Source organism: Dasypus novemcinctus, chromosome 10 (genome assembly GCF_030445035.2).
Source record: "Dasypus novemcinctus isolate mDasNov1 chromosome 10, mDasNov1.1.hap2, whole genome shotgun sequence".
Classification (NCBI taxonomy): Eukaryota; Metazoa; Chordata; class Mammalia; order Cingulata; family Dasypodidae; genus Dasypus; species Dasypus novemcinctus.
In genome coordinates this window covers 99,422,114-99,566,292 of record NC_080682.1, presented here as the reverse complement: position 1 = coordinate 99,566,292, position 144,179 = coordinate 99,422,114, and the positions used below count along the sequence as shown (strand labels likewise).

Below are 144,179 nucleotides of genomic sequence, written 5' to 3'. Positions count from 1 at the left end.
ACCATCATGATTTTTTATTAATAAGGATCTTGATCATTACAAATCACTTTCAAATCCACTTTCATATCTATTTCTTATAATACATAATTCAAAGTCAGGAAAGGTAGAGATTTCAATTCTCGTTTTAAAGACAAAGGAACCTATGCTCCTATTAGATGAAATAGATTTTATGGCTAAACACAGCGATAAAGCCAAGAGTAGAACGGTAGGTCTTATCTCCACAGTTAATCTGCCACCCAAAACTTCCTTGCTAACTTGATACAGAAATATAGCAAAGTGATAAATCTAAGAGATCATTGTCTGGTATGGTTCTTGGTGCCCCAGTTATCACTGCATTCCCGGCTCTTCTCTAAGTGATTCTGCTTGCAATACATACCAGATTGTCAGCAGTTGGAGGCAAAAGGGCTCAGAGAGCATACTTCCAGTCAGAATTCAGGTCAGGAGTAGTTGAGCTTATTTAAAGCACACGGTCTTTTTCAAGAGCTCAGGAGTTTCTCCTAAGAGGCCACTGCTGACTGAGAATTCCCTAAGGAATTCTCATGGCTCTTAGCTGAAGTTGGAGGCCATAAAAGGGTGAAAAATCCCAACACCTTTAATATGGGGGACTAAGACAAACAAGTATTAAGGGTAAAAATGCTATAATGTCTGTGGTCAAATGATATTTAGAGTCAAAATGTTAAGATGTTTTCAATTTAGTATTAGATTTGATTTTTTGGCTTTAGTTATTTGAGAAATGCAAAAGTTGTTCAGTGTAAGGAATTCAATTTGGAGAGAAATATAACAGGGTTCTAGGAGGATTCCCAAACAGGGGCTATATAAAAACCCTTTTCTAAGGGCCTGGTCAAGCTGTTGGCATTTAGTGCCAAGGTTGGTAAATATCCTGCATTATGCAGAATGTCCCCATCTGGCATTGTCCTGCCTAGAATCTGATAGGGCACCACTTAAGAATACAGTTCCCTGATAACACTAGTTGTTTAAGGGTAGAGTGATTTTCTCATGTCTGGGAAGTTGACAGGGGATGAAGAAAGAAGAGCCAAAAAACAAAAGGGGGAAAAAGACAATTTAAAAAAGGTACATGAGCACATTGATGAATTCATGTTAAAGGGCACAATGTGATATATAAATAGATATATAAATGTATATGCAAATATAATAGATGAATTGAAATATATTAAAATTATACCTGAGACCTAAGAAATATGTGACTCTTTTAAAATGGGGAAACAAGGTATTTATAGACTGGGGATGATTAACTATCAGCAGGGAGACTGAAAACATAAGAAAAACATAGAAAGTATAGCAAGGACTCTGAAGAGACAAGAGGACATGGAATTTATGTTTTAGGTGATTGGATTAAGCTTTAAAAGAGAGGTATTTTTCTTAGGAAGAGGAATGGGATAAGTCAGTAGAATAGATATAGGAGGCTTTATTTAGTTAAGGTGGTAAAATGTGGGTGTAGTTCATGTTTGATTGCTTTTAAAACAAGAGGCATGAGTGTATTCACTAGAATCTGGGAGACTAAGAAATTTCATAAATTCTTGATGTGTCCCTGAGAAGAATGGATGTGGGAGATGAGAAGGAATTCAAAATAATAATAGCATTCCAAGTCATATTTGATGATCTCAGTTGAGATAGTAGTTATTGTGGCACCAGTCTGAATAACCCCGTGACTTTCTCCATAGTGCTCAGCAGCAAGGATTCAGGGGTATAAAGGTAGAGGTCTCCACTGCTCTCTGAGGATTACAATGCCCAGCACTGTCTTTAAGATCATTATATAGGAGATAGTAATAAACACCAAATCCAGAATGGTAAAAAGGGCAGCATAGTCCACAGACGAAATTGCCTCTGTTGTCAGAGCATGTCAACTTCATAACTTCTTGGTGGAGACAGTGGGAGAATGAGAGCAGGTTTTGATGACAGTGTCTCAGTCATTACAACAGAAATGGCAGTGAAAAGATCAAAAGAACACTTTTGGAAGTCTGCGTGATCCCTAGTTTGATAACTCAGAAGCTGGTTAGATTGTTCTGTACTTCAAAGGGTTTTGGATAGTCACATAACAAACACCATTACAGAAAGCACTGAGACTTCAGTAACTTTAAACAGATTGATGAAGAACTCCTGGGCAAAGGAGGTTTTTGCAACGGCAGGAATTACATGAACACCAAGCAGGAATAGTCCCAAAGTGGTGGGAAAAGAAGAGAGGGACAGCCCTAGATCAGACGTGGAGAGCATGGAAAGGAAATATACATGGTTTCTCAGAACCTTGTTCTCCAGGCCAGGGATCCCAATAAGGAGGAATTTAGGTCTTCAATGTTTGTGCCATAAAGAGGAGACATTACAAATAGAGAGATGCTTGACTATATGGTTAACACAGCACAGTAGCAAATTCCCTAATGAAGCTATGGAAACCTTCCCTTGCTGGTACAATATGGGTCATAGAAACTAAAAGGACTAAAAAAGTCTTCTGATGGGCAATAACCCATGTTTCTACTGTCAGTTAAGGCTGTCAGGTTTGAAAGGTCAAACACAGAAAAAAATTAGACAAATTTGACTTGGTTCCTCATCTGGTCACTTGTTTTGATTTTGTCAAAGTGTCAATCAACTCAGACCTGGCCCATTGAACAATTCCAGTAAATTTTTAAACCTCATCCAACCACCCCTTGCAAAAGCACATAAAACCTGGTCTGCAACTGTGTGGCTCTCTCATCTTGGTGTTATAAAGTCTTTTTAGGCAGGAGGGATAAAATCTTGAAGTGAAAGGTAAAGTTTGCTGTGGATTACAGATAAGATCCATAAGTTATTTCACATCCATATTCAGACCCACATATAATGTAATGGGATGAACATCTGAAGTAATAGAAAACATAGAGGTTTATAATTATACAGTCTTCTAGTTAAATGAACTATAGAATATATGGAACCTATATCCTACCGCCTATACCAAAACCACTTGAAATCATTCTGAATTGGTCATAAGTTAATAATGTTAAATTATTCCCAGAAATAGTATATGAAAAGTTTTTGTCTTTCATCATTGCTGAAGGCTTTTCTTCCTTTAACTGAGTCAATCAATGTTTCTAAAATTACTGATTTTCTTTTCCCTATAGACACAGAATCTAGTTCTTCTTACCCCAAACAACTCTTATTATTTACTCTACTATCACTTCACTGATATTTCTCCTCTTCCAATAGTGTATGAGAGCGGGACTCATGGTCTACCATTAACTAACTGTATTTCTGTTACCTTGAATGGTAACTGGAATTTAGGTGTAGCTCCTAATTATTTATTTAACTGCATGTAACTTCTCAAAGTTGAAGACAATAATAATTTTCCCTATTAGCTGTCTGTCCTCCAGGCTAAACTTCATCTAGTCCATTAAACAACACATATATGAGTTGTATATGTTTGTTTTGATTTAGAGTATTTTTGTTCCTTCACAAATTTTTTTTTTTTTTAAAGATTTATTTATTTATTTAATTTCCCCCCTCCCCTGGTTATCTGTTCTTGGTGTCTATTTGCTGCGTCTTGTTTCTTTGTCCGCTTCTGTTGTCGTCAGCGGCACGGGAAATGTGGGCGGCGCCACTCCTGGGCAGGCTGCTCTTTCTTTTCAGCTGGGAGGCTTTCCTCACGGGCGCACTCCTTGCGCGTGGGGCTCCCCCACGCCGGGGACACCCTTGCGTGGCACAGCACTCCTTGCGTGCATCAGCGCTGCGCATGGGCCAGCTCCACACGGGTCAAGGAGGCCCGGGGTTTGAACCGCGGACCTCCCATATGGTAGACGGACGCCCTAACCACTGGGCCAAAGTCCGTTTCCCCCTTCACAAAATTTTTTGACCCTTCTTATCACATTAAAATATGATTGGGAAAATGTGATTACTAAAAATTTCTTCATTTAAACACCTCTGAAAATTCTAAAACTGAGCTGGTTTTCTATTAAACTAACTTTAGAAGTTTACCATTTATCTGAAGGACATGTCTCAAAGTAAAACCAGACAGAATGGTGTTAGGAGCACTATTCATAAAGATGAAAACCTTGATATGCTTCAGCAGCTGGCATATAATATCTACAATGTGGTTTATTAGCTGCTGAAACCAAGAATTAGTTGCACATTCTTGAGACAATGCAGAACTGACATATTACACTTACCTTCTTTATAAGACCCCTGGCATCATTTGTTTTATTTTCACTTCTTTTTCTTCTTACCTACCACCACTTTTATTTTTTCTTTCTTTCTTTCTTTCTTTTTTTTTTTTTGCCCATAAAACCCTAGCTCCCATTTTCACTTTGAACTGGTTTGGGGAAGATTTCCTCCATTCCTTGCTTTTGCACTTGCAATAAATCACATTCTCCTTGAGAAACATGTTTCTCCTTTGTGGCACAGATTGGGTGGGCCCTTCTACAGGAAAGAGCCATGTTTATGGCAATAATTTGATGAGCCAGCCAGGAGCCATCCTTCTCTACACCCTTCCCCCCAGAGCAACCCTGATCCATGTCTTATCAGCTGTGGGGCTTCCCTGGATCTTTCAGCTCCATGCTTAACAGCTGTTTGGGGATTTCCCTGTAGGATTAGGGTTGGAGATTCCTGGTGAGTTTTCTATCTCTCCTCCAGGCAGACACTGGGAACTTTGTGTGAAGGTGTTTCCCAAGCTGGGCTTTTCCTTGTGCTTGGTTAGTATGAGAAATTCTTTTCTCTGTTCTGATCTGTACTTATTTTCATATTATCAGTCTTCTTGTGCCTAGAAGCCTGTAAATCAGATTTGGGTTTACCTGTTGATTCTGTATTTTATAGTTGGGGGAATCATTGTCTATAAGGAACTTCTGTTCTTGATCTTTCATCTTCATGATTTCTTTTGTGGTTGCCTAACCTTGGAAAACTCTAAGTATGTGCCAGTTATGTCTTATTTAGGTTGTGTTTTGAGAAATTTGTTTCACTTTGGAGGAGACCCCCTTAATAAAAAAGAGAAGCATGTTCTACTATAGTTTTGCCTGGCTACAGTATAATTTGGATGATAGTGAAAAGTAACCTAAAAATGAGTCTTTAAATGTTAATACTGGGAAGTGGACTTGGCCCAGTGGTTATGGCATCCGTCTACCACATGGGAGGTCCGTGGTTCAAACCCTGGGCTTCCTTGATCCATTTGGAGCTGGCCCATGTGCAGTGCTGATGCGCGCAAGGAGTGCTGTGCTACACAGGAGTGTCCCCTGCATAGGGGAGCCCCATGAGCAAGAAGTGCACCCCATAAAGAGAGCCGCCCAGCACAAGAAAGTGCAGCCTGCCCAAGAAAGGTGCCACAAACATGGAAAGCTGACACAACAAGATGACACGACAAAAAGAAACACAGATTCCTGTGCCACTGACAACAACAGAAGCAGACAAAGAAGACCCAACAAATAGACACAGAGGACAGAAAACGGGGGTGGGTGGGGGGGGAGTGAAAGAAATAAATCTTTTAAAATAATGTTAATACTATCTTGCAATTGAATTTGTTTTGTAAAAGAAATCACAAATGGAATTAGTTTAACTGCATGAGAAGCGGAAAAACTTTGTAACATTAATATTCTCTGTTCTGTTTCCATGTAAATTCTAATTGGATCTTGAGGGCCACATTAATAAAATTGTTACTGTTAAAGTTTAGTAACTTTGAGCCAGACAACTCTATTAAAGAAGAAGAGAAGAAGAAATAGAAAAATGCTAGCTGATTTTTTAAGCCTGAAATTTAATCATGGCTTAGTCCTGATAACAAAGAGCCTCCAGAAAACAGTTTCAGAAATGTATCCTTATGAAAGTTTCATATTATATCTCTCTGAAGTACTGATAAAATAGTAAGTTAGAGAAAACACATATTCCTGAAAACTATCCCCTATGAGCTATCAGTATTCTTGGTATTTGAAATGAAGAGAAGTTACGTTTGCATAAAACTAAATTAAGGCATTGTTCTGACAAATTTGTTTAGTTGATGACAATTATATGTTGTAAGAGGCTTGCTTAGAGACAGTTTCCAAAATAATTTTGGTAGCTTAAATATGTAAGGTATACAGAGTGTTTTTTATTTATTATTATTAAGGAAAAAGAAAGTAATTTTGTTCTAAGATAAAAATGATTGTTTATTAAGAAAAAGGAAAATGTGGGACAAATTGTAAATGAAAACAGAGAGTGCACGAAGTTCACAGAAAAGGGATTTGTGGTCAAAATTGGGTAAGATTTGATGGGTCTATCTATAAAGCTTTTAAGTATAAAAAGTATAAAAATATACTAATGCAAACTAAAATTTGGTTATTTCCTCTTTTTTTTTAATTTTTCATTTCTCTCCTTCTCCCCCTCCCCCGACATTGTCTGCTTTCTGTGTCCATTCAATGGGTGTTCTTCTTTGTCTGCTTCTGTTGTTGTCAGCGGCATGGGAAACTGTGTTTCTTTTTGTTGCATTATCTTGTGTCTGCTCTCCATGTGTGCGGTGCCATTCCTGGGCAGGCTGCGCTTTCTTTCTCACTGGGCAGCTCTCCTTATGGGGAGCACTCCTTGTGCGTGGGGCTCCCCTACGTGGGGGACACCCTTGCGTGGCAGGGCACTCCTTGCACGCAGCAGCACTGCGAATGGGCCAGCAGCACATGGGTCAAGGAGGCCTGGGGTTTGAACCACGGACCTCCCATATGGTAGACAGACGCCCTAACCACTGGGCCAAGTCCACTTGCCTATTTCCCTGTTAAAGTGACAAAATTTCTTAAATCATTAGTCTGTTTTAGGAGTTCATAAAGAGCTTTTTCCTGAATAATCAGTATAACTTTATTGTGTCCTTGGTTTAAGAATAAACAAGCCTTCTCACTTTTAAAAGAGCACTGATAAAATCAACTAGAGGAGTGTTTGAACAAAAGGGTAGGGTCCCTTAGCTCACCCTCAAAGGTATGGGAAACATTCTTAAGGAATTAGAAATCCCCAATGACGGCTGGGTGGTAATAGACAGAAACCTGGAGTGAAAGTTCCTGGGGGATGGGCACCTTACTATTGAATTAAAACCAAAATATTTAAAGCATAGCCTCCTGAGTATATGTCCTTTGCTAAAAACCTGTTAACCAAATAATTTTCAAGATAACTTTTATTAGGCATGGAATGATAGAAAACCCAGAGACAAGCCATATCAAGAGTGAGAATTATGAGTTGAATTAATGAATTTTATGTTTTTCTGTTTGTGTGCCTGATTATTTGTGCCTATCTGTTTGTTCAAATATAAACATATTTGTAACTGAGTAACCTTGAAACTCCAAATTAGAAAAGCTGAGCATGATGGAAAGGTATATAGAAATCTGAATATAGAAACTACTGGAAGATGAAAAAGTTTCCCTAGCCTCCTTGATCTGCCCTACTTCCCCAGGACCTTCTCTTTCAGAGAGGCATGGGGTAAGTGCTAGGTACAAGTACAATAAAATAAGGAAATGTAAGTTTAGCTTAGAACTCTGTCTACTATGCCAGAAAACTAAGAATAACAGACATAGAAGAAATCTTACAGAATAAACCTGTGTTTACATAATTTGTCCTGTAATTCCCCAAATTAAACCTTTTAGCCTTTGGATGAGCATAAATAAGAATACAATTGCCAAATTTCAGTAACTAAAGAAAAAGATCTTGAAAACTGTAGAAAGAGTTTTCTAAATTGTGATATATTCCAGAACCTAGAAGTCAGTATGATCTTGTGGTTTTTCACAATTTTAGAACATTATCAAAAAAAGAGGTTTCAGCCTCCTGTGCAGGAAGAAAAAAAGGACATTTCCTACAAAAATATAATTGTTTCAATTTTACTTGCCTTGGGTGTAATCTTCCTAGGTTTATAAGATATTAACAAAATAAATTAGAATTAAATTTATTAGATCTTAAGATGATGAAAATTGTTTGTCTTTAATGAAATTAAGTTAAAGAAGAAAATATAGATTTGTCTTAAAGTGAAATGATTAGTTTTCACAGAACAGAATAAGGGATGTAAGACAAGACTTAAATGTATCGATAAAGTAAATTTCATTTATTACTGACTAAATTAAAAAGCTTATTTAAAGGTGAAGTAACTAGTTTATGTGATTACGGTTGGTCAAGCAAAATTTGTAACAGAATTTTCTAATCTGAAGTATCGAAATATGTCAATATAAATGACTAATTCCAGGAAGTAGAAATTTGAGTTGATATTGATTAAAAAATAACTAGCCTCAGAACCTCAGTGGCCACTACCTCCACATCAATGATATAATTCCTTCCATTGCTAGAATCCCAATAGTTTATAGTAGAATACCAATAAGTCTATTTTAGTCCATAGAACTGGGGGTTCTGAGGGCAAGGAGAGGGAAAAACAGGTATAATATGCGGGGACATTTTTGGGACTTGGGAATTGTCCTGAATGACATTGCAATAACAGATACAGGCATTATATATCTTGCCATAGCCTACAGAATTGGATGAGAGAGAGTGCAAACTATAATCTAAACTTTAATCCATATTTAGTGGCAATGCTCCAAAATGTATTTATCAATTGCCATGAATGTAGCACACAAATAAAGGATGATGTTAATGTGGGAAAGTGTGGGAAGGTTAGGGAGTGGGTCATATGGGAATCCCCTGCATTTTTTATATAACATTTATGTGATCTAAGTATTTAAAAATAAAAAATAGCTTCAAAAAGGAGAAATTTGTCAAAGTCCACCTCAATGGACATATTAAGGTAGTGGTAGGGGGAAGATCATCTTGATTCTATTGGGAATCTTAGGTTTTCATAAAATAATGGACAAAGTAGGTTTTATACTGTATAGCTGAAATAAAATACCTGTTAATTAACATAACCATGGTAAAAGTGTAAAACTAAAAAGTGAAGTACTAAAAATAGTTAAGTTGATATCCTCTGAATTTCATAGGAAATATTTAGAAAGTGCATAAAAATTAAACTGGATGGCTGTCAGTGTTGTCAGATTCTCTTGTGCATTTAAACCAGGCCCCCAGAGTCATGCATAGTGCCTCTCCATTTGAGTTATTCACTAGATTGGTCACTATGACCCCTAAAAGAGTAAAGGTATCTGCCACATCACCTGATCATCCTCCCAGAATAGATAGAAATATGTTGCTGCTTCAGATTCCTGTGGTTCTGCCAGCCAGAGATAGCTTGCTCTTGAGGACCAACAATGCTGCAGTATGCTAGCTGTGTGAAGGATATAACCAGTGGAGCAATAATTGCCAGAGTAATGTGAGTAGAACCTAAAAATACAATTGGCTTTATAGCCTATTCCCATGGAAGGAAAATATGTATGATATTGTAAACCTGGAGCTTAGATATATGAACTGAAGATCAAAGAGAAACTTGTGCATTAATTATTATTAAGTACTATACCTGACAAATATGATAATATCTCTTTATACTGGATCATATGCAAAGTGATATTGAACATGTTAAATGTCTTGGCAAACTTGATTCATTTTCTAAGTAATTAAAGAAATTACCTGGGATTTAAAAAGTCTTCCTTATGTACTGTCTTTATTATGATTGCCTTATACTTGTTTTATTGTAGCCTATATTGCCTTTGTAGGTTTATATCTAGAGTATCCTCCAAAATAATCTGAAAATTTTCTTTGCCCATGATCAGCAGGAAGTTAACTACAGAAGATGAGACATTTGCCCATTTTCCTTATATGAGGAATGCTTACAAATTATGTCTTTTTAAGGATAAGAAGATTGTATAAACAAAGGGGGATCTGATAGCTGGAAAATGTGCTTACTAAAATTTTCTTCATTTAAGCATCTCTGAAAATTCTAAAACTAATTGAGCTGTTTTTCTATTAATCTAATTTTAGAAGTTTACTGTTTATACTTATTTCCCTGATGGATATTAACCAGACATTCCCTCAGTTTTGCTTAGGAGTAAGATAATGTCTCAAAGTAAAATCAGACAGAATGGTTTCAGGAACACTTTATGACCAGTAAATCTGTAACTTTTCTCAGAGACAAAAAGCTTGATATCCTTGAGTGGTTGGCACAATAATATCTAAACTGTGGTCTATTAGTTGCTGAAACCAAGGACAAGTTGAGTATGCTCGAGATAATGCAGGACTGACATATTGCATGTACCCTCCTCACAAGAACTCTGGCATCATTTGTTTTTTTTGTTTTTTTTTTACTTGCTCTTCTGCTCACCTACCCCTCTTTTTTGTCTATTAAAAACCCTAGCTACCATTTTAAATGTTAACTGGTTTTGGAAAGATTCCCCAAGTTTCTTGCTTGTGCACTTGCAATAAATCATAAGTCTTCTTACTGAGAGACAGATTTCTCCTTTGTGTTGCTGGATTGGGTGGATCCTTCATAGGAAATAGTCATGCTAATGGTAACAAGAGAAGCTATCTTCTCCAAAGCCATTTTTGTTCTAGGTTTTCATTTTCTTAATGATGTATGAAATTATTGGCTCTCCATTCTATCATTTACACAATACCTTTCTTTTTAATTACCTGCCAAGGTTTATCCTTAGATTTGCAAGTATGTTGGAAAAAAGGGAGAATTATGACTTCTAGAACAATCTAATGTCTTAGTGTTCCTACTGCCATACCAGCTACTTCTTTGTTGGATTTTGCTCTTCTTCTCAACCTCTAAAGGAGTGAGTAACCCAGTGCACTGTCTTAAGACATGGTTCCCTTGAGGACCTAGCAAATGGATAATGATAACTAATTAAATGAAATTTAAAAGGGAAGCTAAGGCTGCAGATAAAGACAGATAACTATCATTTTATGAGTTTACCATCTTCTGATCTGCTTTTTCAACTGTGCTAACCATGGGTAAAATGATCTCATATCAATAAATTTAGGTCATTTGTGTTTCAGTATTTGTGTCACCACTTTCTTCAAGACTGTATTATTTTTTAGAGGTAATTAGTATTGAGATTAATTTAAACATAGAGGATAAGTATCAATAAGTGTAATTAATTTTATTATATATATTACTTTTTAAACTTTTAGATAGCAGCATAGCAGGTACTCTGCTAAATTACTTAGATTATCTCATTTATTCTCTTATTATGTTATTATTTATCCATTTTGTACATAAGAAAACAAAACAAAAAGAAGCATTTTTTCATATCTTTTCCCCATTTTTCTATTGCAGTACCTTTCTTTCCATTACTGATTTACTGTATTTATATATATATATATATATATATATACACACACTAGATAAACCATTTTTAAAAAAATCAATGAATATATATTCTATCACTTTTCACTTGCTTCTTTGGTTCTCTTAATCAATTCTGTTTATTTTATCAGCAGAATCAACCATGATAGGTATGGTACTTAGTTTTATAGAAAGGGGATTCTCTTTGAGAAAACTACCACATGTAGCTACCTAATCTTACAGGTAAACCACATCTAATTTACTTAATCTAATAATCTTACGGTCTAATTAGTGATGTGAAAATTATAGAGAGACAAATTCACCATAGCTGTGCACTTTTCATCACTAATCCTCTTGCTGTCTGTCCCCTCCACTCCTATGGAAAAACACACATTATCACACAGTTTGTAATCATCAAGGTATTTAATTCAGTGCTCTTAAACTTTAATATGCAAAATAATAATTTAAAGATCTTGTTAAAATGCTTGTTATGACTTCAGAAGTCTTGAGTGAGTCATGCCTTGATATTTCTAAAGCTCCCAGGTGGTACTTTGCTTATGCTCCAGGTACAAGAACCACATTAGGAGACATGCCACTGTGATGATTCAAGAAGGCAAAAGCAAATCTGTCTATAGTGTTTGATTTCTTTGGGAGGTGACTGATTTTGTCTGAAAAGCAACACAATAAATAAACAAATATTCAAGTCAACAAACAAAAGATTAAATTCTGTTTTCTGTTTATAAGTTATTTCTAAGTAAAAAAGTAATACCCTCACAAGATTGCTGCTAACAAAAGGAACATGGCTGATGAAAATTGCCTCTTAAAGTAAGTGGGATAAGGAGTGCTTCTGTGGCATTAAAAAGACAATGGAGTATGTCTTCCTGTTTTATTAATAGATTTTATATTTTATAGCAGTTTTCAGTTTACAGAAAACTGCTCAGAAAATACAGAGATACCACATACCCCCTTTGTTAAGCACTGCATGCACTTTCCCCTATTATTAACATCTTGTGTTAGTTTGGTACAGTTGTTTTAATTGATGAAGAAAGTTTGAGATATTTTTAAATTAGAAGTGTATAATCCTTTTTATACATTGTTGGATTTGATTTCTTAACAATTTGTTGAGTATTTTTGCATCTATATCACAACAGATATTGGTCTGTAATTTTTCTTCCATATGATGTCTTTGTTTATTATATTAGAGCAATTATGATTTCATAGAGTGAATTAGTATTTTTTCCTTCACTTTTTATTTTCTGAAAGAGATTTAGAGAATTTATATCATTTCTTCCTTAAAAGTTTGATATAATTCACAAGTGAAACTATCTGGGTATGGTGCTTTCTGTTTTGGAAGTTTCATTATGATTGACTCAATAACTTTAATAGATATAGGCTTGTTCAGAGTATCTATTTTGCTTTGTTCAAGTTTGTGTAGATTGTGTCTTTCAAATAATTAGTCCATTCCATCTAAATTACCGAAATTGTGGGCAAAGATTTGTTCATTCCTTTACTACCCTTTTAATGTTCTTGGAATCAGTAGTAATGGTCCCACTTTCATTTTTGATACTAGTAGTGTGTCTTCTTTCTTATTCTTATGAGGTTGATAACTTTATTGATCTTTTCAAAGAATCAGCTTTCATTTAAGTGATTTTCTCTGTTAATTTCCTGTTTTAAATTTCATTGATATCTGCTCTAATTTTTATTATTTCTTTCCTCCTACTACGTTGGATTTAATTTGCTTTTCTCTTCTTAGTAATTTAAATCTTAATTTTTTTCTAATATATACATTTAATCCTATAATTTTTCTCCTAAGCACTGTTTTTGCAGCATCTTACAAATTTGGATAATCTGTATTTTCATTTTAATTTATTTGAAAATGCTTTTTCTGTCTTTGGAGACATCTTTGATTTATGTGTTACTTAGAAGTATGCTGTTCAATCTCCAAAAATTTTGGAATTTTATAGCCATCTTTATGTTATTGATTTCTATTTAATTCCATTATGATCTAAGAACATATATTGAATGGGTCTTATGCTTTTTAAATTCATTAAGGTGAATGCAACATGTGAACTTTAGAAAAATGTGCCTTCTGCTGTTTTTGGATGAAGGAGTCTACCAATGTCAATTGGATTCAGTCGTATTCTTTTCCGACTTTTAAAATCTTGAAGCATATGCAACATGCCTACCCTTGCAATAAAAAACTTAAAAATATATTCTATCTGAGATGCAGTATTACTGATCTTTTCAACAAACTGTGGTCTCATTTACACATTAATTACTTACCAATTTTTATTGAGGTTCTATTCTGAATCAGATATTGTGTTAGGCATTGACTACTCAGAGATAAAGAAAATAGATACAATCTCTTTCCAATTTAATAGTGCACTCTGTTCAGGAAGGGGATACAAAATAAATAAACATAGCATGTACCTACTATTGCAAATCAATATAAGTATCCAGAAGAATAAATAATAATCTAGAAACAGTACAGATAAAAAGGAGGGTCATCATTTGGACTGAGGGTTAAGAGAAGTATTTTATGATGAAATTAAGATGAAACTAAAAATACAATAAAAATAAGAAAAAGGGATCAGCATATGTGAAAACTCACAGGAAAGAGAGAATTTTATAAATTTAATAAATTTTCAGGTCTATGTGGTGAAGGGGAATGAGTACCCAGTGATGTTGGAGAAGTAGGAAAGAACCAGGATATGTATGGTCCTAGAGAATGTACTTTATTGCTTTAATTCTATTCTCAATGAAATAAGAATTTACATTAAAAAGAGGCTGTAGCAGTTTGATAAGGTTATGAATTCCAAAAATAGATATCGGATTATGTTTGTAATCTGGTCTGTACCTGGGCATGATTGAGTTATGTTTAGGGCTTTTAATTGGGCCATGTCTTTATTCATTAAGGCATTGGGTCCCCACCCCTTGGTTGGTGAGAACTCAGAGATAAAAAAGAATGGCAAAGGACAGAGTTGAGGATTTCTGATGTTAGAGTTTTGAAGTTGGTGTTTGATGCTGAAGTCCTAAGGTGGAGCCCCAGGAAGTAAGCACACAGAGGAAAGAGAAGCAAGCCCCAGGAAGAGAAGAACATAGCCAGGAGAAGAACACAGAGGAATAGACATGGTTCCTTAGACAGGACAGAAACCCCAGGGAGAGAGACAGAGCCATTCACCTGGTAGTCGACAGCTAACCTTGTGGAGAGAGGCAAAGTCTAGAGAGCCTCATAATCTACAGCCGACCTTGTGGAGTAAATAGAAGAGCTGAGCCCAGAGGAACCCAGGAAGCCTGAATGCTCACAGACATTTGCAGCCATTTGCTCCAACATGTGAAAATAGACTTTGGTGAGAGAAGAAACTTATGCTTTATGGCCTGGTATCTGTAAGCTCCTACCCCAAATAAATATTCTTTATAAAAACCAACCAATTTCTGGTATTTTGCCTCAGTATCCCTTTGGCTGAGTAATATAGAGGCATTATGTCCTTCAATTTTCGTTTTAAACAGATCACTCTTACCTTGTAAAGAAAACTGATTTGAAGGCAGCAAGATGAGAAATTAAGGAACAAATATGAAATTTTATATGGGTATAAATTATGTGATGAAATACAACTTATTGCTAAGATAGAGAACTGAAGAGGGGAGTTGTAGGACACAAATCACATAGTATTCTCCAGGACAGATTGAAGATCCTAGCTATCCTGACTATATGAAGGAAATGGGAAAACAATTATTTACCTTCTTTTTCTTTTTTTTTTCAGGGGGGAAATAAATTAAAACTTAAGTGCCTTCCAAAGTGTACTACATAGTTTTATTGTCTTTTCACTCAGAATTAAAATATATAATTAAGTAGACTTCAACTGTTTTCCCCTTTCATAGTTTCCTAATTTTAGCTTTGTTTTGGCCAAATATTGCTGCAAATATTTATAAAAAGTCTGAGAATCATAAGCCTTTGTTAAAGTTTATAAATATATAAAAGAAAAAAGCTTTTTAATTAAAGTATATGGAAATTTAATAAAAAGGATGAAAAGATAAGATGCTATTTTATTAGCTTATTAGAGAAATGTTAGTGACATACTACAAAGATTGAAAAAGAAATTTTTGAGAAGGAGAAAGAATTAAGATATAATCAGGGTCTAGATCAAAGGATGTTATTGATAGAGTGAATGTGGGGGTGAGGTATCCACTTTCCTCAGAAAGATAGGTATTATTATTTTTCCATATTGAAAGAAATCAATTGCTTTTGTCAATAATGAGATTTCCATCCTTATTAACTGAGTTTCTTCCCATTCTCATTGAGGGAAGCTCCTAGCCAATGCACTTCTTGTTTGTAGTACTCATGTCCACATTCAATAGTAATTTCAAGTAAATAAGGCAATAATAATAACAAAGAGAATACATTGATGCATACTCATGTTAAATGTTAAGTTTTCTCATGTTCAATTTTGAGCTATTCCCCAATATAATCTCATGGTGTTTCCTATGACATATTACTGTTTGTGACATAATTTTGCTACATCTTTCACTCTAAACTGCCTAATTTTCACTTGGTACCCAAAGGGATTCATCAGTGGAGGTATAGGTGAAAGAATATTTTCTATAGCAATACTGAAGAGGAGAGAAATGTGTTGGAAAAAGTGAAGGAGAATGACCAGGTTGGTAATGGGCATATAGAAGAAGATCACTGCAGATGTATGTGAAACACAAATATTGAGGGCTTTGAGCTGATTCTTTTGGGATGAAGTTCCCACTAGTCTTGAAAATCATGATGTAAGGCACAACAATAAGCATAAAGTATGCCATAAGACAGGGTACTACAAAAAAGTCAAAGATAACATTGATTTTGTAGAGCAGGGGAGCTTCAGGACATCTTGGTAGACAATAAGAATGAGATAAATAGCTTTTCTTTCACAATATTTCAACATTTGCAATGTGAAAGAAAAGGACAGCACCAAAAGAATGCTCTTAAGGAAAAATATCATTCCTATTTGGGCCACCCTAGCACTAGTAAGGCTAAAATTGTTTCTCAAAGACTTGTGAAAGGTGAAGAAGTAGTCAGAGAGCATGATCAGGAACACTGAAGATTCCAGGGCAGTGAATTTATGGATGAATAATTCTTGGGCAAAGCAGGCATTGGCAGAAATTCTAGGAGCATTGAACAGGAAGATTCTTAGCATGGTAGGAAGGGAGGATAAGGACAACCCCAAATCAGACAGGACAAACATGGAAAGGTAATAGGACATGGGCTCATATTTGGGGAGGGGGAAGCGTCTGTCTTGATGACAAAAACTATGCAGTTTCCAAGAATGATAACAAGGTACATGCTACAGATAGAAATAGACATCCAGATGTGTGTATACTCTAGCCCTGGTATCCCAATCAGGAAGAAGAAGCTGGAGATTCCATCATGTGATCTGTAGAGCAGAGGACTCCAATGAAACAGAATGTTTGAGTTAATGAAGCATGAATATCTAGAAATTCATTAGGAAAAGAACAGTTGTTGAAGTTTCTGGCTTCTTTCCCATCTCTTTTTGACAAAGCAAAGCATTGGTGTGTTTATCATATCGAGATAAAAGGTTGCCTGGAAAACTATTTCTTGACATGCTTTTCCTATGGAGAAACTAGATTTGATTTTTGCATGCAGATATGCATCTGATTTTATTTTCTCTGTAAAATATTAGTAACCTCTAGTTCATCATGCTGAAATCCTGTACTATTCAGGATCATCTTGCTATCAGATCCTAGATGAGAAATTGACTATATAATATCTATAGTGATACTACATGAAGACAAATGGACTTCTCAGACTCAACATCTTCCTAAATCATGGATGTCCCACCAATATGTGTTCTTCTCAGAACCCAGCTGTCATTAAATATGTCCCCTGCAGTCTTGACATGTTTGATTATTTAAACATCCTTAAAACATGCCTATTATTTTAAAATCATGAATATATTTGTAAGTGCTAACAATTTAGAGATTACTGACAGATTCTGTCTTATTTTTTCTTCAGTGGAGTTTATGAGTACTTGTGTAGTGTTGACTGGAGAAGAATAACCTAAAGTGGTTAGTATTATAAAAGGTAAGTCTGAACTGTGCTGAAAACTGAGCCCCCAAAAGAAAAAAATCTATTTACATAGTCTTCTAAAAGAACATTCTGATAAAAAGGAGACAAAGTAGAAACCAACTAGATGACAATATCTGAATACTTCCTAGATGGATACTTCGGAGGACACTTTGCAGATGATCTTAGCATAAAAAATGTAGGAAGCTAATGAATTTGTCTGTCACCACAGGCTCCTCCTGATATACAAGGTCATGTTTCTTCTCCAATCATCTTTTATGGTGGCACAAAGCTTTATGAGCATTGCAGACAGACAGGATCCTTTCTCAGAATAAGAATGAACATGACCTGATATAATGAATCTAAAGGGAATAAAATGAGCATCCAGATCTTCATAAGAAACTGCCTTGATTTGAGAGAGTTCTGTAATAATCCAATATGGGGAGAGATGGTAAATCCTATGCTACAGCTATGGCACATTTATTGGTTAATTGGGCAAAGTCAAAGCAGATCTATTATGAGTTGAGACAGATTTTAAGGAAGTTATGCAGGGTAAACACCCTAGAACATATATTGTTAATGTGGACTTTCCTCCTCTTGAACCCTGGGTACATCCTTCAGATATTTCTGGACATAACTAAAATGAAATATTCCATAAAACCAACTTGTACAAAGAGACTCCATTATCTCCCTCTCCAAATCTTACCTTTTTCAATAGGGTCTTCTCAAAATAGAAGTCTTCAAGCTTAAAATTTTATAAGATACAAATCTCTGTGTTTTTTTTTTATTATGCCAGATACTGACTTTTATTCATTAACAGATCACCATTTTGAATACTTAAATCATTTGAGTAATAGTAAGTACTATTATTATCTCCATTTTACTGATGAAGAAAATATTTCTCAGAAAGACCAAGTTGTCAGTCCAAGTTCACATAGGAGTTATGTGATATAGATAGGATAAGAATTCTTATCTGTCAGATCCCTGTAAAGTCTACATATTATGTGTAATCAAGACAGTCAATTGGTATTTGGAGAGTTGTAGACTGCCTGGCTGGGTGAAATGATATAATCTTTTCTATATTCTAAACTTCCTGCTAGTTAATTCAGAGAGGATCACTTAACTTTATGGCTGTATACTTTTGAGATAAGAATATAACCCTAGTATAGGGATACATACACATGCTGATTAATCACAGTCTTGGAATGAGTGTTAATATTGAGTGGACCAAGTAAAGGAAGCATATACAAGTTTTCTCATACCTTTATGCCCCGAACTCTTTTAATTTCTGTGACATATATCTGTGTTATTATATATATATTATATATATATAAAATTATATATATATTATTGCAAATGGACTTTGCTTTGCACCACTTTTGACTATATCGCTAAAATTCCCTCTCTTCCAATCTTGCTTTTTATCTGCGCTTTCTCATGAAAGAGGTAGCAGGGTGCATCAGTGTTTGTGTGTGTGTGTGTGTGTGCATGTGTGTATGTGGTGGTAGTTGCTTTTGTGATAGTATTTAACCATTGGCTTAATGTCTAGCTCTGAAGAATGAATTCGTTTGTACCACAGCAATATAAATTAAGTAACCACATTATAAGTAGCACTTCTGGGCATAATAATTATCAAGAAAAAAATGTGAAAATATAAAATCCATGTTGATAATAAAATCAAGGAGATGTGAAGCAACTAGAACTCTCATATTTTGTTGAAGGGAATGTAAATTCATATAACTATGGTGAAAAAATGTTTAACATTATCTCTCAAAGCTAAGTATATGCCTATACTATGACTACCTAATCCCACTTCTAAAGAAATTAGCTTCTTTTTTTTTTCTTTTTTTAGCCAAAACACATCTAAGAATTTTTACTGGAAATTTACTCATAACACCCAGAAACTGGAAGCAACTATAATATCCACCAATAGGAGAATGAGTTATATATACTTTTGTACATTGACCTTAATGTAATGTGATCTTCAAGATTTCAAAATCTTTCCAGTGATTTTAATTTCTAGGGAACAATGAATCAATCATTTAGAGGAAAGATTTGTATGGTGCTGTAGACACCGAGGAAGATATGGAAGACATTGCCTTGCAACTGTACATACAGGGCAACACCTATTACAGTGATAAAAGGCAAAACATCAAAAAAAATTTTATGGTATTTTTCATTGTTAATACCCCAATTTATTTTTTACTTTATTTTAGTTTTTCTAAATTATTATGTATTTTATTTATAATCTTTAAACCAATCATCACAATTTCATTTTCCTGTTAATTTAATTTGGCAATGTATTAGGCTTCATTTTTGAAGAAATTTTGGATCACAGAGGGGTTCATCTATGGCAGGGGAGGAGCGTTGTGGGGTGTCATTAATGGGGCATGCACTGGAGGGAGTTTGCATGGTCATGCATATAGGGTTTACAGATATGTTCGGATGTTTATTGGGTATTGACATAGTGGGTAGACTTTCACACAATAACTGGGGGAGTGCTGAGTTCCCATCCTGGGAAGTTCTGTCACTTTCCTCAGTGGAACAGCAACAATCCCCCAAGTGTAAGAGCAAAGACCAGTGAAGAAGGATGGTTCAATAATGGGCAGTTGATACTGATGACTATGCTTATGAGCCTGTGTGCTTGAAATTTCAACTAGGCCTAGAGCTGTAGAGTGCCTAAGTTACTTTTTGAGAGCCTCCATGTTGCTTAAATGTGGCCTCTCTCTAAACTAAAATGAACATATAAATGTATTTACCTATCCCCCAGCATGGGACATGACTTCTAGGGATGAGGCTCGCTGGTGCAGAGGGATTACTTCCAAGCACCAGCTTGTGATGCAACTTGAAAAAGACCTTGAATAAAAGAGAGTAATAGTAAAGACAAATGAGCTTATACAGCTAAGAGACTTCAAAATGAGTTAGGAGGTCATCAGATGGGTTGCACTTAAGCAATGTCTTAGCAGGATCTCAGAGACAGCCAAAGTAGATACAACCCCAGGTAGTGGTGCTCCTGAGGGCTACAGAGACACCTAGGTCCTATAGGTATGTCAGATGGCTCTGGAGTTCAGTGGGCCCTACTTTGGAATTTGAGCTCCTGAGTGTGATGGAGTTGGACTCAGATGTGACACCTCTACACATGCCTCTTCTGTCACTTTTACTGAACCTGTAGTTGGTGCTGGGGTTGGTGTATGTTAAGGAGACTTGAATTTTTTGACAGTCTATGTGCCAGCAGGGCCCTAAGCCTCAGCAGACTTGCAGTACCTACTCTCCAGTTCTTTGGACTTACCCAGGCTAGTCGACAGGGAGGTGAGGATGGCCAACCACCACATCATGAAACCAAGAGAGTCTACAACAGCAAGCAGGAGAAGCCCATCCATCAGCCATGTGGGATCTAAGTCCCCTCTCAATTTAGATGTGTAATGGACATCGCCATCCCAGGGTCCTTAGGTTAGAGGAATAAAACAGGGATTAGAGTGGACTTACTGGTACTCTACTATAGAATTATTGAGACTCTAGCAGTGAAAGGAATTATATCATTGATGTGGAGACAGGCCACGCGAGTTGCTGAAGGCAGGGAGAGGGAAACAGAGGTGTGATATGGGGGCATTTTCAGGACTTGACTTGTCCTGAATCATATTGCAGGGATAGACGCAGGACATTATATATCCTGCCATAACCCACTGAATGGACTGGGAGAGACTGTAAACTGCAAAGTCAACTATAATCCATGCTGTATAGCAGTGCTCCAAAATGTACTCATCAAATGTAATGGATGTACCACACTAATGAAAGAAGTTGTTGATGTGGGGAGTGCATTATACGGGAACCTCTTATATTTTTTAATGTAACATTTTGTGTGATCTATGTATCTTTTAAAAAAAAGGATAATAAAATATGAAAAAATAAAGTAATATAATTTAGCTACATGTCTGTCTTTTTAATGATAGCATTCTAAAGATAACAATATTTCCTAGAAGTTGCAAGATCGCTATTATATACTTTGGCTCCTAATTCCCTCATGTAACATAATGATGGACAGATTTCCTAAGTATTCACATTAAAATTCCTAAAGGTTTCTATGTGACTTGATTTCTTATGTATCCTTCAATCATTTTTCTAAAATAATTTTCTTTCTATTATTACTTCCCTGATGTCATTATGTCATCTTTGGCAGTTCTTATAGATAATTAAAGGTTTTCTCTCATTTATGTAAATTTGTTTTGTTTACTCCTGTATAATATTCTTTTTCTAAACCTTCTAGGAAGGAAATCTGCTTCTTTTGAATATTCCAATAACAGTGATTGGTTTCATGGCATAGGGATTGTACGTGATCCAGTTTTGCCAATCATATCAAGTTCATATCTATGTGTTTTATGGTTAGTTATGCTCTAAGGACCTTGTGCTGCATTACTTCATCCTTAGTATCACCACAATGATTCATGGGTACTACTAAGTAATTTGGTCCCTAATATCTGGTCCAATAAAGTGATATTTGCATTTCCTAAGGACTCCTAATAAAGTTCCTGCAGGTAACTGTGTTGGTTGATTTCTTAGGTATCCTTCAATAATTATTCTTCTTCAAACATATTCTCAATACTATTATTTCTCAATTACGTCATTCTACTATCTTTGTAGTTCTCATGGAAAACAAAAGACTTTATTTTCTTTATATTTATTTAACTTTGGTTTATTCCTACTCAATACTATTTTTTAAAAGATTTATTTTATTAAATAAATAATTTCTCTCCCCTCTCATTTGGGCTCACAGTCTACTCTCTGTACCTGTTCATTCTGTGCTATCTGTCTCTGCTAGTCTTCTTATTAGGAAACACTGGGAACAGAACCTAGGACCTCCCATGTGCAAGGGAGGCACCCAATGGCTTGAGCCACATTTCCTCCCTGCTTATTGTGTCTCTCATTGTGTTTCCATATTGTGCCTCATTGTTGTGTCATCTCATTACATCATCTTGTTGCATCCTTTTCTTGTGTCCCTTCACCATACCAGTCCCTCCCATCAGCTCATTATCTTGCTGATCTTCTTTAGGAGGCACCAGGAACCAAAACTGGGACCTCACATGTAGTAGGTGGGCACCCAACTGCTTGAGCCACATCTGCTTCCCTGTCCAATACTATTTTGACAACAATTTTGGAAACTAAACTGCTTCCTTTGCATATTCTAGTCACAGCAAATGAGTCCTTGACATAGGGATCGGCATGTGACCAGCTTTGTCAATAACATTGTATTCATATCCATGGATACTATGATCAGTTATGATTTAAAGACATTATGTAAGCTTCACTATTTATTGATTTAATTGGATTTCTAAATGGGGAGCTGATTGTGAAATATCTCTTTATTCTCTAGTGGAGTTGTAAAAAGTTGCCTACAGCTGGCAATTTCTTCACCTTGTTACCATTTCCTCCACTGTGTGGAAGAGGTTCATTCCTAATACTGATGGCAGCAGAGAAGAGAGATGAAGAGGGGGACATATAGATATATTTAGTGTAACCTTGTGTTAAATTTCTTTTTTTTTTTCATTGTAATTCGTGTATCACTACTTTTGTTCAGAAATTTCCAAATAAATGGGTTTTTCATTGCAGCCAAATTTTCACTTCAACCCTGTTTCTCACATAATTTCCCCAGGATCCGATTTCTAATCTGCTGGCTCTTCACAGAGTACACAAAGGGATTCATAAGAGGGGGAACCAGAAGGAAAATATTAGCTATACTGATTCTAATAACAGGAGACACATTTTTGGCAAAACGATGAATGACAGCTAAGGTGACAATAGGTACATAGAAGAGGAGAACAGCACAGATGTGGGAGAAGCAAGTGTTGAGGACCTTGAGGCGACCTTTGTGTGAGGCAATGCCTAGAACAATTTTCAGAATCAGCAGGTAAGACACAGAAATGCAAATCAAATCTAACATAGCTGTAAGAGCCACAAAAAATCCATAGATGATATTGACCCTGTTGTCTGAACAGGCCAGCTTCATGACATCCTGGTGGAGGCAGTAGGAATGGGATAAAAGACTTTCCTTACAAAATTTTAGCCTCTTTAAAATGAAGGGAAAAGGGAACACCAAGAAAATACTTTTTACAGCAAATGCAAAGCCAATTTTAGTGACTCTAGTGCTGGTAAGGATAGAGGTATATCTCAAAGGGTTATAGATGGCTATAAAGCGATCAACAGACATGATGAGAAGTACTGATGACTCCATAGCTGAGAATCCATGAATGAAAAACTCTTGTGCAAAGCAGGCATCAGAGGAAATTTCTGTGGCATTGAACAAAAAGATTCTCAGCATGGTTGGAATGGAGGAAATGGATAGTCCCAGGTCAGAAAAAGCCAGCATGGAGAGGAAATAATACATAGGCTCATGCAGAGAACTCTCTGTTTTGATGAAAAAGAGGATGGTGCAGTTCCCAAGAATGGCAAGAAGGTACATGAGGCAAATGGGGATGGAGAGCCAAATGTGAGCTTGCTCCAGCCCTGGAATCCCAATCAAGAAGAAGCTAGTGATTTCCACTTCAGAGGTGTTGAATGACATTGCAGAGTCTGAGGGAATCACGACGAGAGTGTCCAAAAAGGGTTCCTGCAATGGCATAAACGAATTGCATTATATGTGTATACTTTAGTTATTAACGGGGAGAAATCACCTATAATAATAATTAGGAGTAAAACAAAATGTTTTTATTTTAATATTGTCAGGAATAATTCATTAAAGAAATGTAAATCAAAACTACTATGTGATACCACTTTAAGCCCATATAACTGCTAAAATACAAATGCAGGCAAAACTAGTTTTGGTAAGAATTGGAAACCTTATTCATTGCTGGTAAGACTCTAAAATGATGGAGTCACTTTGGAAAACAGTTTGGCATTCCTCAAAATGTTAAAAATAAAGTTAACATTTGATTCAACAATTTCACTCCCAGGCATAAACCCTAGAAAAAAATATGTTCAATATAGAAAAATTCATAGAGATAGAAAGTAGATTAGTGGTTGCTGGAGGTCCATAGAGGGGAGAATGGAAAATAACTGCTGATAGGTATGGGATTTATTTTGAGGGTGATGAAAATATTTGAAATTTATGGTGATAGTTGCACAAGGCTGCCAATATATTAAAACAACTGAGCACTTTTAAAAGATGAATTTTAAGGGTGAGAATTATATCTCAATAAAGCTTTTAAATTGCGTTCTAAAATACCTTTATGCTTCTCTTATAGATCAGGTTTACATAATGGAAATGGGCACTTTGGTTAAGAAAACTCTATTGGAGACCATGATATGCACTCCCTGTAACTGGTGTGCAGAGTACACTAGTGTGTGACTGCTATCTAGAAAATTTTGAGAGAAGTAGCTGGTCAACTGCTTTAGGGCCCAACATGCATAATTTTGGTGCTAAAAGTGAAATATACAATAAGAAGGCCAAGGCAGCAGGGCTCTAGAAGCAAAAGGCCTTAGGTGGAGGAATGAAAACTATCAGCCGAAGGAGAGACACAGGTCATATAAATAAAGCAACAGCTACAGGGGCCAGTAGGAGTCTATGAAGATTGTAAAGACTCCCTGAGGAGACACACAGCATACAGTTTTCAAGATTTGGGAAGTCTGAAGCCATGTTATGACAAGAACACTTTAGTAAGAACTTCTCTGCCTTCGTTTTCTCCTGTTCTGCTCTTGAACTCCAATCTATAAGGTCTGATCACCAACTGGAAAAAGGGGAAGACGACAAGGAAGAAAGTTTGGAAGATAGACATGTTCTCTTACGTATTGGAGAAGATGTTATTTGCCACCACCCTAAGTTTGCATGTGAAAGGTGAGAAATCTTACTTTAGACTGAAGATTGAAGAATTTAACTGGATATTAATTATTATTATTATATTATTATTTTGAGGTACTGGGTGTCAGGGATTGAACCTGGAACCTTGTATGTGGGATGCTGGTGCTCAATCACTGAGCCAAATCGGCTTCCCTGAGTTGGTTTCTTCATTTGTTTTTGTTCGTTTGTTTGTTTGCTTATTTTTTGTTTTTTTTTCAGTAGGCACCTGGAACTGAACCCAAGACCTCTGATATGGGAGATGGGAGCTCAACTGATTGAGCCACATTCACTTCCCTGGATATTATAATTTTTAAGCATCTTTTTTTACTAAGTTAAAGTGAGTTAATACTTTCTAAGAATTAAATATCATGGTACCTCCCCTTTTTTTAATCAAAGAGCCAGGAGAAGACCAGCTACCATTAAACAGTTAAGAAATGACAGGAGGAGATAAAATGAATTTGAGTTCTTTTTTCATTGAGCTCCATGATTCATGCCTATTGTATGTATTGTATGGTCATATTACAGAAGAGTATCTGAATGAGAGCAGGATGGCGATACATATTTTTAACACTATAAATATCAGATTTTTTTGAGTCACCTAGGTTAAGAAGATTGAAAGTTTGCAAAAAAACCGCAAGGGATATTTTGTATTTGTTTGACTCCATTTATATTTCAGGATGCTGAATATAGTGATACCATAATCATTCTTAAGCAGGCCACAATTTGAGAATTTAAAATTCATACTCAGATTGTAGATAACCCTTCTGACATAGTAAGTTATTAAGAGTGTTAGGTGAAGAGGAATGTTGCTTTCAATGAAGAAATCATTGAATTCCATTAAGAAAATAGATAATGTGGATTATTTCCATGTAGTAAACCAATAAATAAATAAATAAATGAGAAAATACAGGACTAATAATTAATTATAGTGATTTCCATGCGATCCTAGAAAAAGAGGGGAGTCAATCACTAACCTCCTCTTTCTCCAACCCCATTTCCCCACTTTATGATTCGGACAATTTTTTAAAATTTCAAGAATGCTATACTCTTTCAAACCTCTCCATTTTGCGAATGATGCATATGCTATGTGGGATGCACTTCTTTTCCTAGTCTTTGTTCAAACCCTAAATTAGGTATCATCTTCTTTTAGAAAACCTTCCCTGGAACTCTTTCCCACCTTTTATCCCAAGATGGAAAATGCTTTCCTCTATGACTTCTTTGGTATATCTTTTGTATATTCATCTTACTAATTATAGTTCTTCTTTTTTAAACATCTGTTTCTTCTACTTCACTGATCTCTGTGAGGGCAGGCATGTTTTATACTTACCTCTATATTCCTTGGATGCTCTGACACATTTGGCTCTCAATAAATATTTGTTGGAAATAAATTATCTTTGTTAACTGGAGGCGAAAATAATGCAGGCTAAGAACAAAATAAGTCAGGATAACCACTGGCACATGGTTGACTGCCTTACTCCTCACACTATGTCTGTAACCCAAACTTTGACTTGCTATTGAGTTCTGCATCCTTGAGGGTATGAACAATCTCTGATAGTCAATGTTAACGTAGAAATGGAAAAACAAAAGGAATAAAAGGAAACATTTAAGAAAAGTAAATTTTATATAACCAATGCCTGACTGCTGTTATTTGCAATTTTATTAAATGAAACTTGTTCCCATTAATTAAGCAACCTAATAATACTTCAAAGTATTAAAGGATATATTACAAATAAATATAACTTTAACCTATGTGTTTTGCATATACCAATCCATGATGATTAGGGAACTGATCTTTCATAAATTGGCATCTAGATCGATTTCTCCATATGCTACTTTGTTCTCTTTTCCTCTCTTTTCTATACACACACACATATACTTACACACCATATCTGCATCTTTCTCTCCCTTGTATTTTTTCTCTAAATTCTAGACTCACATTCCATAATATGCATTATAAGCATGTTGGGTTTCTGAGTTGCAATTCTTGTTACCTTTTTTTTCTTAAATTTTGAGTTGTTTTCCATGGGTTGAACCCCAATTCCCTAGGTTGAGTTCCTTACCTAGTTTGGCTTCTCTTTCTAGGTTGCCTGTAAACAGTTTAGTGATAATTATATTGATGGAATTAAAGTTCCAAAGTAAATAGATAGGAAAAATTTGAATACCTGGTAGAGAATACAGGAGAATTTTTGGATGCAATTAGCAAACAGGAAGAAAATAAATTTTAAAAAACATTGATTGAATGGCTATTACATTCAAGTTGGAAAGCACTTACCACTAATATCAAAGGAATTCATATGTGTATATAGTAGTTACACAATGCCTTTGTATCAGGTGTAGGATTTGTTTTCTTATAATGCAAGTGCAAACATTCTGTCTTCAGAAACCTCAGAAAGACCCCCAACTGTCAAACACCTTGACTGACATCCAAGCCGTGTCCTCTCCCCTGTCAGGCCAAACAAACTTCCAGCCTCTTCAGTGTCCTTAATCCCCCACATCCTCTGTTTCTAAAAGGTGGATAGAGTAACCTCTAAGCACTGAAGCTTCCTGCTTACAAACTATTGCTTCAGAATATAATCTGAAATTAAGGGTCCAGTAATCACTGGAAAGCAGTATTCTCAGGTAATATTTTATGTTTTTTTCCTTTAAGGTAGTGGAACCTAGGACAGAATTTGACCTTCCCAATATTAAAAAATAATAATAATAATTGGGCAAGATCTGTTCCTGATGCTTGGAATATCAGTTTTGATTTTTTTGTTTGTTGTTTGTTGTTTTTGTTTTACCCTGCCTACCAAGTGAAAAGAAACGACCCTTCAAAATCTTGGTAAAAAATTAATAGTACTTCAGTGCGTGGTGTGCAACCACTGATGATATTGCTGCTTTCATTCCTCCCTTTAGCACTATAGTAACGCATATAAGTAGATAATTTTTCGATATATTCTGATATACACTGAGTGAGTGAAAAGTCACAATCTAATCTAAGAGGCTTCTATCTTTAAATTAAATGCAAAATATAAAAAAACTAGCTATATACAATTTCCTAACGACTATGAACTTATAGATTGCTCTTTGTTAGAATTATAAGGTTTCTTTCCTTTTTATTAAAAGATAATAATTTAAAGCAAAGCTTTCGATATGAGCAGTACTATGCTGAGTTAGAAGAGATTGCAGAGGCAGAAATACCCAGTGATTGTTTTCTCAACAATGGCACTTGAAGGTCAGCGGTCTTGATTATCAGCACCCAGAAAGAACTTACACTATCACGTATGGCAATGACTCTACTACTTGACAAGTCAGTTCATCCAAGATCCAGGTCCAAGTTTCTGTTGTTGAATTTGTTCTGGTGCTCAGCCTGTGATTCTGACCTAGTGCCTAGGTGATTTCCATGGATTGGCAGTGCCATGGACATCCACCTACAAACTTACAGGCATTGTGGAACTTTTTACTACTAACATCCACTAAAACACTCAGATAACTCAGTCAAAGAGAAAATGTGTAAATTTCTTGCCTGAACTGGTGAAAAGAAAAATGGCAGGTGAGAACATAAGGAAACTTACCAGCCAGGGTATAGATGGTTAGACCCACATGTCAGAGTAAAGCAGAAATGGAGGTGGCATGAGGTCATCAGAGTTTCATTGTTGTGCAGGCCCACCAATTTATTCTGACTTACAGAGTGTAGTGCTGTCTCCTCAATGCATTCCCAGTGGCCTAGAAACCTCTGGGGGTTTATGATCAGGCTGTACTCAGAGAAGAGACATTAAACCCCTTGTAAAGGATAAGAATTAACCACTGTAGAGAATATCCCTTAAGGATCACCTACTTCCTCTGGAAGAATTATGGTTGTCTTCTCCATGATCTTAGAGAACGCTGAATATTCTTAGGGCAGTTCTCCAGTGTATTATAACAAGGCCTTTGTGTGTCTGTCTCATCCATTAGATTTAACTTTCTTAAAGGTACAGGTTCTTGTTTTCTACAAATTAAGATGGTTTTGACAGTAATTTTAATCTAACATCTTCTAGGACAGTGGTTTTCAACTGAGGATGCACATTAGATTTCACTATGGAGTTTTAAAAAATGCAGATATATAAGCTTTTGGTGTTCTCTTCATACATCATGTATGTTGCTTCTCAGATTATCATATGTTTTATTTCAAGATTTTTTCCTCTGTAAAAATTGTGGTCATCTGTTTTTATATATCAGATGTAACAGTTGCTGTTCTTGAAAATATGCTTTATCACATCCTTAGAGATATTTTGTCTACAACTCTATAAGTATCCATGACTTTTGCTTTTAATTTTAAAAATCTGTCAAAAAATTTGCTTTGATTGCCATGGATATAACTAAATCTACTCATTACTGACATTATTTTTTATGAACTCTCATCAGACTATTTACATTTGAAAATGATCAGACACTCAGAGTTTGTGGGAAAGGACTGTACTAGATACTTCAAATTATGAAGAATAAACTCTCTGGTAACTTGCAGTCCATTTCAGTGGGTGGCATCAGGATATCCCCGGCATTTTTTTTTTAGTTAAGTAGCAGATAGATCCATGATACACTAATGTGAGATCCAGTGGGACAATAATTAATTACACAAGACCAAATTAGCTGATGAGGGATGCTGTATTGTGTTTGGAATATTGCTAATGCAATTTTAATGATCAATTTTCTGTATCTAAAAGGAGATGCTTTTTTAAATTAAGCCATCTAAAACGAGAACAGTCTAATAGACTCTGCTTCTATACAAAGGAATGATACATTTTGAAATATCTCATTTTCCCTGACTCCTCAGAGTTCAGAAACTCTTACTAAGCACCTTTACTTTTCAAGACAAAGCAGATACATGCATATGTTCAATAAGATCCTGTAGTTCATTCCTTTTTTCTTTTTCAGTTATCATACATTTATTACAACATAGCACTCCAGTTTTGCATTTTCCAAAGTTGGAGATCCTTAATCTACTATGATCTTCATAATTTTCAACAAGTGTGAAAAAAGGGAAATAAGGTTAGCTTGTTTCTAACAAGTCAAAACCCAAATACAGGATTCCTCAGTGATTTATTAATGTTGATGAATAATATACATAATGCTCTCATGCATAGCAAATGCATTCCTTTTTGGCAGAATATAGTTGGAAAATGAATTATGTAGCTAAGGCCTTTCTTGCCTTGAATGTCATAATTGCAAATGTTCCACATGTAATCAGATATGAGAACTACTTTTAAAAATTAAGGATGACTATATGGAACCAATGCCAACAAAATCCTTCCAAGAAAACTGGCTTGGTAACTGGCTCATAGGGTCCACTCTTACAGGTGGAAGACAAGATCTCTTTCAGGTATGCCAGGCATATTAGGACTTTTGGGACATCAACAAAAGAAGAATTTGCCCAAATGTGTAGGTACTGCCCATGAAATCTGGTGGAGAAAGTTTCTTTGGTTTGTTTTGCTAGCCATGGTGCATCAAATAATAGAGTCTTTTAAAGTCCCATCTGAGATTCCTAATCAGTATCTCCAACACTGCAAGCTTAAGAAAACTTATATGATAAAATAACATTCTGCTGCACTTATGTAAATATTCAGGCAAAAATCTATAGGGCTCAGCCTTATTTTGCGATCAATAATAACCTTTCCCTGAGTTTATTTTATTAAAAGGATGTAGACTAGAGGATGGGGACAAGATGGAAACTGAGTAGGGCATTCCAAGAGAAAGCTTGTCCTACAGAGCAGTTAGTAATCACCCAGAGCTATCTAAATCACCTGTTTGGGGAGACCCAGGAGACTAGAAGAGCATCCTGCAACATCCTTGAAAGAATGGAAGGAGGAAACTGCCCATCTGCAGTGAAGATTCATGAATAGAGCACTCCATGCTGCGGAGGTCAGTGCCCATCCTCCACAGATACTGCAAGCTGCCTTGGTAGCTATTTTGTGGTTGGAATTGGAAGTTCCATTTCCCAAAACCCAGGGAGGTAGAGATGGTTGGCCACTGATTTCAGCTACTGATTAATAAATTCAACTGGCTAAAACATAATCCTAAGAACAGCTAAAGCTTGAAACAGTCCAAATTGGATTACAGCCCTAGCCTAGCCTAGGTCCCAACCCCACCTCCAGCAGAGAAGAAGCTGGGGGAGCATGCACCAGCCTCTCCATGCAACTGCAGGTGCTTTTGACCTGCACATACTCAGTAGTCAGACACTGGGGTTCCATCCCTACAACCCAGTAAGATAGGAGAGGAGCTGTTTCCTTGGCCTCTCTAGGTAACTGCATGCCCTTTCACAAGACGTAGTAAAAAGGAAAAACTCACAAATATGTGGAGATTAATCAACACACTCTTCTTTTTTATGTTTTTCTTAATAAATCAATTTTATTGATACATGTGAATAAAGCATGTAATTCATACAAAGTGTATAATCAGTGGCATTTGGTAATATCACATAGCTGTATTCATCACTTCAATCATTATTAAATGATTTTCATTATTTCAATAATAATAATAGTAAAAAGTAAAACAAATGGACAAACAAACAAACAAGAAAATTCTTCACTTTTCAATCTTTCTATGTTCCCAATACAGTACATAGCTATTTCTGGCTATTCTTGCATATTTATTTATTTACTTATTTAGCAGTTTTATTGAGATATAGTCACATACCATACAATCTATACAAAGGGTTTAATCAATGGCTTTTTGTATAATCACAATGTTGTGCACCCATCATGACAAAAAATTTTAGATCAATGTCATTACTCTAAAAAGAAAAGTTCCATATGACTTAGCATTCCTTCTCCAGCCCTACATAACCACTAATCTAATTTCATCTATATAATTTGATTTATATTTATATTTTATATAAATGTAATCATAAAATATATTACATAATATATTTAATTCATAGTAGTGCAATCATAGAGTATCTGTCCTTTTGTGTCTTGCCTGCTTCATTCAACCAAATATCCTCCAGGTTCATCCATGTTGTCATATGCTTTACAACTTTGTTTCTTCTTACAGCTGGATAATATTCCATCATGTGTATACACCACAATGTGTTTATACATTCATCTGTTAGTGGACACCTGAGTTGTTTGTAACTTTTGATAATTGTGACTAATGCTGTTATGCATATCAGTGTGCAGATGTCTGCTCATGTCACTACTCTCAGTTCTTCTGGGTATATACTGAGTAGTGGTGTTATTGCAGGGTCACATGGTAAATCTATATTCAACTTCTTTAGGAACTGTGAAACAGTCCTCCACAGTGGCTGTACCATTCTAAATTCCCACCAGTAGTGTACAAGTGTTCCTTTTTCTCCACATCCTCTCCACCACTTGTAGTTCTGTCTTTTTATGTTGGCCATTCTGATAGGTATGAAATGATATTTCATTGTAGTTTTGATTTGCATCTCCCAAACCATTAGTGATTTTGAACATTTTTTTCATGTTTTCTTTTTGCTATTTGCACTTCTTTGAACAAATGCCTATTCAAGTTTTTTGCTCATTTTTCAATTGGGTTGTTTGTCTTTGTTTGTAACATTTCTTTATATATCCTGGATGGTATACCCTTAACAGACAACACACACTCTTAAATAAAATCAGTGGGTCAAAGAAGAAATTGTGAGAGAAATAAATAAATATCTCGAGATGAATGACAATGAGAACACATATCAGAACCTATGGGATGCAGCAAAGGCAGTGCTGAGGGGGAAATTTATAGCTATCAATGCTTACATTAAAAAGGAAGGAAAAACTAAAATCAATGACCTAACTACACACTTGACAGAACTAGAAAAAGAACAACAAGCTTTTCCCAAAGAAAGTAGAAAGAATTAAATAACAAAGAGCAGAGCAGAAATAAATGAAATTGAGAAAAAAAAGCAATAGAGAGAATTAATAAAACCAAAAGCTGGATTTTTGAGATTAACAAAATTGACAAACCTTTAACTAGACTGACAAAAAATGATAGAAGATACAAATAAACAAAATAAAAAATGAAAGTGAGAATATTACTTCTGACCCCACAGAAATAAAAAAGATCTTAACAGGATACTATGAAAAACTGTATACTAACTAGCTAGACATTGTAGATGAAAAGGAAAAATTTCTAGGAACATATGAACAACCACATTAACACTAGAAGTGGTAGAAGACCTAAACAAATCTATCACAATTAAAGAGACTAAAGAAGTCATCAAACAACTTCTCAAAATGAAAAGCCCAAGAATTCACAAGTGACTTCTACTAAGCATTCAAAGAACATTTAATACCAAACTTACTCAAGTTCTTCCAAATATTGAACTAGAAAGAAAACTACCAAACTGATTCTATGAAATCAGTATTACTCTAATACTAAAGCCAGGTAAAGGTATTATGCAAAAAGAAAACCAAAGACCCCTTTCCCTAATGAATATGGATGCAAAAATGCTCAAAAAATACTTGCTAATTGAATCCAACAACACATTAAAGAATTATCCTTATAATCCATGATGATTGATTTATTAGACCATTGAATCCATGATCTAGTGGATTTTATACCATGCATGCAAGAGTGGTTCAACACAAGAAAATCAATCAGAATAATATACTATGTTAATAAATCAAAGAAAAATCATACGATCCTATTAATAGATATAGAAAAGGCATGTGACAAAATACACCATCCTTTCTTGATAAAAATACTCCAAAAATAGGAAATGAAGGAAACTTCCTCAACATGATAAAGGCCGTGTATGAAAAGCCCACAGCTAACATTGTATTCAATGGTGAAAAACTGAAAGCTTTCCTGTTGCGAGGAGGAACAAGACAAACATGACCACTGTCACACTATTGTTCAATATAGTGCTAGAATTTCTAGCTAGAGCAGTTCAGGCAAAAAAAAAAAAAAAAAAAAAAAAAAAGAAATAAAAGACATCCAATTCAGAAAAAAGGAGTAAACCTTTCATTATTTGCAGATAATATGATCCTATACCTAGAAAGTCCCGAAAAATCTATGACAAAGCTGCTAGTGCTAATAAATGATTTCGGTAGAGTTTCAGGATACAAGATCAATGCACAAAAATCAGTGATGTTTATAGACAGTAGTAATGCACAATCTGAGGAGGAAGTCAGGGAAAAAAGTTCCATTTACAATAGTGACTAAAAGTACCAAATATTTAGGAATAAACTTAACCATGATGTAAAGCAATTGTATTCAGAAAACTATAATGCATTATTTCATTCCAGACTCATGGATTGTAAGAATAAATATCATTAAGATGTCAGTTCTATCCCAACTGAGATGCAGTTTCAAAGCAATCTCAATATTACTTCTACCAATATTTTTTAAACAAATGGAAAATAAAATTATCAAATTTATTTGGAAGGATAAGGGGCCCTGAATAGCCAGAAGCATCTTAAAAAGGACAATCAAAATTGGATGACTCTCACTTCCAGACCTTAAATCATATTACCTAGCTACAATGGTGAAAACAGCATGGTACTGTCATAAAGATAGACACATAGATCAATGGAACCGAATTGATGGTACAGAAAAAGACCCTCACATATTTAGTCAATTGATTTTTGAAAAGCCTATGAAATCTACCCAGCTGGAGCAGAACATTCTTTTCAACAAATGGTGCTGGGAGAACTGGATGACAATATTCAAAAGAAAGAAAGAGGACCTCCCTCTCACACCTTATATAAAAATTAACTAAAAATGGATCAAAGGTAGAACTATAAATCTCCTAGAAGACAATGTAAGTAAACAATTAAAAGCCTGTGTGTGGTAGGTAGTGAATTCTTAAATCTCATGGAGAAAGCATGAGCAATGAAAGAAAACCTGGATAACTGGGACCTCCTCAAACTTAAACACTTTTGTGATTTAAAGGACTTCATCAAAAACGTGAAAAGGCAGCCCACTCAGTGGGACAAAATATTTAGAAACCACATATCTGATAAGGGTTTGGTTTCCTTTCTATATAAAGAGATCATACAATCCAACAATTAAAGAGCAAGCAACCCAACTAAAAATGGGCAGAAGACTTGAAGAGGTATTTTTCCAAAGAGGAAATATAAGTAGCCACAAAGCACATGAAATAAGTGCAGGTAAATATGAACAATACTTTATTCTCGGTGGGATTGTAAAATGGTGCAGCCTCTGTGGAAGACAGTTAAGTGGTTCATCAGGAAGTTCATTATAGAAATGCCATATGATCCAGCAATTCCTTTGCTAGGAATATATCTAGAAGAATGGAAAACTGTGATATGCACAGACATTTGCACACCAATGATCATAGTGGTGTTATTCACAATTGCCAGAATATGGAAACATCCAAGTCTCCATCAACCAATGCGGCGGCTTGCTCGGTCAGTAGAGGAGGGGTCTGGCTGCGGACGAGGGGTCGGTCCAGCTCTGGACGAGGGGTCGGTCCCGCTTGGGACGAGGGGTCGGTCCGGCAGCAGACGAGGGATCGGTCTCACAAGGGGTTGCGCGGTTTGGCTGACGGGGTCGCCCGGCGAAGCTGGTGACGAAGGGGTCGCCCGGAGAAGCAGGCAACGAAGGGGTCGCCCAGAGAAGCAGGCGACGAACTGGGGACAAGGGAGGCCAGGCCCTTGTCAGGGGCTTTCAGGACTGGAGGGCGCACGGCAGAAGAACTACCGTGGAGACAAGGTAAACACGCAAGTCCACTTTATTGAGGGGGAGGCAACAGTTTTATAGGGGCTGGGGAAGGCTGATTGGTCGAAGCCACTCCCTGTTCTGATTGGTTGCCGGCGAAAGGTCAGTGGGAGGTACTGGACGGGGGAGAGGTGGTGATTAGGGATTTGCTGTTGCTGTTGCTGTTGCTGGGGGAAGGGGCAGGGTTTAGGGATTGGTGGCTGCTGTTGCTGGGGTAGAGGGCAGACTTGAGTTTCCCACCCACGCCTGGCTGTTGCTGCTGTCGGGGGGAGGGAAAAGGGCAGACTGGATTTTTCCGCCCACGCCTGGCTGTTGCTGCTGTCAGGGGAGGGGAAAAGGGCAGACTGGAATTTTCCGCCCTGCACCTGCGCAGGGAGAAAGAAGAAGGGTGCCGCCCCACAGGCATCGTGTGGCGCCATCCAGGAGGAGGGGCGGCCGCGGAAGCATGGCTGCCGAGAATGGGAGACCCAAGGGCACTCTACGCCCATGCCGAGCTTCCTTCAGGGGTGGCGATGAGTCCGACCAGCCACCCTATTATGGGGGCAGTGGCTTGGCCTGCCACGGCTGCTCCCCTGCCAGGCCAGCAAACCACACTTCAGCCCGAGGGGTGACTGCAAACCAATGAGTGGGCAAACAAATTGTGGTATATACATATGATGAAATACTATGCTGCAGTAAGAAGAAATGAAATTGGGGCACATATGATAACATGGATGAATCTTGAAGATATTATACTAAGTGAAAAAAGCCAACACAAAAGAACAAATATTGCATGGTCTCACTAATAGGACCAAAATATGATGAATAAATGTATGGAGTTAAAACCTAGAGTACAGGTTATTAGGAGATAAGAGAAGGGCTGCAAAGGAGTACTGATGTTTAATGTATATAGAAGTTTTAGTTAACTTGACTGTAAAAGTGTGGAAATGGATAGAGTTGATGGTAACACATTATAGTGAGTAGCAACTGGTTTATAAGTGGGATTGTGGCTGAAAAGGATAGTCTGGGGATATAAATCTTAATTGAGAGAAGGCTAAAGAATTATCTAGGAGCAAAACACAGTGAACCCAGAGGTTGAAGAGAACTGTGGTTAATAATACAAATGCAAGAATGTACTTCTGTGAACTAGAACAGATGCACGTCATTATTGCAGAGTAGTGGTAATGTGGAGAAGCATGGGAAAAATACAGTTAATGTAGCCCATAGACTATAGTTAACAACAATACTGTAATATTCTTGCATCAATGCCAGACAGGTACTGTGTTAATAATAGGGGGTATGTAAAGAATATTTCAAATATATGTTATGATCATAGTTTGTAAATATAGTCTGATGATATTATCTCATATTTGTAGCAAATGTTCCACAATGGAGTGGTGTGTTGATGATGGGGTGTTGTATGGGAGTTTTACACTTGTGGATTATTGTTTTGTAGGTTCACGATTCTGTAATAAAAATATATTTTAAAAAAGAATGTAGACCATAGGAAAAAATGTGCACTTCAATGGAAATCTGGGCATTGTTTAGTGCATACTCTTGTGGATTATCTGATTCTGATTGTATGAGACCATATCATTCATGGCTTTTGAGTTATTTTATTATCTACAACTCTTTATTTGTAGATACTAACAGCAATCAAATTAATTCATGTTTGCAGACATGAAAATACATTTATCTGGTATAGGTTCAATTGACCTCCTCCCCCATTGCAGAAAAAGCCATTTTTGTACCTTGGCAAATTCACTTCAATATTTCTGATCAGTAAATATATTTGTTATATAGTTTCTCAATTGCAATTGTTCTAACACTTGCCTGGCTCCTCGCCTGATGAGAATGCAAGTGGACACAGAAGAACACACAGAGAATGGACACAAGAAAGCAAACAAAGGGAAGGGGAGGAAGGGGAGAGAAGTACAATAAAAAATAAATAAAAATAAAAATAAAATAATAATTTAAGAAAAGAGTTAAATAAGAAATTTATTGGATGTTCATTTTATAATTGTGTGAGAGTCATGATTTTACCTTTTGTGAAAAATTATCCTTTTAAAGGGTTTAAATTCTTGCATGAGAAAGAACCAATACATGGGAGAGAAACAAAAGAGTATAGTAAAATGAGGTATAGTATTATAAAAAATGTACATAGAAACCTGGAAGACAGGAAGCTGACTTACACTGCAGAGTTTAGTAGGTGATATTTGAATGCTCCAGAAAAAATTGTTGAAAGGAAGGAATGAATGAAACTTTTCTCTATTTTTATAACCTTTGCATTTTGCTTTTCTGGTGATGATATGCATGTGAGAGTCTTTGCCTCATCTCAGTGCTTCATCTGAGTGCAGACACATTTCATATAGGTCAAAACTGTGATAAAGAGAAATATTTGAAATGAGAGGCAATTTTTAACCACTATCACTATTGATCCCATCCAGTTGTCAGATAAATGTCTGCTATTAATTCTCAAATAAATACTTTAGAATATGTCTTTAAATAGGATGAAATTGGTAAACATACCTTGTATTGATAAGACTGGTTAAGCAAGGTGGGTGAAAGAGGAAACTGGAAATGCAGTTTATGTTTACTTCTGGGCCTCAAGCCTAATTCCTAAAGCAATAAATTTGCAAGGCTGGTTCTCCAATCTTAATAAAATTCTCAAGTGTTAATATCATAATGTAGTTAGAATATGGTATGGTTTCTTACTCATTCATTCTATGCTTGTTCTGCTATAATTTATTAACTGGGTTTGATTGTGATTTAGCATCCCTGTCAGCTTTGCTTCTGACATAGTTTCCCTAGGACCAGATTTCTTATCTGTTGGCTTTTTACACAGTATACAATGGGGTTCATCAATGGAGGCACCAGCAGGAAAACATCAGCCATGAGGATTCTAATGACTGGGGAACTGTGTTTGGCAAACCGGTAGATGACAGCTAGGGAGACAATGGGCACATAGAAGATGAGCACAGCACAGATGTGGGACACACATGTATTGAGGACCTTGAGCCTTTCCCTCTTGGATGCTATGCTCAGCACTGTTTTCAGTATCAGCACATAGGACATGAAAATAAAAGCTAATTCAAGGATGCCTGTGAAAGCCACAAATAAGCCATAGACGACATTAACCTTATTATCAGAGCAGGCCAGCTTCATGACATCCTGATGAAGGCAGTAGGAATGGGATAGGAGATTCTTCTTACAGTATCTTAGGTGCTTTAGAGTGAAAGGGAAAGGGAGAACCAACAAAATATTTTTGAGAGAAAAAGCAAGCCCTAATTTGATGACTCTGGCACTGGTAAGGATAGAGGTATATCTCAGGGGGTTGCAGATAGCAATAAAGCGATCAAAGGACATAATGAGAAGTACAGATGATTCCATAGCTGAAAAACCATGAATGAAGAACTCTTGTGCAATACAGGCATCTGGAGAAATTTCTGGTCCATTGAACAAGAAAACCCTTAGCATGGTAGGAAGAGAGGAGAGGGATAATCCCAGGCCAGAAAGAGCAAGCATGGAGAGAAAATAGTACATGGGTTCATGCAGAGAAGGCTCTGTTCTTATAAAAAAGAGGATAGTGCAGTTCCCTACCATGGCAACAAGGTACATGAGGCAAATGGGCATGGAAATCCAAATGTGTGCATGTTCCATCCCTGGGATACCAATCAAGAAGAAGGTAGAGATTTCCACTTCAGAGGTGTTGATGATGGACATGTCAGCAAAATGACAGAATCAAGATGAAAGACTCAGAAGAGGCTTCCTGTAGTGGTGCAAATTAGTTGGGTCAAATTCCTCATTCTATCCTGTTGCATTCATTGACTTCAGCTAAAACTAAGTGTTCTATACATAAATCTTAGATACACACCTAAATGAGGAAAAATAGGTAGGTAAAAAGATATGAAGATCAAACTAAAAACATAAATGGAGAGAAAGGAAATCAAGTTGTTATTAAAATAAAATCTTATCACTGATGCAAGTTAAGACAGATAAAACATTCAATTCTTATACAAATATGATAGTTCAACTAAGATATGTCACTTCCTAATCAACAAACCCAAGACTCTTGCTTTTTTATGTAAATATTGAAATCTGTCACTTGTTAATTTATTTTAAAATTTCAATGAGTTTCATACATTTTGGGGTAAAGTAACCCATTTTTATACCATGTCTTCTAACTAAAGAAAGGATGTATTTTCCTTTCCTCTAATCTTCTTGAATATCTGGCAAAATTTTTTATCATTTTCTCCATAAAAAATTTTGTATTTTTGTAAGATTTATTCTTAGGATACTTTTGATGTTGCTGCTATCATTTATTCATTATTATTTATATATTTTTCTGAATGATTACCAGCTGTCTACAAAAACATTATGTATTTTTGTTGTGGAAGCCACCTACCAGTCGGTGCTAGTCATTCTCTGCATCCTTCCTTCCCACTCTGGACCCCTGGGTACATCTGCATCTCCCATTGTCCTCTTATCCCTGCACACACATCTCTAAAGAGATCTTTCAATAAATTCCCCTCAGTTGACCCTTTTTTAAAAAATCAGAGATGTAAGTTTACATAAAAATCATGCATAAAATATAGGGTTCCCATATACCACCCTATGAGTAACATTAGTGTGATATATTTGGTACAATTCATGAAGGATTTTTTAATAATTTTACTATTAACTGTAGTCCATTATTTTTATTAGGGTTCACTGTGTTGTACAGTCCTATGTTGTTGTTGTTGTTTTATATAAATGTGTATTCTGGTACTACATAAACAGCCTAATTGTTCTTCTTTTAACTGCATTCACATATAAAATTCAGTGCTCCTAATTACATTCACAATGTTGTGCTGTCAAAATATGCATCTATTTCTTGCTGGCACCCTGACTGACACATGGTCTGACATTACTTTGAGTTAAGATTTTCTTTCTCTCTCCTGGTCATTCAGCTTTTCTCTTGATCATTGATGTTCTGCAACTCAATATTAGGTTTAAATGTTGAGATTTATCATTTATTTTGCTTGGAATGTAGCATGTATTTTCAGTATGAGAAGACATTTCTTTCTTCAGATTTGAATATTTTCAGTCATTATCCCTTTCACTTTTGTCTATCCAGAGTTTGCCTGTCTAAAAATATTGAAACTACTCCATCTAACTTCTTAATTAGGTTGTTTCATACTCTCAAACTCTCTGACATTTTGGGTGCATCCGTTAGTATTAACTCCCAATTTACTAATTTTGTCTTCATTTTGTATCTAGTATAAAATTTATTTCAACTAATGAGTTTTCTTCAATTATTATATATATATTTCTTTTCTAGTGAAGGTGATTGAAAATCACTATGCACTCTGATTTATATCTATAAATTCCCCAATCACTTTTCATTCATTTTATTATTATGCTGTTATAAATTTTGAGACTCTTAAGCATATCTTTTTAAATATTCATATTACTAACTCATCCTTATCAACCACTACTTTAATTGAACTATGAATAAACCATAATGTGTCTTTGTTTGGAAAAATACCATACGTCTGAAGAATAGCTTTGTTATTTTGTTTTAAGGGTGGTACTTTATGGAGAGTCTAGAAGAAAGTAGAACACTGCATAGTAGGTTTCCCAGTATGTATTTTCCACTTAGAAAGGCCTATGCAACTAAATTTTCAAATTGCGAACATATAAAAAGCAGTATATGTAATAGAAGAAATGTATGGATCTTTAAAAAATGTAGTTAGGCTAAAGAACACTATACAGCAGTTGTTAAATGAGGTCTTTTATCCTGTTCTTTCCTTCATGTTAATGGAGTAATTTTGTTTAATATTATTAGGGATACATTATCAAGACTGTTACAACTTTTGATTATATCCTGAGATTAAAGTGGGTATTAAATAGTAAAACCAGAATTGTTTATCAGGGGCTGAGATACTCATTTTAATGTTCTTGGTTGATGAGATCCATAATTTGAATATCAGGATTTTAGGTACTTACCAAGGTGCAGGCCACTGAGGCTACATTTCTGGGTCAAAAGGAGATGAACAGAGGATGAAGCTACCCCAAACACTCTTGTTAAATACATGAATTGTCTATGTCATTCTGATTCTAGTCCTTATGGCCTGAGGTCTTTTTAGAAGAATAAAGGCCACTGGAGATGACACCCAGCTGTACCCAGAAGTAATAAAAAGCCCACAGGTGAATCCTTAAGTGAGACTGAACTCAAGGAGCATCAGCTTAATTTCCATAAGGTACACAGATTAGTCATTTGTGAGAAATTCTCCATCAAGCAGAATTAATTGCTCTCTCATCTGCAATTTCAGAGCAACTTTTACTTGGCTCTTCTTGAGGAGTTGTCACATTTTATGGTTTTGTGTCATAACCTTTTGGCTACTAAAATTGAAATTTCAGATTCTTAAAGAAACATATTTCTTAAAAATATACGAGTAGGTAGTAATTATTTCAAAATGAAAAAATGCTTATTGAAAATAAATAGTTAATATTGTTTAATGCAAAAGGCAAAGAATGTCAGTCTTCTCTTCTGTCTATACCCATAGCCAAGCTTAATCTCTGCTGACCATTTGATATGATCTATTCCAAAACTTCCTTTCTCTCTCTCACACACACACATACACACACATACAAACACACACAAACACACACATGTAAACAAATTTTGTTAGATTTAGATAGATTTTGGCAGAAATGACATTATCCTATTTATGTTGTTCTGCAGCTTTTTCTTCCAATCAATCATATATAAAGTATATATCAAAACATATATGTCTACATTATTGTTTAATTGTTTGATATATATTCTGCGGTCACCCCTCGGGCTGAAGTGTGGTTTGCTGGCCTGGCAGGGGAGCAGCCGCAGTAAGCTAGGGTGGCTGGTCGGACTCACCGCCACCCCTGAAGGGAGCTTGGCATGGGCGCAGAGTGCCCTCGGGTCTCCCCTTCTCGGCAGCCATGCTTCCGCGGCCGCCCCTCCTCCCAGATAGCGCCGCACGATGCCTTCTTTCTCCCTGCACAGGCGCAGGGCGGAAAATTCCAGTCTGCCCTTTTCCCTCCCCCCCGACAGCAGCAACAGCCAGGCATGGGTGGGAAACTCAAGTCTGCCCTCTACCCCAGCAACAGCAGCCACCAATCCCTAAACCCTGCCCCTTCCCCCAGCAACAGCAACAGCCAATCCCTAACCACCACCCCTCCACCGTCCAGCACCTCCCACTGACCTTTCTCTGGCAACCAATCAGAGCAGGGCATGGCTTCGACCAATCAGCCTTCCCCAGCCCCTATAAAACTGTTGCCTCTCCCTCAATAAAGTTGGACTTGCATGTTTACCTTGTCTCCGCGGTAGTTCTTCTGCCATGTGCCCTCCAGTCCTGAGAGCTCCCGACAAGGGCCTGGCCTCCCTTGTCCCCAGTTCGTCACCTGCTTCTCCGGGCGACCCCGTCAGCCGAACCGCGCAACCCCTTGTGAGACTGATCCCTCGTCTGCTGCCGGACCGACCCCTCGTCCCAAGTGGGACCAATCCCTTGTCCCAAGTGGGACCAACCCCTCGTCCAGAGCTGGACCGACCCCTCATCCGCAGCCAGACCCCACCTCTACCGACCGAGCAAACCGTCGCAGCTGGTGCCCAACGTGGGGCAAAGCAACCCCACCACAGCACAACGTGGGGCAAGGCAACTCCACCACAGCCTCACTCCATAACCTGGCGGCCCCCCCCTCTCTTCTCACCGTGGGACTTCTCTCGTGCAACATTGCTGCTACCTGAGCCTTGGCTACCTCATATGATCCACGTTGGTCTGGGAGAATCACTGGATGGCTTTCTCCTTCCATGTCGGGGGCTTATACCGACCCGCTATGATTAAGAGGAGCCTTGGATTTCTCGGGAGCGCACGCTTGCACGTCTGAAGTAACCCTCCCACAGCCCTACGCCCTCCTCTCTTCTCACCCCTATCTTTTCGCTCTGCATTGCTGCTCCTGAACCTTGGTGACCTCATACGATCCACGGCAGTCTGGGAGAATCGCTGGATGGCTTTCTCCTTCCATGTTGGGGGCTTATACCGACCCGCTATGATTAAGAGGTGCCAATAAAACTCTCAGGAGCGCGTGCCTGATCACCTCCACCCCTGCCTTCACCTCTGCCTCCTCCCCTCCACACTTGCTACCCTTTGCCTTGCTCCACTGCTTGTCGTTCCGCCCTCCCCTCGTCGGGGCCTTCTTTTGGCCCACGACCACCGTTGGAGTCCCATCGGCTCCGACCCCTCGTCTCACCACGCACCTCGGCTCCCATCGCCGCGCCCCTTTTCTTATCGGCTCCAAAAGGCCATTAGCAATGGGTAACATCCTATCTGCTAAGCAAGCCCCACAAGTTCGGGCCCTCGCCGGTCTCCTAGACACTCACCGGTGTAAGATCTCTTTGAAACAGCTCCAAGTATATTGGGACCTTCTTCTCCCCTTTAATCCATGGCTTACCATGTGTCAGCTCTGGGACCCGGATACCTACACTCGCCTTATAGATAGGGTCACTTCTGCTGTGGAGCAGGAAGGTAAAAGATTCCCTCCTGGCTTATTACCGGCGCTTTTTACCATCCGCTCCTGCCTTCAAGGCGCCCCTACCATCAACTCCCCCCGGCCGCACCACCGCCGCTGCCGTGATTGTCAGGACAGCGACTTTAACCGGAATCCTGATCGGGATCCTGATGCTGGCTCTGACTCCGACTCTGAGTCGCTTGTCGAGCGCCTTAATAACGTGCTCAAAGATTGTCCCCCTAAACAGTGTAATCTTGTAGCGCCAAGCGCCGGTGAAGATGGCGAACCTCCGCCTTCTTTGCCATCTGAAAAGGGGAGGCACTTTCAAGATGGCAGACTTCCGCCTTCTTCTTCGCTCAAAAAGGGGAGGTCCCTTTACCCCTCCCTCCCCCCAGCGACTTCCTGCCTGAGTGGGCCGGAAGCTCCCTCCCCGTCATTTTACCCCTCCACGCAGGGCGGTCCGTGGCCATCTTGTAGCCCACGACCATTTTGTGGCCTGCCGCCATTTTGTAGTACCTCTGGGGATGGCCCGCAGCCATTTTGTAACACCGCACGGGCAAAGGCTCCTCTCGCGCCCTCCGCGCCAGCGGCCCCCCCGGCTCCGCCTCCCTCTGGCAGCCCCCTCCATCCGATCCATGGCAAGCTGCCGCACGCGCGGCCCCTCTAGCCTATTTTTGGACCCATATTCCTCCCCCGCCGGGGCACCTCCGCCTACCTCCCCGCCACCTCTGCAGCGGATGTCCCGCAGGGTACGGCGCCAGATGCGAGTGATCCAGCACCAACTGAGCCAGCTCACCCTCCACCCCGAGAGACAACCATCCAACCCTGAAGTCTGTTCGCTGCTTGCACTCTACCATCAGTGCAGACACCGCAACCCTCACCATGCTGGCGAGCCAATTAACATAGTCTCTCTCCTTCTCCTTATGCTCTCCCTTGCCACCTCTGGCCAAGCTCTCGGCCTCCTCCTGCCCGACCTCTTCCTGCTCACTCTTCCCGCAGGTGCCCCAAGTCTTCTGTAACCGCTGCCCCCCATGCCGCCATCGCTCTTGAGCAGCTCCGGCCCCGCTAAATGGCCTGCAACCTGCTTTCCCCGGCCCATGGCCTGCTTTCTAGCATCCAATAACGCTTCTGCTCTTGCCTCCCCATACTTCTGCGGAGCTTCCTCCTGTCTCGACCTCACTCCTCTTCTCAGCCATCCAAAGCGTCCTTTCTCATCCCCCGCCCCCCTCCTTTTTTTTGCTTGAACCCCCATTGCATTGCAGATTGGGCCGCCCCATGTCGACCCGCCCCATTAACATCGGCCTCTCTTGCGCCCGTGGAGACTTTGGCCTTCCTGTTGTCCTCGCCTACGTCTCCACCACTCCCGACGCTGCTGCCACCACCGCTGCTGGTGCCCTGACGTGACTTGTCCTCACAGCTGCGATCCTCCAGACCATCACACAGTCTGCCTCTGCCGCTCTTCGCTGCCAAGAAGAGATCAACTACCTGTAACGCACTGTCACCCTGGACTTTTAACAGCAGATGGATCTTATAGCCGCCGAGATCAAGGAGAATTGGACATTGGCCACCCTTGCTTGCAACGGCAAGATACCGCCCCCTAAATTGTACATTTATATCCCCGTCATACTCACCTCCCTCTTCAGCCCCGCTTCCCTCATTGCTTACTGCCTCTTGGGCCTCGGCTACTTGTTGCTGCTGCCATCCTGGCCCTTATTTGAAAAGAAGGGGTAAATGCGGTCACCCCTCGGGCTGAAGTGTGGTTTGCTGGCCTGGCAGGGGAGCAGCCGCAGTAAGCTAGGGTGGCTGGTCTGACTCACCGCCACCCCTGAAGGGAGCTCAGCATGGGCGCAGAGTGCCCTCGGGTCTCCCCTTCTCGGCAGCCATGCTTCCGCGCCGCCCCTCCTCCCAGATAATGCTGCACAATGCCTTCTTTCTCCCTGCGCAAGCGCAGGGCGGAAAATTCCAGTCTGCCCTTTTCCCTCCCCTCCGACAGCAGCAACAGCCAGGCGTGGGCAGAAAAATCCAGTCTGCCCTTTTCTCTCCCCCCCCCCCGACAGCAGCAACAGCCAGGCATGGGCAGGAAACTCAAGTCTGCCCTCTACCCCAGCAACGGCAGCCACCAATCCCTAAACCCTGCCCCTTCCCCCAGCAACAGCGACAGCCAATCCCTAACCACCACCCCTCCACCGTCCAGCACCTCCCACTGACCTTTGTCCGGCAACCAATCAGAGCAGGGCATGGCTTCGACCAATCAGCCTTCCCCAGCCCCTATAAAACTGTTGCCTCTCCCTCAATAAAGTTGGACTTGCGTGTTTACCTTGTCTCTGCGGTAGTTCTTCTGCCATGCGCCCTCCAGTCCTGAGAGCCCCCGACAAGGGCCTGGCCTCCCTTGTCCCCAGTTCATTGCCTGCTTCTCCGGGTGACCCCCTCATCACCGGCTTCGCCGGGCGACCCCATCAGCCGAACCGCGCAACCCCTTGTGAGACCGATCCCTCGTCTGCTGCCGGACCGACCCCTCGTCCCAAGTGGGACCGACCCCTCATCCCAAGCGGGACTGACCCCTCATCCAGAGCTGGACTGACCCCTCGTCCGCAGCCAGACCCCACCTCTACCGACCGAGCAAACCGTCGCAATATTCTATAATACAAATTATGATTTTAAGCTTTGATACCCTGCATTAACAAATACAGAGTTGTTGTTTTACTAATTTATTTAACCATCCATACAGATATCTATTGATCTACTCATCTTTCATACATTAATGTATCTATTCATTCATGAAAATACCTTCAATTACCTGTTCCATGTCAAATATGACAGAACATTTTCACTACTTGTAAGCATAACTTCCTAAATAGGTGAGGTTAATCTTGGTTTTGTGTTCAGGAGCATTTACAGTTCATTTTAGAGGTCGATTCATGTATTGCCTTTGCCCATTTTTCTTTTATTAGTTTGTAGGAGTGATTTCTATATTGATGAAATTAGCCCCTTTTGGGGATTTGGTTGAAGAATTTTTCCTCTTATGTCATTGTATTTGTCTTTGTTAATGGTTGTGTCACAGGTTTGTTTCCCTTTGAATCAAATGCTGAAGTGAAGATTTGTGTTCAGGAAGTTTATTGGGACATGTTTTTAAGTTTAACACCTATTGTAGCAGGAAGGAATTAGGATAAATGAAAGGAGAATTTGAACTCAGGGAAATTGTGAATAAGTCTACATTCTAATCTACAGAGAATTCTGGAGCTAGTATGACTCTTCAGAACTGGTCTGAAATGAAGGAGGGAACCGGGCCTTTTAACTACCCATTAACCGGTCACAGGGAGGGGGTGATGACCTTGTGTGTGGTGGCTCCATTCAGCTGAGGGCGATTTTCAAGGACTCAAATGCACCTGACAATTACTAACTGTCCCAGCAGAGGAACGGGTGCTTCAGGCCTTGCAGGACAAGGACACCTGGGTGATGTACTGTAACAACCATAGCAGTTCACCCTTTACAAGCTTGGATCCACTAGTTTCAGCAATAAATTCTGGGAGCAGCTTCTCCAAAAAAAAGCTCTTTTCATTGAGAACTGACAAGAACAAGGATAATGGAATGATCTATAGCTCCCTACCTTACAGCTAGTCTCAAAGTTGCAGTTCTTATACATCATCTCTCTCCTCCACTATCCATTTTAGACTCCTATCACCTTCAGTTAGAACTTCATCTCTGGCCAACATGAATGTCTGTAACTGTGGGTTTTATGTTACCAGTTACCACCTAAACTGGGTAAAAGAAGTGTCAAGGGATAATCTAGATATTTCCTTTGTTTGCTGGTCTTTTAGTATGAGAAGCCTAAAGTGGCAAGTGGTTCTTGTAACTGGAAGTTAGTAGGACCCTATGTCCCCCATTTTGAAGCAGGAGCTCTAAACCAGCATTGTGGAGGTGGAAAGCAAAGATTTCCAGTGGTTTACTAGAAGTAATGGTTAGTGATGAGAACCCTACTTCCACCCCCAGATCCATATGTTCTCTCTTTCAAAGACACAGAATCACATAAGGAATGTTGATTTATGATACATACTATGTCCTAGAGGATAGTGCCACAGCCAAAAAAGTATCACTGGGCTTGTCCCTCACTTTCACATTTGAACAGTTCAGGTCGTGAAATAATAAATCCATCCTATGTTCAGTATGTCACCTACCAGACTTTGTTTGTTGTCATGAGATTCCCTTGGCCAGATTTGATGAATGGGATCACATATCAGTACCACTGATGCTCTGCAGAAAGATAACTGGCAGCTGGGGATAAGTAACAGGAGTTGTAAATTAGGTATAAAAGTCACAGGGCCTCCTTTGTTGCAAACAATGAGCTCTAATCTCCTGCAGCAAGAGGGCAGAGAAAGACTAAGAGTAAGGTGAAAATATAAACATCAGAGAAGCTAGCCTTCAGTGATAGTTAAATGTTAACCCAAGTCAGGTCTATTATGCCAAGAATAAGATCCTATTAATAGTTAATGAAACCCAGGCACCTGGGATAGGTGTATCTGGATGGATAGACCCATGGATTCTGATTCTCAAATTCTTCTGAGACTTCTAATTCTGTAGATGTGACCCAATCCTACTTATTAAGATCTAAATTCTGCTCCCTCTCCTCCAATTCTGGAAGGCAATATAGAGGTCTCAGTCTTACAAGGCAAAGTGTGCCCCTCTTAGGACCCACCCTACCCACCAATCTGCTGCTGGACTTATAATTAGGGATACATTACAACTTAATGCAGATTGAGAGTTGCTGGGCCTGGTGAGAAATTAAAGGAGACCCCAAAAGAAGTGTAAGAACTAGCTAGTTTCTACCAGCAATATTTAGGGACATATACAAAAGACTGGATGCAGAGCATGCTTAATGCAGGGGGCTGGAACATAAAGTAAGATGGGGAGAATATATTGTTGTAGAATTTGAGAGAGGCTCAATTATTTGTGTATAGAGAGGCCAGGACTCAGGAATGATTTTGAGAAAGAAAAATGGTTTATTGACGGCCGGCCAGACTCGGGAGCTTTCAGTTTGAATCCCGAGCCCTGAACAAGATTTTCAAATGTCTTTTATACCTCAAGGAAAGGCCAAATGGTCACTTTGTTTCAGTTCTCAATAGGCTTCAATTAGCATATATATCTTCCACATCTTAGGTAAGCTTTTAGCATGGACTCCAGACATTCTAGATAAGCCTTTAGCATATTTGGTTTGCATTTCCCCTGAATACTTAAAGTTTATAGACCTTGCATTGTTAAACTGTTTCCTGCTCCCCAAGGGCAGGACTGCAGCCTTTCATCATCCCATACCCACAAGTCACAGATAGTTTAGATTATCTCTGAAGAGACAAAGAGCCTGCCACCCATAGCCCACATCAATATAGCATATTAGTACTCTCCTAAAATACAGGATTTAACATCTGGCTAACACCCTAGGATATGGTACAAACTTTCCACTAAAATGATTCTTAGAAGCATGGAAAAAATGATGGCCAATATTGATGACTAATTATCTTAAGCATTTTTATGTCCTAATTGATAATTTGCCTACCTTCCTTTGTGAATTGTTCCATTATCTTGACCATTTTATATTAGTCTATATGTCCTTTCATTATTAAGTTGTAGGAAATCTTTGTATATTCTTCACAAATATAATGCCAATTATATATTTTGTGATTTCTTTATCCTAGTTTTTGGTTTGCCTATTCGTTTTCTGGCAGTACACTTGATGAGCAAAATAATTTAATTTTGATGAGTTTAATTTATCAACTTCTGTTGCTTTTGCTTTGTTATTGTCAAACTCTTTGTCTGCTCCCTGATCATAAAAATATTGTCTTGTATTCTTATAGAATATTATGTTTTGGTTTAGAAAGTTAGATCCATGATCATCTTTAATAAATACATGATTATGTTGTGAGGTAGATTTCAGATTTATTTTTTACATATGAATGTACCTTTGTTTTATCACTATTTATTGAAAAACTATTGTTTTTTAAATTGATCTGCTTTGACAATTTTGTTGGAAATCAATTGACCCTATCAAAATGTATATATTCATAAATTGGAATACTATATTGTAATGAAAATAAAGGAACTATTGCTGTGTGCAAAAACTTGTTTGCCCATGGAAATATAATGTTGAAATGAAAGCAAGTGCTGGTGGAGAATTGTGGGAAGATGGCAGAGAAGGTATTTCCAAGAATCAGTCCCTTTACCAGAAACAACTATTGATCTGGCAGGAGCTGTTTGAATCAACTATTTTAAAACTCTGGAGTGTAGCACGATACTATTTAGCATCCAGGGAAGAGTGTATGGAAGAGGTTAGTAAATTTCAGTAAATACAGGCAAATTTCACTGTCCAAGCAGCAGCTACCATTCTCCATCTCCCAGACGCATGGCAGGCAGCAATAGGGTTTGCAGTTCCAGCTCCTGGTGCAGCTGGCAGTTGCTAGGGTGGGATGTAGTGAACTAGCTCTCCAAAATCTGAGGTATGTGGTCCAATTGCTATTACTGCTTTTGATCACCTACATCAGATCACTGGGGACCAACTCTGAGGGTGGCCATTGTTCCAGCATGCCTCAGACAAAAGTAGGATAGGAGTCTTAAAGATAATACCCTTCTTCAAAACTGCAGAAAAGAGTTCAAGGGCTGAATTAACTAGGCAAGTGCCAAATCAAGAATGCAGATTAAAATGAGAAGTTTCTAGAAACTTTGCTGACCCCTCCCCTCCCTTTTCCCTAGAATACATGGAGTCAGCTTGCACTCTCATTGTAAGTCCCTGGCCTTGTTCTGGTAGGAAAAGACTGACTTAAGATGCAACTTGAAGGATCACCCCCTTACCTTCACCCCAGAATTTTCTTTACAGACAAAAGTAGCTTGGGAAAGTTAAAGCAGTGTAAGAAACTAATAGTCAACTAGCAAGGGACAAATGATTTATTGCTATAGGTCCAGCAGTGGAGACCCCAGGAAAAGGAGAAGGTATATTTATTTGGGAGTTGACAGGGCATTCAAATTCCTGCAAACAGGGCAACTCTTAAGATCACTAGCAAGCACAAGCCCAGATCAAGACCCTGCATTTTCCAGTTGCCTTCAGCTCATCTTCTTAATAGGAGGACCGCACTCTGAAGGACAGCCTTGGCCAATGCGAAACCAAAATGTTAAGACTACAAAAGGTGTTTTTGTTTTGTTTTGTTTTGTTTTGTTTTTGCATCAGTTTGTTTGGTTTTGTAAGCTCCTGGTGCTCAAAGAAATCTGTCAATGCACCATCTGAATGCAAACTTAAGAAACAGACAACTGAGGGGCTAAATCCCATTGTTTTTTATACTTTAAAATATTTAAATGCACAATGTGCAAAAAAGATTACAAAACAAACAAACAGGAAATCATGTCATTACACCATCTGGGATGCAAACTTAAGAAGCAGGCAACTGAGGGACTAAATCCCATGGTTTATACTGTAAAATATTTAAATACACAGTGTGCAAAAAATATTACAAAACAAGCAAAGAAACAGGAAATCATGTCCAATCCAAAGGACAGAAAACATCAATGAAGATCAGCTGTGGACTTACTAGGAAAATACTATATATATATACATATAATGAAGGAAAATGTAGGGAAAGAACTAAAGGATACCAGGAAAATAATGAATGAACAATATGAAAATCTCAATAAAGAGATAGAAATTTCAATAAAGAACCAAACAGAATTCTGGAGTTGAAGACCACAATATCTGAAATGGTTCAACAGATTGGAGTTGGTAGTGAAAGAATGAGTGAACTTGAAAACAAGATAACTGAAATGAGAAACCGGGGCCTCCCATGTGGGAAGCATGTGCTCAACTGCTAGAGCCACATCTGTTCCCTCTTTTTATTTCTATGGGACTCAGTAGTAATGTCTTCCTTTTCATTTCTGATTGTAGTTATTGGTAGTCTCTCTTTTTCTCTCTTCGTCAGTCTAGCTAAAGATTTTTCAGTTTTATCACTCTTTAAAAAGAAACAACATTTGGTATTATTGCTCCTCACTATTTTTTTATTGTCTATTTCATTTATCTTCAATTAATTTTCATTATATACTTTCTTTTGCTCACACTGGGTATAGTAAGCTCTTCTTTTTCAACATGCTTCCATTTTAACATTAGGTATTTGATTTGATATCTTTCTTCTGTTTTAATGTAAGTATCTAGAGCTATAAATTTCTTTAATGTATTCCATAAGTTTAAGTATGTTGTATTTTCATTTCCATTCACCTTAACACTTTTTTTTAATTGCTCTTCTGATTTGTTCTTTGATCCATTGGTTGTTTAAGAGTCCATTTTTTAATTTCCACATATTTGTGAATTTTCCAGTTATCCTTCTCATTAATTACTAGCTTTACTTCCTTGGTGTCAGAGAGATACATTATATGATTTCAATATTTTAAAATTTATTGGATCTTGTTTTGTGACCCAAAATATTGTCTATTTTGGAGAATGAGTCATGTGCACTAGAGAATAATGTGTATTCTGCTAATATTGGGTGAAGTGTTCTATGTCTGTCTGCTAGGTCTAGTTGGTTTATGCTATCATTCATTTCCTCTCTATTTTCTTATTGATCTTCTGTCTAGATTTTCTATCCATTAGTGAAATTGTACATTGCATGTAATGTAAAACTATCTATTTCTCCCTTCAGATATGTCAATATTTCCTTCATATACTTTGGGGATCTATCATTAGGTGCCTATGTATTTTCAATCATTATTTCTTCTTCTTCTTCTCTTTTTTGTCGAATTGACCTCTTTATCTGCATATAGTGTAATTTCTTTATCCCTCGTGGCTGTTTATATATATATGTGTGTGTGTGTGTGTGTGTGTGTGTCAATTTTTTTCTTTTTTTTTTAATTGTTTTTTGCTTTTTTATTGGTATTAAATACTTATGTATATACCTGTTTTGAACAGCTATGATAAATGGTAGTTTTCCACTATCATTAAGAAAGTAAGTTTTTAGTGTGCATGTTCCTGGAAGTCTTGTCACTTAACCTTATGTCAAACATTTGCAAGACTACTACTAGGGAATTAAAGGAAAGTTGCAAACCTACTATTGTATTTTACTCTTTTGAGGTCAGAAAGGCTGCTAAATTCTAGTTTCTATCCATGAATAACTTACAGGATTAGCTTTGTTTTAATAAATTTTTTCTATGAACGCCTTTGTTAGGGATATCAAGTTACATCTTAAACTCAGTTACTTCATTACAGCTGGATCTCCTAACAAAGATAGTAGTAATAAGAGATAAAAGTCTGGATGTAAGAATTCCACTAGGTGTAAGCAAAACTTCAGAACTCGAGACAGTGCCTGAACAGAGTACTATAGTACAGCGTGACAAGGTACAAAGTTACAAAAAAAAAAAAAAAGGAACTAAAGCCAAGCTTCAATATAATTTGCAACTTTGGTAAACTATTTTGCTTTCAAATTTTGGGGTATCTGGAAAGCTTAAGATATGTTAAAGCCTCTAAAAACATAGCCCCCAGTATTCATTCATTCAAGATATACTGAATAAAAACTGTGTGCCATTGGGATCCAAGAATAATCTGGTATAGAACCAATGAGTTACACAATATCGACACCAAGCATTTAACTCTCTGCTGCCAGGAATAAACAGTGGCAATTCATGACATCTTATGATTTGTCCAGTCAGGAAAGAAGGTTTATGAAATCAGTAAATGCCATTTTAAAAAGGGTCTTCTGTCAGAAATAATCTATCAATTCAAGATAGTCCTTTCAGCAAAATGCAGTATTATACCCTCAGTACTTTATAAATGGAATTTTCTTCTACTTGTATCCATTTCCCGGGGCTTATGGACCCATTCATATTCTCCATATTTAGAATCAAAGGTTCCTTTCTGAAGAGATCTTAATTTTAAGGTAAAACGTGGACCAAGCTCCTGAATTCCTACTTTCTTTTCACTCTTGAATATGTATCTGTGAAATCTGAAGAAGATATAATCTCGCTGATTGTGGAATGTGGCAACCTGCCTTCCAATAAATTGAGGATTATGGGGAAATAGAGATGCAAACATACGTCCAATGGAATGACCCAGCCGTGTTGTAAAATTATTCAGAATTATTTCAGGAATGTGCTCTTTGGGGTCCTTGCCTTTTTTCTTAATTTCTTTCCGCAGACGAACACTACTCATTTTAAAATGAGCCGTTGGACCATGTGGCAAGTGACTCAAAATAAGTCCATTTGGTGTTTTACGATCTTCATTAACAACGATCAGATCTGTGAAATCTCTCGAGATGCACTGTGGAATAATTTTTTTTAGAGCCAGTCCTCTTCTGTAATAGACATGTGAGTTTGGTATAACTGTAGAGAGCTGTTCACAGAGTCGTACTGTTCTCCCATGAGGTCTATCTGATGTTGTGATGAGAATCTTGGGAGAAGTTTGTCTGTTGAAGTAAGAAGCAAATTCATCTGTAGCTTCATCATAAGCAACCTCTTCGTCATTAGGGTCTACTATGGTTTCATCAGGTACTCGCTGGTTGTCAATGGTCTTGGGTGTAGGCTTTGGTGGAGCCTTATCACCAAGAGCCTCTCTCTCCTTTTTAAGTTTTTTCTTAGCTTCCAACTTTTCCTTCCGCTGCTGCTGTTTCCACCGCGTGAACATTAAGTGTCGCCGCTGCTTGTTCTTAATCTCGGAAATGCTGAAGCCGGGGGGAAAAGCAGCCGCTTTCGGGACTTGCGCCCCGCTTTCTGCCGCCCCGTCCCCAGGGACTGCAGTCTCCAGAGGCTTTTCAGAATCGGCTTTCCGTTTCAGCCCTTTCTTCCCGCTGCCATCGCTCCTAAGCCCGGCTTTCGCCATGATGTTTGCTCCTTTGGTCATCTACGGAAGCCTGTGTGTGTCAATTTTATCTACTCTTGGTATAACTATTCCAGCTCTCTTTTGTTTACAGTTTGTCTCGTATATATTTTTTCCATCCATTCACCTTCAGCCTACCTGTATCTTTGAATTTAAGATGAATCTTTTGTAAGCAGGATATCATTTTTGTCATGCTTGTTTATCCTTTCTACCAAGCTTCACCTTTTGGCTAAAGAGTTTATTCCATTTACATTTAAAATAGCTGTTTATAAAGAAGGAATTTCTTCTGCCATTTTATCTTTGTAAATTTGAATATCATTTATTTGTCTCTCTATTCTTCAGTTAATGCCTAATTCATTTCTATTTGAATTTTTTGTATCATACCATAAAAGTTGCTTCTTATTTCTTTACATATCGATTTTCATATATTTTCTTTGTGGTTACAATTTAATATCCTAAATCTATAACAATCATTTTTTATTTGGCACCACCTTAACTTAATAGCATCTACCTAGACTGTTGCTTTACCTCTTTGTCCCCTCCCCTTTTTATATACTTCTTATAAATTATATCTTTATATGTCGTGTTCCCATAACCATAGATTTATCACTGTACTTAAGCATGTTCACCTTTGAACCTATAAGTAAGTAAAAACTGGAGTTACATTCCAAAAAACACAATATAATATACTGGCATATATAGTTATCCATATGGTTACCTTAATAGAGGTCTTTATAGCTTTCTGTTGCTTCAACAAGTTCTTTTCTTAAAGAACTCCCTTTAGTACTGCCTGTAGGGTAGGTCTAGTGGTGTGAAACTCTATTAGATTTTGTTTATCTGGGAATGTCATAATTTGTCCCTCATAAATAGTCTCATAAGATATAAAATTCTTGGATGGAAATTGTCTTCTTTCAGCACTTTAAGTATTACCTCCTACTGCCTTCTAACCTCCATGATTTCTGATGAAAAACTGTCAATTATTCTTTTTGGGAATCAATTATACATGACATATTGCTTTTCTCTTTCAGCTTTCAAAACTCTCTCTTTGTCCTTTGCATTCAACAGTGTGACTATTATGTGTTTGGGAATATTTTCTTCAATATTATCCTGTTTGGGTTTTGAAGGGCATCTTGGATTACATATTCATATCTTTTGCTAAACTTAGGAATTCTTCCATTACTTTTTCTTTGAATATTCGTTCTGCTGCTTTCTCTTTCTTCTCCTTCTGGGACTCCCATAATGCTTATATTGCTATACCTGATGGTGTCTCACAGCCCTCTTAGGATATTTTCATTTTTCCTAATCCTTTTATTCCTTTTGTTCCTCAGTCTGATCCCTAGTGCTTCCTTTAAAAACCAAAACAAATGTTAAAAACAGCTCAGGGGAACAGATGTGGTTCAGTGGTTGAGCACTGCCTTCCCACATATGAGGCCTCAGGTTCAATCCCCAGTTCCCAGTACCTCAAAAAAAAAGAAATCAAAAGGACTGAAAGAGTATAATATAAACAACTGTATGCCAAATTAGATAAACTAGATGAAATGGGCAAATTCCTAGAAACACCTAAACTACCTACACTGACTCAAGAAGAAATTGAAGATCTCTAGAGATCAATAATAAGCAAAGAGATTGATTCAATAATTGAAAACCACCCAACAAAAGTCCAGGGCCAAATGGCTTCATTGGTGAATTTTATTGTACATTTCAAGAAGAATTAATGCCAATCCTGCTAAAACTATTCCAAAAATTAGAGGAGGAATATTCCTTTACTCATTTGTTGAATTTGGAGGACTCACTTTGCTCAATCTTAAATCTTACTACAAACCTAAAGTGGTCAAAACACTATGGTACTGGCACAAGTGCACATTGATAAACAAATAGAATTGAATTCAGAATTCAGAAATAGATCCTCACATCTATTGTCAATTTAATTTTGACGAGGCTGCCAAGTTTCCTTAATTGGGAAGTAATAGTCTCTTTTAACAAATGGTGCTGGGAAAATTGGATATCTGTGAGCAAAAGAATAAAGGTGAAGTCCTACCTCACATCACATACAAAAATTAAGTAAAAATGGATCAAAAATCTAATCTGAGGAAACAAGAATATAAAACTCCTCGAAGAAAATGTGTAGAAGTATTTTGTTTTCGTCAATGGTTTCATAGACTTTACAACAAGCATCAGAATAAACAAACAAAAAGATAAATGGACTTCATGAAAATAATAAAATTTTGTGCACTAAAGGACTGCATCATGAAAGTAAAAAGATAAACAATGGAATGGGAGAAAATATTTGGAATCAAAGATTTGAAAAGGGTTTAATACCTAGAATTTTTAAGAATTCCTATAACTCAAAAACTAAAAGACCAACTACTATTTTTTTTTTAAATGGGCAAAACACTTGAATAGACCTTTCTCCAAAGAGGATATACAAATGGCCAAAAAGCACATGGAAAGTTGCTCAAAATGATTAGCCATTAGGGAAATGCAAATCAAACTTCAAAGTGATACCATTTCATACCCATTAGAATGGATACTATTTAAAAATGGACAGTTATAAATGTTAGGATGTGAAGAAATAGGAACACTTATTCATTGTTGGTGAGAATGTATAATGCTGCAGCTACTCTAGAAGACAGTTTGGTGATACCTCAGAATATTAAGTATATAATTACCATATGACTCAACAATCCCACTGCCAATTATATACCCAGAAGTATTGAAAGCAGGGACTTGAAAAGGTATTTGCTCACTGATGTTCGCAGCAGCATTATTCATAATTGCCAAAAGATGGAATCAACCCTGGTGTCCATCAAAAGATGGAAAACAAATGAGGTATATAAAAACAATGAAATATTATTCAGCTCTGAAAAGGAACAATGTTTTGATACATGTGACAAGGTAGATGAACTTTGAAGACACACTGAGTGAAGTAAGCAGGACAAAAAAATGACCAATATTGCATGACCTCCCTGATATGAAATAATTAAAGTAAAACCATCCAAAGAGTCAGACCTAGAATAAAGCTTACCAGGGGCTAGGCTGAGGGTAAGGAATGGGAGTTAATTGTTAATTGGTATAGAGATTGTGTTTGGGTGTATGGAAAAGTTTTGGTAATGTATAACATCGATGGTAACAATATTTTATGAGTGGAATTAACATCACTAAATTATTTATCTGAATGTGGTTAAGTTGGAAATTTTAGTGGTATATATGTTGCTAGAATAAAAATTGGGAGAAAATAGTAAACATAGGAATGTGCAACATAAACCTTTAACCTTAATGTAAACGATGGACTACAGCTAATTGTACACTATAATAATAGTCTCTCATCAATTGTAGCAAGTTACTGAAGTAATGCAGAATGTTATAAATGTAGGCAGGTATTTGAGACTCTGTATTTTGTGCATGATATTTCTATAACCTAAAAAGTCTAGGCGGTGGACTTGGCCCAGTGGTTAGGGTGTCCATCTACCACATGGGAGGTCTGTGGTTCGAACCCTGGGCCTCCTTGACTCATGTGGAGCTGGCCCATGCACAGTGCTGATGTGCACAGGGAGTGCCCTGCCACGCAGGGGTGTCCCCCACATGGGGGAGAGCCACCCAGTGTAAAAGAGGGTTCAGCCTGCCCAGGAATGGTGCTGCACACACGGAGAACTGACACAAGAAGATGACGCAACAAAAAGAAACACAGATTCCTGTGCAGCTGACAACAGAAGCGGACAAAGAAGATGACACAGCTAATAGACACAGAGAACAGACAACCGGGGTTGGGGGGGGAAGGGGAGAGAAATAAATTAAAAAAAAATTCTATAATAAAAAGTAGTGAAAAAAAAGACAGAAAAAGCATATGTTATAAGAATTTATTTATACAAGCTTATAAATTAGAGTAGGCAAAAAGTGATGTGATCACAATGGTGGCATAAGACATCCCCTGAAAGAAATTCAGCGAAGATTCAGTGACTAAAGTGACAAATCCCACTTAAATTGAACTCTGGAAGATGGTAGAGACTGGAGAACTCCACAGATGCTGAATCAAAGAAAAAGAAAAATATCATGCAGGAAAATTCCATCTCAGTTCTACTTGTTCACCTCCCTCCCCCTCTCTCTTGGCCCCAGGCAGCTTGGGAGTCACACATAGAATGTCCTTGGTACCTCCCACCAGGGACACAGACTAGAGAGTTCAAAGTAGCAAGAAAGAATTCCATATATATCTGGTCACTGGAACCTATGCCTACAAAGAACCAAGGAGGAACACAAGCCTCTGAGGAGTGCTGCATATAAAATGGCCCCCTGCGGGGGGAAAATAAAGAGAGAGTGACAGAAAGCTTGACAAATGGTGGGCTCGCTCAATCCAGTTTCTGTGGGATAGAGCACCATATTTCAAAATGCACTTTTCTGGAGAAACCCGCCTTTCCAAATTGACCCCATCTAACTCCTCAGTGTAGGATACCCTAACTGGTAAGAAATTGGAGGCAGAAAGCCTTATGGAGAGAGAAAAAAAGGAGGTTGAAACTGAACTGCTGTAAGACAGGATAGGTCCCAGAACTGGGAAGTGTAAGGTAAACAGGGCATTCAGTGAGGGAGAGAATTTAAACAAATGAGAGGATCTGGAAGTAAATTCTGCACACAAACAGGATAGATCAAGATTTCCAGAGAAGGTATAGAAGAAAGGAAACTCTCTCCCAGAGGTGAAGCAGTTGCACAAAAAGTGTGATTTTGAAATTTGTTCCACAAATCCACGGCATGAATCAGATGAAGAAGGTTAAGAAAATCAGATCAGTTAATCTAGGCTATTCTAAAGGTCTAAAATAGCTGGACCAAAAGTCAAAGAAAATGCTCAACACAAAGCCAATCAAAAATGAAACCCGAGATGAGAGGAAGAAAATGACCTTCAAAGTTAATTTATTAAAATAATTAGATGCCTAGACATCAGCAAAAAAACTACAAGCATACTGAAAACAGGAAGATATGATTCAATTAAGGGCACAGTCAGAAGACCAGACAGAGACATGAATAGGAAAAATGAGCAGTCTCTCAGGGATTTGAGTGACAGCATGAAGTACACAAACATCCATGTTCATAAATGTCTTAGAAAAAGAAGAGAAGGAAAAAGGGGCAGAAAGAATAATTGAGGAAATAATGGGCAAAAAATTAAAAACTCTAATGAAAGATATGAAAGATACATGTCCAAGAAGCGTAAAGTACTCCAGACAGAATAAATCTTCATAGATCCACTCTGAGACACATACTAATCAGAATGTCAAATGCCAGAGACAAAGAGAGAATTCTCAAAGCAACAAGAGAAAAACAGTCCATCATATATAAGAGTCCTAAGTAAAACTATGTGCCTATTTCTCATCAGCAACAACGGAGGCAAGAAGACAGTGGTTTGATATATTTAAGGTACTGAAAGAGAAATACTGCTAGTCCCCAGAGCTTTATCTGGTAAAATTGTATTTCAAAAATAAGAGCATATTTAAAATAGCTATAGGTAAACAGAAACTGAGAAGATTTGTAAACAAAATTACTTCCCTAAAAGAGTTACTAATGGGAGTTCTTCAGGTTGAAAGAAAAGACAGGATAGGGTAGTTTGGAGTGGTGTGAAGAAATAAAAATTATCATTAGGGGTAACTAAAAGGGTAAATGGAAAACCTAATAATGCTGTATCCTCAATATGCAATTCTATTATTTATTCCTGTAAGAATCAGACTACAACTGAACAAGAAAAAGGGATATTTCCTGATAATGAATTTATAAAATATAAACTAGCAAAGTGGGACAAAAGCAAAATAGAGGGGAAACAGAGGGAATATGGGAGCAGAGAATGTTTATGCTATTGAAGCTAAGTTGGTATCTTTTCAAATAAGTAGGCATTATAATTTGCTAAAAGATGTTGGGAGCAATATTCCAGAAATGGATTGGTCTTTACAGTAGGGATTTACTAGGCTACAAGCTTACAGTTCCGAAGCTGTGACAATGCCCAAATCAAGGAATCCCCTGAGACACTCCCACTGAAGTTCAGTAGCTGTTGATCCTGGACTCATGCCATGTGGCAAAGCACAGTGGCAGCTTTGCAGGTCTCTGCCTTCTCTTTGAGGCTCACTTTCTCCCCAAGCTCAGCTGTGAGTCATTAGTCATGTAGCAATATCTGCTCATCTCTCTCCTTTGCTTCTGGGCTTCATTGTTAGTTTTGCTTCAACCTGCTTTGTTTGTAGCTTCTTTCTTTCCCAGGTTTTTGATGTCAGCTTCTGGAGGTTTCTTTCTGTTACTGCTGCTCTTTTTCTGTCAGCTGGCTTTTTTTCCCTCCATTTATAAAGGACTCCAGTAAGAGGATTAAGACCTACCCAGGACTATGCCCTACTGGAACAATCTAATCATAGCCCTTTAGATGATCCAATCTAATCTAATCAAAGTTTCACAAAAGGTTCAATTTAATAACATAATTTTCTGGGTCCATATAAAAGACTCAAATTGACACATTGGTTATAGGTGTAGGATGTGTTCATAGTACCCCAGGGTAACCACAATTAAAGTATTTAAAAATATAAAGAAACAGAAATGAGGAAGGGATCAGTCTGGTACCTCACAAAAGATCAACTATACAGAAAAAGGAGGGAGCAATAAAGGAAAGGAGAGTAAGAAAATATATGATAAGTAAAAGCCAAGGAATAAAATGGCTGAAGTAAGTAATGACCTTACAGTAATAGCACAATATTAATGTATTAAATTCCTAATCAAAAACACAGATTGGAAGAATGGATAAAATAGCATGATTCAACTATATGCTATTTGCAAGCAACTCATCTTAGACCTAGAGTGAAAAAAATAGATTGAAAGTGAAATGCTTGAAAAAGTAATTCTAGGCACATAGTAAACAAAAAGTCCTGGGGTAGCTATACTACTATCAAACAAAATATACTTTAAGTAAAAGCTGCTATAAGAGGCAAAGGACAGTATATATTAATAAAAGGGAGCAATTTTCCAAGTAAAAATAGCAATCATAAATATTTATGCACCTAACCACAGTGTCCCAAAATACATGAGGGCAACACTAGCAAAATTAAGGGAGAAGTAGACACTCTGACAATAATATTTCAAGATTTCAAAGCACAACTCTCATCAATAGATAGAACATCCAGATAGAAGATTAAAAAGGAAACAGAGAACTTGAATAATATGGTAAATGAACTAGACCTAAAAGACAAAAACAGAATATCGCACTCCTAATAGCAGAATATGTAGTCTTCCAAAGTGCAAGTGGGTCATTCTCTAAGATAGAGCACATGCTAAATCACAAAAAAGTCTCAATACATTTGGAAAAATTTGAAACTGTACACCCCATCTTCTCAGACAAAAATGGAATGAAGCTGGAAAACAATACTAGGCAGAAACTAAAAAATCCACAAATATATGAAGTTAAACTATCAGTGTGTTGAAGAAGAAATTAAAAGGAAAATCAGTAAATATCTTAAGACAAATGAAAATGAGAACACAGTATGTCAAAACTAGTGTGATGCAGTAAAGGCATTGCTGAGAGGAAGATGTAGAGCCCTAAATGCTTATACAAAAGAGAAGGGAAAAAAAAAAAAAAAGAAAGAAGAAAGAGCTAAAATCAAAGATCAAATTGCACTCCTGGAGGAACTAGAAAAAGAAGAGCAAACTAATCCCAAAACAAGCAGAAGGAACAAAATAACGTAGATTAGAGGGAAACGTCTGTGGCTCAATTCGTTGAGCTCCTGTCTACCACATGGGAGGCCATGAGTTCACATCCTAGGCCCTCCTTGTGATGGTAAGCTGGACCACAGGCCTCAGAGAGCTGATGGCCTGTGTGCCATGGAAAGCTGATGCAGCAAACTGACACAACAAAGGGAGACAAGCAGACACAGAAAAACGTGCAGCAAATGGACACAGAAAACAGACAGAAAAACAAGCTGCAGGGTGTGTGTGTGTAAATAAATAAATAAATAAATAAATAAATATTTTAAAAAAATAATATAGATTAGAGCAAATATAAATGAAACTGATCATGAAAAATAGTGGACAAAAACAAAAGTTGGTTCTTTGAAAGGATCAACAAAATTGACAAAACTTAGCTAGAGTGACAAAGACAAAAATGAGAGAACATGCAAATAAATAAAATCAGAAGTGAGAGGAATACATTACTATTGACACTACTCAAATAAAAATGATCATTAAGAGTCTACTATGAACAACTGTATGCCAGCAAATTAGACAACTTAGATAAAATGAACAAATACCTAGAAAATATGAACAACCTACAATGTCTCTAGAAGAAATAGAAGACCTCAACATAGCAATTACAAGTAAAGAGATTGAAACAGTCATTTAAAACTTCCCAACAAAGAAAAGCCCAGGACCAGATGGCTTCATGGGTGAATTCTATCACTCATTCTAAGAAGAATTAATAACAATCCTGCTTAAACTCCTCTAAAAAATTGAAGAGATAGCAACATTACCTAACATTCTCTGAGGTCAAGGCCACATTAATACTAAGGCTAGATGAAGACACAAGAAGAAATTAAAATTGTATACAAATTTCTCTTATGAATATGTATGCAAAAATCCTCAATAAAATACTTGCAAATTAAATTTAATACATTATAAGAATTATGTACTATGATCAAGTGGGTTTTATCCCAAGCATTCAAGTGTAGTTTGTCATAAGAAAATCAATTAATGTGACACACCATCTTAACACAACAAAGGAAAAAAAAATAGATGACTATCTCCATTGACTGAGAAAAGGCATTTGACAAAATCCAGCACACTTCCTTGATGAACACACTTAGAAATATAGGAACAGAAGAAAATTTCATCTACATGATAAAGGGCATATATGAAAAATCCACAGGTGACATCATACTCAATGATAGACTGAAAACTTTGCCTCTAAGATCTAGAATAAGACAAGGATGCCCAATGTCACCACTGTTATTCAACCTTGAACTGGAATTTCTAGCCATAGACATTAGACAAGAAAAATAAAAGGCATCCAAATTGAAATGGAAGAAGTAAATCTCTCACTATTTGGAGAGGACATGATGTTCTTTACAGACAGCCCCCAATAAACTACAACAAAGCTACCAGAATTAATATACTAATCCAGCAAAATGGCAGGGCACAAGATCAACACAGAAAATAGTGGTGTTTCTAGGCACTAGTAATGAGCAAGCTGAGGAACAAATAGAGAAAAAAATTAGATTTACAATGTCAACTAAAAGAATCAAATATCTGGGATTAAATTTAACCATGGTATAAATTATTTGTATACAGAAAACTGCAAAACATTGTTAAAAGAAATCAAAGAAGACCTAAACAAATAGAAGGACATTCCATGTTCATGAATTGTTAGAGTAAATATCATTAAGATGTCAATTCTACCCAAAATGATTTACAGATTCAATGCCAATACCACTCAAAGTTCCAATAGCTTAGTTTGCAGAAATGGAAAAGCCAATTTTCAAATTTATTTGGGAGGGTAAAGGACCCTGAGTAGGCAAAAATATCTTGAAAAAGAAGAACTAAGTTTGAGGACTCACATTTACTGATTTTAAAGAATATTACAAGCTACAGTGGTCACAACAGCATGGTACTGGCAAAAGGATAGATCTGTTCACTAGTGGAATCAAACTGTGAAGTAAGGAGACCCTTACATCTGTGGCCAATTGATTTTCACAAGTCTGCCAAGTCAATTTAATTGTGAAAGAAAAGTCTGACAAACGGTGCTGGGAGAGTTGAATATCCATATGAAAAGAATGAAAGAAGACCCCTATCTCATGCCATATACAAAAATTAACTCAAAAAGGATCAAAGACCTAAATATAAAAACTGGGAATTTAAAACTCCTAGGAGAAAATATAAAGAAGCATCTTCACTATCTTGTGTTAGGCAATGATTTAATACACTTAACATCCAAAGCACTAATAACAAAATAAAAAAATAGTTAAATGGACCACTTCAAAATTAAAACCTTCTCTGCTTCACATGACTGTCACAAAAGTGAAAAGACCAGCTACTCAATAGGAGTAAATATTTGGAAATCATATATTCAATAAAATTTTAATATCCCAAATATTTTTAAAATCCTACAACTGAACAATAAAAAGACAAAAAATCCAATTAAAAAATGTGCACAAAACTCTGCAAACAAACTCCCTACTTTCTCCTTGATGTGGGACATGATTTTCAGAGATGTACCTCTCTAGCACAGAGGGATTATTATCAAGCATTAACCAGTGGTGCATTTGGAAAATGGCCTTGACCCAAAGGGGGAAATATTAAATTTAAAAGTTTTTATGGTTAAAAGATTTCAAAGTGAGTCAGATGGTCATTCCGGAGGTTATGCTTATGTCGATCTCAGGCAGATTTCACAGACCACAGTAAACAAAGTCTTAAACAAAAATTCTCCTTAGGGCTCTAGGTATGTCCAGATACTGTAAGCAAGGCATTTGGCCTCATGAAATCAACATCCCCCCAGTGGGTCCTATTTGGGAATATATGGTAATCTATTTTTCCAATATAACAGTTATAATTATTTATAATTCCCCTAATCATGATTCCTCTACTTGTTTTATTTGAACTTATAATTATCAATATAGCTATTAAATGTAACTCTCAGAGACTTCAATCTTCTGATTTTTCTTATGCTCACTGAGCCTTTACTCCCAGGAGAGTTGCAGCCAACTCCTATGCTCCAGTTCTTCAGGCTTGTTCTGGACAACCAACAAAATTTTGAAGGTAAGTATCAACCCAAAACACAAGGAATAACTACAACTGCAAGCAAAATGATTCCTTCCATCTGACCCATAATATCTAATTCCCCTTTCACCAGTAGTAGTCAGAGTAGACATTATTCCAAATCTGTCAAGATTGAGGAATGATCTAACGTAAGGGAGGATTGTAACCACAGACCAATGTAGATTTATTGCTATTGTGTTAATGGAATAACTTGTAATATTGATATAAAGATAGTGATTGCAAGGGATTCAGTGGGGAGGGGGCAGGATGAATAGGTGAAACACAGTACAGTGAAACTATTCTGTATGATACTGTAATGATGGATACAAGACATTATACATTTGCCAAAGACTATATAACACAGTACAGCACAAAGTATAAGCCCTAATATAAAACTAAAGATATTGGCAAGTAGCAATGCTTCAGTATTCATCAACTGGAATAAATGTATCATATTAATGCAAGCTGTTAACAATAGAGGAAAGTAAATGTGTGTGGGGAAGGGAGTTATGTGGGAATTCCTTTACTTTCTGTGTAATTTTTCTGTAAATCTAAAACTTCCCCTACAAATACATTTTATTATTATTAAAAAAAATAAACCTAAGACATTTCTCCAAAAAGAATAGACAAATGTTAATAAGCCCATGAAAGATGTTCAAAATCACTAGCTAATAGGGAAATGAAACTCAAACCACAATGATATATCATTTCACACCCACTAGACTAACCTCTATTAAAAAAAGAGAAAAATACAAGTGCTGAAGAGGATGTGGAGAAATAGAAATACTCATTCATTAATGGTGGTAATGTAAAATTGTGCAGGCACTGTGGAAGACAGTTTGACAGTTCCTTGAGAAGTTAAGTATAGAAATAACTATGACCCATTAATTCCACTACTAGACATATACTGAAAAGTACTGAATACAGAGACTTGAACAGATATTTGCATACTGTTCATAGCGGCATTATTCACCATTGCCAAAAAATGGAAGCAACCCAATTGTTCATTAAAAGATGAGTGGCTAAACAAAATGTGATATATACACACATTGGAATATTTCCAGTCATACAAATGAATGGCATCCTGATACATGCAACAACACGGATGAGCCTTGAGGATGTTATGCTAAGTGAAATAAGCCAGACTCAAAAGGAAAATATTGTATGATCTTAATGATATGAATTAATTATAATAAACAAACTCATAGAATTATAATCTATAAATAGATTACCAGGGTTGGGTGCTTAATTTGTACAGAATTTCTTTTCAGTGTGGTCGTAAAGGTTTGAAAATGGATGGTGGTGATGGTAGCACATTACCGTGAGTGTAATTCACAGCACTGGATTTTATAGGTGAATGTGCTTGAAATGGGAAGCTATAGGTCAGATATGTTACTAGAATAAAAATTAAAAGATAAAAATGGGACTGTATAACACCTTGAACACCATTTGAAAAAAGTAAGCCAGTCAAAATAAATCTGTGCTGTTAGAAGTCTGGATAATGGTTTACTTTGGACTTGAACTCACAATATTTTTGACTAATTTTTTTTGTACTAAAATAGTCTGCATTTTAAATTTCAACATTAATTAAATTTTTCAATTTTTCATTTCAATTATCCCTGTAATTGAGGCAATGGATGGGGATTATAATAAAATGCAGGGCATAATATTTTTGCCATTTCATTATTGGCATACCTTTGTATATTTGCTTGATTTCATTCACAGATCATTTGCTATATTGGACAGTGTGAGTGACGTTGAATTTGAATTGACTAATGTTCTGAATTGACACATTCCTGACTTTTTTAAAAAATAAAACCAATTCTATTGACAAGAGTTCCAGGAAGGTCTAAGGAAGGAGTAGTATTTGACTTATTCTCTCCTTAATTGATAATAGGATGATCCTGGGTGCAGACATACCTGTGGCTGACTTAGAGTGTAAAGAGCAAAAAACTGATAAATATTATGGAGAAAATATTTCTTTCTTCATTCCATTTTTCATGAGGAAAATGATATTCATTTCCCATTATTCCTGGATGTTTATTATTCTTCTTTTACCTATTCCATTAAGATGTCCCATGTTATCTGATTACTGAGTTAGAAAGAGAGATTGATGAATCTGAGGGCAACTGTCCCTTTCTCCCTCTTTTCTTGTGAGAGTCATATGTCTGCAAAAAATATATTCGTTTTCACCTCTACATACCAAATGCTGAACAGAGGCATATCTTCTCATAGAAAGAGCAGAATGAGCAAGTTGCAGTCATGAGTATAATTCTAATACTAGGGCATTAGAAAGCTCTTTGTTGTCAAATAACTATGCTCTGTCTTTAAGTCCAGTTTTCATGATTAATAAATGGGATCTTTGTATGTTTTATTCTTTGTTAATTTCACATGTAGTTTTCAACTAAGGGTAGGAAAGAGTATCATTTATGAACATATTCACGTATTCACAGCTATTTACTGAGAGATTCAGAAGTGTTTCATCCACTAAAAATGAAGGTACAAACCAAATCTATAAGCCCTGTGTAGCAGTTTGGTATTGTTTATGAATTCCAAAAATAGTTATTGGATTGAAAATGTTTGTAAATTGGTCTGTTCCTCTGTGTATATTAGGCTGTATTGGAGTCAGAGGTTTTGCTCTTATTTGGTTAAATTATGATTAAGGTTTTGATTGGATCAAGTTAGTAGGATATTAAGTCCCTGCCCTCTGGTGGGTGGGGATTCAAAGAGAAAAGACACGACAGAGAACAGAGTTTGGAGTTTTGATATTGTGACTTATCTCAGCCTGCAGCTGATATTGGAAGAAGCTGGGATGATGGAGCCTTAAGAGGAAAAGAGAGCCTGAATCCTTGCAGGTGTTGACAGCCATCTTGTTCCAACACATGGCAACAGACTTTGGTGAGGGAAGTTATTCATGCTTTATGGCCTAGTAAGTATAAGTTTCTACCCCAAATAGATACCCTTTATAAAAGCCAACAAATTTCTGGTATTTTGCATCAGCACCAATTTGGCTAATACAACATGGAGAAGGAAAAATCCTGGAACAAAGTCTAGAACTTAGCACAGATATGATTGTTAAAATGAAAACTAAAATTTAATATAAAGTTAGTAAAAAAAGACATGAGAAAACTTCCCTAAGCAAAGAACAAACTAAGGGACGGCAAACAAAAGAGAAAAGAGAAAAGAAAAAGAATAAAAAGTTAAAAAAGAAAGCAAAAACCAATCCTCAGTGTAGGAAATTATTCATTATGAGTCCAAGAAATGGTCCAGAAAAGGAACATTAAAAACTGATTAAAATATAAATATAAATATATATACATGTATGTGTGTGTATATATGTATATAAATATATGTATATAAATATATATATTGAGGGGATTATTCAAAATAAAGTCTTCACTATGAAAGGATTCCCCATGTTCCCAGAACAATAAGGTGCTTTATTTTTTTAAATCTATATTTAACAACATTGGTTTGAAACTTTAAAGCAGCAGTGAAAAAGAGAAAATCCTAAATGCTATCAGAGGAAACTGAATGAGCATCCAAACAGCATGTTAAATTACCAGCAGAGCAAATAAAAGTAGAGGTATGATGTTGTAATAGCTGGATAGCATTTCCAAAGCAAAGGAGCTTATGTCTTCTCAATTTTTAGGAAATTTAATTTAACCTGAGAAGTTACTTAAGGATTGTTTCCAGTAAACCAATTGAATCAATGGAAAAAGTACACATGAACACTGATAAATGGTGTAAATCATGAGGAAAATTAGGGGAAATCACAGAGTGTCACTTTGCAAGGGGCTAGAGATTAATAATCTCATTTGGAATAAGACTAGAAAGGGCTCTAACAGGACAAGGCCCAAATGAAAAAGGGGACATCTAAGGATTTGTACTGTACTTGCAAATTAAGAAAAATGCATGGAGGTGATAAAGGCAAGATAATGCAAAGAGGAAAAACTAATTAAAATCCCGAGAAATAATAAAATCTCTGGATATAAAAATTATGATTAATTGTTGATTTTCAACTTTAAAGAAAAAGTATTAATACTTGTCATAGAGCACAACATAAATGTTATCTCTTCTAACAAATTGGGAGTAAAAATATACTCAGTTGAAGGAAATGTTTGTTGACATAAATACTTTCATTTTATAAATTGAGGAGTCAGGAGATACTACTTACATTTGATTGAACAAGTATAAGTATATTGTTTAACTGTTCAGCATAGTCAATAAAGAAACTAAAGTAATGGTATAAATATATTAGGAATGCTAAGGTAGAAATATAAGTCAGTAGGTATTGTCTAAAACTATAAATCAAGAAATAACAGGGTGGGAATATTTCTTTTATATTTGGAGTTTACCACTAAAGAATATTTGGGAGTTATCACTATAAGAAATTTAAAGAACTAAAGGTGATTTCCTTTGTCCAGTGTGCTTGGCAAAGGAGAATAAGAGACTATTGTTTCTTATTTTAAACCCATTACATATATGTGTGCCTGTTTGTGTGTAAGCCTCTCCCTCCCTATCTCTCTGTCTCTCTCTAAAAGCTAATAGTTTGTAGGCCTTATCAGCTGTGAGTGCTATAACTGGGGCAAGTTATGTAACTCTAATATCTTCACCTGTATAAAGAGCTTTGTTCAAATGACTGAATGAGAGAATTCATGTAAAGAGTTTACATTAGTCATGGCATTTAGCAATCAATTAAAGTCTGCTCTTATCGTAGCTATTATTTTGTTAATTGTTATTTTACTTATATGAATAAATACAGCTAATATAAATAAATGTTTATAAGACATCATTAATATAAATTAGTCTGCAATGACCGCTAAGTTCCTACAGGATCGAGTCTCACCTCTCTCTCCAGCCTTGTCCCCTTTCACTGCCAAATCCAAATCTATACAGCAGAGAGAAATGACGTAAGGTATCTAGACTTTCCCTCTGCATTCCCATAGAATTTTTTAAATCCATAAGGTCCAATTTACTTCATTACCTAACTCCTCTCACTCACCCAGGCAGAGTTAACATTTCAATCCAGTTAGCTACTAAAATAACTTTTATGTAAATTTATTATAAGCCTTACCATTATCTCGCAATTGTATACTTAATAGACCATTTTATGAGATAGTGAACTGATTTAAGGCATGCTCTGGGTCTTAATAATCTTTGTGTCACATATCATATCACATCGCTGGGATAAAATAAAATGTGAATGCAGTGTATAGTTTCAAGAGAGAAAATATTCTTTCCCTATGATGATAATTAAACATGTATGCTACTCTGTGCTGCCATAGGGATGTTTGATGACTGTGGCAGACCCCTGCAAGCTCTCTACCAGATAATCATTCCCTAAATTTCGGTCCTAACCAGATCCTGTTGTAGAAGCATTGAGTTACATCAATATGAATTAGATATTGAGTCACTCTTTCCCAGCAGAATTATCACAGAAGAACCAATTTTCCACCCCTAGAAAAGCCCTCCTCTTGTCCCCGCCCACCTACCTGACTAACAGAAGTGGAGGTTTTGCATGCCTGTGGCTTTAAAATGTTTTTTCTCATGCAACCAAGGTAATTTACTGAGAAGGAGTTTGAAAACTAGCCAGAGTCTGCTGGGAAAGGGCTTGATCACAAGCCAGAACCTTTAGTTTGGGAGACCAAATGCTACGGGAAAGGTGGGAAGGAGAGATGGGTTCCTTTTTCTCAAACTTCCTCATTTTTTAAACAAATGTAAAAACTGGAATCCTTCCTTGAAACTCTCATGTTGAAATAGCAATGTTTATATTCCCTACATTCTCAGCACTCCCTACCTCATAATCACTAAAAATATGTTTGTACCTATAACATTGGTATTACCTAGGAGCTTGTTAGAAAAGTAGAATATTAAGCCTGTCCCTAACCTATTAAATCAGAATATATATTTTAAACAAGACCCCCAGTGATTCAAATGCATATTAAAATTTGAGAAACATTGCCAAATCAAACACATACTTCTTACCTGAAATTGAATTGTTTATAAGTCACTCATTTACTTTCTTATTTAAGTCTCAGTTAGTTGCTAGGCCAGTTTTATGGGTGGCTGCCCATCTGAGTCTGCCCTGTCTTTTTTTGTGTGCACATTGGGTGCTCCAGAAGCATTAGAGGGGCTTGGAACTGTAAGAGGTAGAGCAGTATCATTGAAAGCAAAAATCCATCCTAGGGATTAAGGGTGTTGCCTACAGAGTAAGCCACTGCTTATATTTTAGCTATATCATTTTGGGCATTGTGACTGTCCACTTAAAATCTCATTTCCTCTAAGAAGAAAGTGACAAAAACTATCTGTTTCACAGGTGGTCTGTTGATTAAGAAGATTGTGCAAGTGCTCAGTAAATTATCATTATTATATGCCCTGGGTCATGAGCTTTCCATTATATCTTCACATTTACCACTAGTAAAGCAAGTACTCATGAGGAAGTCATTTCTAATCTCATTGGTAGCTATGAAATTCTTTTACTGAAGACTTTTTCCTTTTGATAAATAATGAATGGCCTTCTAGATAAGGCAAGTCTGTGCTATATTTAGCATTGTAAATTGAACAAGTTCCTGTCATCATTGAGTCTACAGAGTATTAGATGGGCCTGCAAACATAGGGGAATTTTGTTTGCTAACCATTCTGCACCAGAATTTTGAGAAAAAGTCAGAGTAACAGAAGCACTACGATAACAGGAGCCTCTGATCATGTTCCTCCAAAGGAACAGGGAAGGGCTGACTTCTAACCATCCTGGGGAAGTTAGCCTAGATGGAGGAGACAGAACTCTCACTGACCAATTCTGATAGGGGAGAGTGATGCGGAAACCAGGGATGGAGAAAAGAGAAGAACCTACAAGGAGAGGACGCAGGAACATTAAGGGAGAGCTGGGAATGAGGGGTTTAGAAAATGAGATTTGAGGGACCTAGAAAGGAGATATTCCCTTTTCTTCTTCCTTTAACCTTGCTTTGAGTTTTGAATGATTTTAATAATTTTTGATAGTTAGGACTTATTTCTTTCATTGTGACTCCACTGAGCCTAGGCCCTAAGGTTTCTGAATTTACTCAAATCACTGGAACATCAAGAATATGGTGGCAGTATAATATTATGGCAGAGATTTGCTGGTAGAGAAAAGCAGCATGCTCTGTTTAATAAAAGCTGATGTTAGCCAGATATAGATGCAAATATTAAAATGAAAATATTTGTGTATTTCCTAGACCTCAGTTTATTTATCATAAGACAATATGGGCTTATTCCTTGGAAGTTTTCAGTGAACAAACTCAAATTTTACATCTCAGAGGTCATCAGGAATAAACTTTCTATTCCATGCTTGCCTAAAAACAAACATCTTTGTTTCCACAAACATCCTTAACTCTATCCTGCCATTTTCAGGGATTGAGGATATTCACTTTTCCAAGCTTATCTTGGAATGCCTCCATGATTATTAATAACTCCAGTCTTATTAATTCTTCCAGTTGATATTCTATTCCATACTGGTATTTTCAACCTTTCTTCAGCACATACCTTCCTTGTATTACAACATAAAGTAGTTTATAGCACACCAACATTAAAATAACACCAAAACATTATTTATATGCTCATAACACTACACAAATTACAATTCATGTTATAGTCTTATATCCCTCATGATAGAATGAGTATGGCCTTCAGTAGCTCATTGATCTATATTTTTCTTGTATTTATTTGAATTTCAGGTGGTGGACTTGGCCCAGTAGTTAGGGCCTCCGTCTACCACATGGGAGGTCCATGGTTCAAACCCTGGGCCTCCTTGACTCATGTGGAGCTGGCCCATGCGCAGTGCTGATGCATGCAAGGAGTGCAGTGCCACGCAGGGTGTCCCCCACGTAGGGGAGCCCCACGCGCAAGGAGTGCGCCCCATAAGGAGAGCCACCCAGCGCAAAAGAAAGTTCAGCCTGCCCAGGAATGGCGCCATGCACACAAGGAGAGCTGACACAACAGGATGATGCAATGAAAAGAAACACAGATTCCCATGCTGCTGACCACAACAGAAGTGGACAAAGAAGATGCAGCAAAACAGACACAGAGAACAGACAACTGGGGTGGGGGGGGGAGGGAAGGGGAGAGAAATAAATAAATAAATAAATCTTTTTTAAAAAATTTCATTTACTTTTATGGAGGTATAATTAGCATATGATGAAATGCACAATGTACAGTTTAATGAGGTTGAAAAATGAATATGCCTATATTATTCAGACTCTAGTTAAGAATTAGATGTCTATCACCTGAGAAAGTTCCCAGGCACTAAATTCCCATCCATCCCCTCAATATCAGAGGTGACTGTTTGGATTGCTAGCCATACATTAGTTTTGCCTATTCTTGAAGTTCACATAAATGTAGTCATACAGTTGTACTACTTTGTGCCTCACATCTTTAACTCAGATTAATGTTTTGGATGATATCTCTTTTATTGCAAGTATCAATAATTTATTTCTTGCCATTGCTGAAGTAGCCCATTGTAAGACACACTACAATTTGTTTGATGGACTATTTCTTTATTGAATTTGAAGCCAATTTCTTCTTTTCACTAGTTGTGTATTTCTTATCATTGACTCTTATTTTTAACCTTTAAAGTTGGTATATTATCATCTTAAAGATGTAAAATACCGATCTGCTTCATAATAGGCTCTCAATAATTATGTTCTTTATTTTTATAGGTTCCCATTCCATGATATTTAGTTTCCATCTTTACGAGCTCCTGGTTCACTTATCATTTTGTTTTTTTTTTTACCCCAGACCCAAGGCCTAGATAAAACTCTGGTGTTATCTCTACTTGCCAATAAGCTAAAGTTAAATTAAATTTTGATCTTGGTCTTATGCCAAAATCATGGTTTGGGCAGTCCCCATCTCCTCTCTGATCAATCCCCAATGGCATATTGACGGGGAAGAGATGTCTCTGTCAAATATGGAGGCTGTCCCAGTCATGAAGACCAGGGGGGAAGGGCAGACAGAGTAGAGGGCCAGGGTCCCCCACAAGAGTCACTGGTGAAAGTTACATTTCCCTAGAACAGGGGTTCTTAACTTTTTTTTTTGTTCCATTGACCCCTTGGCCAGTCAGATGAAAATCATGTACACCTTCTCAGAATGTAGTGGCAGATAGATTTATAAGACTCAATATTGAAGATCAGAGAAAATAATGAAAACAAGTTGATTTTTTTTCAATTCAAGCTCACAACCCCTGTGAAATATTTCCATAGGCCCCTGGGGGTTCCATTCTGGCTAAGAACTCCTGTCCTATAAGGACACCGTGAGTTTTCAAAGGATAGGGGAAAACAAAGGGATTTTGTTTATTTAGGGTATTTGCAGGGGCAATAAAGTCCAATGGTACAATGCTTAGGGAAAAAGAGGGCCTGGAAGAATGAGAAAGAAATTTATTTTAAAGATGAATTGCTAGAAGAGGGTTGGGGTAAAGGTGGGGATCTACAGGTTCTGGAATGATCCACAAGTAGTGATTATCCCTGCCTAACCCATTCTTCTCTGCCTTTTACCCACTCTCTATACAGAGTCAGTCCATTCCATTCGTTTGGTCTGAAGGAATCGGCAAGGTAAGAGAGAGAAGCATGGTACAATGGAAAAGTCTGCCCTCTGAAAACTATTTTATCAAATACTCAGGTGGTCGCTAGAGGATGAGCTTCTAGAAGGCAAATTAATCAAACCACATCCATTCAGTCTTCTTCATAGGAGAGGCAATTTCAGATCTGGCCCTCAGCAGGAGCTCAGTAAAGAGTGATGTTTGATTCATTTCTCTCTCAGTGTCTCTAGGTCTTTGTCTTTTCTTCAACTCAAAGCAAATTGTGTGAATGTGATAATCATAAAGCAGCTCTTACTAATTGTGAACCTGTTGTGTACTAGATTCAGTGCTAAGATTCAATCCTCACTACTGTCCTATAACATAAATATGATGTTTCCCAATTTTACAGATAGAAACTGAGGTCTTATAGTGTCAACTCACTGAACATGCAACTGCTATTATGTAGTGGAGTTAAGATTTATGCTCAGATCTGTATGATGGTGAAGCCCACACACTGAAGCTTTTTTGATATATGCTGTGTTTCTGGATCTCTCAGCTTCTTGTAGAGGCTTTATTTTCTCCAACATACAATTATCAACTATTTCTTTCTGTGTTCTCAGATTTCTTCTACATGGGTTTCATCTACGGGTTTTCATACTCAGATATGAGTCATTATTATGGCAGGTGCCTCAATTTTACTCTCATCTCTCTTTAGCTTCCAGAGCAAGGTCCTGTTTGTTTTGATAAAGGGATGATTTTATAGATCAAACTCTAAAAAATGGTTCAAATGTCCCTTGTTTCTTTTTTTCCCTCTAAACTTTAACAAAAGTGTCCTCTATGTCCTGAGACTTACCAGTAGTTCTTTAAATAAGGTTATGCCCACGGATCCTGAGGGCTAGCAGGTGTGAGAGAAACCCGGAAATAAATGCTGCGGATGTTCTCATCATCTTGGCAGGCTGGCCATTCTGCCTCCCACTTGGCAAAGGCAATGACAAAGTTTGCTGCTCCAGGGAGGGGGGACAATCCAGCAGCATGAGTCACAGAGCAATGCTGGCATGGTCTATAAAGACCCTGGGATCTATGTTGGAAATTCAGGCAGAGGAGGAGTGACTATTTGCCATGCTGCCTACCATCTTGAAAGCTATTCTCTTCTTGCCCTGGTGCCTGGCTCTCCCAGTGCCCCCCACTACAGACCTTGAAGGATGGGACTTTGTTAAGGTAGGTGCACTCATCAGGGTCATTTTATCACATTACATGTTTTGTGGGTTTATCCATATGATGGACATATTCATCTTTATGAAAGATCCTTTATCTATCCATCTATCTATCTATTATTAGTGAGCTACATGATCATATTATTTTTATATATAAAGATTAAGATACAAATATGAATTCATATATAAAGACAAATATATCAATATTGCATATTAAAACATTTTGTTCATTCAAAAGTTCATTTTTTCTTTTATTTTAAAAATAAATTAAAATAATTTTCTGTATCTCTAAGAGTATTGTGGGCCTTAAACACTGTGCCTACTGTGCATGAGGGATAAATCAGCCCTTGCATTCATCTCCCACACTCTCAGTCTTCTCTATGGCACGAGATGAACACTTGGATAACTGGGTGTGTGATTTCTTTTAGACTGTGAGGATTCAAGGGAGGTGATTCAAATGGGTTATTATGTTCTTCTTAATGACTGAGAAACTCACAAATAGTTCACAGCACCTTTTCCATTCCTCAAGAAACTCTGAATTTGTACCAAACCTCCTAAGCACCCGAGGCACTTAAAAATCCTTATCATTGGTTTCAGCCACATCCTTTGTAATTATTCAAGGATTTGATCCAAATTCCTGCTGATATTTAGCCCAAAAAGACATGGTAAATCATTTATTTCCCACTGCCCAACTTAGCTTATAATAAAACAAAGGCATAAGAATGTAGATTTTACACACAAGTAATAGAGTACAACATGGTACATTATTCACTTAGATACACACTCTCTTGTTCTGGGTGGTGAACGATTTGTATTAGACATGTAGAAGCATTATTTGACTCTGTGTCTTTATCTGGAGGAGTCACAAATCCCATAGTTGTGGCTTTTGAGAATGTTTCATACTGAAACTGTCCAGTATGATATGGTAAATTTTCAGTCCTCTTCCAGCATTTGTGTATCCAGCACTGAACTGAAGGGATTTATTACTACAGCTAGAGATACCCCATGATTTATCTTTCCAGATCCCCTCTCTTATATCAAGATGAGAGCTTGAGTCTATACATCCAAGGACTGTGAAATGCACATCAGATCCACATCTTGTCAAAGAATCTTAAAGCTCTACACTTCTGCACTAGACCATGTTTCTGTAACCTTAACAGGAACAAGGAAGATTTGCCCAAGTCTTGGGAAAATGTGGGTTTTTGGTTGTTTGCTTACATTGTTCTTGAGAGATGCAAACCTTCCTTGCTGAAGCAGTTGAGCAATCATTTAGAAATCATCAGGAACTTGAGCTGGCCTCTACAGGCCTCTCTGAAGCTTCATAGAGTAGGCAGCAGATCCTCTGGGCAGGACCATTGTGTTGCACAGGTCCAGAAAGAATTATTTTATTTTATTCTGTTCAAATGGTACTCTCTGGAGTGGTCTTGGTATAATGTTGCAATAACTAGTGACCCTGTCTGGGCAATGCAACTGAAAGCTCCAATAGACTAAGATGCAAAGAAGGGTCTGTTGGGTAGCCAGTGGTACATGGGGGTGGGAGGATGATTCATAGTAAAGACCTTTCAATGATTACCTTCAGTGCTTTACTTTCCTTAAGGATAGAATGAAGGTTAGGGTGGGAGAAAGTGTTTGGATCAATGAATCAATAAATAACTGATATATGCACAGGGGCCTGTGATTAAAAATTATAATTCAAAATTTCTGTTTTGGTTGTTCTATGAAAATTTGGACATATGGTTTCTTTGTGTATGGCCTTGCCTGAACCTAAAAAAAAAAAAGAGCGAGAGAGAAGAGGGTAAACTTCCAAATAAGGCAACATTAAAAAAGTTTGTCTTTGTTTCAAAACCCACTGCTATAAAAAGGACAAATCTATATTCCATAAATTTTGTAGGCTAAGTGTGTTGAAATATTCTACTGTCAGAATTTCCTGAAAGAAAAAAAGGAAACATTTAAATTTCAAAATTGTCGTTACCTATTCAAAGAAAGTATTCCAATTTTAAAGAGAAGTATGCTACCTTCTTTGTTAAATTCTAAAAGTATCGGGGGCCTTGCGTGACAAATCCAGCCACGTATTTAATTACAGACTTATACAAAATGGGAAAATCAATCAGTGGTTTGCAACAAGAGCTACCATAAGAAATTGGGTTAGACCAAGCTGAATTATACATGGCCTTATCCTCAGATTGCTTTCATTCCACCTGGGGTTCAAATATATAGAAAGATGATTACAATACAAAGTAATATTTTCCTCAGATTTGATATTTGCTAGACTGGACTGGGAAGAAAGTCATCAGAAACAAAGAGTGGGCAATGAACAGAAATTTTAAAGGTATTTTAGTGGAAAGGAATTTGTATTGCAAATGGGTTGGGCAAGGCAGAACAAACGAAATTCTGTGTCCTAACAGTCACAGATTCTGTCCTGAGACAACGAACTTCCATCGTTCAGAAAGACCGGGGCCATCTTCTCTAGGAATGCCCATCTAGTACCTTTGTGCCCTTTATTCTTGGGCTCTGTGTCCTGAAACTTGTATGTTTTATTTTTTGAGAACTTTTTCCAGGTTATTTAAGTCATTTTTATTCTGTTTCCTGTGGTTGCCATCATCTGAGAAAAGGACGTTTAAGAAGGTTAGAGACAGAGTTCCATCCTTCCTGGGTTCTTGATTGAGGCTGTGCCCTGGATAATTGATACCAGGGGTCCACCTTCATTATCTGTAAGTGCTCATCCTGTCCTGATCTCTCACTCCAGGACTATTTCCATCGTTTTTTCCTCACCAAGAAGGCATTGCCTCTCCTTACTGAAGGGGAGCAGATAAGGTTCCTGCAGCAGTTCTTCCATCTGAATGTGACAGGCTTACTGAACAAGGAGACGCTGGACATACTGCGCCGGCCCCGCTGTGGGGTACCTGATGTGGCTGAGTATTCGATCTCCCCAGGAAGACCCAAATGGGATAAGCACACTTTGACATACAGGTGCTTGTTAGCGCCTGGAGGGATGGTGGGTTGGTGACTACAAAACACCCCTAATGGCTTCCTTTTACCCTGCCAGTATCTTCAAATCCCTACATCTATCTCAGAGTAGGCGATTCTACCAGTTGTCATGCTAGCTTCCTCAAATCATCCCTTTAGGAAGAAGAGCCTAGCCTCTATCATTATTGCTCTAGCTTGTGTTGTTTTTGTTTTTTTTTTCCTGTCACTCTTCTCCATGGTAGCAATAAACTATAGTCTCATGCCCTTAATCAGCATATTTCCCCCGTATAAAATACCATTCTGCTATTAACCTGTTTTCCTTCCCTTAGTTAACTAAGTTGTGTGTGTGTAGGATATAATTTTGAAACCTTGCTCCCTGTCTAGGCTACTCTTCTGTGGGGGCTCTTATGCACATTGGAGAAATCCAAAGCAAAACAATTCTAAACCATATAAATGTTATGCATTTCAATTGAGTTCTTATAGATTTTTTTTCCCACTTAATTTTCAAAATCACTCTGTAGGGTTGTAGTTCTCAGGCTTTAATTTAGCTAAAAATAATATGAGGTGTTTGCCAATGTTCCTAGAAAGCAGTATTTTGTGGGTGTTATTTCTTAAGGTTTTGATTCATTTAGTCGGAGACTAACACAATTTTATAGACGAACAAAAGGAGGTGGGAAAACATTAAGTGATTTGTTCAAAAGTGTAGTCATTCACTTTTAGAGCTAGGATAATTCTCACACCTCTGAGCTATTCTTCTCAAGGATTTCTTCTTTCAGCATTATCAATTACCCATATGACATGAAGACATCCACAGTGAAAGATATTATTCATGATGCCGTTTCCATCTGGAGCAGCGTGACCCCCTTGATCTTCCAACAAGTTGAGGGTCAAGATGCAGACATCAAGATTTCATTCTGGGCTCTGGGTAAGGAACTGACAGGAAGGGAGGGCATGTTGTTCCATGTAAAGGGCAACGGGACCCTCTCCATAAATAAAACCCAACCCACACTATCCAGCTTCTGAAAAATTAAAATTAAAAGCAAGGCAAAGCCCTAATGGGAAGAACAATCATTCTACAGCACAGGAAACACCCTTTTATGTCAAGAAAGCATTAGGTAAGGGAGGGAGGGGTGCACTATGGTTGTGAACAGGGTGAGAGAGGGAGACTTGCACATTTCCTGTCAAAAGAGATCTGTAAAGCCCCTAAGTCTTATGAAACATTATTCAGAGTACATCTAACCTATTTTTAAAACCTGCCTAGCTTAAATTTTGTTTCCTTTATTCCTCTCCATTTTGGGAAGGACTTTTTGTCTCTAAATTGTAATCTTCACTCAGTCTCTGTCATATGTCTCTCTTTCCTTTTTAACAAAACCATAAGAAGTAGCTAGATTTTTGGTCCCACATCATCTTCTGCACAGACTGTGCCTTAGCTTTTTGTCCATCTCACAGTACTGGGGTTGCCCAGCACTCTCAGACACTGAAGCTTGCATAAAACTATCCCTAACCCTAGGAGCTGTCCCATCTTGTAACTATAGCTATCTTTCCTTCACAGCACATGGAGATGGTTTTCCTTTTGATGGGCCAGGTGGTGTCTTAGGTCATGCGTTTTTCCCAAATTCTGAAGCTCCAGGAATTGTCCACTTTGACAAGGATGAACATTGGTCAACTTCATATAGGGGTAAAGACATTGTTTTGTAGGGATCAAGACTCTCAGGGGCCTTGGAGGTTGGGATGCATTTGGATTTGTGTGCAGTAAAGATGGAAGAGGGAAGAATTCAGGGAGGTGGGAAGAATTTGCTAAGGAAGGGGTTCACTTGTATGAATGGAGTTAGATGAGGTCATTTCTGAATGCAAGTTCTCCTACCATATGTGCTTAGCTCTTTATCTTTCTGCTTTCATTCATCAGTTTCTCAGTTCTTTCCTTTACTCTTTCCTTCTCCCAGTTTATGTGTCTATATATTTTGCCATTCTGTTTCTCATATATACTCTTTCCCCTTTTGGCTACTTTTTTTTGCCCTCTATCATTTATTCCTCCTTTCCTTCTCTCTTACCTTCTCTCTTCTTCTCATATACTCTATTCTTTCATTTTAGTAGTTAATTTTTCATTTTATCTGTATCCTTTCAGGAATTAATCTCTTCCTGGTTGCCACCCATGAGCTAGGCCATTCTTTGGGCCTGTTCCACTCTGGGAATCCGAACTCCATAATGTACCCCACCTATGAGTATCAGGACCTCAGAACTTTCCACCTCAGTGTTGATGATATCAAAAGAATCCAGCAGCTTTATGGTCTGTACCTCCTGGAGGGGAGGGGGTCTTGGCAAGAAACTCCACTTGCAGTTTACTCACTGTTTTCATTTGTCTACACAGGGAGAAAGACATTCTTCTGAGGTGCCCTAATGCTGGTGCAGAGGACTCAACTTGAGTCATTCAACTCAAGCCTTTCAGTGGTTTCTTTGGAGGGACAAATAACTTAAAACACTAAAGCAGCCTAGGGGACAGCTAGAAATAAACCCTAAAAAGTTACCTAGTCAGGGTAGCTGAGTAAAACTCAGAAAATTTTGGAGTCATAATAAATACAATTTTTGAAAGTAATAATTTGTCTTCACATTTTTGGTATGGCCATGACCATAATAAGGGCAAGCAGAGTGGGGAGCTCTAAAAGAGATGACCATGGGATTCTAGAGTTAACTTCAAGGTAAGATAAAATAAAATTAGGAATAGACTTTTAGTGTGTCGCTACATAGAGATTAAGAAATGTCATCATTTATGGTGTAGTTAAGATGGCAGTTATAAAGACCATTTGTGGGGTTTGACAGCTTATCCACTTAGGAACTATGAGACTTTGGACAGGGAAAATATCCACTTTATGACTCACTTTCCACATTTTTCAAACAATTGCAATGGCTATACTTATTATCATAGTGCTAAATTATATAATACATGTTAAACACTTTACTCAGTGCTTGGCAGAAAAAATGTTTAGGTAATATTATTATTGTTATTGAGATATAAGAATTAAATTTATACTGTTCATTCTAACTACTGTTGTCTGTTTTTAGGGTAAGACATTTTGAACTGGTAGGGAATCAGATACATAGGAGTAAGTTAAGATTAAGACTTATTCTTCCTAGAAAAGTGAGGCTAGTACCTAGCTACACTATTGCAAAATGGGTTAGGAAATAGTGTAATAAGGATGGGGCATGATTTTAAAAATTTAAAAAAAGTCATATAAAAAGAGGGTCACATAAAGAATACATGCAATTTTATTCACCTTATAAAATAGAATGCAGCTAATATATTCAGCTGGCACAAAACATTCTTTGAAACTGCCAAGAATATTTGGGAGTGGTTTCTGAAGAACAACATTAATCTCAATAAAATGATAATTTCAAGTTTCCAAGAGCTACTGGAGGAAAGTAGTTGAGAGAAAAGCCAGTGAAATGGGTGAGAAGTCTTTCAGTTATGGGGTATGACTTGAGCAGGAATATACTGTCCCTTCAGGTTTTGCTTTTAGCTTCAAATTATCCCTGAGGTCACACTCTTTCCAGGGTACCCACATTAGGTAAATGAGTGAGGCAAGGGTGTAAATTGCCAGCCTCTTCCATCTGACCCAGGATAACGAAAACTCTTATGAGCACTGCAGCAAAGACCCCCAGGGGTTTGATCAAAGCTTTGCAGGTCTCATTACAGCTCAGCTTCTCCCTTTGCCTAATCTGGCTCCCACCCCCTTTCCTTCACAGCTGTTGATTCCTAATAAATATGCTGCATCCCAGTCTCAGCCTTAGTATCTGCTTCTGGAAAACCCAACTTCTGAATGCTGGTTATTTGAAATACCAATAAAATTATTAATATGCTGTGATACTGATAGATATGAAATAGAGAAGGCATATATAGCCAACATTAGCAATGAAAAAGTATATATCAACACACCTGCAGACAATGAAAAACCATGGAAGAATATTTTTGCACAACTTTTATCCAATAAATATCAAAATGTATATCCAAAACACATATTCCTGGATAACATAACTTACAAAATGGCTAAAGGCAGAAGAAAAAACACAAATGGTCCTTTACATGTTGAAATATGTACTCTATATTTAAAAATATCTCTACAAATATTTTCAACTCATAAAAAACAAAATATGAATTATCTTCTATTAAACATCTAGCTTGTTCTTAAAAATCATCACTGCAAGACTATTTAATAAAATAATCATGCCAGATGTATACAAAACTTTCTAGAGGGAAAAAAATTGAAGAGGAATTTTTCCTATATCATATTTGAGCTTCAAATAACACTGATATAAAAACATGCCAAAGATCTTATAAGTAAAGAACATTTCAGGATATTCTCAAGGATGAGCAAAAATTAAAATTCCTAAATAAAATATTAGCAAATCAAATTCATCAATAAATAAGGGAAAATAAAGGACTATGTGCAACTTGGATTTATGCCAGAAATGCAAGGTTGATATGCCTTTTTACAATTAATCAATACAATTAATCATATTAGCAGAATAATGAAGGAAAATTGTATTGTTTTCTCAACAGATAAAGGAAATGATTTTTCTAGTCCTGAAAAAGAATCCTCAGCAAATAAGCAATAAAATGAAAGCACATTTCTCCAACAAAAGTAGTTATAAAACTAATGCAGCCAACATAATGGCAAAGGAGTAAAAATTTACCTGTGACAACAGCAATGAGACAAAAATGCTACTTTCATCACTTCCATCCAACTTTGCACCAGAGTTGTTAGTGCAATAAAGCAATAAATAAAATATACATGTAAGCATTGGGAAGTAGGAGGAAAGAAATCATCATTACTTGAAGAGATTGATGTGGGCTATGGGTGGCAGGCTCTTTGTCTCTTCAGAGATAACCTAAACTGTGACTTGTGGGTGTGGGATGATCAAAGGTTGCAGTGCTGCCCTTGGTGAGCAGGAAACAGTTTAACAATGCAAGGTCTATAAACTTTAAGTATTCAGGGGAAATGCAAAGCAAATATGCTAAAAGCTTATAGAATGCCTGAGGTCCATGCTAAAAGCTTACTAAGATGTGGAAATAAATATATGGTAATTCAAGCCTATTGAGAATTGAAACAAAAGGACCATTTGGCCTTTCCTCTCTGTACAAAAGGGACTAAAAAATCTTGTTCGGGGCTCGGGATTCAAACAGAAAGTTCCCGAGTCTGGCCGGCCGTCAATAAACCATTTTTCCTTCTCAAAATCATTCCTGAGTCCTGGCCTCTCTATACTCAAATAATTGAACTTCTCTCAAATTCTACAACATTTTTGGCGACCACGAAGGGACTACAAACGAAGGCCGGAGACGGTAGCATTTTGCTGCCCCTTCCAAATCCCCGAGGAAGCCAGGAGGACTCTGGTGAACCCCAAATCTGGGCGTCCCTGGATTAAATTTAATACAGAAAAGATGTGGACTCCACCAGAATCTTCCCAACAAAAATCGAGGGCCATGGAAGGTCTGAAGAGAAAGATTCTGGAAACGAAAAAGAACTCTGAACATAGAAGAAGGTAAGACTCCCCGGATGAGCACAGTCTGGAAGGCCCTAGTTTTAATTGCTAGGAAGGGGAGGCTGATCACCTCCCGAGAGAACCCTAGTAGCCCCAGATTTTTGGGGGAAGCCATTCTCTCTAGGCTTGGGAAAAGGAGAAAAACCGGGGTAAAGCCTTGGTGTTTTGGGTTTGTCTAACTGCATGTTAGAATCTGGTACTAGTGTTATATCCACTAAAGGAGTGGAGTCTTGATTTTAATAGGAAGGGCTGTTTATAGATTCGAGTCCTAATGTCCTGGAGAAAAATGGGGAAAAAGCCCTAGTGTTTTGGGTTTGTCTAACTGCATGTTAGAATCTGGTACTAGTCTTATATCCACTAAAGGAGTGGAGTCTTGATTTTAGTAAAAAGGGCTATTTATAGGTTCAAGTCCTAATGTCCTCGAAATTAGTCTAGATTAAAAAACAAAACAAAACTTGGTTACAGGAAAATGGATTGGCTTTTCTGGGGAGCTTGGTCTGGGTGTAAAGTTTAAACAGTGGAAAAAGTCTAGCTGAAATCTTTTGTTATGGTGCTAAATTGTGAATGAATTCACTTTATACCAAATGTTAAGTGTTCTGAGGTTTGTGATGGCTGTGAGCGCAGCCATGGTGAAAATATATACAAACTTGTGGGTCAGATTAGTAACCTTTGTGCTTCTGTCTGTGTCAGCTCAATGCTAGTGTTGGAGTTGTGTCCTTCCGTAAAGTAGAATTACAGCTGAGTTGGAGCCCCCACCCCCTGCCATTGGCAAGGGGGTGAAATGATTATGGGGCAAAACTGAGGAGTCTGGATGTTTGTGGAGTCTAGATGTTTGTGCATGCTCTGCTCTCTTGTCTCTGGTCTGGCCCTTTGCCGGGGCTTGGAGGCCATCTGTGTCCACGCCATGCATCCAAGTTTGTTGGGGCTACCCCAGTCAGGGTGGCTGGGTCGCTGGGAGAATTTTTGTCTGCTCATTTTGGCTGAAAGCTGGAAAGGGGAGAAAGGCTCGCCCCTTTCCAGTGAGTCCACACCTTCTATTCATAAGCCACATTCCTGTTTGATTATTGTGCACCTGACTGCCTGGAAGCGGGGAAGAGAAGAGGGTGAAAAGCAGAATCAGAATAAATGCAGTAAAGTTCCCTCCCTAGGGTGTCAAAGCCAAACTATATTTGCATTCTGCCCAGGTTCTTAGAAGATATTGTAGTAACTTTAAGTCAGAGAATGTGTTCTGTGAAGGTAAAATTTGTCTTAAAGGTATAAATAATTATAAAGGTTTTACAAAGCATTGTTTAAATTAAGGTATTTAAATGGCTAATTGCAGAAAGTCATTATTAAACAAAAACTGAATTGATAATAATAATAATGAAAAGTAATTTTATAACAAACTTATTTGGCAGCCAGCCTCCCCTGCCAACTTGCTTCCAAAAAAACTGTTTCTAGTATTACATGCTACTAAGTATTAAAAGTGAAGAAAAATTCATTATTTTAACAAGCTTGTTTAGTATTAATGGCAATTATATGTTGTAAGAAGTTTGCCTGGTAACTTAGTATGTGGGATATATGGAATGTGTTTTTATTGCTAAGGAAGCAGAAGATGATTTAGTCCTAAAATAAAATAATTGATTATTGGAAAGAGTAGAGTGTGGGACAAAATCTGAATAAATACTGAAAGTGTAGAAGGTTTGTGAAAGGAAACTTTTATGATTAAAATTGAGTAAGATCAGTATACAAAGAAAATCTTGTTTATCAAAATAGCTTGTGCTTTAACCTCATCATTTCCTCAGTGTTTGAAGAAGGGTCTTATCTCATCAAACACTGAAAAGTTGCTTTTATTTCAAACTAACTGCAAGAGATTTATTTTACCTTAAAAGAGAAATTAAAGTAATGGTTAAGCTCATTTAATATGTTATAAGTCAAATGAAAGGTGTTGAAAAGTGTTATAAAATTAACCGGTTTTAAAAAATTAATAAAAACTGTAACTAAGAGTTAAAATCATTTATAAATGCATTTATATTATGAAAGAGTGGAAAGATAATAACTGAAATTATAACTGAGTGAATTTAGCCTGAAACTATTATTTAAGTGTAAATTCTAAACTAATCTTTCCTTTGTTTATGGTTACTTCAAGCCTAACCTCACCCCTAGTCTTTGCCTATGGTTATTTCATAATAGCTTCTGCCCCTACAGGCCAGACAAGAGCAAGGACATCACTGTCTCCTGTCCTGGTAATAGTAACCCTTTCGCTCATGAATTCTAGTGTAAACTAAATAAATTGCTGCCTGATGGAATAAGGTTAAATGACCACTGGAGTTTTATTATCTTCAAAATCAAAAAGGAGGGTGGGGGGGGAGAAGTCTCCTGCCTTAATGGTCAGTGTTCCTAAGAGTGGCAATTCATGAGAGAAACATCTGTCTCCCTGAGTCTTCAAATAGCCTCAGTAAATATATAAGATTAATCTTGTTGTTTATCCAAAATTCTGCTAATTTCAAAGTAAAATATAAAGTTCTAAAACAAAACGGTGCTAAAGCATTGAAAACATTTTGGTTATTACAATCCATTAAGAAAGAAAGAAAATTCTTGTGTAAAACTGCATAGTCATAGTATAAAACTGCACAGTCATAGTGCAAGTTAAGAAGAGTTTCAGGAGTCTTTGAAATGTTTTGCAGTCACACTTGTTTTGTAAGAATTAGAAGTTTAAAGTAACTAAAGTTATGTTGTATCAAACTATTCATGTCTGCCTATTTGCTCAAATTGTTGAGGTGAAATATGCAGTTATAAGTAATATATATTTTGGGACCCCAAATTAAGCTAAACAATATATAAAATAATGCAAATTATAAATAATATCAAAGAGTTTTGTTTCTGTGTCTAACTCTTTGTGTCTGCCCATTTGCTCAGTGTATGTCTTCATACATCAGGATAATATCAAATTAACAAATAAAAATTCTTAAAAGAGCACTATTCAAATTGTTAAAAATTAAATATGCAGTTATATTTGTAAATATTATTAAAGCCCAAATTAAACTAAGCAGGATGAAAAAGTCATATAGAAATCTAATTATAAAAACAATTGGGAAAAGGCCTCCTCTTTGCAAGAGCTTTAAAGGCAAGATTAGGTGTGGCAGATTAAACCTATCTACTAGGCTAGGGAATTAAAAATCAGTTTGCTAGGTAATTTCCCAGTTTAAACCTTTTGTCAACCATACAATGTAAAAAAAACAAAGATTAGGTTGGTTTTCACATAAAGGAAAAAAATGTTGATAGGTGTAACCTGGTGGCCTGCTGCCTCAGTCTCTCACTCCCGGGTTGGACAGCCGTGGAAGAAACCAGCTCAGGCCAGTCCTACGGGCAGTGAAAGGTTGCCCAAGAAGGAGCTAGGTTGGTGCCATTTCAGCACTAAATTCTATTCCTTATTTAACAAAGGGGAACAAGTAAAAACTAAAATGGTTAGAATGTGAGATAGAAGAAGCAGTTAAATCACAAACTTTTGCGTGGAAAAGTTAGATCTCAGATAAGCTTTAACTTCTGAAGTATCCAAACTATGGAAAAACAGAGGAAGAGCTTGTGTGCTAGGCTTAGGGGTATAAATTGTGTCATTTTTCTTTGTTCCACATGCCAGCCATATCTGGCTCTGTGCCCCTTCTTGCAAAATTGAGAATAAATTATTTTCTCCTCCACAATCTGGTAAGCCTTATTTTCTTCCAAAAGATTTCTTTCCAACAAAATAAAAGTAATTAGTGGCTCTATTAACAAATTTCAGTAAGTAAAGAAAAGTCCATAAAAACTATGGAAAGATCTTTCCTGGGTTATGATTAAACAAATTAAGTAATTGTGTAATGTGTTTTAAAACCTGGTAGTCAGTATGCTTTTAAATTGTTCATTTTCATAACTTAAACAAAGAAAAGAAGTTCTTAGCTTCCTGTAAGGAAAAAAGAGAACATTCCTTGCATAAACTATAATGGTTTCAATTTTATTTAACTTGAGTGTAATCTCCCATAGTTAATTTATAAACTAAATTAACATTATGTACGAAATCTTCAGAGTAATGAAAATTGTAAGTTCACATTGGTGAAATTAGGTTAAAAGAAAAAGATTGTAGATGTGCTCTCTTAAATAAATAGAGTAAATTTCTTTGGTAATTGTAATTTAATAAGTTTATTTAAACATGAGGTGGCTAGTCAATGTGGTTATAGTCAATTATAAAGAGTTTGTAAAACATCTTCCAAACTAAAAACGTTTAAATAGTTCTGTTGTAGAATTTGAGAGAAGCTCAATTATTTGTGTATAGAGAGGCTAGGATTCAGGAATGATTTTGAAAAGGAAAAATGGTTTATTGACGACCGGCTGGACTTGGGAGCTTTCTGTTTGAATCCCAAACCCTGAATAAGATTTTCAAATGCTTTTTATACTGCGAGGAAAGGCCAAATGGTTGCTTTGTTTCAGTTTTCAATAGGCTTCAATTAGCATATATATTTTCCAAATCTTAGGTAAGCTTTTAGCATGGACTCCAGACATTCTAGATAAGCCTTTAGCATATTTGGTTTGCATTTCCCCTGAATACTTAAAATTTATAGACCTTGCATTGTTAAACCGTTTCCTGCTCCCCAAGGGCAGGACTGCAGCCTTTCATCATCCCACACCCACAAGTCACAGATAGTTTAGATTATCTCTGAAGAGACAAAGAGCCTGCCACCCGTAGCCCACATCATTTCCCCCCTTTGCCAAAGTTTAACTTGCTAAGCTTTGGCATAATTATTGTTGGAGCTATGAGGTGGATGGCTGTTTGTTGTTTTGATTGATTATTTATCAATCTTTAGTGTAGCATTCAGGACTGTTTTTAAGAGTTTAGAAGATTTTATTCTGGACAGCAGAATCCTGGGGCGGGAGCCTCCTGCAGTCATCTTGCGGCCACCGGCACTCACATGGATTTCCAGTTAGGTTCTAGATCCATCTATTAATTTTATTTCACTCTTGAAGAGTTTACACCTTTAATTTAAAAGGGGTGCTGAAGGGAGATGGATCTCTTTTCTGTAACTGCTTCCTGCTGGCCATGGGCTGTAGTCATTGCCTAATAAGGTGTAAAACTCTTACTTTATTTTAACTGGAGGAAGATGGATCTGGCATTCTGTATGAAGTTGGATGAAGTTTTCATATGGTTAATAAGATGCTCACTCTGAAAGAAACAAACTTAATTAAAAATTTGGAATACCCGTTTTTAAAAGAGGACACATTGGATTACAGAGGTAGACAAGGTTAGGTGCCTATAAAGATGGCACTCCTTCAAAGCTGGTGGGAACAGCATATATATATATATTTTTAAGTTATCCATCTTTAGAGAGAAATTGCAACTGACACTTAGCTTTGTCTGAAGACACATTCCAAGCTGTTCAATGATTGACACTCATTTGCTCTGTTAGATGCTCCTGGTGAACTGGCACTCCTTGGGCGACTGGCTTCACTCAGAATTAGAACACTAAGTTGGAAATTCTCTTAGTTTTCTCTTGTGGGAGTGATCAGAACTACAGAATAAAGATTTTTACACCTTGGTTTTCATTGTACAATTTCTAGCAATTTTGACTTGTTCAATAGGTGACTCACCATCAGCAAGCAAGCCTCACTTTTGCTACACAGCAGAGTACAGCAGAATATAGAAGTTGACTGAGACTGGCTGAGACTGCCACCTTATTCTATAGACATGTTTATTAACTGTTTAGAAAATGATTTTACTAGGAATTTAACATGTCTAATATACTTTTGCACTTGATCCAAAATAGAAAAGATAACGTTATAATTATTAGGCATATATTTAGTACAGGATAAAAGTACGGCACTTAATATTAACTAATGTATTACTTAATGCATAAGGATTCAGAGTTGCAATTATTAGTTTTGAGTTTCAGGTTTGTGATACTTTACATGTTATTTCTCCATGAGAACAGGCCATAATGCCAATTGTGTTTAGGTTTCACTTACAATATATTGGTATCATGGCTCTATTTAGCATGTTTTTCAACGCAGTGAGCAAGTTGCAGCATCCTTGATCTTAGAGAGATTTTCCAGTATTCTACTAGCCTGGTGCATAGTGCTCTCTGGCACTATGGAACAGTGCCAGTCTGGAGGTGATATCTATTGTACACTTGGCTGTACTGAGTCATCATTGGCTGCTGCAGGAGCTTGAAACTGCAACATAGTTTCCATCGACTTCAGGAGCAGAACCAGAGGCTGATATAGCAAATATTTTTAATTGAGGGGTCAGTGACCAGCCTAGCCAATAACTCACATGGAGAGGCCACCTGTAATGTATACAAGGCCTGGTTTGAATGCACAAGAGTTTGATAATGTTAACGTTTATTTCTTGTTTTTATATATATATTTTAAACAATTTAATGCAACACATCATATATTAAATGACTTTACTTACACAATTTTACTATGAAGATAACAGTAGGTACTTTACTTTAGTAATAGAGGAAAAATATTATTTTTCATTGTTAAAATGAAAACAGAAGACTTCCAATATAATCAAGATAACTTTTTATTACTATTTACTTAAATATGTACTTTGCAGTGGCTTTCAGACAGGTTTTATTATCATTAAGTTATTTCTGCTACTAATACCAATCTAAGTTTTAGTTAACAATGACTTCTCTAGAACTAGAACTATTTAAACATTTTCAGTTTGGCAGATGTTTTACAAACTCCTTATAATTGAATATAACCACATTGACTAGACACTTTATGTTTAAATAAGCTTATTAAATTACAATTACCAAAGAAATTTACTTTATTTATTTAAGAGAGCACATCTACAATCTTTTTTCTTTAGCCTAATTTTACCAATGTGAACTTATAATTTTCATTAATTGAAAGATTTCGTACATAATGTTAATTTAGTTTATAAGTTAACTATGGGAGATTACACTCAAGTTAAATAAAATTGAAACTATAATAGTTTACGCAAGGAATGTTTTCTTTTTCCCTTACAGGAAGCTAAAAACTTCTTTTCTTTAAGTTATGAAAATTATTAATTTAAAAGCATACTGACTACCAGGCTTTAAAACACATGCATACTGACTACCAGGTTTTAAAACACATTACACAATTACTTAATTTTTTTAAATCATAACCCAGGAAAGATTTTTCCATAGCTTTTATGGACTTTCCTTTACTTACTGAAATTTGTTAATAGAGCCACTAATTACCTTTATTTTGTTGGAAACAAATCTTTTGGAAGAAAATAAGGCTTACCAGATTGTGGAGAGAAAATAATTTATTCTCAATCTTGCAAGAAGGGGCGCAGAGCCAGATATGGCTGGTGCCCCGGACAAAGAAAAATGACACAATTTATACCCCTAAGTCTAGCATGCAAGCTCTTTCTCTGTTTTTTTATAGATTGGATACTTCAGAAGTTACAGCTTATCTGAGATTTAACTTTCCCACGCAAAAGTTTGATTTAATTGCTTCCTCTATCACATTCCAGCCATTTTAGTTTTTACCTGCTCCCCTTTGTTAAATAAGGAATAGAATTTAGTGCTGAAATGGCACCGACTTAGCTCCTTCTTGGGCATCCTTCTACTGCCCATAGGACTGGCCTAAACTGGCTTCCTCCACTGCTGTTCAACCCGGGAGTGGGAGACTGAGGCAGCAGGCCACCAGGTTACATCAACATTTTTCTTATGTGAAAATTAACCTAATCTTTGTTTTTTTTTGCATTTTATGGCTGACAAAAGGTTTAAACTGGGAAATTACTAGGCAAACTGATTCTTAATTCCCTAGCCTAGTAGATAGGTTTAATCTGCTACACCTAGTCTTGCCTTTAAAGCTCTTGTAAAGAGGAGGCCCTTTCCCAATTGTTTCTATAATTAGATTTCTATGACTTTTTCATTTTGCTTAGTTTAATTTGGGCTTTAAGAATATTTATTTACATATATAACTGCATATTCAATTAACAATTTGAATAGAGCTCTTTTAAGAATTTTCATTTGTTAATTTGATATTATTATCCTGATGTATGAAGACATACACTGAGCAAATGGGCAGACACAAAGAGTTAGACACAGAAACAAAACTGTGGACTCCTTCCCACCTGTGGCCTTTGGAAGCTTTTCTGTAGGGGGTCCATCCTACAAAACAGTCAACACCATGTCCAATGAATAGATTGTCACTGCCATCTGGTGGTTATGTCTTCTGGGTCAACGACAAAATCCTCCATTTAAATTCCCCACAGTTTGCACATCCTGTTAATGTGCTTCCTGTGTTCCCTGAAGCATGTGAATTGTGGAATTTCCTTTCCGACCCAAAAAGGGGCTTCACCTGGTGTTCCACTGCTTTTTCTTTTAGCTGCCCCAAGGGTAGAGAGGGAAGCTGTGGAAGGGGAGCAGATACCTGGATCCTGGCCCCAGATTTGGACAGGAGTATGTCCCAAGTGGTAAACATGTCATGGGGAGTCAAGAAGGAGGAACAGGTGCCAGAGAGCATCCTCCCTTCACCCAGACTCTTCTCTCCATATTTTATCCCAGCTCCAGCTGTCACACCCAGGCTCCGATTGACTGTCAAGGCAGGAGACTTTTCCCCCTCCATCCCCCTTTAAGATTTTGGAGATAATAAAACCTCCAGTGGTCATTTAACCTTATTCCATCAGGCAGCAATTTATTTAGTTTTACTCTTGAATTCATGAGAGAAAGGGTTACTAATACCAGGAGAGGAGACAGTGATGTCCCAGCTCTTCTCAATTATGAAATAACCATAGGCAAAGGCAAAGGGTGAGGTTAGGCTTGAAGTAACCATAAACAAAGGAAAGGTTAGTTTAGAATTTACACTTAAATAATAGTTTCAGGCTAAATTCACCCAGCTATAATTTCAGTTATTGTCTTTCCACTGTTTTATAATATAAATGCATTTATAAATGTTTTGACTCTTAGTTACAGTTTTTATTAATTTTTTTTAAAAACCTATTAATTTTATAACACTTTTAAATACCTTTCATTCGACTTATAACATATTAAATGAACTTAACCATTAATTTAATTTTTCCTTTAAAGTAAAAGAATAAATCTCTTGCAGTTAGTTTGAAATAAAAAGCTATTTTTCAGGATTTCATTTCTAGAACATAAATGTTCTTTTAAAAGAGGTAAGACTCTTCTTCAAACACTGAGGAAATGATGAGGTTAAAGCCCAAGAAGCTATTGATAAAAGATTTTCTTTGTATATTGATCTTACTCAATTTTAATCATAAAAATTTTCCTTCCACAAACCTTCTACACTTTCAGTATTCATTCAGGTTTTTTCTCAACACTCTACTCTTTCTAATAATCAATCATTTTATCTTAGGACAAAATCATCTTCTGTTTCCTTAACAATAAAAACACACTCCATATATCCTATATACTAAGTTACCAGGCAAACTTCTTACAACATATAATTGCCATTAATACTAAACAAGCTTGTTAAAATAATGAACTTTTCTTCACTTTAAATACTTAGTAGCATGTAATACCAGAAACAGTTTTTTTGGAAGCAAGTTGGCAGGGGAGACTGGCTGCCGAATAAATTTGTTATAAAATTGCCTTTTATTATTATTATTATTAATTCAGTTTTGTTAAATAATGACTTTCTGCAATTAGCCATTTAAATACCTTAATTTAAACAATGCTTTGTAAAACTTTTATAATTATTTATACCCTTAAGACAAATTTTACTTTCACAGAACACATTCTCTTACTTAAAGTTACTACAATACCTTCTAAGAACCTGGGCAGAATGCAAAGGTATTTTGGCTTTGACACCCTAGGGAGGGAACTTTACTGCATTTATTCTGATTCTGCTTTTCACCCCCTTCACTTCCCCCCCTTTCAGGCAGTCGGGTGCACAACAATCAAACAGGAAAGTGGCTTATGAATAGAAGGTGTGGACTCACTGGAAAGGGGCAAGCCCCTCCCCCCTTTCCAGCTTTCAGGCCAAAATGGGCAGACAGAACCTACTCAAATTCAGCAACTCTCCAGGGGACCCAGCCACCCTGACTGGGGCAGCCCCAACGAATTTGGGTGCATGGTGAGGACACAGATGGCCTCCAAGACCCGGCAAAGGGCCAGATCAGAGACAAGACAGCAGAGCATGCACAAACATCTAGACTCCGCAAACATCCAGACTCCTCAGTTTTGCCCCATAATCATTTCACCCCCTTGCCAATGGCAAGGGAGGGCTCCAGCTCAGCTGTAATTCTACTTTACATAAGGACACAACTCCAACAGTAGCATTGAGCTGACACAGACAGAAGCACAAAGGTTACTAATTTGACCCACAAGTTTACATATATATTTTCACCATGACTGCCCCCACAGCCATCACAAACCTCAGAACACTTAACATTTGGTATAAAGCGAATTCATTCACAATTTAGCACCATAACAAAAGATTTCAGCTAGACTTTTTCCACTGTTTAAACTTTACACCCAGACTAAGCTCCACCAGAAAAGCCGATCCATTTTCCTGCAACCAAGTTTTTTTTTTTTCTAGACTAATTTCCAGGACATTAGGACTTGAACCTATAAATAGCCTTTTTTACTAAAATCAAGACTCCACTCCTTTTGTGGATATAAGACTAGTACCAGATTCTAACATGCAGTTAGACAAACCCAAAACACCAGGGCTTTTCCCCAGTTTTTCTCCAGGACATTAGGACTCCGAACCTATAAACAACCTTTCCTATTAAAATCGAGACTCCACTCCTTTAGTGGATATAAGACCAGTACCAGATTCTAACATGCAGTTAGACAAACCCAAAACACCAGGGCTTTTCCCTGTTTTTTTTCCTTTTCCCAAGCCTTGAGAGAATGGCTTCCCCCCAATATTTTGGGGCTACTAGGGTTCTCTTGGGAGGTGATCAGCCTCCCCTTCCTAGCAATTAAAGCTAGGGCCTTCCAGACTTTGCTCACCCAGGGAGTCTTACCTTCTTCCATGTTCGGAGTTCTTTTTCATTCTCAGAATCTTTCCATTCAGACCTTCCATTGCCCTCGATTTTTGTCAGGAAGATCTGGTGGAGCCCACATCTTTTCTGGATTAAATTTAATCCAGGGGCACCCAGATTTGGGGTTCACCTGAGTCCTCCCGGCTTCCTTGGGGATTTGGAAGGGGCAGCAAAATGCTACCATCTCTGGCCTTCGTTTGTTGTCCTGCCGTGGTCACCAAAAATGTTGTAGAATTTGAGAGAGGCTCAATTATTTGTGTATAGAGAGGCCAGGACTCAGGAATGATTTTGAGAAGGAAAAATGGTTTATTGATGGCCGGCTGGACTCGGGAGCTTTCTGTTTGAATCCCGAGCCCTGAACAAGATTTTCAAATGTCTTTTATACCGCGAGGAAAGGCCAAATGGTCGCTTTATTTCAGTTTTCAATAGGCTACAATTAGCATATATATCTTCCAAATTTAGGTAAGCTTTTAGCATGGACTCCAGACATTCTAGATAAGCCTTTAGCATATTTGGTTTGCATTTCCCCTGAATACTTAAAGTTTATAGACCTTGCATTGTTAAACCGTTTCCTGCTCCCCAAGGGCAGGACTGCAGCTTTTCATCATCCCACACCCACATGTCACAGATAGTTTAGATTATCTCTGAAGAGACAAAGAGCCTGCCACCCATAGCCCACATCAGTTCTAGTTCTAAAAGTCCTGGTTAACTAAAACTTAGATTGGTATTGGTTGCAAAAAATAACTTCGTGATAATAAAACCTGTCTGAAGGCCACCACAAGGTACATATTAAAGTAAATGGTAATAAAAGTTATCTTGATTCTATTGAAAATATTCTGTTTTCACTTTAACAATGAAAAATATTTTTTTCTTCTATTACTAAAGTAAAGTACCTACTGGTATCTTCATGGTAAAATTGTGTAAGTTAACAGTCATTTGATATATGATGTGTTGCATTAAATTGTTTAAAAATATATATATAAAAACAAGGAATACATGTTAACATTATCAAACTCTTGTGCATTCAGACCAGACCTTGTATGCATTGCATTTTGCCTCTCCATGTGAGTTATTGGCTAGGCTGGTCACTGACACCTCAATTAAAAATATTTGCTATATCAGGCTCTGGTTCTGCTCCTGAAGTCAATGGAAACTACGTTGCAGTTTCAAGCTCCTGCAGCAGCCAATAATGACTTGGTACAGCCAAGTGTACAATGGATATCGCCTCCAGACTGGCACTGTACCATGGTGCCAGAGAGCACTATGCACCAAGCTAGTAGAATAATGGAAAATCTCTCTAAGATTAAGGTGCTGTGACTTGCTCACTGCGTTGAAAAACATGCTAAGTGGAGCCATGATACCAGGATACTGTAAGTAAAACTTAAACACAATTGGCATTATGGCCTGCTCTCATAGAGAGATAACATGTAAAGTATTACAAACCTGAAACTCAAAACTAATAATTGCAACTCTGAATCCTTATGCATTAAATAATACATTAGTTAATATTAAGTGCTGTACTTTTATCCTGTACTAAATATATGCCTAATAATTATAATGTTATCTTTTCTGTTTTGGATCAAGTGCAGAAGTATATTAAACATGTTAAATTCCTGGTAAAATTATTTTCTAAACAGTTAATAAACATGTCTATAGAATAAGGTGGCAGTCTCAGCCAGTCTCAGTCAACTTCTATATTCTACTGTACTCTGCTGTGTAGCAAAGGTGAGGCTTGCCTGCTGATGGTGAGTCACCTATTGAACAAGTCAAAATAGCTAGAAATTGTACAATTAAAACCAAGGCGTAAAAAAACCTTTATTCTGTAGTTCTGATCACTCGCACAGGTGAAAACTAAGAGGATTTCCAACTTAGTGTTCTAATCCTGAGTGAAGCCAGTTGCCCAAGGAGTGCAAGTTCACCAGGAGCGTCTAACAGAGAAAATGAGTGCCAATCATTAAACAGTTTAGAATGTGTCTTCAGACAAAGCTAAGTGTCTGTTGCAATTTCTCTCTAAAGATGAATAACTTAAAAAAGAATATATATGCTGTTCCCACCAGCTTTGAAGGAGTGCCATATTTATAGGCACCTAACCTTGTCTACCTCTGTAATCCAATGTCCTCTTTTAAAAACGGGTATTCCACATTTTTAATTAAGTTTTTCTTTCAGAGTGAACATCTTATTACCCATATGAAAACTTCATCCAACTTTGTACAGAATGCCAGATGAATCTTCCTCCAGTTAGAATAAATTAAGAGTTTTACACCTTATTAGGCAATGACTACAGCCCATGGCCAGCAGGAAGCAGTTACAAAAAAGAAATCCATCTCCCTCAGTACCCCTTTTAAATTAAAGGTGTAAACTCTTCAAGAGTGAAATAAAATTAATAGATGGATCTGGAACCTGACTGGAAATCCATGTGAGCGCCGGTGGCCGCAGAATAACTGCAGGAGGCCCCCGCCCCAGGATTCTGCTGTCCAGAATGAAAACTTCTAAACTCTTAAAAACAGTCCTGGATGCTACACTAAAGATTGATAAATAATCAATCAAAACAACAAACAGCCATCCACCTCATAGCTCCAACAATAATTATGCCAAAGCTTAGCAAGCTAAACTTTGGCAAGGGGGAAATGATGTGGGCTATGGGTGGCAGGCTCTTTGTCTCTTCAGAGATAACCTAAATTGTGACTTGTGGGTGTGGGATGATGAAAGGTTGCAGTCCTGCCCTTGGTGAGCAGGAAACAGTTTAACAATGCAAGGTCTATAAACTTTAAGTATTCAAGGGAAATGCAAAGCAAATATGCTAAAAGCTTATTGAATGCCTGAGGTCCATGCTAAAAGCTTACTAAGATGTGAAAATAAATATATGGTAATTCAAGCCTATTGAGAACTGAAACAAAAGGACCATTTGGCCTTTCCTCTCTGTATAAAAGGGACTAAAAAATCTTGTTCGGGGCTCGGGATACAAACAGAAAGTTCCCGAATCTGGCCGGCTGTCAATAAACCATTTTTCCTTCTCAAAATCATTCCTGAGTCCTGGCCTCTCTATACTCAAATAATTGAACTTCTCTCAAATTCTACAACAAGATCACCTATTAGAAATTAAAGATTTATAGCAGTTTTTCCAGAACAGGATCAAAATAATTTATTTTATTTTTATACATCAGCAACAAATATTTTAAAAAGAGAATATTTACACTGGCATAAAGTAATACCATTACTCAAGGAACAAATCTAGTGTAAGAGATGTAATATCTCTGCATGGAAAGCTATAAAATAATTTTGAGAAAAATTAAAGATGCCCAATGTTCTTGGATTGAAAAACTTGGTATTCTTAACTCTTTGTTTTCACCCCTGATACCTGGATTCTGATACATAGATTCAATGCATTCTCAGTAGAAGTCCCAATGTATATCTTGACAGAATTTGATAAGCTGTTCCTAAATTTTGTGAATAACTGCAAAGAGGTAGGGTAGCCAAGGTAACAATTAAGGAAAATAATATGTTGGATGACCATGTTTTATATTAAGCACTGTGGAAATAGTGATGGCCCAGATAATGCTTAGTATGGAGACTTAAATACTGTTGTTGCTTAATAAATGTGGTTACTAAACACATGAATAATAAAAAATCCTGTTCTATGAGAAGCAGTACATGTCTTATAATGGAAAGACCTATCACTGCATGCCATGGTCCTATACAAATGTCCTTAATTAAAGCTAAAATTTCAATGTTCTTCTGGCTCAGGAAAGTGGTCATGAAGTCACTTTTTATGCTCATTTGAGATAGACAATTATTTCTGAGAAAACCCTGGGAGTCCTGGACGGAAGCAGGGACATATTTCTATAATTCCCAGGATAGTGATCATGGGTGTTTGGCACAGCTGTGGTTAAGGAATATTTATGTTTGTTTCATCCCTGGGGATCCAGTTGACTCCAGTACTAACTCCTAACTCTGTGCCTCAGGAGACATTAGAAGTATTCATTAAGATAGAAGAAGCATTTAAGGTTCACCACATAAGGAATCAAAGGTTTCCAAAGCATGAGGGCCAAAACTGTAGCCCTGGCAGTCAGTATAAATTTGACTGTCCGATACAGATGAGAGCTTTTCTCAGGTAAGGGATAAGCCAAAGAGAGCAAGTTATAAAGCACATGAATACAAAAGGAAATGAGAAGACAGATATAGGCAGTAAAACAAACAAACAAAAACAGAGAGAGAGAGAAAAGATTTGGACAGAGTAGAAAAGGGAGGTCACAGTAAGGGTGAGTCAGATTTATTGGGAAGAAAGGATAAAAAAAGATAATTAAATGCTGAAAGGACCAAAATTTAGGCTAAAACACAATAGATGTAAATGGCAGTAGGAGTTAGAAGATCAATAGGAAAGAATAAATATGTGTGGAATGAGGGAAAAGAGAAAGTTACAGAGTAGAAATAGAAAAAGAATAGGATTTGACATACAGAAGAGGAAAGTTTAGGCAGAGAAATATAGAAAAGAACAATGGATCCGGAAAAGGGGTACTGTTTGCATGATTAATTAAGCGCTTGTCTGGATGCAATTGTCTTACATAATTTTCAAATATGTTCAAATGTTTTATTACAAAACAAACAGTGGGTAACATGTAGCATAATCTGTGTCAACATATGGGGCTGAAGGGGAAATTCTTTAGAAGTACAATTTGCATTTCTGCAAGAGGGGGACAAAAAACAGGTGTCATCATTTTTGTGAACAATTTTGAAATGTATGACATATCATAAATTTCTGCTCCACTCTTTTTCACAACTTTAAAACAGGTTAGTCAGTGGAAGATAGTTTTTGAAACCCGCAGCCAGGAAGCTGGTGAGGCATAATTAAATGGTCTTGTCATCCTCAGTGGTTCTCCTGTAATTACTTGGAAGAGGTGAGTGCAACATGATTTTATACATGCCTCTGCCATTTGAAGCAGTCTTTCTAAAGTTACTCTTAGTCCCTACCTATTCTTTCCCTTTCAGCTTTACTGTGATTAGATAGTATCAAAACAAACAAAATACAAAACATAAAGACTCATTGTTAATGGCCCAGAATTAGAGTCATTAGAAAATTAACAGAGAAAAGACGCAACAAAGGCTCCGACAAAAGTGAAAGACATGACAGAGAAGGCAGCGAAAAAGAAGGAGAAGAAAGGGCAAGAATTTACTTGGGATTTTCCTGCCTTTCTTAACTTTGAATCTAGAAACAGTATCAATTATAGTTTTCTGAAAATTCCCAAGGACACATTTCCTGCAGTTTCTCTGAGGAGTGAAAAATATGTGACTTAGATTATAATTGGAAGAATTAAAGGAGAAAGCATGGAAGAACTTCACTACGTAAGGTAAAGGATGCTACTTCTCCACTCTATGTCCAGTATTATCCGTGTGTGTGCACTTGAGTGTGTGCTTTAGTGAGCTGAGCTTTAGAACAGGTAAACAGTGTAGAAGTTTCTGATGGAGAGGGAAGATAAAAGAAAATCAGTTAGGGACTCTGTGAGTTACTGAAGACTAGAGAGGAAAAATGTTGCTTGAAGGCAAAGAAAAATAAATGTGCTGAATGAGTATTATGCCTAGTAAGTCTGAGAATATAGTGAGTAGCTGACTGTTTTATTGAAGGCTAGTGACCCAAATAAAGCTCAAATTAGACTGCTGGGCTGGACTACCAGGAAGCTGTCTGACTCCTAGCTGATGTGGAACTCCTGGGCTTGCAGAAAGAAAGACAAAAACATTGAAAGGTCTTTCTTACTTTCTGGAGAGGGTGGCTTGGCATTTCCTTCTGCTTCTCAGGCATGGATTCTAAAGCCCTCCTTTGAAACATGGGATGTGAAGACTGAGAACTTACACAGACAATGAGTTAAAAGTCAGTTGAACTCAAACAAAAACTTGCATCACTTTGATTTATCAAATTTGTTTCCCTCTACTGTGTTCAGGGAACTAATTAGAGGTAGCATTTAGGAGTTTGGGGAATATAGTACCATGTGTTTTCTGATCTAGTGTTTACTAATAACCTAAAAATAAAATGCAGTTGGGAAATTCACCTTTTTGATATGCAGATTCTAAGCTTACTAACTTGGACCTGGATTTTTCCTAAGTGTATGAATAGACCCAAAAGACTAGATTTTCAATAGAGAGGTCAAAAAATCCTTGCCACTGTTACCAATAATGTGAGTATATTAAAAGTGAATTAATTTTATCAATGCATATTATTACTATTAAAACATAATTTAGATATCACATGATATCAAGAGCTGTACTTTCTTTTGAGTCTTAGTGGCTTGTTCTGCAACTTCACAGTAAAAGAGGGCAAGAGATGTACTCATTCTGATAAGTCAAATGAGAGAAAATGAGGCATATTGTGGGGGTACCATTAAGCCCTTTTGCCTGCTCTTGTAAACTTACTACTCACTACTTTTTATCAAAATTTGTAATTTTATTAAATATGATAAGGATAGGTGCTTTTGTTTTCCTATTTGGGTCTTTTCCTTCTACCTTCCTGCATTGTTGGCAGAGATCATAACCCTTGCAAAAATATGTAGAATATTTGAAATGAGAGAAATTGCTATTCAAATCCAGGGGGTGGGAGCAGGAATTTATGACCCTAAAGCCTCAAGTTGACAAAGAATGTGATCCATGAAGGAATATATCTTATTCTTTGTGTTTCCAATACCTAGCACAAAGCTTAGAGTATAATAGGTTTCCAATAGTTATATCTTTGTTGATGGACCAAAGTCATATTAGTAAAATAAAAGGTAAGTATTAGGTACTCAGTGTTTGCAGAAAGAATGCTGACTAGGAGACTCAAAGAATGCTTAACCCTTTCTTAGCATCAAATATGTATGCTAAAGCCAGCAAGCAAGCAGTGTTTTATTTCTCTCCTTTTATTCCTATCTCCCCTGCCAACTACTAACTGCTAGCACTTAATGTACCACTGAATTTAAGCTACAACATAACTTATTCACATGGAAAAACCATTTTATGCCCAAAGCACAGATGCTGTTCATAGCTATGATTATTGACTCTGTTTTGTTCTTGTAAGTCAAGCAAATCTATGAGCCTGAGCAGGAGAAGAAAGCATTTGATAGAGTACACAGCCAGCCTTGATGTGCCAGAACTGTTTTTCTCAACATTTAAGCAATGACCAATGTTACCATGTATTTATTTTTCACCATAATAAGATGGGAATTTGACATGAAACCATAATTTCATAGCTAATTCATAGCTCATAATATGTTTAGTGGTGGAAAAGCAAAGGATGATCTGAAACTTCAAGAAAATTGAAATGCCTTGAAAATATTAAATTGATGTGAATAGGAAGCACCTACTTCTAGAAATTCTCAAGAGGAATGGTAACCTCAACTCTTCTAAGAATGATGCTTATAATAAGATAATTCCAGCCCATCTATAGTTAGGTGAGTCTGACTTCACATTTAAGAATTGAATTTAGCAGGAAATTCAAACACAACTGACAAAAAATTAAATCCACAAAAATATTATCCAATAAGTGAATCATCTCTAACAAGATTTATTGACAAATTCCACCCAAATCTTGACAGCCCTTTATATTATATTTGCCATGACATTCTCACCAAGTTTCTAAAATTTTTTTACTGAACATTATCAGTGTCTAAGAGCCCAATTCTGTACAAATCATAGTCTTCGCTATTTCTTAATTACACTCTTTGTGAGATTGACTTTGGATATCGTGATTAGTGTTTATGTAAAGTAAAGAACTAAAAGTGAAAGGTACGACTTCTCTAATAAAAAGTGAGAGATGTATAAGGCAGTTGTATATGTAGAAAACAATTGTGTGTATTAGTAATTAAAAAAAGAATCAGTTGAAAGGGCAAAATTTATTAAAAGTTTCTCTAAAATAAACTGAAGACACTAAAAGATCAGTGCCAGACAGCTGGAGCCTCATGATATGGGTCTTTGAATCCATATTTGGAAAGATCTTCACTTCAGACCAGGGTTTGACCTCTCAAGAGGTCAGAGGCAAAGCTGAGGCATTGCTGGGGGGATTTCTGAAGACTATGCAGTCTAGACCCTAAGGGAAAAGGTAAGTGAAAAATTTACTCAGGAATAGTCAATAGACTGAGACAAGTCTTGGATAAGGAATCAGGTCCTGGGAAGAGCAGAGAATGCCCTGGGGCCTGGCTGTCCTGCTGAAGGTCAAACACCGTGGACAGAGCAAGGGCAACATGGGTATCCACCACAGGAGGTGCAGCAATCACAATGCAGACTACTGAGGGAAAGGAAACCCAGGCTTTAGAATTTTATTTTCAGACAGGAGGAATGAACTTAGTTGTGTCCAAAAGACACCGAGGTGAGTGCGTAGAGCTGCATTTCTGGGATCGCCATGATTATAGAGGTAGGTTCAAATGACCTATACAGTTAGGGAAAAAAATAACATTCTGTTTGCATATTCTTTTAAAAACGTGATTATAAGCATCATTTGGAGAGGAAAAAGTTGATCAAGAAAGGATAATTAGAAGAGTGGATAGTACCAAGTATTGCTAATTTTCACACAATATGTAACAGATATCTTGCTAACTGTGCTGTTTTGTAAGAGGGTGGACAAGAAGCCACCCTTAGAAGGGCTTTCATAGGTGCACAATGGCCTTATGTCTTAAATATTTATTTTCAAAGCACTTAAGCCTTGATCTGTGATATATAAATATATATATATATATCTTCCATGAGAATTTTTGGTTAGGGAAGAGTTGCTGTACTACTAAATACTTTAAATTATACAAGTGAGAAGCGTTCTGGGATTATGGAGTTTAGTCTCGTTGCCATACCTTCTTTCATACTGAGGAATTTAACTTTTAGCAGTAAAACATTAATTATTTAAAATGATTAAGTATTAGGAATTGTTAAACAAAACTGAACTAAATACAAAGGGAAATTATATTGAGTCCTTGGGACCAATCCAATTGTCCTGTTCGACAAGACAGCCCAGGAGCAATAAATAATAAACCTAAGGATGTTCCTGATAGGAATCTTGTGTAAATCAATAGACACTTTTCTTTATTTTCATCTTCAGACCATAAAGTAAAGGTTTGTTCTCTGCTCTTTTGCTATTCAAATTTTCCAGTGTCCTCAATGCAAACCTGACAACATTGGGATGATCAGATTTGCATAGTCCACACTTTTGTTCCAGAATTTGGTGCTTTTAATGATGGGGAAATATTTCTTACATCAGACCCATAAGAGGTACCGTCCTCTGTGAAGATGAAGAAAAGAGTCCTCTCATCCTGATTGCACTTCTGCTCATAAGGGATAGCACTGAAGGATAAGAGAGGGTAACAGAGGAGGCTCTTCTCAGGGTAAGGTCACTATTTTTGAGGCATTTTAAAGGTCACTATGGTGGTCTGCAATAGCAGTGATGCTGTGGAGCCCATATTTATCCTGAGAGGTTTCCCCGGACCAGAGTATATTCTTCCTTGGCTCTCAATCCCATTCTGCCTGGCATACTTAGTAGCATTTTTTGGTAATTGCATCATCCTCTCTGTCGTTTGGATTGAGTCTTCCCTCCACCAGCCCATGTACTACTTCCTTTCCATCCTGGCACTGACTGACCTGGGTATGTCCCTGTCTACACTTCCCACCATGCTTCCTGTGCTATGGTTGGGTGCTCAGGAGATAGAGGCAAGTACTTGTTTTGCTCAGCTCTTTTTCATCCATACATTCACGTTTCTGGAGTCTTCAGTGTTGCTGGCCATGGCCTTTGATCGTTTTGTTGCTATCTGCTATCCACTGCACTATTCCACCATCCTCACCAATGGTGTAATTGGCAAGATTGGTTTGATCTGCTTGCTGAGAAGCATGGGAGTTGTAATGCCCACGCCGTTGCTACTGAGACACTATCTGTACCATCACGTCAATACCCTTTCCCATGCCTTCTGCTTGCACCAGGATCTTCTGAAATTATCATGTTCAGATGCCAGGATAAATAGTGTTTATGGACTTTGTGTCGTCATTGCCACACTAGGTGTGGATTCCCTCTTCATACTTCTTTCATATGTCCTGATTCTGAATGCTGTGCTGGGCATTGCGTCTCATGAAGAGCAGCTAAAGGCACTCAACACATGTATATCTCATGTCTGTGCGGTGCTCATCTTCTTTGTGCCAGTTATTGGAGTGTCAATGGCCCATCGCTTTGGGAAGCATCTGTCTCCCATCGTCCACGTCCTCATGGCTGACATCTACTTGCTTCTTCCCCCGGTGCTTAACCCAGTCATCTATAGTATCAAGACAAAGCAGATTCGTTTAGGAATTCTCCGCAAATTTGGATTAAGGAGAAAACTTTAAGTAACCTCTGTCCTCCAGTTTTACCACTGAAAATCCTAAGGGGGCTAGTTTTGTATAGTTAGGAATAAAATAATTGGAGCAAGATCATAGAGTTAAATTCATTATTCTCCTATTTCCTACATTTGTTATCTCAGCCTTTGTGAGATTTATACTATTCTTGACTATTCTTGGCAAAATTGTGAAAATTAACTGTGGCCTTTGTGATTGCAAATAATTGAGAGACAAACTAGACAGTGCATGGATAAGAGATTGGTTAAAAAACTGTACACATTTCTTAAAAATAATTGCAACAATTCCTTGTGAAATATAACTACATTTACATAACTCTGTTTTTACTTATCTAATATCCACTATCTCTCTCTAATAAATTTTCCCATCATTGATTTCTCGTGCTGCAATATCACAACTATTTCTGAGAGGTTTTCTGATTCTTTAGGGCATCTTTGGAACTTGACTTTCTGGCAAGACTTTGAACTGCTTGTGTGGCTATTGGCTTTGGAACTAGGCCTGTACTTATACTGCACACTAAATTTCACATCAGAGTCTACTTCCTAGAAATCCCTGGGTTGAGAGGTTCTCAGAAAACCTGTAATATGAATGAAAGGCGAAATAAAATTCTCAAGGACACCCTTTGGCAGGCAGATAGAACAAGATAAGAATACAAGCAAAACCATGGTTTTGACTAAGTTTTAAGCATAGGAACCTGGGAGAATGGAAATGACCCAGTCACTCTGTTTCTTCTACTCTAATCTTGAACATAAGAACTAACAAAAAGGGGTCTTGGAGACACAGCCTTGGCTTACCCGAGTACAGGAAATTTCATATATGTATATTTATGCAACTGAACTCATGCTAATTATTATGCTATTTGTGTTGAACTTTTTAAATGTCATTAGATCAATTACCTAATTTAAATTCTGATTTCATAATTAATCAGCATCAAATTTCTTGCTTATCCCTTTTATGTGGGTTCACAAATGACAGTAGATCAAAGATCTAGGAATACCTAATCTTCCACCCAAAGAGAAAAAATGAGGCTTATGCTATAGAGATATTGAACCAGAAAAGCCTGGACTCAAGAGCACGAGTAAGTCTCCACAACCAGAAAAACACATTTATTTTTTCTATGTTATTAATTTTTAGGAGTTATTCATATATTCTGAATATCAGTAACTGCAGGATATCTGTATTATATTATCTTCTACATGCTACAGTTTACATTTTGTAAGCTTTAATAGAATCTTTTCATGACCAGAAGTGTTAACTTTAATGAAGTACAATATATCAGTTTTTAATTGTATTGTCAGTGCTTTTTTATGCCCTTTAATTCAGGGTCCAATTATGAGACAAAAGCCTCACAGTCACTTGAATAGGTTAATGTAAATAATTATTGACTTTAACAGCAAATTAATTCTAAAGGGTAAAACAGAATGTTAAAGAACATCCTAGAGCAAAGGGAGAATATTCAAGGAAGGTATAAATTTGGGAGTGGGGTCTCATCCCCAAAGCTAGGGTTTAGAATTCTTGGAGTATATTTGTGTGTAGTCTACTGGATGCCAGATAAATTCACTCAGTTGTCCTGGGCAAGAAGGGATTACCCCTCTGGGGTACAGGTGGGCCATGGCTGGCAGGCAGAGATTCCCTTTCATGCTGAGAAGAAGGGCAGCTGTAGGATGCTGTTGGGGTGAGACTGGCAGGCAGAGAACCACAGCTGGAACTAACAAGCTGGAACAGCCCTTCATGGTGCCTGCTGACTAAAGTAGGAAAGCAGACTGCTAGGAAAACTATGATATTCAGTTGTAATACACCTGCAGGATTATTGATGTTACTGACTTCTACCCTACATATTTCTCTCTTTCTTCTTTTGCTTTGATTTGCTCTACATTTTCTAATTTCCTGAGATGTTACTGCTTTTGACACTTCCTTCTTTTATTGTTTAAGGTAACAAAATTTCCTTCTAAGTAGTATCTTAGTTGCAGACCACATGTTTTGATATGTGGGTTCTTTATTTTTCAGTCAAAATACAGTCTGGGTTCATTTTGAGTTCTTAATTATTCAGAGAATATTTAGAAAATTAAATATTTAGAACTGCATTGTTAATTACGTGAGATTTTTCTAACTACATTTTTTATTATTTTAGATTGACATTATGTAATTTGTTGAATCTTTGTTTACAACTCAGCATATGGTTCATATTTTTAAATGTTCCATGTACGGTGCATATAACTTATACTCTGTTATTATTGGGTCAGTGTTCTGTAAATGTGAACTATGTCGATTGTGCTGGTCATATTTTCTATATGCTTTCATATTTTTCTCTGTTTCTTTTATCAACTTTGGAGAAACATGTGTTCCAGTTTCCACTAATATTGTAGACTTAATAATTTCTCTATTAATTCTTTCAATTTTTGTTCTATATATTTGGTATCTGTGTTAGGGTAAATAAAATTAAGAATTACAGTAGATTTTTGCTGAATTGACCCTTATCAGTATGATACTTTTTTTCTGTAGTTAATACCTCTTGTTTCTGATATTGATGCAGCTATATTAGTTTTCTTTTGATTGGAGTCTGCAAAATATATATTTTCCATTCTTACACATGCAACAACTTTGCTGATATTAAAACTGCATTACTTCTCATTATCAGAAAAATCTGATTCCATCAGAAAATGTTAGGCTTTTACCTCAGTATACATTATATATATATGTTTATATTCCATAAGATATTCAACTATTCGTTTTTTCCCTCTTTATTGTTTTTGTAATTTTTGCATTAAAAAAATATGAGGTACCCATATACCCCCCACCCCCCTCACCCCACTCCTCCCACATCAACAACCTCTTTCATCATCATGGCACATTCATTGCATTTGGTGAATACATTTTGGAACACTGCTGCACCACATGGATAATGGTTTACATTGTAGTTTACACTTTCCCCCAGTCCACCCAGTGGGCTATGGCAGGACATACAATGTCCAGTAACTGTCCTTGCAGTACCAGCCAGGACAACTCAAGTCCTGAAATGCCCCCACATCATATCTCTTCTTCCCTCTCCCTGCCCTCAGCAGCTACTGTGGCTACTTTCCTTACATCAATTCTACATTTTCTTCCATTACTAATTACAATAGTTCATAGTAGAATATCAGTAAAGCCCACTCTAATCAGTAAAGCCCACTCTTCCTCCATCCTGTGGACCCTGGAATGGTTACATCCACTCCACCTCTATATCAAGAAGGGGCTTAGATTCCACATGGATGATAGATGCAATTTTCCTACTTGCAGTTGTAGGCACTCTTGGCTCCCTGCTGTGGTGGTTGACCTTCTTCACCTCCCTGTTAGCTGGCTAGGGTAAGTCCAATAAACCAGAGGGTAACAGTTGCAAGTCTGTTGAGGCTCAAGACCTGGCTATCACATAGACAGTCCAGAGATTCAGGTCCCCTGAGTATATACCAACCCCAGCACCAACTACAGGTCCAGTAAAAGTAAAAGAAGAGATATGTGTAGAAAGATTACATCTGAATCCAACTCCATCACAGTCAGGGACACAAACTCCAAAGTAGGGCCACCTGACATAACACTGAACTCCAGAGCCATCTACCATGACCAATGAACCTGTGGGTCTCTGTAGCCCTCAGAAGAACCAATAACTGAGGTTGTATCTACTTGGGCTGTCTCTGGGACCCTGCTGAAGCGTACATAAGCGCAACCCCTCAGATGACATCCTGACTCTTTTTTGGAGATTCATAGCCATATAAACTCATTTATCCTTTCCATTTCCCCCATTTATTCAAGGTCAAAAAGCAGTATTTAACACCTGATATTACATGTGGGCTGAGATATTCTGCTGGTCTGAGTTGACCCTTTTATTCAAGGTCTTTTTCTAGTTACATTATCAGTTGGTGCTTGGTAGTAATCCCTCAGCACCAGGGAGGCTCATTCCCGGGAGTCATGTTCTATGCAGGGTTGGGGTGGGGGGGGAGGTAATGAATTTACATGCTGAGTTTGTCTTAGAGAGTGGCCACATTTGAGCAACATGAAGGCTCTCAGGAGGTAACTCTTAGGCACCCTGAAAATCAAACAAAATATGACAAACACAAGTTCAGCTATTCTTTAGTACATTCATTTTAATTCATCATTAATTAGTAATTCATCATTACCCATACATTTATTCTTTCATTCCATATCATTTTCTTTTTTAATTCCACATTTCAATCTAGGATCATTGTCCTACTGCTTTTTATTTCCAACTTTTTGGAAAGATACTCCATCTGCTGTAATCTGGAAAGATTTTATTTAACCTTAAATATGAAATATATTTTTCTGATTATAGGATACCAGGTTGCCAGTTATTTCCTCTCAGCACATTAACAATGTTACTTGTTGCTTTCTGGCTTCCATTGTTTCTGTAAAGAAGTCAAGTGTTCTTGTTCCTTTGGAAAAAATGTGTCCCTTTTCCTTCTGCTGCATGTGCCTAGTTTCTGTTTTGTTTTTTTTGTATTTTGTTTTTCTTTTAAAAAAATTTATCCTGCAAATGTTCCACTGAGCTCTTTAGTGGGAATTTATGTCTTCTATTGGTTTTGGAAACCTCTTAAATATTATTATTGTCTCATTTTCTCCTCTCCTTAAACTCTACTGTTTGTGAATATGGGTCTCATATGACAAATTTTCCCTATTATATTTGTTATTTTTTCTTGGTGTTTTACTTCAGGTATTTTTCATTGTAGCACAGAGTTATTTGAGTAAAATCTTGTTCTTTTCCATCTAAAGTGCCTTCAGGAAATCAGTTATGATTTTTATTACCTTATGCCCTGAACCCTGTGCCTACATTATGTTTCAATTAACAAATGTTCAGCAAAGGTGTACTCCTGCAGATAATAAGGTAAGAAATCCTTATGATATAAAATATAATTTCTTTGTCATCTAATACTCAGTTTTCATCAATTTGCACATACTAAATTAGGCAACTCTCCACTGCCAACTTTCAAACATACTTTACATGAATTTTTTTGGCCACAGGTTCAAAGATGAACTTGTTCTTCTATGAACATGCCATGTTAAGAAATTAAGAGCATCCCAAGTCTTCCAAAACAGAAAGACACTTGTGAACACACATATACACACAGGCACATATGTGCTCATTCATATCATCTTATTTCCTCTTACAATATGAATCAATAATGAATTAATTCTAAGCTTTGAAGACATTTACAAATATAATAGAAGTATATCATCCCTCCATTAAAACAATATTTTAGGTAGTTTTCTTTGGTACATATACTTCTCTCTGAAATGGGTCATTGCCGTAGTCACTCACTCATTATCTCATCCAGCAAGGTCTACACAAGTTCGTTTAAGAGCTAGAAGAACATCACCACGGAGCTATCAAGTAAGGATCTGTGAAAAATAAAGGATTGAGTAGCATTTGGAAGGATGGTGTTATCCTGAAAAACTGAGAGTAGGAAATCAATGATTACTCTTCTAGAGGAAGTAGAAAATACAGGAATTTATTATTTGAACTAAGTCTTATTAAATTAGGTGAAGATAAATATATGGTGCAATGTATCATTAGACACATTGTCCATGACTTTTCTAGCTTGTATTTTCCATGGATCATTTAACTTTTTCAGAAAATCCTATCATGTTAATGTTCCATGACTCATAAAATATCAAGAGAGCTGGATCTTAAAGACCAAATTCTTTTGATGTTAATATATGTTTCAGAATGTTAACTAATGAAGTTAATGCATGAAATTTAACTTTTCTAAACTAGATACATAATTCCCTAGGAAAGGGAATTTGCTTTTCTTTCTTAACATAAATATCCTTGGGAATCTGTCTCATGGTTGAAAGACTTAGGAGATATGATCCAGATCACTTAGCCTTATGATTTAATTATTTGATGGCTATACAGATTTGTTGTACCCTTTAAATAATACTTGCTAGCACCTTTGAAAGAAGTTTCAGCTGTGGTCATAAAACATAGGGTCACATAATTGGTAGACTGCAGAATATTACAGTAACTAGTTAACCCTATAGAAATGTGCAAGTAATTGGATTTTTGACTTTCTGTTGTTGAATACTTAATATGTTCTAAATACTATACATGTATTAACTCACTGAATCCTTAGAAAAACTCAATACAGATAAAATTATTATAATTTCATTTTATAGATGAGAAAATCGAGGTAAAAAGAAGTTAAGTAACTTTTTCTAAGTAACTTTTTCTAAGTTACACAGTCTGCACATACCAGAGTTGGGGATCAAAGCCAAGAACCTTTGGATCTACGGTTCATGGGCATTACTGTCATGGCCTTGGAGCCATTTGCCTTTCCTTCATTTTATCCAGAGATTTAAACACAGAATTTTGATTTGGGGTTTAATTTTATGCTTTTCCCTTGAACCATGGTTTCTCATGGTTGGCTAAATTTACATTTTGGACAAGATAATTCTTCATTGTGGGGCCTATCTTGTACGTTGTAGGATGCTCGGAAGTCCTCTTTCATCCACACACCAGTACCAAAAGCACCCCACACCAGCTGTGACAACTAAAACTACCTCTAAACATTGTGAAATATCCCCTTGCAGGGCAAAATTGCTTCTCATTGAAGACCACTTATTGAAGATCTTTGTTTTAATCAAAGATCTTTTAGGCTACTATTTTAAAATTAGCACTAATTCTAAATGTTAATAAAGGATGTAATAAAATATATTTGGTAAATGCTGGACTGTTCAACACTGGTTTACTTAGAATTTTTCATATATTAGACTCTATGGTTTGTCTCACACAAAATTGAATAAGATTTGCTGGCTTTATATATTTACTAATTTTTATGTTCGTTGTTTTTTTCTGTTTTTTTTTTTTGCAATCAGTTCTGTAAACTAATGGCCTCTGGTACATTTTGGGTGAATCCGTTATAGGCAATGTAAAATCATTAAATATTATTCATGGAACTGGGAGGGAAGGTTGGAGGAAGGAGCAGGTGAACTCTGAGGATTGGCAGATCTGTACTTAAAACTACAATGGTGGGGCATTCTTGAGGTTCCTCAGGAAGCTAACTTTAGAACTGCCATATGATCCAGCAATTCCACTGCTTGGTATATACCCAGAAGAATTGGAAGCAGTGACATGAAGAGATATATGCAAACCAATGTTCATAACAGCATTATTCACTATTGTTAAAAGTTGGAATCAGTGCAAATATCCATGAACTGATGAATGCATAAACAAACTGTAGTCTATATATACAATAGAATAATTACTCAGCTGTAAGATGGAATGCAGTATTCACACATGGGATAACATGGATGGATCTTGAAGACCTTATACTGAGTGAAGTAAGCCAGGCACTAAAGGGCAAACATTACATGACCTTACTGATGTGACCTAAGCAAATACAGCAGACTCATAGACCTAGAGTCTGTAAGATAGGTTAACAGGAGACAGAAAGAGAGTAGAGGGTAGTGAGTGGATGCCCATATAAGCAAAGTTTATGATAAGGTGGAAGGATGTGGTTGGGCAATGGATGGGCATGAGAGTGGTGCAATGATGTGATTGGTTTCAGTGGTGCAGGTCTGTGAGGGGGAGTAGAATGAAAGGTTGTTGGTTTGGACTATCCATAGATCTAAGGGGAAGGTTGGAGGAAAGAGCAGATGAACTCTTGGGATTTGCATGTCTGTGGTTAAAACTACAATGGTGGTAATGTTCTTTAGATCAATAAGGCAGGGGAGAATTACTGGTATAGGACATTGGGTATGGGGAATATGTAGGGTAGGGCTCACCTGGGGCATATTTCTATGGAATATGTAAATATTCATCTTGTCATAGTGTGGTATCTCAGTGGATGGAGAAACACACAATAAACAGGAAAATATTAATTTCCCATCCTGGGGAGTCCTGCTATGTTCTCAGTTAGAGAGACAAGAAACTTTTGAAAACATAGGTAGTGCCTCATAAAGGAAAACAGATGAATATGTCAAGCTCTCAATGTTACTGCAAGTACCTATGAACCTTATTCTTCAAAAGTTCAAACTTAGTGTTTACCATAGTTTCCTGAGGGGTGGGGAAGGGAAGAATAGAATACATGGAACAAAGGGTATTTTTAGGGAATTAGAATTGTTCTGCATGATCTTGCAATAATGGATACAGGCCATTTTAAATTTCATCAAAACCTATAAAAGTATACGGTACAAAATGTAAACCACAGTGTAAACAATTGTCCATGGTAATTAGCAATCTTTCAATATTTGTATTTCAGCTGTAACAAATGTACCATCTACATGTAAAATGTTATCAATAGGAGAATGTGTAAAAAGGGGAGGGCACTGGTTATATGGGAATCCCCTCTATTTTCTATGTGACTTTTCTGTAACTTAAAACTTCTTTGAAGATAAAATGAAAAAAAAAATAGGACACTAGAGGAATATAAGAAAAAAATGTCACTGTGTATACAAGATTACATATTTTACAGTGATGAAAGACACAATGTATAAAATTATTTTCTTTCACTTTTTTTAAATTTTTAATATTTGTATTTTAAAAAGTATTTTATTTTCTTATTAATTTTATTTGGTTATTTTGCTGGCTTTGTTTCTGGACAGGTTTTGGATCACAAAAGGGTCACAGCTGTGTCAGGGGAGGATCAATGGTGCAGGGTGTCAATGATGGGGAATGTGTGGGGAAGGGTACACCTGGGACATGTCTCTAAGGTATATGGATATGCCCAAGTATTCATGGGGCATTGTCTCAGTGTGTGGAAACCCACACATTAACCAAAAGAATATTGAATTCCCATCTTGGGGGTTCCTGCTGCATTCTCTAATAGAACAGCAAGAATCCTCTGAGGACATAGGGAGTACCTAGTGAAGGAAAACAGACCATTATGCCAGGCCCTTGATTTTGAGGATTGTACTTATGAAGCCTTCTATTATATGTTGCCTAACAGTTATCTGATAAAAGCCTCCTATTTACTCAAATGTGGACTTTTTCTAAGCCAAAGTCAGAATATAAATGCACCACCTTCCCCCAGGTGTGGAAGATGACTCCTGGGGATGAGCCTCCCGGAACTGAGGGATTATTACCTAAGGCCAGTTAGCAATGCATTTAGAAAAAGGCATTGATGAAAAGGGGGAAATATTAAATACAAATGAGTTTTTATGGCTAAGAGATTTCAAAGTGAGTAGAAAGGTCATTCGAGAGGTTATACTTATGTATGTCTCACCAGGAGATCACTGACTGTCACAGTAAACAGTGCCTCAAACAGCTCCTGAGGGCTCTAGACACATCCAGACAGTATAAGCAAGGCAAACAAGCTCAGGAATTTGGCACACTGTCAGGTGGACTTACTGTGGGATATATGTTCCCCAAAGTAACAGACTCATTTTTAGTTTCCCTACACATAGATCTTCTGTCCCTTTTATTTGAACCTATAATTAGCACTATATTTTAAAAATATATGTCTCAGAGACTTAAATCTTTGGTCTGTTCATGTGCCTGTTGAGCTCTGAATCTCAGCAGAGTTGCAACAACTACTCTCCTGTTCATTGGCCTCAACCATGAAAACTAGCATTGAAATGATGATGAATGATGACCATCCCATGGAACAGAGAGTGTCTGCAACTGCAAGGAACATAGTTCCATCCATCTCCCCAATGAGACCTAAGCCCTCTCTCAATTAGAAACAGAGTGGGCATCACCATCCCCAAATCCTCAAGATGGGGGAACATATACTGAACTAAAGCAGACTTAATATTCTATTATAGACTTATTATTATTCTAACAGTAGAAGAACTTTTATCATTGATATAAAGGCAGTGGCCATCAGAGGTTCTGAGGGGAGGGAGAGGGAAGAATATTTGTAACATGGGAGCACTGTCAGGACATTGGAATTGTCCTGCATGACATTGCAATGATGGATAAAGGACATTATGCCTTTTGTTATAACCTACAAAACTATGTGGGACTTAGTATGAACTATAATGTAAACTATAGTTCATTTTAGTAACAATGCTTCAATAGGTATTCATCAATTGTAAAAATTGTACCACACAATGAAAGATGTTAATGTGGGACAGTATGGGAAGGGGAGGAATCCTGTATATTTTTTATGTAACATTTATGTAAGCTAAAGCTTCTTTTTAAAAAATTTGAAGAAAAAAATCATTAAGTATTTTGAACAGGAGTATATCATACAAATCAAGAATTTGGGGCATCAAAATGAATGTGTTTTATGAGGCAGTGTGGCATCTCTGAAAAATATCATGGGATTTACTCACCTGAAGTTGAAATTTTGATTGGAAGTGACAACAAGTGGTCTGACATTGAAGAGAGTGAAAACCAAGAAATGGAATTGAGAGGTACTTTACATTTTGAAGGGTAAAATGCTGGTGGAATATATTATGTATTATGTACAATAAAAGGAATGGATCTTGACAAAGAGCAACAATGATATAGCTGATATGAATTTCCTAGTTGTAGAAGGTGAAGAGGAGTAGATCAGGACCAAAAGCAGAGTTGTGGATTTTATTTTAAGCAGAGGAGGTTTGTTAATCTCATGCCCTCATAATTTGGGAATGAATGTTAAAGATGTCCTATACAATTACCATTTAGTGGACATATTTAGTGGCTCTCATGCATGGATATACATGCTCTCATACAACTTTCTTGTATCATATTACACCTTTGTCTTTCCAATTATTATGACCATTTGTAATTACAAAAGGACCCTTTCTAGGCAGAAAACGCATCCCAAAGAGGCAGATTTATTGGGCAGTGTGAGTGGGAGCTGTTGTTGAAAGAAGACTGTGGAATATCCACCCATCTCTCTTGTAACTTTATTGACAATATATGAATCCTGGAGTTCCTTATCATTTATAATTTCTGTGGTACTATTATTGAGCAAAAATATACATGCTTGTGAATTTCTTATAAGAGCACAACAAATAGTGTTATTATTCCTATTACACAGTTGTTAGAAAGACTAATTTTTTCAGTCTTCCACAGCTATTTACTGCTGTATGTGACTAAAGACAGTTTTGTATGAATTATTCTGACTGACTAAACTTATAATTTTTCCCCATCAGATGAACCCAGAAACATTTTTCAGTCGCTACCAAATCTGTGCTCCCAGATTTGGGACCTGGGATGACCATTTCCAATCCCTAGGTAGGAAAGACAGCTCCAATAGCAGTGGCATCATTTACCCTCTCTAGAGTCTGCATTGAGAAAAATAAAACAAAATCTGGTCTAGAGGGAATGAAATTGTCAAGAGGGAAAGACAGTTTAGAGTAGGAAAAGCACAAAAGTATAGTGTAGATAAAGCCCCTGGCTGGATAGAATCATGGATGCTAAAGGCAAAAGAGGCCCTAACTTGGCTCTAGCCTTGATGAAGGAGAGACTGATGCCTCACTGAGGACTGCTATGCTCCACTGAAGAACTAGCTGCCTTAGGAACAAGAGTACTTTTACTCTTATGCTCACCTGCAGTGGTTTCCTCCATCTATCAGAAATCCCAGGCCTGGCAGACTGAAAACCAAGTCAACCTGCTTTAGGAGGAATGACTATTTGTACTTAAAGGCTAGGATGTGCCTGAAGGAAAGCTCTGAGGTAAGAAGAATCAGTAAGAGAATAGGACAGATTATGTTTGAGAGTTCCAAGGAGTGATAGGGAAAGCCAAGCGGCAGAAATGACAGCAGCAGCTCATTTGAAATTATTGCTCTGGGACAAGTCAAATATAAAGTTTGTCACTTCCCAGTGCAGCCAGACTCTCATCCTTAAAGGATGCTAGGAAGAGCTTGGGGGTACCATTGGGAACTCATCTCTGGGTACAGAGAATGACTATGATAGGAATCCATGTACTGAACTTCCCGTTCATTGCTATCTGTTATCAACACCACATTATAATGTAAAATGATTAAGATTCAACATGATCATGATGATTGAGTGTTTTTGAAATCTTGTTCTCATGTATATTATATGCACTTACAAGTATTGCAAAAAAAAATGGAAATTAAGCAAGATAATTCTCAAGAGGAGCTCCTGAGTTCATATCTTTACATGTGGTAACTTGATCTTTCTAAGAGTAATTGGGCTTGAGTGTCCATCATGTTGCCGAGTAATTGAGTTCTCTAAGGTTCCTAATATAATGATTCATTTTCTCCAGCTCATGGTGAACTCCGACTGTTCTGTTCCCTGCAGCCCAGTCCATCTATCAGAGTATCTGGCACAGAGCTTACAAAGATTTTGTCCTCCTCTTACAAGGTGACACTGTATTGTTTCTTTTGTTTAGATTTTTCTTTTTTTCCTAAGAAAACATATATTTCTTTATACTTGTTCTCTTAGACATCCTTCCAAAATATTTAAGAATAAGAGTGATTTCTCCTTAAAATGTCCTTCTTGGATCCCAATATACCAGTAGCCCTGCACACACAGCCTGAAAGTGAACAAGACCAAACTGAATTCATCTTATCCCCTGGTTTCACCAACTTCCAATGCAAGTCCTCCTGCAGTTTCTGTTCATTTGTTTGTTTCAGCAAAATCAGCCAAATAACTGAAATTATCATGGATTCTTTTATTTTTGTCATTTTTAGTCTATGATTACTAACCATGGTCAGTGGTATTGCGTGTCCCAATATTTAACTCATTTATTTATTCTTCTTAATCCCCACTATTAGATTTGACTTTTATGTATGTTTTTATTTTTATTAAAATAGCCTTCCAATGAGTTCCTCCACCTTCTCTCTTACCTTACTGACCTTTAGACCTTCTTAACATTAATTTTAGTTTGACACTGATATATAGACCTGGCCAACCTGTTTACTTTTATTACAATGACTGCGACATATCAGCTAAGATTAAGTCTAAGCTTTTTTTATTAGCACACAATTTCCTTCAGAAATCCTGCTCCTTTACACTGTTTAGTCTTAGCTTTAACAACCATCTGAAGAGGAACCACAGTCATTTTGCTCAGTTATGTTTGTTTATGCTTGTAATACTCTCTAATATATTTGGGCATTTGCATGGGTATCAATCAGCAAACATGCCCAACACAATCCTTTACCACCTGTCTAACTCTTATTTGTCCTATAGACTTAACCCAGAATCACTTTCAATAAATATTCCCTTAAATCCTTGGTCAGGTAAGTTTCCTTTTTCTGTGTTTTATAGCATCTTATGTTAAGCTAATAATTCATTTTAATTTGTATTAACTATCTACTTTTTCTATAAGTTGAAGGCATTTTTTACACATTTCTGTTTTCTAGCACTATCAGATATTCTTCTGTAAAATAGGCCCTCTATAAATTTTTGTGCAATGAAGAAAGAATAAATTAGTTGGTAAGATAATAAATGTAGGTGATAATTAAATATGATCAGCGGACAAGTCATTGAGAAGAGTAAGGTGGAGACACATGCATCTGTCTATCAGTTATGGAAGCATGCTTGTCTTTTACCCTAATTGTTTCATGTTCTTGTCTCCCACCTAGACTGAGGCTGCCTCCATCAACACAATGTCTGTCTTCAATAGCTCTTTCCTATATCCCCACTTCCTCCTGACAGGCTTCTCAGGCCTTGAAAGCACATATGCTTTGATTTCCATTCCTATCTTCTTGGTTTATGCCATCTCAATTGCAGGGAACATTATCATCCTCTTCATCATCAGAACTGAGTCTTCGCTCCATCAACCAATGTACTACTTTTTGTCAATGCTGGCACTTACTGACTTAGGCCTATCGACCACTACATTGCCTACAATGTTCAGTGTCTTTTGGTTCCATACTCGGGAGATCCCCTTCAATGCCTGCCTGGTCCAGATGTATTTCATCCATGTTTTCTCCATTACTGAGTCAGCTGTGCTGTTGGCCATGGCTTTTGATCACTTTGTTGCAATCCGTGAGCCCCTGCATTATGCAGCCATTCTAACAAATGGTGTCATCATTGGGATTGGGTTGGCAATTGCTGGAAGGGCCCTGGCTCTGGTTTTTCCAGCTTCCTTCCTCCTAAAGAGGCTTCAGTATCGTGCTGTCAACATTCTCTCCTATCCCTTCTGCCTTCACCAGGACCTCATAAAGACAACTGTATCCAGTCGTCGGGTTAGCAGTATCTATGGCCTCATGGTGGTCATCTGCTCTATGGGACTTGATTCTGTGCTTCTCCTGCTCTCCTATCTCCTCATCCTTGGCACAGTGTTGAGGATAGCCTCCAAAGCAGAGAGGGTCAAAGCCCTCAACACCTGCATCTCCCACATCTGTGCTGTACTCACCTTCTATACACCAATGATTGGGTTATCTATGATCCGTCGCTATGGGCAGAATGCTTCCCCAATTGTCCATGTGATCATGGCCAATGTCTATTTGTTAGTCCCACCCCTAATGAATCCTATTGTCTACAGTGTCAAGACCAAGCAGATTCGTGACAGAATTCTCAAGAAATTCAAGAAGCAGAAAGTTTAGTTTAAAAGAACTCTGAGGAGCATCTTTCCTCTCTCCCCTTTTTTATTTAAGAAAATATCTCATATTAATGTAGAACTTTGAATTTAAGTATTAGTAACAATATTTTGCTTTTAAAATACGAGATTCAAATTTCAAAAATAGTTAATCCTATCTTTATTTTATAGAGGGAAAGATAGTATGATTTTTTTTTTCTTTTTCTTTCAGAATGCATTTTAGATCTGTCTTCAAACGTTACTTACAACATAGGTTTTTAGAGGATTCTATAAGTGTAACAAATGGGTGTTCATTGATAGAGTAAGCTATAAGAATGGGCTGTTCACCAAAAATGAGATCTGCAATACATTAAGAGTATATATTGTTGAAGTAGACAAGATAGGGAGTTCCCAAATCCTAGCAAATCGTATAGTTAAGGAAATAGAGAACTCAAAAGAGGAATTGACCTCCAAAAAGCAAATTCAGTATAGTAAAGTAGAAAGAGGTGCCCTGTCTTAGGAAAACATTGATTGACAATAAAGAACAAACGGGATGTTATGCATTGCTTCTCTGGAGATTAACATGCAGGGTATGAAATGATATACAATAACGCATAAAATAGTGCAATCTTAAAGTGCCATTATTCTTGTATATTACAGAGTCTATTTCCTTATGCTCATTTTATCTAAAAATTTCAGCTGTAGTGACACATTTTGGCTTATTTGGTTGAGTGTGATTTATACTCTATTTTACTTACCTTTGAGGCTATATCTAATATAGAATTTTTTAACATTTTAGCATTTAGAACAATAGCACATACTTCATGAAGCTACAAGAGATTAAGGCAAGCTTTATACAGTTCAGCTCTCCAAAAAACATACATGTTTTCCGAAAGTGTTGCTTCCAAACCAATGACTTTCAGCCTTATGGCATCTCAGTGGTCATTAAAAACAGTTGGATCACTGAATACATTTTGGCCCCAATATCCAGGCTCCATATACCAAAAGAGGAGTTTGAAAGACAACAGGTTTTATAACCTCAGAAGTAAGTAAACCAAGTCCACATGGGAGATAAGCAGAGGCTCTGGCTGGATGAGGGAATAGGGTCAATCTAAATTTCTTATCTATGCCTTGTCACATTTCGAAACAGGTCTATAGTGCTGTACCATAATTAATCTACAAGTGGAGATGATGCATTAAAATAGAGAACTCTCCTCTGAAAAGAAACCAAGGAATATGATGGGCAAACAGTATGAAATATTGATCTAAGACAACATAATATTAAAAACATACAACCTTTAAATTAGTAAATTACAATGCATGACAGCATGGTTCTCTCTCAGGCTGCTAATATATAATTTTCCTATAACATATGTGAGTCTTAGTTGCCCAAACTAATTTGTGATTTGTTGGCCCTTAAACACTATTATGCCAACCTAAAACAAACACAACAGCTATTAAATAGTCATCTGGTTAATGGTAAAGGCAGTTTCCTAAAGTGTCTTAGCTAGTCTAAGTACGACTGAAGATATGTAGTGCTTTATTCTCCTACTGTTATGGAACATTCATGCATTAACATGTGCAATTCTTTAACCTTATGGACATGTGATTCCCAGTATAGGCTGTAGAAATTGGGATTTGGGGAAAGAAAACCTATCTTGTTATAATATGAATGCTTATTATGAACACCCTATAATCACATTTACTAGTAGAATACTATGGGTCCATTTAGAATATTTAGATGTAGTTTAAAAAGAACTTCAGAAAACTCTTACTAATATTAAAAGGTAACTTGAATCTATATCCTTCGATGCATAAGGATCATACTCAGTAAATGTGTACACATGTACTTTCTTACTTCAAAAAGTCTTCCAACACCAGGAAATCAGACTATTCAAGACCATGAATATTCCATTCCTCCAAGGTTGTGGCAATATGGCTAAATCTTGGGGTTACAAAAATGATACCTGCTGAGAAAATGAGCTCCAGACAGGGACTTTTATGGAAGACCTTGGCTGACAAATTTTTTTTAATAGTTTACTTTTAAATTATTTTCCTAACAATTCGTGAAACATTTGAATGTTACTTTATGGATTTTTGTTGTAAATGGAATTTGAAAGTTAGACGTAGAGTTGATCAAAATCTAAGAATAATATAAAAGTGATAGGAGAAAGTTTCATTTGGTGAGGATAATCCAAAGGATGCATAACCATATTGTGCTGGATGCTTGTAAAGGTGTTTTTATTCAACTAAGGTATATACCAAAACCTTGGGTTTTGTATAGCTGTCAAACTTCCTCCTGGAAGAGGATAATTTTCTATTTTATACCTAAATTTTCTTTAAATAACTGAAGTGCAAGGCAACAGCTGTTTCAGAGAATTTAACAGTCTAACAATAACTACATCATTTAGTACATTAAAATAAACCTAGTCGTGGATCTGGGTCTCTGGGGGATGGGGGACTATGGGATTTTTCTATATGGAGTTTGAATTATTTTTGCAACCGTCTTGTAAGTTTGAAATTGTTTCAAAATAACAAGTTAAAAGAAGCAGGACATTTGTAGTTTGAATAATATCTTAAAAATATACAACTGGGGAAAATAAACGCTGTACACAGTTTAGAGCTTGTTAAAATGATCATTCAGAAGGTTGAACAATGCAAGACATGCTTTTCCAGGTACGAATTCAAAAGAAGAGTATATTAAAAAAATTAAAGCTCTTGTTTAAAATTGTGAGATAAGGAAAACATGAAATTAACATTAAAAAGCTTCTCTCAGGTCAATCCCTGCCCCCAGAAATTAAATGATCAAAATGCTTTTTCATAGTACCATTTTTTTCAATGAACTTTTCTTCAATTGCAAAGCAACCCACAAGTACTGTCACCTATTCAATCACCACATTTGATCCGTGAGCAACACAGAGGTGAGTAAGGAATAATACTAGTTATCAGAGGTCCAACATTGGTAGAAAGGACCTAGATATTTGGGGTTCTGCCTTAGCCAGTGTACCTGACACCTACAGAAAATAGATAAAGCAAAGAGATTCAATACTCTCCTGTCCCTTAAAACTGAAGGACAAATGGATTAATGATTTCCTCCCTAGGGGCAACCTGCTGTGATGGAAGGTGCTAAGCACTTAAATAATCTAAGAAGCCACACTGAGAACAAAGGTTCAAGATCAATACCAGTGTAAGAGCTTTATAAGTGAACTGACTAGGTAATGCATGCATCCATCTATGCAAATGTAGACATGGCTCCAAAAGAGATTTGAAAACATATATAGAACAACTCAGTAAGTCTCTTACCAGTAGTTTATAAAAATGCGTGATTTATACTGTAGAGGCCCTTTCTATAGTCAATACTATGAGAGCAATATTACGAAATTCCATTTGAATTACCTACATAATACCAAAAAGCTTAAGCCCCTTTTCATACATTCCAGAAAAAGGTCACTTATAACAAAAAGTTAACTTTTTTTTAAACAAGATAATGTCCATTTAAAAAGTAGGTCTTTCCTTTCAAATGAAGAGGGCATTTTCTGTATTTAGATTTAACTTCTTATCCGTCAAGACCGGGTTTAAATTCTTATGTAATGTGCATATATGCAGATGGAAATAAACTTACTCTTTTTTTTCTTTTAAAAGGCTTACTATTTATATATTTATTTATTTATTTATTTATTTATTTATTTATTATTAGAGAAGTTGTGAGCTTACAAACAATCATGCATAATGTGCAGAATTCCCATACATCACCCCTCTACCAACACTTTACAGGGGGTGTACGGAAAAATATACTAAGGGTACACTATGGAATAGTCTGATCACAATACTTCATAATCTGTAACAAATATTCCACAACAAAATAAACTTACTTTTTAAAAAGAGTTTATTGAAAAATGAGAGAAAAAGCAAGAGTATACAATCAAAGTGGAGTGATGGCATCCTCCAGGCAGAGAGGTCAGAAATTTAAAAAAAATTATCTGCAGAGGGAAAAAAGTTAACTCCTGAAAACATGATAGAACAGGTTTGGCTAGTACAATTCTTCTGCAAATTAAAAAGATTCTAACAATCAGTACAACCAGGAGAAGTGGGAAAGAATGACTCAACCGTGAGAGTGCAAGTTAAATTGTGTTCTGAGAGCCTAGAAGCCTAAGGGTTCTGTGCTGATCACAGGGTTCTGATCTGCGTAACTGCTTAAGCAACTGGGCCAGTTCTTCCTGTAGAGCTAGAACCACATTCCAGTTTACTTTCTATTCTGAACACATTTAGATTTCCTAAGAGAGTCTATGGCTTCTTCTGCTTTTTTTCATTTCTGAAATTTCTTGTTCTGCCCAGATCCTGCGAAGTTTTCTACTGACCTTCTCACTACTCCTTGCAGTTTGTGTTTCACCTCTGCCAATCTACATCCTGTTCAACTGTGATGTGGGTCTGCTCATCAGTTTCTGGTCCTAGTCCTGAAACCATTTCTGCTTTTCTTGCGCTTCGGTGCTGAGCACAGAAATTTCACACCTGAGGAGTCACAGTAGCACCATTTGTTTTAACCTGTGGCTGGAACTTGGCAACCTCTGGTCTCAAAGGGTTTTGCTTGGAGAAGAGCTACATTGTTGTTAGGGCTGCAGAAGTTCCTGGAACTAGAGGAGAGGCCTGAAGCCTGCCAGACACATCTGATTCTGGTAATTTCCTCCTTAGATTTAGAACAATCTTCTCATCAAATTATCCCATTGTCATGGTAGAAATATCACTTAACTTGAAGTAATTCACGAGCTTGCTGAGCGGCTTAGGTAGAAGTGACATATCTCATCACATGATAAATTTCATCAATCACCTTCCCTGGGATAAAGCAACAGAGATTGGAATCCACATATTTCATGAAAGCCATATTTAACAATGATAATCTTATTTCAACAGCAAGCAAATATGCATGGGGAGCTAATGTATGCTTTCTCCTTTCAGCCTATCTTTGTGAGTAGTGTTTCAGATGGTTTCTAACATAAATTATGTTGTCTCTCAACGTTCAGAAATCCCTTATTCACCATTTTCTGGTAGACCATGTCCATTCTTTTACAAACCAAGTGGAGCCAGATAATTTCATTTTAGGACATAAAGCTGAGGGTGTTCTCCATGGCTATGATAGGTGAGGCTATCAGTGTGCTTTGAGGCAGCTGGTCAGGAGACAGGGCTTGGGGCTGTGGGATCTAGGACCCTGGCTGCAGGGGCTGTGAGATCTAAGACCCTGGCTTCAGGGGCTGCTCCTGAGCAGAACAGGCAACCAAAGAAGAGCAGCTTTCCCTTGGCTGCCCCCTCCTTCTTTGGTCATTCTTTCCTCTGCTGCCCCTGTCATCTTGGGGCTTAGTTTCCTTCCTCCCACTCAAGATGGTATGAGTTTGTTGTAGATTCATACTGAAATGCTAGAGAATGTGGTCACCAAATCCAGATGACATCTTTCTTAGCAGAACTCCAGATTTTCCTTTTTATTAAAATTCAAACTTTATTTCAAATTTGAAAAAATAAAATAGCAGAATTATGGAAGGATTTCTTCAAAAAAGTGAGCCCAATCACTTTTATCTCATCTAATTCCAAATACTAAATCAATTGTTGCTCTAGTGTTCAGAAAGATACATAGATGAACATAAATTGGTTAAATTACATAGTCAAGGTCTCATTATTAATGAAAAAAAATGAAGAAGCAAAAAAAATGCTTAATCGTATTCATATTTCATACTCTATATTTTTTATTGGCCTTTAGCATTAATGTAGTACCAACTTTGTTTTTACTACAAAAACATTACAAAGCTGTTCTTTACTACAGGGTATATATTACATTACTTATATTTTCCCCATGTTTCTCCATGTTCTTAACACCTGGTAGTAGAACATTATTATATTTATATAACTAACCACAATTCTCATCTACTGCCAAAATTATTGTTAGACGCTCACTACAGTATCCTCCAGCTGCCCTCCAGCTAACATTAATCTCCCTAGGCTACTTGTTTCATTCACAATCACATTCAGAAATCAACAGTGTTTATTACATTCTTTATAATGTGTTACCATCAAGGCCATCCCTTTGACATTATTAAGCATTCTATATAAATCCAGCATCAGCTACCCCTTTTCATCCCACATTCCATCTCCCACCAACCTACATTTCACAGTCCAACTCCTTAAGTCTACTCACTGTATTTAGTTTATAGCAGTGAGATAATACAATATCCATTCTTTTGTGCCTGCTTATTTCACTGAACATAATCTCCAGGTTCCTCCCTTTTGTCTTGTGTTTCCCCTGTTGATTTCCTCCTACACTGAATAATATTCCATCATATGAATATCCGTTGCTTATCCATTCATCAGTTCAAAGGCACTTTGGTTATTTCCATCTTTTAGTAGTTATAAATACTGCTGCTATGGATACTGGCATACAAATATTTGTTTACATCCTGGCTTTCGGTTCTTCTGAATATATTCTTAGTAGAGGGATTGCCAGATCATATGGCAGCTATATATTTAGTTTGCTGAGGAACTGCCAAATCATCTTCCATAGAAGCTGCATCATTTTATACTCCCACCAACAGTGAAGGGATGTTCCTATTTCTCCCTATCGTCTCCAGCACTTGTAGGTTTCTTTTTTTTTTTAATTTATTAATGGCCTTTGTATAAAGTGTGAGATGATAACTCATTGTAGTTTTAAAAAATTATTGAAGTTTACCATTCATACATGAACATACATAAACAATAGGTGTATAGTAAAAGTTGTGAACTTACAAAATAAATATGCATATCATAATACAAGACTCTCATACATTACTCCACCACCATCACCTTGGATTGTTGTGAAACAACAACTGTGAAACAATTGATAAAAACTATGAAAGAGTAGGCAAAATATTACCACCAACTATAGCCAGTTTCTTACATTTTGTGTATTCTTCCCCCAAACCACCTGGTTATTAACACCCTGTATTAGTGTTATATACTTGTTATAGTTCATGAGAGAATATTCTCACATTTGTTCTATTAATCACAGTACATCTTCTACTGCAGGGTTCAATTGTATACCAGTACCATGCTTTGTACAATCCATTCAAAGGGCACACTCACTGGCTTTAATATTCATTACAGAGTTTTGCTGGCATCATCTCAGCCAATTTTAGAATGTTTTCATTTACTCCAAAAGTAAAAAAAAAAAAAATGCCTTACTCCCTTATATCCTTATCGTTGTCCCTTAGAATTGATGTAATATCTTTTTTGCCATTGCTGCAAAAATATTACAATATTCTGCTATCGTCCATAAGTTACATAAGTAAATTTCCTGTGTGTCACTATATTTCTAACACTTTGTATAAGAAAGACCTTCTTATACCATTACTCACAATCTTCATCTACCACTGAAATTACTGTTATACAGTCCCTAGATTATTCTCTAGCTTTCTTTTCACTGAATTCTATTCACAGACTACCTCTTTCAACCACAATCCCATTTATATCAGTAGTGCTAATTTTACTTACTATAATGCATTACCATCAACTCTAATTTATTCCACACCTTATTAAAAAACCATATTAAAAATTCTATATACATTAATCATTGGCTTCTATTCTCAACCCACATTATAGTGGGACCTCCTACATAAGATGCAGGTACTCAACCACTTGAACTATATCTGCTACCCTATTGGTCCTTTTGTGACTGCCTTATTTCACTCAATATAATGTCCTCAAGGTTCATCAGTGTTGTCATATGCATACCTAGTTCATTTCTTCTTACAGAGGAATAATTTACATTGCATGTTTATATCACTTTTTGCTTATCTTCCAATCATCAGTGGAAGGACACTTGGATTATTTCCATAGTTTAGTAATAGTGAATAATGTTGCTATGAGCAATGGTGTGCAAATGTCAGTTTGCATCTTTGCTTTCATTTCTTCTGAATATATTCCTAGTAACAGGATCACTCTATCATATGGCAGTACTATACTTAGTTTTGTGAGGAACTGCCAAACTGTCTTCCAGAGAGGCTAAGGCTGCACTATTTTACATTCCCACCAACAGTAAAGGAATATTACTATTTCTGCACATCCTGCCCTGCTCTCATAGCTTTCTTTTCCTTTCAATAATGACCATTGTATAAGCTGGGAGATGATATTTCACAAGTTCTAATGGCTAAGAGATTCCATTATAGTTTTGATCTGCATTTCTCTAATTGCAAATTGCGGCGGCTTGCTCAGTCGGTAGAGGTGGGGTCTGGCTGCGGACGAGGGGTCGGTCCCGCTTGGGACGAGGGGTCGGTCCGGCAGCAGACGAGGGATCAGTCTCACAAGGGGTTGTGCGGTTCGGCTGACGGGGTCGCCCAGCAAAGCCGGCGACGAAGGGGTCGCCCGGAGAAGCCGGCGACGAAGGGGTCGCCCGGCGAAGCCGGCGACGAAGGGGTCGCCCGGAGAAGCCGGCGACGAAGGGGTCGCCCGGAGAAGCAGGCGACGAAGGGGTCGTCCGGAGAAGCAGGCGACGAACTGGGGACAAGGGAGGCCAGGCCCTTGTCGGGGGCTCTCAGGACTGGAGGGCGCACGGCAGAAGAACTACCGCGGAGACAAGGTAAACACGCAAGTCCACTTTACTGAGGGAGAGGCAACAGTTTTATAGGGGCTGGGGAAGGCTGATTGGTCGAAGCCACGCCCTGTTCTGATTGGTTGCCGGCGAAAGGTCAGTGGGCGGTACTGGACGGGGGAGGGGTGGTGGTTAGGGATTGGCTGTCGCTGTTGCTGGGGGAAGGGGCAGGGTTTAGGGATTGGTGGCTGCTGTTGCTGGGGTGGAGGGCAGACTTGAGTTTCCCGCCCACGCCTGGCTGTTGCTGCTGTCGGGGGAAGGGAAAAGGGCGGGCTGGATTTTTCCGCCCACACCTGGCTGTTGCTGCTGTCGGGGGAGGGGAAAAGGGCAGACTGGAATTTTCTGCCCTGCGCCTGCGCAGGGAGAAGGAAGAAGAAGGGTGCCGCCCCACAAGGCATCGGGTGGCGCCATCTGGGAGGAGAGGCGGCCGCAGAAGCATGGCTGCCGAGAAGGGGAGACCTGAGGGCACTCTGCGCCCATGCCGAGCTTCCTTCAGGGGTGGCGGTGAGTTCGACCAGCCACCCTATTATGGGGGCAGCGGCTTGGCCTATCGCGGCCGCTCCCCCGCCAGGCCAGCAAACCACGCTTCAGCCCGAGGGGTGACCGCATTTCCCCCTTCTTTTCAAATAAGGACCAGGATGGCAGCAGCAACAAGTAGCTGAGGCCCAAGAGGCAGTAAGCAATGAGGGAAGCGGGGCTGAAGAGGGAGGCGAGTAGGCCGGGGATAAATGTACAATTTGGGGGGCAGTATCTTGCCGTTGCAAGCAAGGGTGGCCAATGTCCAATTCTTGTTGATCTCGGTGGCTATAAGGTCCATCTGCTTGTTAAAAGTCCAGGATGACAGCGCGTTACAGGTAGTTGATCTCTTCTTGGCGGCGAAGAGCGGTAGAGGCAGACTGTGTGATGGTCTGGAGGATCGCAGCGGTGAGGACAAGTCGTGTCAGGGCACCAGCGACGGTGGTGGCGGCAGCGTCGGGAGTGGTGGAGACGTAGGCGAGGACAATAAGAAGGCCAAAGTCTTCACGGGTGCGAGAGAGGCCGATGTTAATGGGGCGGGCCAACATGGGGCGGCCCAATCTGCAACGCAGTAGGGGTTCAAGCGAAAAAAGGAGGGGGGCGGGGGACGAGAAAGGACGCTTTGGATGACTGAGAAGAGGAGTGAGGTCGAGACAGGAGGAAGCTCCGCAGAAGTATGGGAGCTGTTAAAAGCAGAAACGTTATTAGATGCTAGAAAGCAGGCCGCAGGCCGGGGAAAGCAGGTTGCGGGCCGTTTCACGGGGCTGGAGCTGCTTGAGAGTGATGGCGGCATGGGGGGCCGTGGTTACAATCTTCTGGGGTGGTAGTGGCTAGACAGATGGCGGAAAATATTATCAAGAAAGCAAAGGTTATGAGAAAGAAATAGAGTATTAAAGGCTGTGGGGGAAGTGAGAAGATCATTTAGAGGATAGGGTTGAGAATGGTATGTTTAAGACAGAAGCTTTGTGGTTTGTAGGAGACTGCTTTATAAACGAAGGAGAATGAGGGCAGTAAATATAGTAACGATAGATAGGAAGATGACAGTGAGGAGGAGTCTTTGTTTAAGGTTTCAATCGTCCGGCGCAACAGTGGCTAGGCCGATAGCGAGGGGTGTTGCTAAGTAGACAATGGCTGCAAAGACAAAACCATTTTTTGTTTCCTTAAGAATAACTTTTCTTTAAATACTTAGTAGCATGCAATATTAGAAACCGTTTCCTAAAAGCAAGTTGGCAGGGGAGCTTGGTTGCTGTTAATCTTTCCTGTTATAAAATTACCTTTTATTATTATTATCATCAATTTAGTTTTATATATATATATTTAAGAATGACCTTTTGGAATTAGCCATTTAATACCTTAATGTAAACTATTGAAGATAAATTTTATCCTTACAGAACACATTCCCTTACGTAAAGTTATCACAATACCTTTTACACTTGCCGCATGCAAATTAAATTTCAAGAGTTTATGAAAAATTAGCCATCTTACTTTAGGACAAAATATGTCTTTTTGCAAAACTTATTACATTTCCATTAGCATTTTTACAAACTTTTAACCTTTTTAATATTCATATAAGTTTTACATTCTTTATATTATCCTGTGAAGAAAAATAAGTTATTCATTTTAATCTAGGCAAGAACAACTTTTTATGAAGACGTACAGTTAATTTTGTTAATTAAGACTTACAATTTTTTTTAATTGTAGATATCTTATTAACATTTAAACTTATGCATTAATATAATAAACTTAAGTATTAATATAAGCGCTTATTTAATTTTTGGCCATTTGAATAGAGCTCTTTTAAAGATTTCTAGTAATTTATATTTACCATCCGGAGGTATCACAATATACGTTGACATTGAACGAACAGACAGACAAACACAGAACAATTACAACACATTAACAGAAATACATAATTTATTTACAGTTGACTCATAATTCTTACTTTCTTGGTATAGCTGCTTTTAAATCTTTTTTTATATAGCATATCATAGATTATACCCTTCAAGATTTCTTGTGGACTTCATGTTGCCTGTAATAAGCCAGGAGGGAATCTTTTACCTTCCTGCTCCACAGCAAAAGTGACCCTATCTATAAGGCAAGTATAGGTGTCCGGGTCCCAAAGCTGACACGTGGTAAGCCACGGATTAAAGGGGAGAAGAAGGTCCCAATATACTTGAAACTGTTTGAAAGAGATCTTACACCGGTGAGTGTCTAGGAGACCGGCGAGAGCCCGAACTTGTGGGGCTTGCTTAGCAGATAGGATGTTACCCATTGCTAATGGCCTTTTGGAGCCGATAAGAAAAGGGGCCCTTACCTTGAGAGCGCGGCGATGGGAGCCGAGGTGCGCGGTGAGACGAGGGGTCGGAGCCGGTGGGGCTCCGACGGTGGTCGCGGGCCAAGAGAAGGCCCCGACGAGGGGAGGGCGGGACGACGAGCAGTGGAGCAAGGCAAAGGGGAGCAAGCACAGAGGGGAGGAGGCAGAGGTGAAGGCAGGGGTGGAGGTGCTCAGGCACACGCTCCTGAGAGTTTTATTGGCGCCTCTTAATCATAGCGGGTCGGTATAAGCCCCCGACATGGAAGGAGAAAGCCATCCAGCGATTCTCCCAGACCGCCGTGGATCATATGAGGTCACCAAGGTTCAGGAGCAGCAATGCAGAGTGAAAAGATAGGGGTGAGAAAAGAGGAGAGCGTAGGGCTATGGTAGGATTACTTCAGACATGCAAGCGCGTGCTCCCGAGAAATCCAAGGCTCCTCTTAATCATAGCGGGTCGGTATAAGCCCCTGACATGGAAGGAGAAAGCCATCCAGCGATTCTCCCAGACCGCCGTGGATCGTATGAGGTAGCCAAGGCTCAGGTAGCAGCAATGTTGCACGAGAGAAGTCCCAAGGTGAGAAGAGAGGAGGGCGTAGGGCTGTGGTAGGATTACTTCAGACGTGCAAGCGCGCGCTCCCGAGAAATCCAAGGCTCCTCTTAATCATAGCGGGTCGGTATAAGCCCCCGACATGGAAGGAGAAAGCCATCCAGCGATTCTCCCAGACCGCCGTGGATCGTATGAGGTAGCCAAGGCTCAGGTAGCAGCATTGTTGCACGAGAGAAGTCCCAAGGTGAGAAGAGAGGAGGGCGTAGGGCTGTGGTAGGATTACTTCAGACGTGCAAGCACATGCTCCCGAGAAATCCAAGGCTCCTCTTAATCATAGCGGGTCGGTATAAGCCCCCGACATGGAAGGAGAAAGCCATCCAGCGATTCTCCCAGACCGCCGTGGATCGTATGAGGTAGCCAAGGCTCAGGTAGCAGCAATGTTGCACGAGAGAAGTCCCAAGGTGAGAAGAGAGGAGGGGGGGGCTGCCAGGTTATGGAGTGAGGCTGTGGTGGGGTTGCCTTGCCCCACGTTGTGCTGTGGTGGGGTTGCCTTGCCCCACGTTGGGCGCCAGCTGCAGCGGCTTGCTCAGTCGGTAGAGGTGGGGTCTGGCTGCGGACGAGGGGTCGGTCCCGCTTGGGACGAGGGGTCGGTCCGGCAGCAGACGAGGGATCAGTCTCACAAGGGGTTGTGCGGTTCGGCTGACGGGGTCGCCCGGAGAAGCAGGCGACGAAGGGGTCGCCCGGCGAAGCCGGCGACGAAGGGGTCGCCCGGAGAAGCCGGCGACGAAGGGGTCGCCCGGAGAAGCAGGCGACGAAGGGGTCGTCCGGAGAAGCAGGCGACGAACTGGGGACAAGGGAGGCCAGGCCCTTGTCGGGGGCTCTCAGGACTGGAGGGCGCACGGCAGAAGAACTACCGTGGAGACAAGGTAAACACGCAAGTCCACTTTACTGAGGGAGAGGCAACAGTTTTATAGGGGCTGGGGAAGGCTGATTGGTCGAAGCCACGCCCTGTTCTGATTGGTTGCCGGCGAAAGGTCAGTGGGCGGTACTGGATGGGGGAGGGGTGGTGGTTAGGGATTGGCTGTCGCTGTTGCTGGGGGAAGGGGCAGGGTTTAGGGATTGGTGGCTGCTGTTGCTGGGGTGGAGGGCAGACTTGAGTTTCCCGCCCATGCCTGGCTGTTGCTGCTGTCGGGGGAAGGGAAAAGGGCGGGCTGGATTTTTCCGCCCACACCTGGCTGTTGCTGCTGTCGGGGGAGGGGAAAAGGGCAGACTGGAATTTTCTGCCCTGTGCCTGCGCAGGGAGAAGGAAGAAGAAGGGTGCCGCCCCACAAGGCATCGGGTGGCGCCATCTGGGAGGAGGGGCGGCCGCAGAAGCATGGCTGCCGAGAAGGGGAGACCCGAGGGCACTCTGCGCCCATGCCGAGCTTCCTTCAGGGGTGGCGGTGAGTTCGACCAGCCACCCTATTATGGGGGCAGTGGCTTGGCCTACCGCGGCCGCTCCCCCGCCAGGCCAGCAAACCACGCTTCAGCCCGAGGGGTGACCGCACAAATGATGTTGAATATTTTTTTTTCATGTGCTTTTTGGCCATTTGTATTTCCTCTTGGGAGAAATATATATTCAAGTATTTTGCCCATTTTTAAAATTGGGTTGCTCATCTTTTTGTTTTAATATAATAAACTTTAGTTTTAAAGAGGTTTTACGTTACAGAAAAGTTACAGCAAAAGTATGAGGGATTCCTATGTACCCCTCCCCTTCACTCATCATCCCCTATTTTTTAAAATGTATCAGTACAATTTATTATGATGTATCTGTAAAATCCACTCATTAAAAAAGCACATTTTTTAAAAATGACTTACTTGTGGTAAGGAATACTCTACCTACAATAATAATCTACTAAAAAATAAAACCATCATTGAGACATTTATAAATACTTCACAGATCTAACAAATGTTGAAGCAAGTACCATTGTCATAACTTCATTAAAGCCAAAAACTTAAGCACAAATCATAATTAAGAGAAACTTCAGAATGTTCACATTTGCATGCAATTTTGGTTGAACTTTCAAAGATTCAACATATTACAAGATCACAACTTTGAATCAAAATAAATATTAAAAACATATTCTGACAAACTTACTCTACAGAAGCAAGTAAAACAGAGTGAAGAGTAACAGTGATATATTTTTAGGAGAAAAAGTAATCACTTATTTCCTTTACTATAAAACAAGAGTATTATATTTGGATTAAATTAAATTTATACATCAAAAACATTTTGCTCAGAATTCTAATCTTAGGTATAAGCCATAACTTATCGAGTTATAGTCCAAACACTATACAATAAGGTTACCATTTAGATTTATATGCTTTATCTGATAAATTTATCTTACAAACATGAGTTTTGCCCTCTTTTTCTGGAATAAATGTCCCTATGTCTAAAACTTTAAATGATAATGAAAAAAAGACAGATTCAAATAATTCATGCTATGTATTTTCCTCCATCAGGCTTTGATAAAAACAGAGACACCTGGTCTTGGAGCACCATCTTCCTTTTCAGTTACAGTCTTTACAGTTCCAGAAGCAGACACAACTACCATTGGTTTATTTGTTGAAGTTGTCTTCTGTTTCTCAGCAATAGCTGTACAAACAGCAACAATCTCATCATTCTCGAAGTCATAGTCAGGAATTGCCTTTGGTGAGAAATCTGTTATTTCTGCTGATGATTAACTCTTTTTAATCTTTTGTTCCACTTTCTATTGCTCCTGGAGTGTTCTTGCCCAAGAAAATTCTTTCTATATTTCAGAATTAGATAGCTGTGAAAGGCAACTTGAAAACTTTGAATTGCTTCATCCATTCTGTCCTTCAGCTCTCTGTTGTCACATTGTTCTATCATCTGTCTTCTTATCCTTTAGTTTACCTTCCTAATAATCTTCATTTGTAAACTCTTCTCCAAATCTTTCACACATATTCTATCAGCTTTTGTTTCTCTGTGAAGATTTGAACTCACCCTCATTGTTGAAGGACAGCTTTGCTCTATATAAAATTCTTGGCTGGTGGTTTTTCTCTTTCAGTACCTTAAATGCATCATACTAATTTCTTCTCTTCTCCATAGTTTCTAATGAGAGTTTGGCACTTATTTCTATTGAGTTTCTCTTGTATGTGATGATTTTCTTTTCTCCTGCTGCTTTCCGAATCCTCTCTTTATCTCTGATATTTGTCATTCTGAATAGTAGGTGTCTTGGGGTAGGTCTATCCAGAATTATGTTTGTGATGCATTGTCCTTCATGGATATTGATATTTATGTCCTTTCTAAGGGTTAGGAAGTTCTCAGTCATTATTTCCTCAAATATACTTTCTGCTCTTTTTCCATTTTCTTCTCCTTCTGGGACACCGATAATCTGAATGTTTGTGCATTTTGCATTGTCATTCAATTCACTGAAACTTCATTCCATTTTTTCCATTCTGTTCTCTTTCTGTTCTCCTTTTTCCCATTCAGATGCTCTGTCTTCAAAATCATTAATTCTGTCTTCAAGCAATTCAAATCTGCTCTTATGTGCCTCCAACGTATTTTTAATCTGATCTAGCATGTCTTTCATTCCCGTAAGGTCTGTTATTTTTCTTTGTGGGCTTTCAAATTGTTCTTTATGCTCTCTCAGTGTCTTGTTAATATTCTTTTTATTCTTTAGTCATATTTTCTTTAAATTCTTTGAAGTAATTTAGGAGAGTTGTGTGATTATCACTGATTAATTGTATTCAATTCTGTATCTCTTTGGTTTGTTCTTTTCACTGGGCCATCTCTACTTGTTTCCTAATAAAACTTGTAAATTTTTGCTGATGTCTAGGCATCTGAATATGTTGGTGTATTTCCTCTGGTGGCTAATTTCTCTCTGTCTATCTCCTCCCCCCCTCCCTCCAACAAACACACAGATTTTGACTTGGTTCAACATATTCTTAGTCATAAAAATTGCCCAATTTAAGTTTTCATAATAAGACCAGGGACTCATTAGTGAGGCACAGATTTTCTTCCCAGGGGTTGGGTACAGCAAATGTGAACATTTTTTGCTCATGCAATTTCCAGGCAAGCCAGCAGATGGCGCTAGTCAGCACAATTTTCCATGGAAGTGTTTCAGTTTGGACTTTTCCGGCATTAATGTATTGAATCTCCAGATCAAAGATTCAAAGTGGGCTCTGTTGGCTGAATTCACTGAAGAAAAGCTCTCTCCCTTTTCCCTTGAAACAGCTGACAGGGAGGAAAATGTCTGTTCCCTCTCAATTGGCTACAGTGAGACAAGCATTTTATCCCAAATTAACATCTTAGGGATGGGAGAGAGGAGTCCTTCTTGGTTTCCCAGGGGTGTGTGTGGAGGTGGTAACTCATATTTGTCTTTTTGACTTCTTTGTCTTTCTGTTCTTCGCCCTCCTGGGAGTTGTGTAACACTGTCCTGTTCTTTTGATCCCCAAAGCAGGTCCCTTGGACAGGTTTTTGCTCTTTCTCTGTTGTTTTTGTGAGAACATTCGGCTCTGCCTATTAGTCCATTGTCATGGTCCCACAATCCCCTTGCTTGCCTTTTCATCATTGGTTGCATGATGTCTTTATATACCATGAATATCAAATGTTTATCAGATACGTGGTTTCCAAATATTTTCTCACATTGAGTGAGCTGCCTTTTTACTTTCTTCACAGTGTTCTTTGAGGCACAAAAGTGTTTAAGTTTGCAGAGGTCCCCTTTATTTAAATTACTTTATTTGCTCGTGCTTTGAATGTAAGATTTCAGAAACCACTGCCTACCACAAGACCTTGAATTTTCTTCTACCTCTAGCTTGTATATTTGGATCCATTTTGAGTTACTTTTGTATAAGGTGTGAGATAGAGGTTACCTTTCTTTCTTTTGGATAAGGATATCCATTTCTCCCAGCACAAATTGTTGAATATTCTGTTCTGCCCCAGTTGGCTGGGCTATACAACCTTGTCAAAAGTCACTTGATTTGAGGGTCTGAGTTTTTGATTCAGTTCCATTGTTCAATCTGTCCAATCTTGGGAAACGGACTTTGGCCCAGTGGTTAGGGCGTCCGTCTACCATATGGGAGGTCCACGGTTCAAACCCCGGGCCTCCTTGACCCGTGTGGAGCTGGCCATGCACAGCGCTGATGCGCGCAAGGAGTGCCGTGCCACACAAGGGTGTCCCCCGCGTGGGGAGCCCCATGTGCAAGGAGTGTGCCCATGAGGAGAGCCACCCAGCGTGAAAAGAAAGAGCAGCCTGCCCAGGAATGGCGCCGCCCACACTTCCCGTGCTGCTGACGACAACAGAAGCGGACAAAGAAACAAGACGCAGCAAATAGACACCAAGAACAGACAACCAGGGGAGGGGGGAAATTAATTAAATAAATCAATCTTTAAAAAAATAAATAAATAAAAAATAAAAAATAAATGAAAACCAGTTAAGAAGCAATAAACTTTAAAAAAAAAATCTGTCCAATCTTGTTTTGGCATTAAGTTGTGTGATTTTTTTATATAACATGAAGATCGATCCTTTATCAGATATGTGGTTTCTGAAGATTTTCTCTCATTGAATTGGCTGTCTTTTAACAAAGTTGTTTGTAATACAAAAGTATTTAAGGCAGTCTCATTTATTTATTTATTTATTTGCTCATATTTTGGGATTGCTCTTAGCAATCAACAGTAAATATTTGTGAAATTGAGTCTTCAAACCAACAACTAGTTAAGTCTCTAAATTTATTAGTAAGATTTAGATTCCAAGATGACACTCTAGTCTGTATCAATAATATTTGCCCATGCTATTGACAATAGTATGAAAGAGAGAAACAATTCCAGCAGGAAAGCCTATTAAGAGAGAATGATGAATGATTGAAGCACAGGATACTTACAGAAGTATAAAAGGAAGTTGAGTTGAACCAAATTAGTTGAACTGGCTCTATTTCTTAAAGAATCCAGAAAATAGGATGTTTCTGCATATGGTAACCCACAAAGACCTTCTATTTCTAAGTAATATGTATAATTCTGAAACCCAGATGCCTGTTTATTTTCTCTATCTAGTATTCAGCACAATTGTCATTTCTTTATTAACTTTTTCAATCATTTGACATTTAAAAATTTGTTCTTTATGGTTTGTCCATGGAGGAATATAGTTGCCCAGTTTCTGCTATTCCTTTGCATCATAGTCCTGATCATCATCTTCTGAGTTCCTAAGGTCATTCTCCATTAAAATGCTCAAGATATTTTTCAGGGATCATGTTTTTCATATCTAATTATGGGACTGATACATGTGCAGATTTTAAGCATTAGGTACTTCAACGAATGGGTGCTACAAAGGTTCATCTGCAATTAATATGATGTGCTTAAATATCTGTTTTTAATTATATCATATATAAAATGCCTTTAAAGAGCTCTGTATATCAACTGTTTGAACTTCATCACCTTCCACTCAAACCTTAATCCACTTCATTCTGATTTCCTTCTCCATGATTCAAGTGAAATTACACCTGTGAATATTTCTAGTGGCCTATTTGTTACTAAGTTCAACATTCATATTTTTCTTTAAGCCTCGACATCATTTGCCATTTCTAACCATGCCCTCCTCTCCATTATTCAATGGACCTTATTTTTCAGTAGTCTTAGATTTACAGAAAAAATTTGAAGCTAGTACAGGGAGTTTTTAATATAACTTGCACCAAGTTTCCCTTATAATTAACAGTTTACATTAGTACGGTAAATTTGTTACAAATAATGAACCAATATCCATGTATTATTGTTAATTAAATTCATACTTTATTCAAATAGATTTCCATAATTTTTATCTAATGTCCTTGTCTTCTGCTCCAGGATCCCATCCATGCTATCCCATTTTATTTACTCATGAGTCTGCCTTATTCCAATCAATTTCATTCATGAAACACAGGCAAAATTTTCTTCCAAAACAAAAGAAGTTGCCTTGTCCCCTCTGCAACCATGAATCCTGCTTTCAGAGATAAAATTTCCAAAACTTTAGCTACTTTTCCTGTCATTTGCTGTCATAATTCAAAAATATGACTCTATCACTTGATTTTTCACATTTGATATCTATTAATTTATGAGGGAAGTAAGAATTAAACTCTATTGTTCCATACAGTTCCCAACACACAGATAGACATAAGCACCAAAAGAAAAATCAAAAGAAAAACAAAGCACGCATTTCTCTTTCTTTCTAATATTACCCATAATACAGTTTTATCACCACTGTGTGTGTGGGTTTTTTTTTTTTTTTTGTTATATCTAAGAATTCTATTTACATATGTGGAACTGCTTGGTATGATGATTATATTTTCTTTCTATTTTGATTTTCCTAGAAGTAAAGTACTTTATATTATTTTTAATTGTCTTTGCTCTAATGAATGTATTGATATTTTTCCCAGATTCTCTATCAAAAAAAAAACTCCCAATTTTGTCTTTTACTCAAGTTAATCTAAGGCACATGTTTTCTTGGTGATGGACAATCATTCTGGACTGATCACTTCTTGACTGGAAACACAAGTGTTATGTGTGATCTTCAATCATTCTATTTCAGAATTTAATTTCCTTAACTTTTTTTCTGTGTTTCTCTTATCTCAAAGATTGTCTGCATTCCTCTCTCTTGGTTTACTTCTTCATTCAGAGGAACACAGCTTCTAGTTTCTTCCTAAGAAGGGTAATAGAACGTATATTTTTAAAAATTTTTTCAAGTATGAAAATTACATTAATATTTTCCAAGTAAGTATAAGGTAATGGATACCCAAATAGTTCTCTTTCTGTAGACATCTAAACAACTCTACATAATATATGAGACAGCTATTGTTAGATGTTGATTAAAAGAGCAGTCCTGTGATCCCTAGAAGAAGATAAATACACAAGGTATGTCACACAACTTCCTTGGATTTCTGTGTTTTCTTCCAGCAGCTCACAGAAGTGCTGAGCTGTAAAGACAGAGATCTGAGATTGGGTGGCTAGTGTTTGAGTTTCATTGTACCAGAGAGAAGGAAGCAACTCTGCAGAAAAGGAAATCGCTACATAAATCTTCAAGGGGAGTCTTTTAAGTCTTTAGCTCAGATAAAATTGGACATGCACAGGATAAGAGTCAGCATGATCCAGCAAAGTATATCTGTGAAGGAAATATGAGGTGAACAGAGGTTCCAAGTTTACTCAGAGACATAATACATAGGAGTCAGAATAGTGAGAGTTTACCAAACAATGCAGACACTTAGTTGACAACCCAGAAAAGACACACTTCAAGGCTTTTACTTCTTTAAATCTACAGTAACGTCAAAACCATATCTACCCTAATAGAACAATACATGACAGGATAAAGCCAATGCACAAATAAATCAACTGACTGCCACAATAATTTTCCATATTCTCAAAAATGAGAAAAGTAAATCTTGAGTCTCTACAATGTAGCATTCATAATGTGCAAATAAAATATTACCAATCTTATGAAAAAGATGGAAAATATAACCCATAACCAGGACAAGAAAACACACAATAGAAATCAATTCTAATATGTTATAATATGAGTTATCTTTAGTCATTATGGTAACAAAATGAATCAAACAAACAAAAAAGAAACAAAGCAAAAATAATCTAATTATGAGAAAGATAAAATCTTCATCATTTTATGCATGGACTGTTGCAATTTCTTATTAACTGGTCTTCTGGTCTAACCTCCTTCTTAGCATGCAAAAATTAAAATCTAAAGACATAATTCTTCTGTTTGAACTTTTAATTTCTTAATGCTCTCTATACAATATTACAACATGCAGAATATGCCATTCATAATGTGAGCCCTGATTATCTTTTTTTTAAAGATTTATTTATTTATTTATTTATTTCTCTCCCCTTTCCCCCTGTCCCCCCAGTTGTCTGCTCTCTGTGTCCATTCGCTGTGTGTTCTTCTGTGACCGCTTCTATCCTTATCAGCGGCACAGGCATCTGTGTTTCTTTTGTTGCGTCATCTTGTTGTGTCAGTTCTCCGTGTGTGCGGCGCCATTCCTGGGCAGGCTGCACTTTCTTTCGCGCTGGGTGGCTCTCCTTACGGGGCACACACCTTGTGCGTGGGGCTCCCCAGCGTGGCATGGCACTCCTTGCGTGCATCAGCACTGCACGTGGGCCAGCTGCACACGTGTCAAGGAGGCCGGGGTTTGAACCGCAGACCAGCCATGTGGTAGACAGATGCCCTAACCACTGGGCAAAGTCCGCTGCCGTGATTGTCTTGACAGCTATGTTACCGAATCAGCAAAGTTATATACATTTCCAAAATTATATGCCACAGTTCCTTATTGACAGATATTTTTGCACAGTATATTCCCATTTCACGGAGTGCCTTTCTTTTTCTGTTTAGTCAGATCCTTAATGAAGCTTTTGTTGACACTTTTCTCTCCTGTCTAGAATTGATATGACTCCAATCTTTTCATAAGACCCTAATCTATAACATTTATCATGTATACTGTTGCTACCATGTATCTAGCTCCAGCTAGACTGTGGGCAAAGGCAATCTCTCACTTATCTGTGTAGCACCGGGAGATATTATAGACCAAAATAAAACATACCTCATGAGAGCCTGAGAGAGTTAAACTCTCTCTTTCTCTGTCTCACATATGTACATATATATAAAGATACAAAATAGCTATCTTGTATTGATATCAGTACAAAAAACAAATCCCAATTTTTAAGTTATACTAAAATACACCATTTCATATTATGAAGGATAATGAATTTAATTTCTCTCATGGATCAAGTTAGTCACAATAAATCTTCTCATTCCCACTCGGGAAGATGTTACCTGATAAATAAAATTAGCATTAAAGGAAAAGAAAAAGTGAAAGTGGTAAATGGTAAACTGTTGTCTAGAGTGCCTTGGAATGTAACCAGAGACTCTCCTGAGGAGTCTCAGGGCCAAAGAATGCCAAAAAAATTCTCTCTGGGATCCTGGCATAACTGTGATTAACAGCAGCTTATAGCTGGTTTCTATCTAGGGACTTTATGGAACTCTGGATCTTTACTTCCCTCCTTGCCCCAGGAGACAACTGGAACTTTCATAAAGGAAGCAGTTAATCAGGAGCTTGGATAGAAGCTGAGCCACAACCAGAGGAACATCCAGTATAAGCCACTAAGGGAACCAGTATTTCTCAAGAGGTGGAAAGAAAACTCTGTGAACCCTCTGCTGTGAGTAGAGCATTGATATGCTAATTTCCTTAAGGGTGTTACAGATACATATAGAAGCAGGAAAAGAGACAAAAGATAGAAGAACAGAAGTAAAATGAGTTGCTTCAGAGACAAAATATAGACAGAAAACTAGGGGGAAACAATGGATGTACTGAAGAGAGTGATTTTGGGAAAAGAAATGAAGACTAAAAAGAGAAGTAGACTTCCTATATTAGAGAGGCAGTGTATCATAGCGATTAAGATCAGAGACTGGAACCCTATTATCTCATCTTAGTCTATAACTGGGCAAAGTGTTTTATTATTTGATGCCTCAGTTTCCTTTTATTTTAATTGAGGATAATAATAGTACCTCCTTGTGTGGTTGATAAATAAACATTTACAAGGTGATTAGAGTAGTGCCTAGCATATAATAAATTCCACATATTTTTTTAATAAAAATGTATATTAGGGACTTTAAGATGTTTAGGATGTGACATTTTCAGTAATGGAGGAGAAAAACTGGCTCATTATACTTTATAACCATATTAGAAATAGTGGCTTGACTCTTCATACTCCTCTAATACATCAAAAACCACAAGATGAGGTTTAGGAGTGGAGGGATTCAGTTAAAGAGACTCTTCAATTTCCTTACTAAATAATCGTAGAGTGTTCTGTTTTATGCTAGGCATGATAGACAATTGCTTATTAAATTGCATAGAATCCCAAAGACTGAGGAGAGTTAATATTCCCTAATGGGAGAGAAAGAGTCAGAAAACAAGAGAGAAAGATTGAGAGAGAGAGATAATATGGCAGTGACAGTCATTAAAAAAGCTGCAAAAACAGTCAGAGGGACAATGACAAAGAGCCCAAAAAGGAGAGCATCATGGAGATTGATAAAGATAGTCAAACAGAGAGAAGTAAGAAAGGATGGCACTAGAGGTAAGAAACAGTCAATAATGAGCAGAAAGATTTCTCAACTTCTTCTCTAACTTCAGCATATCCTCTTTTTTTTTTTTCTGGAATGGTTTTCACCCTGCTTTTATGTATGCATGTATGTATCTATGCAAGCATGTATGTATGTGTGCATGTATTTATGTGGATATGTTACCATTAGGTAGTCTTGGAATCTAAAATGGATTTATTTTTTTTACATTTTATGGTGATTTCTATTTATTGAGTTCTTTTCTTTATTAAAGAAGTTGTGCCTACACATAACAATTTTGCAAAAGATACAGTATTCCTATACACCACCCTATTTTTAACACCTTGCATTGGTTTGGAATATTAGTTACAATTGATGGGA

At 37.5% G+C, this 144,179-nt stretch overlaps 5 protein-coding genes and 3 pseudogenes across 5 annotated transcripts; 3 read left to right on the top strand and 5 right to left on the bottom strand.

Moving 5' to 3' along the window:
- Positions 1–15,621: 15,621 nt before the first annotated feature.
- Positions 15,622–21,817, bottom strand: LOC101427765 (olfactory receptor 51A4-like; annotated as a pseudogene).
- Positions 21,818–22,812: 995 nt separating this feature from the next.
- Positions 22,813–23,751, bottom strand: LOC101427322 (olfactory receptor 51A4-like). Its single transcript, XM_004447282.1, has one exon. The coding sequence runs from the start codon at positions 23,749–23,751 to the stop codon at positions 22,813–22,815; it is 939 nt and encodes a 312-aa protein (XP_004447339.1).
- Positions 23,752–38,433: 14,682 nt separating this feature from the next.
- Positions 38,434–39,375, bottom strand: LOC101425096 (olfactory receptor 51A4-like). The gene has a single exon (XM_004447279.2). The coding sequence runs from the start codon at positions 39,373–39,375 to the stop codon at positions 38,434–38,436; it is 942 nt and encodes a 313-aa protein (XP_004447336.2).
- Positions 39,376–53,167: 13,792 nt separating this feature from the next.
- Positions 53,168–55,026, bottom strand: LOC101424643 (ribosome production factor 1 pseudogene; annotated as a pseudogene).
- A 21,380-nt stretch (positions 55,027–76,406) lies between these two features.
- Positions 76,407–82,184, top strand: MMP26 (matrix metallopeptidase 26). The gene is made up of 6 exons (XM_004447278.4): positions 76,407–76,529; positions 79,272–79,495; positions 80,269–80,417; positions 81,045–81,170; positions 81,618–81,779; positions 81,861–82,184. Exons 1-6 carry the CDS (start codon positions 76,431–76,433, stop codon positions 81,878–81,880), a joined length of 780 nt encoding a protein of 259 aa, XP_004447335.2. The 5' UTR covers positions 76,407–76,430; the 3' UTR covers positions 81,881–82,184.
- A 23,175-nt stretch (positions 82,185–105,359) lies between these two features.
- LOC101426885 (olfactory receptor 51L1) lies at positions 105,360–106,307 on the top strand. The gene has a single exon (XM_004447281.2). It carries the CDS (start codon positions 105,360–105,362, stop codon positions 106,305–106,307), a length of 948 nt encoding a protein of 315 aa, XP_004447338.2.
- A 13,505-nt stretch (positions 106,308–119,812) lies between these two features.
- On the top strand, positions 119,813–120,754 carry COR51P3 (olfactory receptor 51G2). Its single transcript, XM_004447277.2, has one exon. It carries the CDS (start codon positions 119,813–119,815, stop codon positions 120,752–120,754), a length of 942 nt encoding a protein of 313 aa, XP_004447334.2.
- A 4,215-nt stretch (positions 120,755–124,969) lies between these two features.
- LOC101423329 (F-box only protein 28 pseudogene) lies at positions 124,970–126,067 on the bottom strand (annotated as a pseudogene).
- Between the last annotated feature and the right edge of the window lie 18,112 nt (positions 126,068–144,179).

Bases quoted from the DNA above. Each gene is read 5' to 3' on its own strand.
- LOC101427322 (XM_004447282.1), bottom strand. From the start codon at position 23,751: ATGTCATTCAACACCTCTGAAGTGGAAATCACTAGCTTCTTCTTGATT.
- LOC101425096 (XM_004447279.2), bottom strand. From the start codon at position 39,375: ATGTCCATCATCAACACCTCTGAAGTGGAAATCTCTACCTTCTTCTTG.
- MMP26 (XM_004447278.4), top strand. From the start codon at position 76,431: ATGCTGCCTACCATCTTGAAAGCTATTCTCTTCTTGCCCTGGTGCCTG. The intron at 80,418-81,044 runs GTAAGGAACTGA...TTTCCTTCACAG, and splicing joins GATTTCATTCTGGGCTCTGG to CACATGGAGATGGTTTTCCT. The intron at 81,171-81,617 runs GTAAAGACATTG...GTATCCTTTCAG, and splicing joins TTGGTCAACTTCATATAGGG to GAATTAATCTCTTCCTGGTT.
- LOC101426885 (XM_004447281.2), top strand. From the start codon at position 105,360: ATGGTGGTCTGCAATAGCAGTGATGCTGTGGAGCCCATATTTATCCTG.
- COR51P3 (XM_004447277.2), top strand. From the start codon at position 119,813: ATGTCTGTCTTCAATAGCTCTTTCCTATATCCCCACTTCCTCCTGACA.